Source organism: Vidua macroura, chromosome 2 (assembly GCF_024509145.1).
Source record: "Vidua macroura isolate BioBank_ID:100142 chromosome 2, ASM2450914v1, whole genome shotgun sequence".
Taxonomy (NCBI): Eukaryota; Metazoa; Chordata; class Aves; order Passeriformes; family Viduidae; genus Vidua; species Vidua macroura.
The window spans coordinates 7724142-7867983 of NC_071572.1; the positions used below are offsets into that span (position 1 = coordinate 7724142).

The 143842-nt window shown below is 42.2% G+C and overlaps 3 protein-coding genes across 3 annotated transcripts; 1 reads left to right on the forward strand and 2 right to left on the reverse strand.

Moving 5' to 3' along the window:
• The first annotated feature begins 9096 nt into the window (after positions 1-9096).
• MED14 (mediator complex subunit 14) lies at positions 9097-43813 on the forward strand. Its single transcript, XM_053970257.1, has 31 exons — positions 9097-9272; positions 10623-10649; positions 14956-15061; positions 15657-15830; positions 16255-16384; positions 18085-18213; positions 18576-18683; positions 19543-19675; positions 20197-20347; positions 22838-22949; positions 23587-23712; positions 24508-24586; positions 26149-26308; positions 26692-26886; positions 27438-27572; positions 28010-28086; positions 29606-29766; positions 30045-30191; positions 30283-30374; positions 31649-31801; positions 32006-32275; positions 33497-33652; positions 34191-34302; positions 34950-35081; positions 36115-36297; positions 36913-37148; positions 37836-38015; positions 38214-38321; positions 38751-38876; positions 39483-39672; positions 43217-43813. Exons 1-31 carry the CDS (start codon positions 9097-9099, stop codon positions 43288-43290), a joined length of 4338 nt encoding a protein of 1445 aa, XP_053826232.1. The 3' UTR covers positions 43291-43813.
• Positions 43814-45324: 1511 nt separating this feature from the next.
• LOC128820680 (uncharacterized) lies at positions 45325-49827 on the reverse strand. The gene is made up of 3 exons (XM_054001498.1): positions 49786-49827; positions 47443-47910; positions 45325-47123 (listed from the first exon to the last, which is right to left on the reverse strand). Exons 1-3 carry the CDS (start codon positions 49825-49827, stop codon positions 46935-46937), a joined length of 699 nt encoding a protein of 232 aa, XP_053857473.1. The 3' UTR covers positions 45325-46934.
• Positions 49828-57679: 7852 nt separating this feature from the next.
• On the reverse strand, positions 57680-69615 carry ATP6AP2 (ATPase H+ transporting accessory protein 2). Its single transcript, XM_053971144.1, has 9 exons — positions 69499-69615; positions 66620-66750; positions 64299-64421; positions 62854-62949; positions 62530-62667; positions 62177-62230; positions 60696-60845; positions 59549-59665; positions 57680-58750 (listed from the first exon to the last, which is right to left on the reverse strand). Exons 1-9 carry the CDS (start codon positions 69575-69577, stop codon positions 58556-58558), a joined length of 1083 nt encoding a protein of 360 aa, XP_053827119.1. The 5' UTR covers positions 69578-69615; the 3' UTR covers positions 57680-58555.
• Positions 69616-143842: the final 74227 nt, after the last annotated feature.

Below are 143842 nucleotides of genomic sequence, written 5' to 3' on the forward strand. Positions count from 1 at the left end.
AAGTTGGGAACCTCTTCAAAAGGGAAACTTTAGGGTGAAATGAAGGGACAGCTCCAGATAAGAGCTCAGACTCAGCTCTCTTTGGGGAAGTCTTCATTGTTTTCCTGTCACATTTTAGACTGATAAATACCTCTTATGCATAGAGATTTGTTGCTTTTTTCTGACTGGATTAACTGCAATTAAGATAGACCTTCTTTGCATGGAGAAGAGGCTCTGACCAGCCATTCTGGCAGCAGACATTTTGCACTACAGAACTATGTGGTCTCTTTTTACCTATTAGGAACAGATTAACCTACACTGCAGAAGGACACTGTTTGTACAGTATTAAAAGATCTATCCAGGGAAAGGTGCAGAATAATCAGCTTTTAAGTACATATTTCACTGATTTTCAGTAGCTTTTCCATGCACACAAACCCATCCCTAGAAATGTTAGGGTTTTTATCTATGTTCTAGGAAATAAAAGGAATAGGAATTGGTTTTAGTTTTCATTCCTTGTTTTATTCCAGAAAGTGTTCAGTTCTTATCTCTTGATGTACTGGTATTTTATGTACTGTACCTCTGAGTAGCACTCTACAAGATGCTGAAGAATAGAGGATTTTTTATGTATGTCTTTGTAAGAAAACATATTATACATTTAGGAAAAAAAAAATCATCAAAAAGACCGCTCTATATTTCTCCCTGCTCCAGTGCAGCCTTAACACAAACTACAGATAAGTCTAGTTCATATGCTTGTGCAGGGAACAGGTTTCCAAATACCTGTTCCACAGAGCCCTGATTAGATAACACATAACAGAGAGAAACCATGGGCTAGAGGACTTTGTTTTCATTTGCAGCTCATTAGAGGCAGCCCAGAGCTAACCTAAGCCTCCTGGCTGGGAGATACTGGATCAGGATAAAACCAGGCACAGACAAAATAGCACTGTTTACACTTGATACAGCTGTACCCTGAGTTCCCACACAATCAAAAAATAATAAGCCACCAAAGGAAGAGGCACTGTCTCCAAAAGCCTCAAAATCCATGCATGCAAATTGCTGCAGTCCAGCACTTGTGGGGGTTCCTGCACAATAAAGCTGGCCAAGAAAAGCACCCTTAGTCTATGGAGGTGACTTTAACCTCCTACAGTTTCAGACAGGAAATGAGACCAAACTCTGCTCCTGATGCAGAGGATGAGACAGCCAAGTGGTGGAGGCAGGTCTTAACCAGTTCCACCTAGACTGGTTTTAGGGCTCTCTTAAGCCAAATTAAGAAGGCCACATTAGAGGGGGGGAGAAAGAAGAGTGTCCATGTGTATCTAATATAATTTCTAAATTAATTTAGTTAAATCAGTATGTGTTTTGTGAGCAAAGTTTATTGTCAGAAAGCTAATTCTTAATTAAAATGAGAAACAGAGTGGTGTCATCAATTACAAAGGAGACATGGGCTGGAACTACTGCTGAATTGCATGATGCCTTCTAAAAATACCAGAATACAAGGATTAGGTACAAGTGAGTTAATAAGGTGTTGCATTCTGAAGGCTGCTTAAAATTAGCTGTGAATGTACTTTTGCTTGTCCTAAATGCATTGAAGAAAAACAGAATTTTTTTTTCTTCTCTCTCAGTATTCCTTTGAGCTGTCATACTCTGAGAAGTCTGGGTCTGTAGGCACTAGAGGGAGAGAATTGCTCTGTTGTTGCTCTTCTTTCCAATCTTGCTCTCAGGCCTGAAGGAATTGGTTCCAGTAAGTGACATTCTGAGGTGAAGCGCAGTCATTTCCCCACACAATTTGTTTTGTTTGCACTACAGTGCCATTGGGCAGTGCTGTGCTTTCTGGCGAAAGCATATTTTTACAAAAAGTGCCCACTTTCAGGATCAAATCATTTCCTATAAACCAACCAAACAAAAGACAGAAGGGGGATAGAAGGGACTACAGGTCTCCTGGCTGAACCTCAACTGAAAATAAAACATTGCTAGAATTTACTGAGATTCTACTGTGTCTTCTGCATTCTACAGCTGCGCAGAAAGGTAACAATTTTTAGCATTTTGCACAGCACTGCAACTAGCCACAGGCTATTAATTACTTCTGCAATCAGTAGGGCAGGGAGTCTTCCACACTTAACTGTAAGCAGCATGAATTGTGGGCTACATGCAGTTCTCAGGATGTGGTCTGTGCTCCACAAAAATCTCTAAACAACTCTCAGCCAGGTGTTGCCTGGCCCCATGCAAAGGATTTCCTGTCCCTCTGCCACAACAGGCTGTATTTGGTTAGGTGTAAGAAGTCGGTGCTTCCAGGTGAACTACAATCCTTGAAGAGAGGCAATTCCATCCTCAACCTACAATTTCTGATCTTCCAAAACTGGCACTGGCCAAGATTGCTGCCTGCATGGAAGCCCCTATAGCATCTGAGAGCAACCTGCACCTCTTGCCCTTAGCAAAATACCTTATAATCTACTAGAGGACCAGTATTCCTGCACTGCTACAGATATGGGTTTGTCTTTTTACAGCTCAATTTTAAGGGACAGTGAATAGTTGCTGGAGTTCACTAAGTCAACCAAGTTTGCAGTCACAGTTAAACATGTAATCAGCTCTTCAGCCTGGAGCCAAACCTGTTCTGGCATTCCCCGTTGTCAGAGCTGGCATCTTGGAGCTTTGTGACACAGGCAGTGCTTAGATAAGATTCTAACCGCTACAGAAAATGCTGGTTTATCCCTTCTGGGGAAAAAATATCCCAGTCTAGAAGCTGTGCAAGAGGGAAGTTTCCTGGATAGCATCTTAGGCCAGAAACTTCCTTCACATCCAAAGTCTGAGCAGAGGATGGCAGCTCAGACACAATTCTGCACGTCCTTACTTCTGAGAGAGAGGGTCAGCATTTAAACCTCATCTGACCACAGCTGAGATCCACAAAGAATTTGCAATTAAGCATGTTCTGGTACCCACCTTTGTCTTTAGAGGAGCGTGAGAGTTTGCACTGTCTGAATGTATTAGCCAGCAGCAGTTAAACACAATCGAGCTGTCTACTTCTAAGGTCAGAACAGAATACTTCACAGCTGCAGTCCTTCTCCCACTGGGTATGACTAATCACATCTACTTCCCTGACATTCTCTCCATCTCTTTTAGGTGTTTGCACAGATAAATTCTTTTTGCCCCAAAGTGCTTTCATGTTGAAATAAGGGCTCACTTTGTATTTTTTCAGCACACATGTATCTTTTTCAAATACTGAGTAACACCCAGGGATGGTTAGACAGGGAGAAATCACAGGGTTTGGAAGGTATTGTCAAATTGTTCAAGTCCATGACTGAGCAGTGCAATTCATCACTTCACCCCCTTGTGCCAGATTGCCAGATCAGGGGCTCTTTCTCCTTTGTTAGCTTTTCAAAGATGTGGGGTTCAGAAAGGATGTCACTGTTTTGCTTTCATTTCAGAATTACTTGTGAACAAAGCATTTTTTTACACACAGGAAAAAAAGCATCTTCTATGGTTAAAATAGTAAATTGAGTTGTAATTAATTTAATCACAATAATAATGAAAATACAGTCTTTTGAGGATGGCACAGCCTTTAGCTGGCTTTAGTTCCCGTCTGACAGAAATAAATCAATGTAAAATTTACACTGGATATCAACACTGTTAGTAAAGAAGCCCCAAAAGAAGCTCAGATTAATACAGCTATGTTCAGTATTTAAAAAATAATCCATTTTGCCTTATAATAAGAAAGGGGACTTTTGTAAATTCAAGTAAAATCAAAGATTCTATTTTATAACTTGGAGAATGTTGCTTTTCTTAAGTTGTTCACAACACATAATTAGAACTGGGGTGTACTTTACTACATACCACACAAGAGATTCTCTGTCTCACTAACCAGAGTGACTGATGGAGAACTCTCAATCTGTTACTATAGGTCTCCTATCATTAAAAAAAAACCAGCTGTCAAACTTAATCCCACAGACAAAGCAGATCAAAAAAGAGACGTAAAATCATAATTTTAAAGCCTATAAATTGGAGGCCTTTTCTTTTTTTAGTTGGTTCCCTTTGTGACCCTTTTAATAAACAGAAAAAAAGCGGAGCACGTGCAGGAACCAGCTACAAACTCTCTTCCTTTAACACACACACACACACACACACACAATTTTGCAAAGAATGCTTTATTTTTGGTGCAGTAAGCCCTGCACAAATCACAAAACAGTGATTTGTGGCTTGAAGTACTGGACTGTCAGTACTTAAATTAATTAATCTAAAAAGTACTTTTAATTAAAAAAGTAATAGCTAATAAAGATACAGGACATAAAATCATTTATGACTAAAAGGTCATTGATATTTTTCTACTGGATCTTCAGCATAACATTATAGAAAAAGTCTTATATTCATGCAAGTGTTATAATGAAATAGTCTAATCTTTTTTCAGTATTGGTATGTGTTTGATCTAATAGTGACACATGAAATTTCATTAGAATTTAAATATATATCTTAACTTTTATTGAATTGTAAGCTCTGTAAGTTTATAATATGTAGCACTGCAATTACTGATACTATATGTGGAAGCTTTTCCACACTATATCTGATTCTCTCATGTCTTCTGAAAAGAATGAAAGATATGAAACTCTTACTACATTTATATGGGCATTTGGATATAACATTGCTAAACGTCGTAACACTGTATGAATTAAATGATTAACGAGAAATCTTTGCACTATATTTGCATGATATTATATTTTATTATTTAAAAAAATACTTAAATGTCAATCCAGGAGGAGCCTGTGTGATTAAACATTTCTCTGATTTAAAAGCCTGACAGAGAAATGGAATGACCATGCTCTGAGCCACACAAACACAGGACAGCTCAGAGCCTGCCTTGTAGAGCATGATACGCTACGGTCTGAGCTCCCTCGCACTGAACGTTCACCCCAGGGCTCCAAGAACAGTAAATGTTTAACTTCCCTGGAAACAGAAAGTCATCTGCTGTCCTTCCCATTAGCTCTATAACCCTGTCAGCTCCACAGCTAATAGCAACAGGTTCTGATCAACCAACAAATCCCTTTCTGAAGTCAGGCTTCAGGGCTCCCCAGTAGGGCTTTTTACATACAGAGGGGTGCAGTGACTAGAATCGTGGAATCATAGAATAAGCTGAGTTGGAAGAGACCCATCAGGATCATCAAGTCCAACTCCTGGCCCAGCATAGGACACCCCAGGAGTCACACCATGTGCCTGAGAGATTGTCCAAACACTTCTCAAGCTCTGTCAGGTTTGGTGCTATGACCACTGCCCTGGGAAGGCTGTTCCAGTGCCCAACCACCCTCTGGGGGAAGAACCTTTTTCTAATACCCAGACTTAACCTCCAATTTCAGACCATTTCCTTGAGTCCTGTCACCGACCATGAGAAGAGATCTGTACCTGCATCTCCTCTTCCCCTCACGAGGAAGCTGTAACTGCAGTGAGGTCTCCCCTCAGTCTCTCCCAGGCTGAACAGACCAAGTGCTCTCAGCTGCTCCTCATACAGCATCTCCTCCAGACCCTTCTCCATCCTCATGTCTCACAGTGGGGCACACACTGCACACAGCAGGAGCTGACCAGGCTGATCCAGAGACTGGCTGCAATGCTGGGCCATCACCTCCATCCCCTGTGTCCCTACCACATCCTCCTGCCAGGCAAATCCCCTGCTTCCCCTATGGCTCTCAGGCCCTGTCCGTGCTCCATGACAAGATGAGCCAGGCAGAGCTGCCCATCAAGATGGATGCTTTACTGTGAGGGTGTGAGGCTCTGGCACAGGGTGACCCCAGAAGTTGTGGATGCCCCATCCCTGGAAGTGTTCAGAACCAGGTTGGATGGAGTTCTGAGCAACATGCTCTAGGAAAAGATGTCCCTGCCCATGGCAGGGGGATTGCAACAAGATGATCTTTAAGGTCCTTTCCAACTCAAGCCATTCTATGATCGTGTGTGTATGGGCCAGCCAAGCCTGCACAGGTCACTCAGCAGGACCCAGTGCCACTCTGAGTGTCTGTGTGAGGGATTGTCTGTCTGCAGGAAAGGCTGAGGTCAGAGCCAATGCTTGCGTGAGCCTTACCAGGCCTGTTCTCTTCCCATTGCTATGAGAAAATTTGTCACCAGGTTTAAATGGCAGAAGTTGGAACCTGCTGAATGAAGAGAATAAACACAAATGGAAATACAGTAGCTTTTGCAAGGAGCCCCCTGTACCCCAGAAGTCTTGCTACTCTTTCCAGCAACCCCACTGGCCCAGCTTTCTCCCTCATGTAGTTTTGCTTTTTTCCACCCCAACAGATTTCTGGAACCTACTTCCCGCTGAAGTTTTGAATTTAGGCACAATGCTCATCCTTCCTTTAAATACTTGTGTCAAAGAATGGCAGCACTGCCAACCTCAGAAAGGCAACAAGAAGCAGGAAACTTAAATATTTCTTTTTCACTACCATTATGTAGGCCAGTCAATTGTTTTTGAACTCCTAACACTCATCTCCATCAGTTAAAACAACTGATCTTGCCAAGTCTCCCAACAGCACAATTGCTGTGGGGGCAAACCGTAAGCCTTGACCTTCTGAAATTTCTCTGTAGCTGCTCCTCCTTTCTTTGAAAACAGTATCAAGAGCTTCTCTTCTATGCAGCCATGTGAGAGGAGAGCTGCACAATCTGTGCCACAGCACTGATTAACTTCTCTCCAAGAGGTGTGGAGCAAGGCAGACACACTGAGGACATCCACCCCTCCAACCAATGCTGAAAACTTCACCAAGACCAGAGCTTTAATGAGGAAGGATTCTAACACCAGCAAAGTTAAACTGCATCAGAATTTCCCACCTGCTTTTTCATCAACAAAGTCTGAGCTTGTGCCACTAAAATCAATGGGGACTTTATTACAGACTAAATCGGAACAGATGGAAGGAAGGGGCGAAAACAGTTAAAAATCCTGTATTTCTATGTTACAGTTCTTAAAAAGAGCCTAATCAGATTCCTGTGCAAGTCAGTATTTTCCCCATTAGTGCAGCTAGTTGGCCATAAAATGAGTACACTGCCTTTATTCATGCATCTAGAATGAAAAAAATTAAAATATTTTCATACATTTGGAAAAAAAAATTGAAATGGGCAGACAAGAACTTAAAATACATTAAGCCAATAACTTATATCACAACATGATCCAGAGAGTATTTATCATTCTATCCTTTATAGATCCTTTAGAGATTAATTTACATAATCAGAACAAATATTTCTTTCATCTGTATTGAAGAAAACCCCTCTCAACTAATCCAAAAAAACCAAACCAAACAAAAAAAAAAAGAAAACAAAAAAAAAAACCAAAAAAACAACCAAAACAACAAACAAAAAACCACCACCACCACAACAACAACAACAAAAACACAATCAAAAAAACAGCAAAGGTTAGGCATAAATATATTTTAGTGATTTCAGGAGTAAAAAATTCCCAGCCAACAAACATCATCCACCCCCAGCTCAAAGGTCCATCTTACTGTGACTGAAGCAGCCCACAAACCTCACATGGCTCTCAGCTGCAGCAATACTGCCCTTCCTACCTGGATGGGTGATTGCTATTGTTATTATTATTAAACGGATTACACACTTCTCAGGTTGAAAAATGTTTCCTTTAATATTTAACTTTCCTGGAAAGATATGTGTAAGAGGAGAGGTTTTTTAAAGTCTGCACTTCATAAAAAACAAATAGGACCTCTCCTTCTTTTTATTAAACTTGGAGGAGTTTGGGTGTTTATTGTGTTTATTTCAGGGATTTCTTTGTAATCATAAGGCAAGAATTTATGATTTAACACTTGACTGAATCATGACACAAAACACCCAGGATTTATAGCTTCCCTGCACAGTCCCCTTTGGTAACCAGTACACAACACATCAATCTTCAGCTGTTTACAGACCTCCCCTCTCCCTCCCTTCAGCAGTGCCGTTGAGCTGCAAGACAGAAATATGATAAAGTTCTCAATGCTTTGTGTTTATCCACGAATCCCACTGGATGCTCTGCTGCTCATGGCTCCCTTTCCCCTCTTTAACAATGACCTCAAAGGATGATGAGTCCTCATCTGGATGCCCCTCAAATGCCCTGCACTTCCTGAGTCACTAGGAAGGGACAGGCCAGCCTGGTGTCCAGCAGAGCCCACTGGTCCTTGACAGCCCCAAGAGCGGCATCAAAGGCACTTTTGAGGCACCAAGTCTATAATCTGCTTCTCCTTCACCCTGGACTTCAGTAACATCAGCAAATACAGGGGCAGGGAGGGGATCCTGCCCCTCTGCTGAGCCCTGTGAGGATCACCTGGAGTGCTGTGCCCAGTTCTGGGCTCCTCAGGACAGCACAGACACGGAGCTGGAGCGGGTCCAGTGGAGGGTGACAAAGATGATGGAGGGACTGGAGCATCTCAGTGAGGAAAGGCTGAGGGAGCTGGGCCTGTCCAGCCTCGAGAAGAGAGGGCAGAGAGGGGCCCTCATCCCTGTCTGCCAGTGTCTGCAGGGAGGGTCAGGGGATGGACCAGGCTCTGCTCCGTGGGGTCCAGCAATGGGACAGGAACTGATGGCCAGGAAGTTCCACCTGAACATGAGGAAGAATTGCTTTCCTGGGCAGTGGCCGAGCACTGGAACTGATTGTCCAGAGAGGGCCTGGAGTCTCCCTCACTGGAGATATCCCAGACACATCTGGACACAATCCTGGGCCATGTGCTCTGGGATGGCCCCGCTTGACCAGGGAGGTGTGACCAGATGGCGCACTGTGGTCCCTTCCAGCCTGACCCATCCCGGGATCCCGCGGTGCCGTGGCACAGGGGCAGCGCCATCCCGTGTCTCTGTGTGTCCCTGTGTGTCTCTGTGTGTCCCTGTGTGTCCCTGTGTGTCCCTGTATCCCTGCCTCTGTCCCCCTGTCCCGCTGCCCCCGCCCCGCCCGCGCTTCCCGGAAAGGTTCCCCGTTCGCTTCCGGTTCCGTGCCCCATCATGGCGGCGGCCCCTGCGCCCGGCGGGCTCTGAGCGCTGCGGAGCCGCCCCGCTCCCGCCGCCCCTTCCCCGCTCCGTCCGTGCGGGGCGAGCCGGGCGCGGTGCCGGCGCCGCCGGGAGCCGTTCCCGGGCTGCCGCGCGGCTCCTGCCCGGGGCCGAGGCGCCGCCGCCGCCGCCATGGCGCCGGTGCAGCTGGAGAGCGCCCAGCTGGTGCCGGCCGGCCCCGCGTCAGCCCCGGCCCCGCCGGCCCCCGGCGCCGTGACAGCCGCCGCCAGCCCCGGCTACCGCCTCAGCACCCTCATCGAGTTCCTCCTGCACCGCACCTACGCCGAGCTCACCGTGCTGGCCGACCTGTGAGTGCCGCGGATCTCTCCGTGCCCGGCTGGCCGTGCCGCCTCGCAGCATCCCGGGAGGATGCAGAGGCCTCGCCAGGGATCTGTCCCGGAGCTCATCCGGGGCTGGAGTGGGGGGAGGTGGTCGCGATTTCCCATTCATAAGATGGTTTGGTTTTGAAGGAACCATAAAGATCACCCGGTTCCAACCCCCTGCCACGGGCAGGGACACCTTCCCCTAGACCAGGTTGTTGGGAGCCCCATCCAGCCTGGCCTTGAACACTGCCAGGGATGCGGCATCCACAGCCTCTCTGGGCAGCCTGTGCCAGTGCCTCACCAGCCGAACAGGGAAGAATTTTTTCCTGATATCTAACCTAAACTTAACTCTTTTTCTATTTGAACCCATTCCCTGTTATCCTACTCTCATAAATGCCCTTGTCCATCCTCCCACCCGAGCAGATGCCTGTGCAGGCAGGTTGGTTTCTGCATCAGGCTGTGTCCAGGGACACAGCGAAGGCTGCTGAGAGATCTGTCCTAAACAGAGAAAATGACTCTGAGAACTGAGAGCAGCTGCAGATTGGCTGCTTAAATGCTTAACTTTGCCCCCAAGTTATTGCCAAAAAACCCAACTGGAGTGCTGGTACTGATATCAAAATATGTGAAACTGGAATGTCTGAAACTGAGATCTTTTCAGATGCTGCAACTCCTTGATTTACCTCTGTAGTTTTTAAATTACCATTTGATTATTTTTGGGAAATAAGTTATTTACATTTACTGAATGATTTGCTGTGCTGATATTGTTGCGTTTGAAGTGGCAAAACAAAGGGATGTTTTTGGGCCAAGAAAAACTTTCCTGAAAGCATTTGGACTCTGAATAAACCTGTTTCCCTCTTACTTTGTTTAACCATAGAGGTTCTTGTGGGGAAGATCTTTGTTTCAAGAAGTGACATACAGAACAAATGGGAAAAGACAGGTATAGCTCTTGTACATGTCTGGTAAGGGTGCAAACAGAAGTTTGCCTGACATGAGTTAAAGAAGGTTCAAACTCTGGAAAGGACAAGGAATTTTAGAGTTTTAGTTCACTGAGAAAAAAACTTCCAAAATATTAGTCAAGAAGTCGTTCCTGTATGTTTATGGCGTGTGTAGAGTAATTGATCTCAGCAGCCTTCATCAAACTCTTCAGGTAATTTGACCAGTTCCACTTTGCCTGGTACAGAGCAGTGACAGGTGACTTGTGGTACTATTTTTTATATACTTTGTAGTTGTGCAGAAGTTCCTGTAACTGAAGGTGTCTAACAAAATTTCTAGCTGTCTGGAATGTAGTAGAATGATATATAATACATCTTCTTTTTTCCCCCCTCTTTCATATAGATTACCAAGAAAAACTGATATGGAAAGGTGAGTTATGATACAACAATCTGTAATACATGCTAAAATATAGAACTTGTTCAGGATGTTAATAGTTGTTTAAATAAAATTTTTTTCACCTAAGTTTAGATTTTATGCAAGAAAATAAGCTTTGTCTGTCTTGCTATGCCTATATAGTTTCAAGATTTCTTTTCAGCATCAGCAACAATATTGGGTTTTGTTGGTGTTTGTGTTTGTAGTTTTTTGGGCTTTTTTTTTGTTGCTGTTATAGTAGGTGAACTCTGTTTAAGGGTATTTTTCTCTTCATGAATCTTGAAGCAATGAATTGACAGTAAAGCTGATGTGAAAGGGAACTTTAGAGTTTAAATAGATTCTAGTTAGTGTGATAAAGGAATATTTTGTTCAGAAGTAACAGTTCAACAATGACAAGGTAAAAACATCTTTTCTGCATTTTCCCATGTTACCTGGTCTTTCTTATCATGAACACTGTTTTGTGCTCCTGTTCTATGTGGTTTTGAAATGTAAAAATTATTAGAGAGCCAAATGTAAGAGACCAGAACAGCATCCTGCTGAGATGAAAAAAATCCATTTACTTTTCTGTTTCTCTTAATAAATATAATGAAACTTGTCAGAATATTGTTCCCATTATTTGTGTTGACATGTTAATTGACTTAAATTTCTTTAGAGAGATACAGGAGCGATGATATTTCTAAGAATCTTAATAAAGAATTCTGTGTACCAGAGTGATCATTAATTGTTACCTCAAAGCTTCCAAAACTCTCATAACATGTGGAATGAATCCCATTTTCATGGAATCATAACCTGGAATGATTACTTGTACCCCTTTTCATTCTGCATAGTATTTTATTAAGAGAAACAGTGTGGGTTTTGATTTGGTTTAGTTTGGGTTTTAAATTATCACAGTATTTACTGAAGAAATTACTTCTGACCTGGGTCCAGAGCTCCCTTGTACTCATGGGCAGGCTTTTCCCATCTAGATATTTAGCATTTTTAGGTAAAGTTGGATTCTACTTAGTTGGGCACATGGGTGTGGGGCAAAAAAAAAAAATCCTAATGGATTAAAGAAAATAAAACAACCTTCAATGTACAAAGAATGTCCTACAAGTGAAATTGTCTTGAAACTAAATGTTCACATCCTTGTTAGGTTTGACTTAGAACTCCTCTTGGTGAAATGGATTTCCAGTTCTTGGAGGAGCTCATCTGTAGGAATGTGGCTTAATTATCTGTATTTTCTCTAGCTTTGAGACTCTGATGGATTCTGTAGTTGGGCTTCAAGCTCTGTTTCTTGGAGCTAGAGCCTGGTCACATGAAACGTTTACTTTGGTGAAGATGTGATGGTGTTATCCTCTAATAAAGTTCACATAAAATATAACGGCTGTACTACAATGCCTATTTAAAAGATGCTGGGGTAAGAACTGAAGAGAAATTATGCATCATAGTATAATATAGTGCTTTTTTTCCAGGGTCATTTATTAGTTATCAATTGTAGGAATAAATAACTCTTACATGAAAGTGGTTGGATTAAGAGAACATTAGTACTGTGGTGGAAAATGAATAGTGCTGAGTTCCAGGGGAAATTCAGGGACTTTCTTCTTGGTGATGGAGACTGAGTCTTGCACGATATTGTTGTCTTTTTCTGGTGACCTACTTCAGTCTTTGGCTACATCACTGTGTTTGTTTGTTTTCCTCACATCTAGCTAGTTTTTCACTGGTTTAGTTTGTAGCTGTTGTACCTTGGCCTTTCGCTCTTCTGAAAAGTGTCTGGTTCCATCTTCCCTAAGTGACGATGTCAGTAGGATCTTGCTACAGCCTTTTCTTCTTAAGCAGGAGCAAATGCAGCTTCCCCAGTCCATCCTTGTATTCCACATGTTTCCTGCAAATGTAAATCCATCTTCTGATCTCCCCTTGATCACAGAGCAGTTCATGCTATAGAAGGCAATTTGTTGATCGGGGTAGTTTGCCCTTGGCCAATTTCTGATGATTGTTTCCAGACTAATTTCATGCTTGGTATTTAGTGGGACATAGCTTAGAGAAAGATGTGTCCTATGAAATTTTTTCTTAACTGAACTTAGGCCAAGTGACCTATAGGTCCCGAGATCCTCCTTTGCCTTGCTGAAGGAGGACATGGTGTTTGCCTTTTGCTGTCATCAAGACCTTTGATCACGGTGGGTTTTGAAAATGATAGAGAGCAACTTTACAGTGGCATGGATCATCTCCCTCAGATTCCTTGGATGCAACCCATCTACCCCAATGGACTTCTTTATGTCAAGCTTGTTTAAGTGGTCCTTAACTTGATTTAATTCTACTGTAGCTAATGCTTTACTCCCCAGACTCAGCCATTAGACTGAAGGATCTTAAACCTGAGATCCAAATTTAGCAGTGAAGACCAAGGGTAAAAAATGCACTGAGCAACATGGTTGTTAGAAAGATTTTTAATTTTTGTTTCTTCTTTCCTGAAGTTTCATCTGCCTTGAATATTTATTTTTTGTGTAGCCCAGCATGAGGTCATGTACATATAATGAAAGGCAATGTAGCAAATTCAAAGGCCTTTATGTTTTATTAGAGAAGTAGATTCCCAATACAGTTGTCATTCAGGGATGCTGGAGGTGGTTCTGGAAGCAGGATTCTGTCAAATCAAAGTAACAAGTTTTCTCTAACTTAATTTAAGTGGTATTAATGGAACAGTTGCCAGAATACTCTGTCAAGATTTGTCAATCATTTTCATTATTAAATCGTTGTGCTTTTTGGGAGCTGTTTTTTTTATTTGTTTTCAGTCACAGAACATCAGTTTGAGTTTTTCCTGCTATCATGCTGCTTTCACCATAGATGTTTGACCTAACTACTGGATTTTACCAAATTCTATGTGGAGCTTGTCTGAGAGATTAGATTACTGGCTTTCTAAAGTCTCACTGTACTCATCTTTCAAATCTCATAAGGTTTTCCTGAATCTTTCAAAATTCTCAACATCTTGTTTTCATAGTGTGGTTACTGTTAGAGCAGTGTGTACGTATAGCAGCTTGTCCACCACTTGCAATTTTAATATCAGGCTGAATGCCATTCCAAAACATGTGCTCTAGAACACAGAGATGTTACTGGCTTAATGCCCAAGTTCTTGGATGAGGTTCACAGTATGTAATGGAAGAAACAGGACCAGATGGTATTAGTTGTGCTCTGGCCTTACACATTCATCTGCTACAAGCAGATAATGCTTGCACAAAAGACTTAACCTCATTACAACCAGTCCTCTTAGCACAATCAGGCTCTTTTTGTGTTACGAGTTTGTGTTTTACAGATTGGGATCAGAAGGAGATGGAGCTTCTGTTTGGTAGAGGCCAATATCTTATGCACTAATTAATGTTCTTTTTGTCCAAACGCTTCTGTTATTTCAGAAAACCATATCAGGAAAACAGCTTAGGTTTGGGGTTTTTTCCAAGCTAAATGGAAAACCATGGTGAAATTAGTAAATCGAACACATAGAAAGGGAGGAAAACCTCTGTAAACTGTTGATGAAGTAGTATTTCAGAGTGTATGGTATTACAGATCTACACAGTAGATCTGTGTCTTGTCTGATGCATCTCCAATGTAGATCTGTAATAAAGCATGAAAATCTGCCTGTGCCCCTATTGCATTCTCTTTTACAAAACATAGCTCTGGAGACATGCAGACATACACTCCTTCATTTTGTCTGTTTTGTACAAAAATGATGGGAGGAATACTACGAGTCAGTAAGTTCTTACCTTAATTTCTTTGCAAGGCAGGAATGGAAAGCAAAGGATGGGGTTTTTGTGGTCTTCCCCACCACCACCCTATGTCCATATTGTAGCCTACTGTGTAAAGATATTATAAAAATGCTAGAATGATATTTTGTTTAGTATCTTTATTTATTTATTTGTTTATCTATTTGTAGTGAATATAAGTGTATTGTTACTGTCAGGTCCTGTAATCCTTGGGTATGTTGCCTACTTTAAACTTAACCTTAAGCCTCAGGGAAATCCTATAAAAGGTGTAAAGATAATTTAGTTGAGCTCACTGTGGAATTGTTTCTCTTACAGTTAGTAATTATTTCCCATGAATATGCTTTTTGTTTCCCCAGACAGTCATGATTTGTTAGAATCCATGTATGTTGTTAGGTATTCGAAACAGAGACTTTTTCCCCTATGCTCTTAATCAAACAAGCCACATATTACTGGTGCCTGCATTAACACAATTAGAAATTACCATTACAGCTCTTTTTTTTTTTAATTGGTACACAGTTAAATTACAGCTTTATTATATATCTGAGCACTAGCTTAACGTGCCATTTATTTTTTTCCAGAAAAATAGAGATAGTGCAGTTTGCAAGTCGCACTCGTCAGCTGTTTGTTCGTTTGTTAGCCTTGGTCAAGTGGGCTAATAATGCTGGGAAGGTGGAAAAGTGTGCGGTAAGTTAGACACAGTCTGGCATGAAACAGGCTCTGAGGGATGTGGATATTGCTGCACCCTGACTTCTTCTTACTACAGAAATTTTTAAAAAAATCCTTTTTAGAAATTGTATAATCTTTTTTTTAACATTTCATGTTCCTAAAAAGTCATCAGTGGCCCAAAATAAAAGGCTTTTCTGCACATAATGTCAGGAGCGATTTGGGTTAAGAAAACAGGACATGGAAGAAGGTGATCTGAGTGTGTTAGTTCTTACTATCACTTTCATCCTGATCTTTGATAAATAAGAATAAAGTCCAGAATGTTGCAGAAAAACAAGCCACTGCTGATTACAAACAAGTATGGTTGCATTCCAGTAGCAATCAGCAGATAAAGAGCTGTGAGCTGTACAGATCCCCCACAGCAGCAGGAAAGGCATGTAGATTTAAAGTGTCCTTGCATGTGAATGTAAGCAGTGGCCAGAATAGTCATTCTTTCTTTGTTTTGTAAATGCAGTTACTTGAATTGGAGGTGACAGATAAACTGAATATAAAGGGCCATTGATTAGTGCATTTTTTTGATTTGCCTTTTTTTTTTTTAACTCCTTGTCCTCTACAGATGATATCAAGTTTCCTAGATCAGCAAGCCATCCTGTTTGTGGACACTGCTGATCGTCTGGCATCGCTGGCTCGAGATGCTCTGGTTCACGCTCGGCTGCCCAGCTTTGCCATCCCATATGCAATTGATGTTCTGACAACTGGATCCTACCCTCGGCTGCCCACCTGCATTAGGGTGAGTAACTGCCATGTCTGGGGGGTTGTGGGAATCCCCTGTACGGCATCAAATGCACAGTAATCAAACTAATTGTCTGTGTGCAGATGGAGCTGTAGCTCAATACAGGCCTAGTGCCAAGTCTCTGCAGTGTCAGTTTCTCATGCAGAACACTTCCTGTTTAAACAAGTTATGCTCTCCCAGTAAAGCATTCCCTCCATTTACTTAGTTCCACCAAATTTAGTGATTTTATTCAGTGGTCAGTCTCGGGTAAAATGTAATCAGCTGGAAAGCAAATATGAGTGTAAGATATAAAACTTCACTGGGCAATGGCCTGTATCATTTATATTTTCAGACTTCTAGTCTGGCTGGTTGTCACAGTTGCTGCTATGAATCTCTTATATGTGTTTGGGATAGGTAGACTTGCTTGTGTTTATTGTAACAGGATAAAATAATCCCTCCTGACCCAATAACAAAGAGTGAGAAGCAAACCACACTTCATCAGCTAAACCAGATCCTTCGCCATCGACTTGTGACTACAGATCTCCCTCCACAGCTGGCAAATCTTACAGTAGGTAAGAACTGGAACTGTTTTTTTGAAGGATACATTATTGCAGGCTGATACAAAACTGCTGTTTTAACGCTAAAGCACAGCTAAATGATAGCATGATTGAGACCATTCAGGATGCTTCATCTATTAAGACTAGATCCTGTCTCTTTATGACATCAAAATATGTGTTTTTTTCCCCTGTTTGAAAAATGAGAGCACTGATAAAATTGCTGAAATATTATTTATTTTCAAGAAGAAATCCTGTGCAGGTAATTCCAAAATCTTTTAGACATTGTCTTGCTCTTGCAGCAAATGTTTTGTGAAACAGTCTTTGGGCTACTTCATCATGATTTAATTTTAAAATTAGTTGAACTGTTAGGTCTTTCTGCAGAAACTCTTTGAACTTGAGTTTAAGCAAGTCACTCAATGTTGCTTTTTTAAGCTATTTTGTTATTCATGTTTAGGCACAGAATTTGTTCATATTTATGCATGCCTTTTGTTTGGTGGCTCACCACAGTGCAAATCTCTTAAATTGTTTTGAGATCTGTTTTTATTTAGCCCAAACATTAAGACAACCTTTTGTACAGGAAGAATGGCTATAAACTGGACTAGGTTATTGCAGATTCACAGAGAATGGGGTGGGAACGGACCTAGTCCATGCTTTTAACCAAGACAAGGTTAGCCATTTGTTAACCATTCCCTACAGACCTACATCAAAGATGTTCCTGAAGAATCTTAGTGCTAGTTTTCTCTAGTCCCTGTGTGAGTGCTTGCAGTATCAGTATTAGAGGTATTTTTGTCTAACAGAAGTATATATGAATAATATGCCTAAGCTCTTAAGAGTTTTCAGTTAGCTAAACATTTCAATGACTATTATTTTCTGGTTTGGAATTTGGTTTGTTTTAAGAATATGTCTGGGGTGCACTTGAAAATGAAATTTCCTGAGTTAAATGGTTAATTTTTTTTGCAGGAATATTGTTAAATGTCTTTAATTGTAAAGGTGTATAACGTAGTTTGTTAAATGATTGAGAAGGTTGACCTGCATGTCAGAGTAAGGACTTGTACTTACTTGTTTGCTCTGCCTCTCATTCTTTTTATGACCTTGCTTGCATAGTTTTAAAGTCCTTGCTCCCAATTTGTGAAACAGATAGCAGTGTTCACAGGTGTGAGGATGTACATCATGTCAATTAGATAAATAATGTGCATAAACTTTGCTTGTTGTGTATATATAAATTCTTCAAAAGATTATCTTCCTCACATGAAAATGTATTTAAAATATTCTAATATTAAATAAATGCTTTGCAGTGAGATGTGTTTTCAGGGCTGGATTTCAGCCTGGGCTGAGATCCATGTTCTGAATGTCATTTGAGTATTGCTGAAAGCATTCATTGTTGGTAGTAGCAAAGAATAGGAATATTTCAGCCAGATGTCTTGTTTGTCAGGCTGGTAGTCAGCTCAGTGTTAATCTGTATTACAGAAGCACAAGTGTTAACAAGTTATCAGATTTAACAAGTTAGCTTCAGGACAGTTTGTACATCTTTCTTTGCTCCTTATTGACTTTGGGTCCGTTGCAGACTGTAAAATGCTCACAGTTGCATGGAAACATAAGCAACAGCGCAGAAATGATTGGGAAGTAATCCATTATGAGTGCCAGGAGCTACCACACTGTTATTTTTTAGGCATCTTAGGAGGCTGAGTGAAATAAAACATTCTTGTCTTCCTTAGCCAATGGCCGTGTGAAGTTTCGAGTTGAGGGTGAGTTTGAGGCCACCTTGACAGTGATGGGTGATGACCCTGACATCCCCTGGCGCCTTCTCAAGCTGGAAATTTTGGTTGAAGACAAGGAAACTGGTGGTAAAGAAAAAATCAAATCTTTACACTTTGTTTTTAACATGATACTCCTCTATGACACTGTATAAGCCTTTCTTATGCTGGGTTTTCTGCATATCACCACTTCAGAGAATGAAGTTACATGTACTTGTCCTGTTTTGACCTTGCTTTATAGGCTTTTAATATCTTAACAAAGCTATACAGTGACAGTGTAGTAAAATGACTGACATTTCCAGAGTAAACCAAGAATTTTGTTGTTTTGTTATAATATCTGGTATGGAAATTGCCCAGTACAGTTGAATCTCTTTTAATTTATCAATTTAATTAATTATTTCAAATACCTACTTTCCTGATGGCTAATGTGGCTTATTTTTCATTTGCTAAAGATGGTCGAGCCTTGGTTCACAGCATGCAGATCAACTTCATCCATCAGTTGGTCCAGTCCCGGCTGTTTGCTGATGAAAAGCCCCTTCAGGACATGTACAACTGCCTGCGTATCCTTCTGAAAGGGGCTTCTGAATCAGGTGTCTGGTGTAGCCTTGCTCTTAGTAGCTGGAAGTCAGGAAAGATGGATTCCCTGCTAAGCTTGGGGGAAATGTCTGAACACGAAGTTATGGTGGCCTTGAGGTAAATGATGGCCTTGGAAGCAGTAATTCTCAGGTGTATGTCAAATTAAATTCTACACACTAAATCAGCAAAGGTGAAGGTGAGGTATTCAAGGCAGCAGGTTTTGTGGTAAGTCAGTGCAGCAGCAGCAGCTAATTTTGGAGATGAAATACAGAGCTGACTTGGAAGTTCTGGGAGCTGGCAGTTCTTGCTACCAAGAACAGCAGTAAAGTGCAGTTGATGCGGATGTGTTAACTCTATTGTATCTGTGTGAATAATGAGAGGAGATACAGGATGTGCAGTGATTTTCCACTTGGAAAGGGCAAATTGCTTGACAATGTGAAATGGATTTCAGTGGAAGTTTTTCTGCAAAAAGAGTCATTATTTTTTAGGGTGACCATGGGAGATGGGGTTAGTGGTAACTAGAGGATGAGTGGAATTTCTTTGTTAGTAATCATCTTTTCAGGAAAAGATGATGACAACCAGAAATCTGTAAAACTGGGCTGTGACTCTCTTGTCTATCAATCTGCCCTAGGCTAGAGTTTAGAAAACCACAAAAATAAACCCCTTTGAGAAATATTTGGTGCTGTTTATATGTCTTTATCTCTGGATTAGTACATTAGTGTGTTTTCAGACAGCATCTTATGTAACTTAGATGATAAAAGGGTTGATGCAGTGTACAGAAACAGGTTTGTGTAGTACACAGACTTCCTGGACATTTTATATTTCCTTAACTCCATGCATTAGACTCCTTCTGCCTGGCTCTTCAGCTGGAAGTCTTGCATTCACAAACACTAATGCTGATCCGAGAGCGCTGGGGTGACCTTGTGCAAGTGGAGCGGTACCATGCAGGGAAATGTCTCTCACTCTCTGTTTGGAAGTAAGTTCATTTCAAAAGGACTGTTAACAAAGAATACATTAAATAACAGGAGGGACTGTATTTACCAAGCTTGAGCCATAATTTTCAGAATTCTACTTTCTTTTTGATGTGAGACTCCTAAATTCTTGTAATTAAGTACTTATATGTGTTACGTGATTTGCACATTAATGTACAGAAGAGTAGTGGATGCAGTTATAAATGAGTTTGTATTTACACAGATATGTAAAAATTGATTAGATCTCTGTCAGACTTCTACTGTATTTGTTGCTTGACTTGCACTAGATAAAATTTTAAAAAGCAATCCAAGAACACTTCTGATTGTGTTAAATTTGCAGTCATCTAGAATTCTTCATGTAGTTTACCAACAGTTCCGCTTTAAAATGTCATCTAAAACAAATGCCTTTTTCAGTTCAGTTGACATAATGTTTTTAACCAGAGCACACAGAATCAAGGTTTAGCTACTGAAAAACATATTTTCTGTACTTCCAGTTGCATGGTTTAATTATTCTATTTATTTTAAGTCAACAGGTACTTGGCAGGAAAACAGGAACTGCATCTGTCCATAAGGTCACTATAAAAATTGATGAAACTGATGTCTCAAAACCCTTACAAATATCTCATGAGCCTCCACTGCCAGCCTGTGATTCCAAACTGATGGAAAGAGCCATGAAGGTAAAGGTTTGCTTTGCAGGAGGCATCTAATTTTGTGAATCGAAAACTCAAGTGCTTTATACTGTCACTTTGACTCTATTTAAGGAGCTGTTTCTAAGATTTCTAGTAAACAGTTGCTGTAGGTTGTGTAATGTTTATGTGAGGACCTCAAGTTGTTGTTACAAATTACTGGCCTTGACTTAATCTTAAAAATTGGAGCTACTTCACAGTGCATTATACCACTTGTGAGATGGAATGGTGAGGCTGGGGGGAAACAACAGCAACATATCAGTTATTATTAGGGTTTGGTTTGAAATGCTTTATAGAGACACAGTTCTTCCCTTTCCTGTCTTGGAGCTCCTCTGAAAATCAGCTTCCCCTTATCACTGGAGCTGGCTACCTAGCAGTGCTATGCACTTTAGAAAATCTTACATTATGATTTGTAAATCTTGTGCTGAAGAGCTCATGTGGTTTGTTTGTTACAAGTGTTAGATGAAACTTAGTTTTACCTTATCCCTAACCAGATTATATCATGTGGCTTATCTGAATGTTCAAATGCCTGTATTTTAAAGGTGGGATTGTTGCAATGATCCAAAATGACTAACTGGAGTCAACTTCCCACTTGGATCATGCTTCACTGGGGATAATTCTAGATCTTGGTTAAAGATAGTTAAGAAAAACTGCATTCTGGGTATTATAATAAATCCTCTGTAAGTCCCTCAGCAAATGTGGCTGTGATATATCAGGATGTCTGTCATTATTTCTTTCAGTGTTTGGGGTTAGGAGAGTTGGTAAACTGGAGTGAATGGTGTAGTCTTCACACTTTCAGTACAGTTTTTCCACAGGGAAAGCTCCCCAACTCAGATCTTTCACCTGTCTCACAAAACTTCCTACTGATGTAGGAAGTACTGATGTACTGATGTACTTCCTCCACCTCCTGTACGTACTTTGTATTTCAGCCTCTTGGCCCATCATGTTACCGGTGCTGACAGACAAGTCTGTATGGTGAATGTTAAGAGCTAAGAAACCTAGTGAAGTATGGTATCTTTCTACTCTACTTCTAGAGTAGGAATTCTACTGTTAGTATAGTGAATATATTCTACATTTACTTGTGTAGCTACTAAATATAGAGTTGATTTAGTGAAGGTGCTGTATTTATGTGTAAATCTAAGAACATGCTCAGTATCTTCAGCATCTGCTGAAGATCCACAGCTGACACAGTCTAAGCTCACTGAATCAAGCATGCAGCCTGTAGATTAAGATATGAGGCCACTGTAAATTTGAGATGTATCACAGTTAATGCTGTCTCCCTTTATGAGGACTTGCTCTGAGCTTAAAAAAATTATCAGCTGTGATAAATACAGTGCTGCTGTAGTGTTTGAATAATGATCTCAGCTGTAATGACGTAGATGGCACACTGGGTTTCTGTTTGTTTAAGATACTGTATAAAACAGTGGCACAAACAAACATGTTTGTCTGAGCAGGTTGCTCTGCATTAACCTACAGAAAATTGGATGGAGCTATAGAACATAGTCACTTCTCAGTGAGGAAGATTTAACCCATTGCAGCTGCACAGGTGAAATGCTGTAGTGGATAAAGACATGATTTTTAAGGCCTTATCTTGGAAAGCTTGTCTTTAGGGGAAGGTCATTCTGGTATGCAAAAGCTTGCACCGAATATAGTACAATTCTGTGGTGCATGAATCTCTTCTGTATTTATCTCCTACGCTAGAATAAAATTTGAGTTTAATTCAGCTTGAGCAGCTTTCAAAGCAATGTGAGGTTACCTAGAAAAAAGGTTTTGCTGTAATCTGCAGCTTTGCTTATGCAAAATATGTAAATAATGTGACTGGAACGTGAATACAAATGCTTTAATTTAGATTATACAAGTAAGTTACAGTGAATATAAGTGGTGGCATGAGCTTCAGCACTGGTAGTTCAACAGAATGTAGATGCAAGCCCCTAGATACTTCTGTGTTCAGTAGGGTTGGCTATACTCAGTGTCTGTCGCTGCATTGTTACCCTGTTAGCAGGACTTAAACTTGTTGGATTTCATGTTACAGCTGCATGTATGTTTGTGTAGAGACAACCATATCCTAATGAAGCATTGCTTTGGGGTGTTTTGTGTTTAGAGTCTTTTTTTCTTTAGCTTAAGCTAGTTACCAATGGATGAGAAAAAAAAGCTAAGCTGAAAATGGACCAACCTTGATCCAGAACAAGTAGGTATGCACAGGGAGTGGCAACAGCATAATTTGTGAAATGTCTTTTACACCGTCTTCTAATCTTAGCTCAAAACTCCTCCCACTGCCTGCTGCACAGATAGAATCTCATGGTAGCTTGTTGTATTTTATAGTGCTCCAAATACTCAAGTTAAGAGTCAATGTGGCCACCACAATACTAAGCAGATTATTTCTGAAGTGATTGTTTCATTAAGTACCTTTGTTCCAGTGTGCTAATGCTGAAACTCTACACATCAAATATGAGCTTACTCAAGTATTTTTCTTTTTTACAGATTGACCACCTCTCAATAGAAAAACTCCTAATAGACAGTGTCCATGCAAGATCTCATCAAAAACTCCAGGAGCTGAAAGCCATTCTTAAGAGCTACAATGTTAATGACAATTGTACGTGTTTTCTAATGAAGTTTTTCTAGTTCATTTCCAGTTGTGTCTAGGGATGGTTTGCTTTTCTCTTGATGTTTCTTGTTTTCATTAATTTAAATTTAAAAAACTAAAGTGAAACACATTCAAAATTAACAAAACTTAGCTTTGAATTATTCTGCATTGATAATTGTAAAATACCCATACATCTAAATGCAGTCTAATAAATGAAGCTGGTAGAACATTGTGGTCTGGCTTGAAGGGTTAAAATTTACCTACTGTAAAAGTTGTTTGTGTTCAGAATTGAAAACAAATCTTTCACTGTTTTGAACTAGTTTTGAATGAGACTTTCCTTAAACTGCTGAAAATTTTGGGATTTAGATTGATAATTATGAAGCAGTGAGTTAAAAGATATTTGAGGATTAGTAATCTTCAAATTTGGTCTGCCTTTTTTCATTGGTTTGTCACTGTTTTCACAGAGAAATTCTTATATTCAGATTCCTCTCTATGTCAACACTATAACAATGTTCAAGTAAAGTTTGTTTCTCTAAAAACATACAGATTTTTTGATTATAAGTGGCTGAGTTTTAATAGAAGCTTGAATAATAATAAGAAGAAGCTTGAATTTTGAGTGAAATTATTTACAACATTTTTTGTTTAGCGTTCATCGAGACGGCTCTCCCAACTCTTGTAATTCCAATTTTGGAACCATGTGGTCGATCAGAGTGCCTGCATGTATTTGTTGATCTCCACTCTGGAATGTTCCAGCTGATGCTGTATGGTGTTGGTAAGTAGGCACAAAACCAGGAGGTGTTCCATATCTTTCAGGAATTCTGTGCTATGTAGTAATTCTGTGGGAACTGTTCTGTCAGATATGCAAAGTTTTGTGAGTAAATGAGCCCCACACTTGGGTCAAAATCTAGATATTGGAGTTTGAGGAATAGAAAAGAGGATCTTAGTGCTTAAGTGTCACAGTTCAGTTAACATTATTTTAAGAGGACAACAGTGTAGTTATTGTTGGGGGTCAATGCAGTTCATATTCTTTTTGACTGATTATTCCTGGTGTGTGCTGTTAATGGATGGGATCATTTCACATGGACCTGAGTGAGAATTGTATGATGTGACCTTATATCTATTGAGTTACTTCTGTTCAAGTCTTAGCTTCAGGTTTCACATTGCTTAAGAAAAGAATGGAAGTTATTTTAGTTTATTTGGTTAATGATATCCTGCTGTGGTCTTACAAGCATTATGGATTATCTGTTGGGACAGCAATTACATCTTGCACCAGAAGTTTCATCTCAATATGAGAAAGCAATTCTTTACAGAGAAATCAAACAATCCTTCTAACAACCCCCTGAGAAGTTTTGGTGGAGTCTTTTGGGAGTTGTTCAAGATGCAGTTACATCACCTCATCTCTGTTCTCTGTCCCACAAAAGGCTGGACCAGAAGGTCCCCTTTGAAGCCCGAACCTGGGCTGTTATATGATTATGAGTTAATTTAGATGAGGCACTTTCAATGTAAGTTTGAAGTTTTGTTTGAAGGACTGGTGCTAAGACCATTCTCCCATCTGATGTTCTTGCAGATCAACTGACACTTGATGACATAGAGAAGTCTGTTAATGATGATATGAAGCGAATCATTCCTTGGCTTCAGCAGCTCAAGTGAGTGACTTGTACAATTCACTTAGTTTGCATTTGTATTCTGGATGAGGACACTTGCATGGCTTTGTGTTTTACCACAGTAGGTGTTATAGGGGTTTCTCACTGTTGTAAGCAACCTTGAGTATTTGCCAGCTCTTCTAAGCAGTGAAGGAAAGTCTGGTTTTGTTTGGAATTGATTCCATAGTCCTGCTTTAATTTTCCCCCTTATATGTAGCCTTGTGCATCGCTGTATGCACACTTTGCTTGAAGTCTTTTCACTTTTAAGTAGCACACCACTTGCTTCCTGAGAATCTCTTTTTCTGTTCATGTTCATTGTCTATGTCCTTTATTCCACTGTTTCTACAGCTGAACTCTGCTTGTTTCTCAACAAGAATGATCTCACTTCTCACAATACAGAAGAAAAACCAGGAAGTGGCCTAGGATGATTTAAATAATACCTGTTTATCTTCTAGCACTTCAGCTCTTGCTGGTTTAAGTCTCTAATCTTCCTCCATAAAGCCTTGAGATTTAAGCACAAGATACATTTGGCTCCCATAAGAGGTTGTAGCAAATAATACAAACACAGTTTGCTTCTGCATGAGAACTGAGTTCCACCTGCTCTGTCATTTTGGAAATTCCCAGTGCTCTGAGTTAATTGCAGGGTGAAATCTCTATTTGAGGAATTCTGCTTCTAAAAGAAGCTTGATGATGCATGAAGCACTGGCACCCTGGAGAAACTAATCAACCTCCCTTTGTTATAAATAATGTACTTGAGATAATGGCTTGGGTAGTGCTGCAGTTTCTGAGGAAGCTCAGCAGTCCACAGAATGTCTTTTAGGACAGCTGTATCTGACATGTATCTGTGACAATAAATGTGGTGTGTTGTGATGGAGAGGTGCTGAGCACCCACACTTCCCACTGCTCGTCAGTAGAAGTTTGTCTGAATACCCAAGTCATGCATTTCTGAGCCCCTTTCAAGCCTAGCTTATCTCCCTGGCCTTGCCACTATAGGCAAAATCTGTTGGAGTGGGACAAAGTTTAATTCCAAACATGAGAATAAATTTGGTGTGTTGCATGTAGCTCTTCATCTCCAAACTTACTCAGCTGAATGAGTTTTATAACATAGCTTAGAGTGACATCCAGCTTCAGTGACTTTTTTTTTACTGTATTGCTTAGCAGCATATGGGACCAAAGATTTTTCTTTCTATACCAAAGCGTAATTGAAGATTCCAGATTGTCAAATAACTGCAATCTACATTTTTTAATGTTTTCCTTCTTTGTTTTATAATGTTTGTAATTTCATATTGTAGTATATAAAAATTTATTCAGCAAATAATTTCAGGGCTTTTCTTCTTGAACTAACAGCTGTCTGTTAAGCTGAAGACAAGGTGTAAAGATAGTGATAAAAAAATAAAAAGTAATGAAATTTTCTCTGTGATTTTTCTTTATTTAACTTGTGCTGCAGTGATAGATATTGGCTTAGAATATGACTGACTCTTAATTTGACACTAGTACTCTACACTGCAGTGTATTAGAATCATGAAACCAGTCTCATGATACTAATACCTTTATTTCCATGCAAGGTTCTGGCTTGGACAGCAGCGCTGCAAACAGTCTATAAAACATCTGCCTACAGTGAGCAGTGAGACTCTTCAACTAGCTAATTATGCCAGCCATCCAGTGGGAAACCTTTCCAAACACAAACTCTTCATCAAACTCACTCGCCTTCCCCAGTACTACATTGTAAGTAAAGGAAAAATGCTTCTGTCTTTTGATCCCTGTCATGGATATCCCAGGCTTTTTGTTGTTCTGTTAACTCTTAATATTAGCAACCAAGTGATTGATGTAATGCTTAATTCTCTCCTCCCTCCCTTCTCCTATGGGTTTGTTAAGCACTCAGGCTTGTACAGAGGAAGGCACATAGAGATTTATTACTCAGTAACCTTCCCATTCTATGTGTTTCCTGAAAATTTTGGTCTTTCTTCTCTTCTTGGAAAGCTTTCCTAGCCACAGTATTAATAAATTGAAAAAAACTGGTGTCTGTTCTTTGAAAAGGAAAGGATAGGAACTGAATTAGACTTACTCTTAGCTTGAGAATCTTCTCGATTTGTTTTGTCTAAATATAGGTTGTAGAAATGTTTGATGTTCCTGGCAACCCTACAGAACTAGAGTACAAGTACCATTTTCTGTCTGTGAGCTATGCTGAGGGAGATGACAGCCCTGCCACTGCACTTTTACTACAGCAGTTCAAACCAAACATTGAAGAGTTGGTACTGGACACAAAAAGTGGCAAACAAATGAAAAGTGGTGTCAAGCGCAAGGTACGTGTTCCAAAAGCCATTGGGGTGGTTACAGTGCATGAAAGCTCATCACAGGCTCTGAGCATCAATTCCAGCTTTAGTAGCCATGTTTCCAGTGTTTGTATGGCTGACATTTTGTACTTTGGACTGCTTCCTTAGGGAGATGCTGGGAGACTGTTTTGTAACAGTTGTCCTTCAGTTCATGCCAGGCCTTCTCCGCTGCTCTTGGAGCCAAGGCAGAGCTCTGTGCAGAGGAGTGTGTGTATATATGGTACATGCAGAGTGCTGGTATCTGTGTGATACACTTTGGGCCGTGTGTAGATTTAGAATGACTAGCAGGGGCTGATAAGAGTTATTTCTTGGGGCCAGGCTCACATGGCTTAGTGATCTACAAGTACCGTTTTGAGGACAGGATTTAGCTGAATTGTTTCAGTCCTGAAGTGGATTGTTTCAGGAGTTTGTGCTCAGGGTGTGATTGATTTAACACCTAGATGAATGAGGCTATTCTCTGACATCTCTTCAAAGTGTTTACTCCAAATATGCAAGTACACTTGTCTTTATTTTAATTCTAGTTATCTGGAGATCCATGTTCCATAGAACCCAAGAAACCAAAACGGTCGGGAGAAATGTGTGCCTTCAATAAAGTGCTAGCTCATATTGTAGCCATGTGTGATACAAATATGCCCTTTATAGGGCTTCGGATAGAGGTAGGTATTAAAAAATACATTTTTTTTCCTTCTTCCCCTCCCCTGCTCCTGATTCTGGTGTCTAGATGTGACTATCTGGCAAATTTGTGGTCACGTGCTTGCTCTGGAGTTCCCCTGCCAGCTGAGCCTGAGTGACTCAGTCTTCTGCACTGTGTTGCTCTAGTCTAACTTGTTAGAGCTGCTTCTCTTAGTGCAAAGCACTGCAAAAAGCTTGAAAAGTTGAGGGAAAAGGGAAAATGAGGATGAAAGATATACTTGTGGGAAGGGTTGAGAAACAACTTTATACCAGATTTGCACAGACTGTTTTTTAGCTTTCCAGTGCTTGAGGATGTGAAACATCTGTCAACTTCAGGGGGAAATAAAAAAATCCTTGAAAATGTTACAAGTTTTTTGCTTGACTTTTTGCTTGGAATAACATTTTTCTTGTTGACTCCTAGTTATCCAATATGGACATTCCTCACCAGGGAGTACAAGTAGAAGGAGACGGCTTCAGCCATGCAATACGTTTATTAAAGTAAGAGGATATTCTCTGTGTTTTATTACTGTACGTACACTTGAGAGAAAAAAAAGGCTTGTTTCAAGAGTAACAATAAGAATATCGGGACAGTGACAGGATTTTTGTTTTGGGTTTTTTTTTTTCCTTTTTTTTGGAGGGGTGTCACTACTGTGTGTCTTGTACTTGCATGTGAAGCAGTGCTAGAGAAAGGGGAAAATTAGAGTAGACTAAGAGCCAACTACAATTTTTTTCCTTCATTAACCTGAACTGGGGGGCTCTGAAAACAGTTTGACAGTCCTCAATCCTTAAATCCAGGCAGTGCTAAGGAAGCAGTGGTGATGATTCATGAACATGCAATTTTAGATCAGATCAGAGGCCTACATACTCCATATGTTATTTGACAATTATGTGAAACTGCAGAGGAAAATGCCAGGATTTCCAGAAAAGACAATTGCATGGTTGTAGAGGAAATATCTGAGAATCATGCAGTAATTTAATAGGTTATTTAGGCCCAAGTGCAGGACTTCGCATTTGTTTTCATGGAACTTCATAAGGTTCCTGTTAACTTGTTCCTCCAGCCATCTGTGATCTCTGTGAAGGGCAGCCCTGACCTTCTAAGTGAGCATCTTAAGTGCTCACTTCAGTTTGTCATCATCTGCAAATTTACTATTCTTCTGTATCATACAGGCTACTGAAATAGTTATATTGAAATTCTTAATAGCAGGCCAATAGTACCTGCCTCTGTGTTAACCCTGAGGAATGCCAGCCACAACCAGCCACTAACTGGACCTGCAACAAATAAAGTTTAAAGCAAAAAACTGCAAACCCCAAAGACACCTCCTGGAGTAAAACCTTCGTAACTCCTGTTCTGCTGCAGAAATGTACAGTGACATAAAGGCACTGGTGTCCAAATGCATCAGGCCCTACCTTTTTAACTTTGCACATGAGCATAGAACTTGTGAAACGAAGTTAAGGGTGGAACATGGGATTTCTGGCTAGATCCTCAAGGAATTTGAAAAAGAGTTTGGCATGTTTTTACTTAAGCTTTATTTAGTCTGTCCCCTGTGCTCAATTCACACATTGGGATACGAATAAATTAGTGAGTACTAAGGGAACTGCCAGGTTGTTCATTGCATGTAGAGCAAGCTTGTTCTAGAAGGCAAATTAATTCAGATTGCCAGAGAACTTAGTTATTTTCATCTTTTTTGGCTTATTTCTCTAGATAAGAGCTTTATATTGGTGAGCTCTTAGTTCACCAGGAGATAAGGACAATTCAGCAGATCCTTTAACAGTCTGTAATTTGCAGGTGTTGAATCCATATAAAAAGTGGTCTTAGCTCAGAGTGCTTTTGTGACACACTTATTACAGTCCTTGAAGAGGAATGGTTTATCTCACTGTGCAGTCCAGCTGCCTCTGCTGTTGATTTGTTCATCCTTTCATGTCCAGACTTGGGAGTCCTTCAGGAAATACTAGAAGGTAGTGTAGTTACTTGTGGACCTGTACTATGTCTAATGGAGATTGTTTTTGTCATGTATAGAATTCCTCCCTGTAAAGGTGTAAATGAGGAAACGCAGAAGGCTTTGGACCGATCTCTTCTTGATTGCACTTTCCGACTACAAGGTAGAAATAATCGCACGTGGGTGGCCGAGCTGGTGTTTGCAAACTGCCCGCTGAACAGCACTTCATCCAGGGAACAAGGCAAGTTTCATTGAGGAACACTGGTAAATTTTGTTTCTTTGTAGTTTACATTGTCTATTCCAGTAGTTTTAATGTCTTGGTTTAAACAGACAGCTGTCTGTTCCTAAGATTTCTAATAAACCACAGTGTACCTTAATCAAAATTCTGACTGCTGAATGGATGCATTTTTGTTATTTCAATGTGCTTCCTGGTCACTTGCCACAATTCACTCTTAGTCTGTAAACCACAGCTCAGGAACCACTGGATTGATCACTATTTCCCATCTCCTCACACTGCAGGACCAACCCGACATGTTTACCTGACGTATGAAAACCAGTTGTCTGAACCAGTTGGAGGTCGCAAGGTGGTTGAGATGTTCCTCAATGACTGGAACAGTATTGCTCGGCTGTATGAGTGTGTCCTGGAGTTTGCACGGTCCTTACCAGGTACAGAAATCACCTCCTTTTTGTCAGAGTGATGGGCTTACAGACGACTGTGATTTTCTCGCTCTGACTTTCTTCCCTCCTCTCTTCACAGACATCCCCAACCACTTAAACATTTTTTCAGAAGTTCGGATCTACAACTACCGAAAACTTATCCTTTGTTACGGAACTACCAAGGGGAGCTCAGTGAGTAACTCCTAAATGGACTTCAAATGTATGATTGAAAACAGAATGGGTAGGCTTAGACTTCTCAGAATTTTGCTGCACAATTTTTCTTTGTAGTGGAATTAATATAGATGAATGTAGAAAAGACATAGGGTGCTGCACTGTTGATTTGTTGGGTTGCTAGAAGTTCGGTATTTTTGAGAATTTCTGTTAGATGCTTTATATTGTGGAAAGGACAGTTGTGTGCTTCTGACTGATGAAAGCTGGTGTGGCAGCCTTTTTCTGAAAAACTTTGTGTAAGTATTGTTACTGCTCACTGCTGTACTGGGATATATGGATGGATATGTGTAAGCTGAATGCCTAATTCTGCCTTAAAAGAGAGGACTCTAATAAGTTTTAAATGTAGCACAGTGCTTTCAATGAGGTGTTCATTGATTATTTTGTAGCAGTGCTGTTCTCTTGTTCAGAACTCTAGCTTCCTCTGTAGTATTTGAATTTACAACTTATTAATTACTTAAATAACTGGGTACTTGCTCACATCTTTGCGTTAAGTGCAGGGTAGAGGAAGAATTAAGAGCATGTTTATTTCAGATTAAGAATATAATTTTGTGTGCAACTGATGCAAAGTAGCTTGATACACTTGAAATTTGCTTCCTGGGACCTTTGTGTGTTAATTTTCTAAGATGAAATTTTTTAGAAGTGTTTTTATGTGCATTTTCGTGGGAAATGTGTGTAAATATATATATATATATGTATACATACATACATATGTATGTTATATATATGTAAGTAGCCAGAGCAGCAGTATGGACTTTGCATTTAATTTCCTTACATATTATCCAGTACTCATTTTTGTGTAATGTAACTTAAGAAAACCGGTCCACCTCCAGCAACTCACTAATCAGTTTTCCACTTCATGAATCTCTCAAGTTTAATTTTCTCTCTCTCACTTTGGCAGAAAAGATTTTTTTGCTTTTTGGTTGAGTTGCTGATATAAATGCCCGGTTCTGTGGTTGCCAACAATCCAGGCAGCTAAATGGGTGTTAAACCTGAGAGTGCTTTTTCTTTTCTTCACAGCCTCAGCAGCTTTTGAGGAGGGTAAATTATGAATCTATTGAGGTTTGACAGAAAATGGGGGGGAAAATTAAATCTGACCAACTTTCTTGTTGTAATCTCTTACTATAACCTCTTATATTAAAGATTATTAAAACCTATAATATAAGAGTAGAATAAGTAAGTTATTACAACCTACTTGTTCTAGCTTCCAAGACCATTTTATGTTTGTGACATTGCAGATCAGCATTCAGTGGAACTCCATCCTCCAGAAATTCCACATTTCACTGGGAACAGTTGGCCCAAACTCAGGTTGCAGTAACTGTCACAACACAATTCTGCACCAGCTCCAGGAGATGTTTAATAAAACGCCAAACGTGGTGCAGTTGTTACAGGTAATGTTCTAAAAAACTTCTGTCAAGAAAATTGCAAGACACTATGGAGCTGAGTTCTGATTAAACTGAATCTCTTCAAGGGTGTTATGGTTGTTTATGAATCTCATTGCCAGAAAGCATCTCATTTTCCCTGCTATGCCCCGTTTTCCCTGACCTTTCCTTTTGGATAAGCTACCTGACCTCTCAATCTCCGCTCTCTCCCAGGTTTTGTTTGACACTCAGGCTCCACTAAACGCCATCAACAAACTCCCGACCGTGCCCATGCTGGGGCTGACCCAACGCACCAACACTGCCTACCAGTGCTTCTCCATCCTGCCCCAGTCCCCCACGCACATCAGGCTGGCCTTCAGGAACATGTACTGCATCGACATCTACTGCCGCAGCCGCGGCGTGGTGGCCATCCGCGACGGCGCCTACAGCCTCTTCGACAACAGCAAGATAGTGGAGGGCTTTTACCCCGCGCCTGGGTTAAAGGTGAGCACTCCTGTGTTTTCTGGCAGCTTGTCAATAAATGAGCTTCTCACTTGGAAGTGTGAATCTGAGGAGAAGAGCTTGGTGAAGGTTTTCTTTGTGGAGACCTGCGGTCCTTCTGAAATTCTGAGCGTAGAAGTTTTTGATTTATTGGTAGATCTGTTAATTAGTTTGAATTAAAATGTTTCCGTTAAAAAAAATAACATCAAGTGTTAGGCTTTTTTTTTTTTTCTTATCTGTGTATTCAGGCATCCTTTTGTTGAAACTTGATGAAGCTTTGTTTCTAGGCTAGATGTGTGTTCCAGGATTAGCTGCAACTCTCCTCACAGACTGTTTTGTGTGGCAGCACAGTGCTCATAAGTTGCAGGTGGGACAATACTCCATGTCAGATGATTCTAGACAGAAACTTCTCTTTTAAAACAGTTCCCATCAGCATGTGGCAAGAGCTTGTGGCTTTCCTTCCAAATGCGGTGCTGGTTCACTCTGCCTTAAAAATGAATCTCTGTACACTGACAGAATACCTTAGGGCAGCTTGTACCAGTGCTAGTTATACTAAAATACTGTAAAATGGCACCCTTTGAGAAACAGGTTAATTTGCTAATTTTTTTTTTCTGACAGTTGCAACTGAATATTGATTTTCTCGTATTGCATTTAACTGATCCTGAACATCTGCCTCTTTAACAAATGCCAAATGAAAGGATAATGGAAAGAAGAAGGAGATTGTAGATACCAGTGTAAAGTGGTAGAAGAGAATGGAAATGGGAAGGTAGAGGAGGAATTAATTCAAGAAAGTTGGCAGGTTCCTCTGAGTACAAGAGAATGCTGTGGAGCAGATGACTTAGATGTTCTTAACCAAACAGGGCAGTTGTAGGTGTGATACAGCAGCCCTGTAGATTCTGGATATTCAGGAGTTGTTCTGGAACAGGTATTTCCAAGTGTAGATTTTTTCCTTATCTTTAAGGAGAGAAGAAAAATGTTGGTATTTCAATTTATGGGAAATATTTCTTATTATAGAGCCAGGTGTCTCTGTTTATTAATTGATATATATTGCAGACTAATTATATTGTACTTAATGAATGTCCACTAGTATTTGGTTCCAGAGACTTGCCTGTCTCCTATGTGCTGTAGCTAATAAAGGTAGTTTTAAAGCTTAGCAACTACTGCTTTCATTTGTATAGTAAAATTTAAATGGGCAAACTGCTAACAAAACTGCTTTTTCCACAGACATTCCTGAACATGTTTGTTGACAGCAATCAGGATGCACGGAGACGATCTGTAAATGAAGATGATAACCCACCTTCTCCTATCGGAGGAGACATGATGGATTCTTTGATATCACAGCTCCAACCCCAGCAGCCACCACAGCAGCCACAACAACAGGTACCCTTCAGGCAAAATAAATGTTTATTGTCTTCCACAACAGTAGATTTCTAAGAACTTCATGTTCTAAAGGGATTAACAGTAACAAAATGGAAAGGGAGACTATAAACCCACTCTGCTGTAGAATTCCCCTTCGGGCAAAATGTATTAATTTATTTTGCATTTCTCATTCCAGTGTAAACAGCCCATAGCATATGAACAGCAGCTTTGGAAGGTCACATGAGACTTGCTGCCTAGAAGCAAAGGACTGAGGGAGAGAAACTGTTTAAGATAAAAGATAAAAGATGGGAGGGAGAGTCAGGAGGCTTTGCTGTTACAGGGTGGCAGATAAAGGGAGAGAGGTAAAGAGATATTATGTCTTTAGAAGAAACTGAAAAAAAAAGTGAGCACTGAACAAGATAGTATAGAAAATCAAAGAACTCAAGTGTGGATGAACTTGTAAGACTAAAGCCTTATTAGTATTCTCCTGCATATACTTAACTTTTGTTTTGGTACAAAATGATCAAAAGTTTTCATTGTCCTGTGTTGACAATTTCAGCCATTTGCAAAACAGGCAGGAGCCTCGGGAGCGTATCCTCTCACCTCACCACCCACCTCCTACCACAACACAGTGACACCCTCCCCATCCATGATGCACACACAGTCACCAGGTAGGATGGCTGGGAGCTGATCCTGTCCTAGAAAAATAGGTCTTTGTGTATGTGTGTTTTTTATATTATTTGTGCTGTGTCTAGCCCCACATTAGCCAGAGAATGCACTTTACACTGGGGTGGGGCCGGGGGGAAGCGGGGTCCTGCCATGCATGTTTTGGAAAGTACATTTTGAAGCTAAAAAAACCCATTAAGTAAAACTGTCATCTTTTAGCTGTGTAATATTTGGGGCTATTTCATCATTACTGTTGATAAGACAAAAACAGTACTGTTTTGTTAAGACAAAAACCTGCTAATTTTCAATACCTGCTTTTTCAGAAAAGCTTTTCATCATCAAAGCTCTGCTTTCTGTTCCCGGCTGTTGTAGAACAACAGCTGAAAATATTTAATTTTGGGGAAGGGCTGGGCAGGGGGAAAATGCCATTCTTCAAGCCAGATATCATGGGAAGTTTCCTGAAAAATATAACAGTATATGCATAAATATAACATGTACATGCATGTACAAAATAAAGTCATTGAGAGCAAAAAAAAATTCTCTTGAATCTTGTTTGCTGTCTCCCTAAAAAGGAGGGAGCAGTTGACAGAAAAAAAAATAGAACAGAAAGGTGGGAAATGTGTATGTCAAGTGATGTGATGTCTTTGATCAGGAAATTTGCATGCTGCAAGCTCACCTAGTGGGGCTTTAAGAGCACCATCACCAGCATCCTTTGGTCCAACTCCTTCACCTTCCTCTCTTGGAATCACAATGGGACAAACAGCTAACTTTGCCAGCCCACATGGTGAGTTCTTTACTGGCAGGTGTATATGTATTGACAGGGAGGGCAGATTTGCTTCTTAAAATTAAGTCTTTCAGAGCAGACCTAAGTTAATTGAGAAAAAATCATGGTTTGTAATTGGCTCAAGTAGCTGTTTTCATATATGTGAGTGTTAATTGTTAACAGGAGTCAAAAGTAGCTGCATGGCATGTTGAGGTGTTCCTAACATGTTAAAAATTGATTCTCAGTCACTCCTTTCTGCTTACTAATGTAGGGAAATTCAATATGGTCTTGTAGCAGAACAGTGTAGCAGAACAGTGTAGCAGAACATTAAAATGCTTTTAATGAGCATTTTCTTTTGTTAAATTAGTTAGTGAGTTTTCACTGCTTACATTTCCTGGAAAAATAAGTGGAACAGGTTAGAAATTCACATACTTGCAATTTGGAAATGTTATCAAAGTCTGGCTGATTTGACATATCTGTATGTGAGCAACATGCCTGTGGTTGTTTCCTTTATTAATTTGGTTGGTTTTTTTGGAAAGCTGCCAAAACAATCCTTTGTGTAATCACAGTACATTGGAAACTGTTCTATAGATCACATCAAATGAGCAGTGTTTTGACTATTGAGATGAACAAAGTGAGAGAGATGTACCACAGAGTAGGTTTAAGGTTCTGATCAGTCTGTATAGCAGAGATACCTTTGCAGCAATAACTGTAAGATACTGAATAAATAAGGAACTGGCTGGCTGAGGCTTCCTTTGCTAAGGACCAGTAGAAGTCCAAGTCGGTAGGCAAGAGCTCCTTTTGGTTTAGAACCTATTACTTGGTGAACATCACAATTTTCCTTAACATTCTACTTTTTAAAAAATGCAACCTGGAAACCCTTGAAATCTGTATCTTGATTTTTATTCTCTGACCCCACTCATGCATTTTGTATGGTTGTAAATAGTCTGAAAGCTTGCAGGCATTTTCATGTTGGTTAAGCCTTGTTTAGATTTCTCTATTAGAAAGCCTTTTACTTTTTAAAGAAATAATAATGGTCTTGTAACATCTGTAGGTACCATAGACCCAAGCTCACCATACACCATGATGTCACCCAGTCAGCGTGCAGGGAATTGGCCAGGATCTCCCCAGGTCTCTGGTCCATCACCAGCAGCACGGATGCCTGGAATGTCACCAGCCAACCCTTCCCTTCATTCACCTGTCCCTGATGCCTCTCATTCCCCACGAGCTGGAACAAGTAGGCTTCTTTATCAGTCTTATAACCGTGAAAAACTCATGTTTAACACTTCTAGTTGTGTTCTTTTTGGTAGTTCTTGTGTCAGTCTAACAGTCCTTACTGTCCTTGTGCAGTAAATGTCTAAGGAAATTAAGCCTTGATTCTGTCCTACTTCAAATCTTCAATAACAAATTATAAAAGTGAGCTAGAGCATACAACATAAATGTCAGCAGGATTGATGATAGCTTTTGTTGCAGTGCAGAAATCAGTCTGAAACTATTAAACTCCATGACTAACTTTTCACATCATAGATTTGTAATGCTGCTCTTGCACGACTGATTTAGCCATCTTTACATCCCATTGAGTTTGTTGTGCAAACCTGCTGTCTGCTGGCATGCTGCAGAAAGAGGAAAAGGGTGGAGGATTTCAATGTTACTGAGACTCTTTGCATGGGTTCAGGGTCAAAACTAATTCCTTGTCTGTCTGATGCCTATCACTAGGCAGGCAAATTCTTAAATAAGAAGGATTGAGCTTTGTCCCAGAAGACTTATTGATGAATAGAGACAATAGAAGTGAATATATATTTTATGTTTCAGCTTAAATCCTCCCTAACTGCAAGTCCTTGTGTCCCCACAGGTTCCCAAGTCATGCCAACAAGCATGCCTCCACCTCGGAAACTACCTCAGCGCTCTTGGGCTGCATCCATTCCTACAATCCTCACCCACAGTGCCTTGAATATTCTGCTCTTGCCCTCTCCTACCCCTGGGCTTGTGCCAGGACTAGCTGGCAGCTATCTGTGCTCCCCTCTTGAGCGATTCCTTGGGTCGGTGATTATGAGGAGGCATCTTCAGAGGATCATTCAACAGGAAACGGTACGGTTTCAGTTTGAACGGACCTGTGGGTATGTGACTGCTCCATGTCTTTCAAATCAGGCACAAACTGAAATGCTTCAAATAAAATAAATAAAATAACTGTTTGCTGTTAGATTTGTGCTATACTTCTGATTTTTGCCATCTAAAGTGTCAAAATTTAGAGAAATCATTTAGTTCCACTTCTTTTCCACACAAATTAGATTTGGTCAGGTGAAATTTGGTAACTGTTAGAATAGCAAGTCTTATGACCAAGTTTCAGATCTAAGTCTATGACCAAGTCTGTGATCTAAGTTTCAGATGCTGTGGGTTCTTTGGGTTTAGCATGTCCATTGGGAGTTTGCTGGAACAGCCACGGGGTGACTGTGGATAGCACTCCTTGGCAGGATTGCCAGAGAAGTGAGTTACTAGTTAATGTTAATTGCTCAGTCAGGAATGTTACCTTAGGGTTAGGGACAGACAAATGTGCCTCTTCACTTCTGTGGCATGGATTCAGTGACAGAAAAAGAAGCCAAATCTGGCATAAGCTTAATTCTCAAGGTAAATTTACCTGTATTAAAATATCATGTGTTTCTTTCTGGAAAGAGAGGTTGATCTCTATACTTTGTGGAGAGAGTGAGAGACTGCGTGTGCGTGAGTTCATTCCAGTTACTGAATGACTAATTGACTGTGAATCTCCTTCTTATGCAGCTACAGTTAATAAACTCCAATGAACCAGGTGTCATTATGTTTAAGACTGAGGCACTGAAATGCAGGGTTGCTCTCAATCCCAAAACCAACCAGACCTTGCAGCTGAAAGTAACACCTGAAAATACAGGACAGTGGAAATCAGAGGAGTTACAGGTTTTGGAGAAGTTCTTTGAAACAAGGGTATGTATTGAAATCAAGAACGTTGATGTTTTTGTGCATTGCTTTTAATGTCTGGTGTTGTTTTGAGTGGTCCTGCTGACTTTCACTGGCATGTGTAAGAGCTGCAAAATATAAAGCTGACAGCTGTGCATGCTGGTTGCATATTAAATGATATATTTATTATCTAAATAGGCACTACTAAATAGTGTCTTTCTTTAGGTTGCAGGACCACCTTTTAAAGCAAACACCCTGATAGCCTTCACAAAGTTACTAGGGGCTCCCACGCACATCCTCAGGGACTGCGTACACATCATGAAACTGGAGCTGGTAAGTCAGCTGTTGTATTTATTTCGTTCACCCGACTTCAATTCTTACATTTTTGAAAAGGGCTAATGCATCTTCATCTACAAACACACAAATTAAATTTATACATAAGTTATTTAGTGTTATTGGAGAATTTTTCATTTTGCTACTAGCTTTTCTGGAAACACTCAAAATTTCTCATTTAAACTGATGACTTTAAGGAACTGCAGACATGGTACAACAGGCACATGTATAGACTGACTGGAATCTTTCTGCTTGTGTTACTATGCTCAGTTCTTTCAGAGTTACTCTGGTTTCTCTAAACTTGACAATGTCTGCAGGTTTAGCTAAAGAGGCACATTCTGCTTTGTGGTGCTTCCCTGTTTCATAGTTGTGTGTGTCACTGACATGAGAACTTTGCTGTTATTTCTATGTGCTGCTCTCTTTGAACAGTTCCCTGACCAGGCAAGTCAGCTGAAATGGAATGTGCAGTTTTGTTTAACAATCCCTCCCAGCGCTCCACCAATTGCGCCTCCAGGAACACCTGCTGTTGTGCTGAAATCCAAAATGTTGTTTTTTGTAAGTAGAGCTATCTGTTTTAAAATTCTAACCCTGCATGTCTCTGAGATCATCACGAGTTCATAGCAAAACATAAGCCCACCGTATCTGACAGCTGTAATAGCTAAAAATGTGCTGTTTGGAATCCTCTATTTGCTTGGATCTCTTTTGTAATGAGTTCAGTTCATATTCCTACTCTCCTTCCTACTAAAGCCATTTCTCATGTTTCGTGTTCTTGAAGAGATGTTGACAATATATAAAGTTCAGCTCCCTCTGGGCTGCATCTTCAAGAGCTCCCCTTGTGGGTGTTTAGTTCTTCTTTGAGGCACTAGCCACCTAGATCGGGTGATATGCACATTAGTGGTGCTGGGAGAGGAGAGAGAGATGAGATGTTCAGAACAAATCTACATTAGTGTTGTGCCCGAGGCAATGCTCACTGTGAGGTGCTTTTGAGAAGACAATAGTCTCCACCTGACTGATAATTTCTCTGTTATAGAATTGATGTCTGAAAACAAGGGGGTGGAAGTACATGCTGTCTGTAGGCCTGGAGTGTTTAACTGTATCAGAAGTTGCACTGAAGTACATGGTCATTCCATTTAACACTCTTTTTGGGTTGTTTCCCTACAGCTTCAGCTAACACAGAAAACAACAGTCCCACAGGAAGCTGTTAGTATTATTGTCCCAATTATTTATGATATGGCTTCGGGTACAACGCAACAGGCTGACATTCCCAGGCAGCAGAACTCTTCTGTTGCTTCTCCAATGATGGTTAGCAATATTCTAAAGAGGTTTGCTGAACTGAATTCACCACGACCAGGTACTGTACATGTCCAGTAGATATATTCTCTTCACCCAGACATCTGTGACAAATCTCCAGTGTAAAACTAAACCTCTCTTAAGACTGAATTCTTCTTGGTTTCGATCTTACTTCTTTAGTGATTACAAACTCCTGACGTGACAGGCAATACATAACTTAATAGGAAGTACTGGCAACACAGCAGAAGGTTGCACTGATGATTCAGGCTGGGTTTTGCTGTTCTGCCCAAGTGATAGAATGCTCCCACCTCTTGTTGGCCCAACTCTTGCTGCTCAGTAAGAGTCACACTTTTTGACAAATGGGCCTAGAATGAGTCACAAGAAATATGCTATGGCCAAGTGTCAGTTTTCATGGTTAATTATGAAGTTACTCAGCTTAACAGTAGAATATAAAGGGATGTTAAAATAGTTACCAGAACTTGTCCATGTGCTGTGAATGATTTAAAAGTAATTGCAGTGGTTGTATACTCCTTTGTCAGTGTGTCCACTAGCAGAGGTGCATACAGTTCTGTCCACCAGGCATGCTGTGAAGTGTTTGAGCTAGGTTGTTCTGAGTGTTCATTGGCCTGTAGGTAGTGCACCATGAGCAGCGTTGTGCTTTGCTTTCCCTCTTGTTATACCTTTTATTTTTCTTTTATTATCTAAATCATGGAAGAACAGTAGCAGGTTCTTTGGGCAGCATGTTTCTGTAAGCAGTGGTTTGGGGTCCTAGTACACAGATGGCTCATAAGAACAGTATCTTCCAGTTCTGATGAAGAACATCATTTTTCCAGTAACCCAATGAATAGATTGAAGTTGTGAATCCAGAGGTTGACTCTTACTTCTCTTTTGTATAATTATTCATCTTGTTGTTATGCAGTAATTTTAACTATGCTTGATGGATTATTTCAATTGGTAGAACATAAGCAATGTTTACCTTAAACTGGTGTGGATATGCATACATTTCTGAAACTTGTGATGGGATTTACATTAATATGCACTTTCTGTTTAACGTGTAGTACTAGTGTTGGTAAATAGGAGGGAAAATAGCCTTGAGGGCATGTGGAGTTCCCTGTAGGAGTTCTGTATGTGGAAAAGAGCTGTTGTTTGTATATCAAAACAAGAGCTGTTATTTGTATAGTTTATTTCAAAATACACTAACTAAACTTCAGGTGTTGCTTTTGGAAGGTGCTTCCCCACAGAGTTCCCCTGGTGTGGGGAAGGGTAGGTTTTTGCTTTGCTGTTTGTTATTGTCCTGAGTTGTGCTTTAAAGTAAACCCTCCACAAAATACCACAGGCAGAGCAAGTAACTGTCAAAGCTGCTCTGGTGATGTGTGGTGAGATGTTTTCTGATAGTCACTAGATAGATCAAAATGGACAATTTTTGTTTGTTGTGCAAGTTTTGAAGCAGTTTTGGAATCCAGTACAGGGAGCAAAGTATAGACAGGGGGAAAACAAGCATAGGAAAAGCATTGGAGCCACAAGCAGAACCTTGTCCAGGCAAAGGAAAATGTAGCTGGCTAAGCAGAGGAAATTTCTAGTAGTCCTTCCTCTAACTTCCAAAAGAAAGAATGAGTCTGTATGATTTTATTTATTTCCACCATCACTCAGCAAAAGTAGGATCTTCCCTGAGGACACTTGAAATGCAATTCCTTCTGTTCTTATTGTCAAAGCATACATTATTATAACTGATGAAAGAGAGCAAGAATATCTTCTTGACCATTGAAAGGTAATAGGAGAGCCAACAGATGAAAGTAGATAGCTGGGAGACTTCTCTTAGAACAGAGTACGTGGGAGATCCCAGATGTGTGTCCTTTGTCGTCTGCTGCTCCTTTCTCTTCTGCTGCTCCTGTGCTGTACCCAGGATTTTCCCGACTTTCCTACCTGTTAGCTCTCTGCTGCACTAATTGCAATCTGCTTGGTTAAGGGAATTTTTCACTGTTTGAGTCAGGAAGGAGCAGGGCCTCCCATTGTGCACAGCTGATGTTACTGGCACTGTCGTTGTAACCTGGAATCAGTGTTGCCTTGTTCTGGCTGTATCTTTTTTACCTTTCTCTCTTTGTGAGAAAGTATTTTGTATTCAGCTTAATTTTCCTCTTAATAAAATGGTAGTGCCTGAAAAGTAAGTTCTTTTGAAAGAGTTTTCTTTTCAGATCTGTGGGCAAACACATTCTGCTGTGTTTAACAGTAAAGTGTTGACTCATTGTGAGTACATGTTGTCTAAGACCACTTTACCTATGCTTCTGTGGGAGAAAATACTTTACTTTGGGGAAATACTTGTATGAACTGAGAACAAATCAATGCCCTGGAATAATAAGTTTAAACTTGAGCTGTAAGTCCAAAACCTACAGTATGTAGTGGACATCAGTCTGGTAAGGAAATTAAAGTCCCTATGGATGCTGGAGGTGACCCTTAGAGAGGAGCTCAGGGGACTCGTGATGATTCTTAAAGCACTTCAAAACTAAACATTTTTCAGTGTCTGTTTTTCAGCGATGCAGTGGATGGTATTTAGCCCAGATTTGTAGCTTTGATATGATAATGACTTGCCCAAAATAATCTTGGGAATCCCTAGTCTGGCAGCTAAGATTAATGCATCCCAACAGGCTCTGCTCTTATCTCTGCTCACACTGTTGCTCCTTTAGCAGCAAAATTCAATGTCTTCTAATTGATATTTCTTGAAATATGCAGGAAAAATTCAGCCCACAGTGACCAGGGTACAACAATGGCTACTAATTTTATTCTCTTAGTAGGAAATAGTAGATGAAAATCACAGCTGCCTGTTGCTTCATCTTTTGTTGTTCTTATTTAATGGTTTTGCTTCTGTTGGTTTTAACTTCTTTAAGCTATTCAGAATGTGTGTTTTTGTTAACAAGTGCTATTTAAAACTTGGGGTAGCTGTGGCTGGTTTTTCCTCACAGTATTGAATCTCAGCTGTTGGAAACAGAAGTCCACCTGCTCTGTATTTTATTTTGCAGTTTAGATGTCAAGGGTAGAGCCAGAGCAATTTGGTTGAAAGAAACAGATTCCTGACTGTTGCCCAGTCTTGGAATTAGAAATGTTTCCAAGACTGAGCTTAGGACAGAAAACATCTTCCAGTTGTTTCAGACTTGTGTCTTTCAAAATGTTTTGTTTCTGCTTGCAATCAATAGAAATAAAACTTGAAAAATTTGGGTTATTTTCTTTGTAAGATGAGGTGCTCATAATTAATAACATACATAAAAAATCAGACCACAGTCCATGTGCAATCAGTTCTAGCATAGATTCAATCTGACATTCAAAAGCAATTAAAAGTTAAGAGCTACTTGCAATTCCATCACCAACAAGAGCAGTCCTGCTGGGAAAGCTGGAGTATTTCAGCTGGTAACTCCCACAAATCCCAATGTCCCTGGAGGCTGCTGGGGTTTGGGAGTCACAGCCTCTGCACCTTGGGCTCTGCCCTGGGGGTGCAGGGGGCTCAGTGAGGAAGGGCTGTGGGGTGTGGGGCTAACCTGTCTCTTTTCCCTGCTCCAGAGTGAGGAAGGGCTGTCCGGGGCGCGGTGCTAACCTGTCTCTTTTCCCTGTTCCAGGTGAATGCACAATATTTGCAGCCGTTCGTGATTTGATGGTTAATCTTACGCTGCCCCCTGGGGGGCGTCCCTAGACACTTTTAAAAGAAGGCTGAAAGTGAGACAAAACAGCAAAAAAAAAATTAAAAAAAAAAAATAAAGCCTTCAGTTAAAAGAGGACGTTTTAATTTTACCTTTTTTTCTAAGAGTTAACTATAAACTGGCAAACTTTCAGGGATGCACTTTCATCACATGAGTATCACCACGACTTTTGTATAGTGCTGTTGTATAGTGTGTTTTAATGGGAGACACTTCAGACTAGGTAATAGATTGAAGTATCAGCTTGCTGGTAATAGATTTAATATTCTGTTTTATACTATAAAGATTATGAAAATGCCAAACTTGTTTGTTTTTCTGTTTTTCTTATGTTTTGGTGTAATAGTCTTTTTTTAAGGCAGGTCTGTCATTTTTGAATACTGTAAAACTGTGACAAACTTTATATTGAAGCTGTATTTTAATATGACTGCTTTGAATCCTTAAACAATTTATTTGGGCTTGTTGTAAACATGTCCCCAAAAAGCAATATTTAATAAACTGGATTAAAAAATCTTAAACGGATGTTGTATCATCTTAAACTTTATTCCTCTCCCCTGTAGCCACTGATGAGATCTCTTATGTTCACACTTCCTGCACTATCTCTGTATGTGATCTTGGTTACACACACACACACACACACACACACACGTGCTGCTAACTTAAAAACCCAAACAAATCTTAATTTATTTATCCTCTGGGTTCCATTTGTTCCAAATCAGAGTAGAACAGAGTTTGTTCATTTTCCTGGTTGTAGAATTAACCAGTAACTACTGTAAATGGTGCTTCATTTCTTATACCAGGAACTACATCTTTTCTGTCCCAAAAGCAAAGTTTTTAGTGGAAGCGTAGTAGAAGAAAGAACCTTTTGTCATTTGTCATGGAGTCTGTAATAACAGGCTCTTGTCTTATTGTAGAGGCAGGTAAGGTAGAAGCTGGACCTCCTACCACAAAATTGGAGAGGCTGATCCAAAGAAGAAACAATCTCACACTTAACTACCTGAATTGGATGTTTGTAGATAACTTTGTCAGTAATGACTGAAGGCTCTTATAATTGAATAAAATGTCCATCCTTAGGCGTTACTCTTTCATTTAACCATTTGTCTTCCTGATCAGTATTCTCAAATTTTTATGGAGTTGGTTTCCTGACTTCCTACAACAGCGACTTTCAGCTGTGCTGCCTGCCTGCCTTTGCAGAGCTCTGGCAGCTCCCTGCTCAGCTGAAAGATGCTTTAAACTAATTTTAAATACCTTTTAGTGAATGTATTCCAGCCTGCCTTGCTGTCTTCAAGGCTGCCCATTGCCCCTACAACTGTCACAGTGCTTCTTTCTCTGAACCTCTTGCTGCTAGAAATCACCTTTTGCTTGGTGCCCACCTCAGATTTCAGCCTTGGACCTGTGGTGTGAGAGTGGGTTCTGTGTCACTGCTGCTCTCACCCATGTGTATCTAACAGGTGGTTATACAGCTTCTGCTTCTGAACAACAAAACCCATCCCCTGGAGTGAAAACCTGCAGTTTTTAAATGCTGCTGCTGCTCAGTTGGAAAGAGCCCACATTTCTGCCTTTTCACAGCTAAACTGATGTTTTAAAATTGAGAGGTGTCACAAGGATGTCTGAAAAACACTGGCTGTTGTTTTGGTCACTGGCTTGGTTTTGAGGTGGGAGCATTCCCATGCCTAAAATCAGCTTCCTGACACATGACCAGTACCTGCTGCCCATTGTGGGAAGGGGCAGGGGATGTCGAGTGTGATGGCAGCAGAGCTTCAGCACTTGGAAATAAAAGGGAGGGGAGAGGCCTCCCCACAGGGCAGAGGCCTCCCCACAGGGCAGAGAAAACAAAACATGGAACTACTGACAGATGGTTATGGACTGACACTCCCAATCCCAGATGATGGGAAGGTTGAATTTTGTTTTATATTATATACAGCACTCATAACATACACCACATTTTAAACACTTCTCCTAAAAAATTAAATTCTTAAAGTAAGCACTACTAGTAAAAGGAAGCATTTCCCACTCACCAGAGACACTTGTTCCTTTTAAAGCAATGACTGTATTTACAATTGCAGTTTTAAGTTTTGTTTTTCATTTGTATTTACAACTTCAGTTTTAAGTTTCATTTTCCATGTGTTCAGTCCCTTTTTCTGGCAGCCAGATGATGCGACCACCTGCTGCATTGGGGCTATTTGTAGATTTCTTCCTTATGGTGGATTTCTTTGTCCATTTATTTCACTGAAAGTGCTGCAGTGACTCCATTCAGAATTTCTGGAGATTTCTAAGTTTCTGATCAACCCACCTGTGGGACAAGGATGAGTTACTGAATTACTGAATTATAGAGAGGAAAAATAGTTGTTCTGAGCTGATCCACAGCTCTGGCTTAGAAATGTTAGCCAGTGTCAGATGGAAACAAGTTTTATGTGTCCAAAAAGCCATTCCCAATGGCAGCCATAGATTCTGTGGCTTTCCAGATAAGAGATACTGATCCTGTTAAAGGTTTCCTCAAGATAGAAAATAGGGAAGAGACTTTTTTGAGCCCTGCAAATACTCAGACAAGGAGCGGAATCAAGGTGAGGTTCTGGGGGGTTTTGGTTTGAAACTAAGTTTTAATTCCTTGTTATCTTTCCACGTTTGAGTGTTCCACACATCACCTTTGAGTCTGCAGATGTTTTTTTTTTTTTAACTGAGTTTACAAAGGCTGCAGGGAAACAAGCTCTTGATGATAAACTGCTGAGACAAAACAAAGCTCCATAAAACCAGGAGCTGTTTTTCTTTACGAGCTGCAGTTTGTCTTTAGGCTTGTGCTCAGTTTCATCTGTCAGTTGGAAGTTACTCTCGTTCGCAGGCATTTTAAAGCAAAATCTTCTGTCTGAAAAATAGACTACTAGGAGAATATTTGGATCATTTTAATCAGATCTTTGATGAGTCTGTCAAAGGTGTCACTTCAGAAGTTGTGCTACACTGGCCATTTCAGCTCAAGTGGTTGTAGTTGTTCCCCTGGCCCAAATTTTCCATCTACCACAGAATTTCAGAGGTTTTTAAGGTAGGAATGTATTTCAATAAATTAACGTGTAATTGAAATGTATTAACCATATGTAGCATCGAGGCTGTAATTACCGAACTGTGACTCTCTGTAACCCCATAATAGCGATGTAATTGAGACATTCACATTTAGATTAAATCATGCTGACTTCAAATATGCGACGCTTTTCCGGAGGTGCTCCAGCAGCCGCCGGGAGTTTGCTGCTCAGCGGGTGGATCATTATTTTGGGGAATGTTTTTAAGGCTGAACTTTGGCTCCGGGAGCATCGCACGCCCGGGAAGCAGGTGCAGAGCTGCCCCCTCACCGCGTGCCGCTCTCCCGCGTACTCCCAGCTCCTCACGTTCCTCCAGAGCAGTCATTAATTCTTTGGGAAATGACCCCGCGAGGAGGGTCTGGCAGGAAGCGTGCGGCCGCTGCTCCGGGAGATAAGGGATGCTGAGCGGGGAAGGGCTGGGTGGAGGCTGTGCAGAGCAGCACGGATGCGGCAGCTTCAATCCCTGCCCTAGAAAAGGAGCTCGGAGGGGCCTCCGGAGGCGCTGGAGGCAGAGCCCCTGTAGCAGGGCTGCTGGAGAGCTCCGGCTCACAGCCGGGGAAAACGCGTCCCTGCTACGCGGGATAGGGCTCCCACAGCGGGGAAAGCATCGACCTCAGCCTTGCACGGACTGGTTTCACTCCTCCTGCGATGCCCCAGCTCCACACGGGCCTTTGGAAAGACTTCACTGAGGCTCCAGCTGTCAGAGCACCGGGAGCATCACCTGCACTTGGACTCTTGGAGGGCAGCGGCTGAAGGGGGAGCTTGTCAGAAATTACAAAAAAATGGGGGTGAATGCTCCAGGGTGGGAAGGGGGTTGCTGACATCCCTACCCTGTGTTAGGGAAGGCAGCTCCCCGGGCTCGGGGGGTTCGGGCAAGAAGGGGTCCCCTCCCTCTCCTGTGCCCCACCTGGGGATGTGCCTCCCTCATGGATGTCTATCCCCTCTCAGGGTCACTGCAGCTGATCAGAAACAGACGAGGAGTCGTACCCACCCTCGGGAAACCTGCCCGTGGCCCTGAAGCACTCCAATCTCCACAGTGTCATGACCTGGTGTGTGTGGGCAGGGAGCCCCATGTCTCACCTGCAGCCCCTGGCCCCCTGCAGCCCGCAGCAGCCGGCCCAGGGCGCTCCTGGTGCTGCGGCCCTGCCTGCTGCCACAGCCGCTGCTCCCCGGCCGCACAGCGCTGCTTTCTGCATCTTCACTCTGAGGCTTCCTCCGTGACGAGTACGCTGTTGAAAGCAGCCGGCAAGCTGGCAAAGCAGCATTTAAGAGAGACAGAGAAAAGCACCCCTGCCCTTTGGAGCTGATTTTGCAGCAGAAGGAGGGAGGAGGCGGCTGGGGGCCTGCAGGCCATGCTGGGCCTTCCTGTGCTTTCGGCACAGATCTCTGCGATGTCGATCCCAAAAAGCAGGGACAGAGCCAGCCTGGCACAGGGCTGGGAGCTGTGCTGGTGCTCTGGTGCTGCTCTGCACTTGAGCTCCCACCTTGCTGCTCGAGTTTACAGAGGATAGGATAGGATAGGATAGGATAGGATAGGATAGGATAGGACTATTTCAGTTGGAGAGGACCTGCAAGGATCTTTTAGTCCAGCTGCCTGACCAATTCAGGGCTGACCAAAATTTAAATCACATTGTTAAGGGCAGAATCCAAATGCCTCTTAAACATTGGCAGGCTTGGGGCATCAACCACCTCCGCAGGAAGCCTGTCCCATCGTTTGACCATTCTCTCAGTAAAGAAATGCTTCCTGATGTCCAGCCTAAATGTCTCCTGACAGTGTGGGTTTGAACCATTCCCATGCATCCTGTCTCTGGATCCCAGGGAGAAGAGCTCAGCACCTCCCTCTCCATTTCCCCTCCTCAGGAAGCTGCAGGGAGCAATGAAGTCGCCTCTCACTCTTCTTCTCCAAAGGAGACACGCCCAGAGTCCTCAACCACTCCCCACAGGACATTCCTTCCAGCCTTTGCACCAGCTTTGTTGCCCTCCTCTGGACACAGTCAAGGATTTCAACATCCTTGTTAAACAGACGGGCCCAGCACAGAGTACGGTGAGATAATCCCTGCTGGCACCTCACTGTGCCATGTCTGCTGCACCTCGGGATGGGCTCTGCACTCCTGGCTGCTGGAGCAACACTGACTCCCCCAGTCCATTTCTGCAGGGCTGCCTCCAGCCACTCTTCTCCTCCTTGTACTTATGAGGCCTTTGCTTGTGAAGAGCTGAGATGTTGTAGGAACTTGTCATGGCTTCCACACTCAGCTGGGAAACCACTTTGTTCAACGTGCATGTGCCTCCACAGAAGCTACTCCACAACCTGACACTGGGATTATCCCACTGGTGCTGTGGAATAACACTGACTTGCTGATCTGTGTAAACATCAGCTAGCAGGACAGATACATCTTGTTTACTTACATCTGTGCTCTGTCCTCCCATCAAAAGGAGGACAAGGACAAGGCAAAGAAAAGAGGTGTTTGTGTACATGTGCCATCAATGATCTTGAAGGAAAAAAAAAAGGAGAAATGGATGTATGCTTTAACTACTTGGACAGCCTGTAAAGCTGACTGATACCTAGGGATTTAGCTATGTGCAAATAGCTATTTTGACAACAGTACTGTGTGAGAACTGAAGTGTAACTCCAAATACTACTGAGACATCCTCCCCCCACACTGAAGCAGCTGGTTAAGCCTAGCTCAGTCCTGCTTGGCTGTCACCTCAGTGCCCAGAGGAGAGCTGCCAGCTCCAAGCTGAGGCATAACCCGTGTTTGAACCCAGCTCTTCTCTTTCCACCTGCTTTGCACTCAGAGTTCAAGTTTTCCAGTTCAGCTCTCAGCTAAGGTGCCAGGATACCACACCAGAAGCTGCTGAGTGACTCTCCCAGCAGCACCAGCCCAGCAGCTGCTGCTGTGGAGAAACACCCCTTGTGTTCTCCATCATCACAGAGCTCCAGCAGCCAGGCAGGAGTCGGCTGGGAACCCAAACTCAGACCTTGGCTTTTGCCAGGTGACTCTTGGCACCCACAGTGGTCCCACCATTAAGTTTTCTGTTTGGCAGGAATCTCCAAAGGGTGGTCTCTGATTGGGTGTGTTTTCTCTGCCAGATAAAGTGGGCCAGGTAGGGGACTCGGGCTTGCTGTGCAGAAGCTGCAGGACAGCAAGATCCCTGGCTCCATGTGGGACTGCTCCAGTGAGATCTCTGCAAGCTGAAACGGCTCAGGGTGGGTGTGGAAGTGTTTACCCAAACAGGGTAGTCAGGGATCTTTGTCCCAAGGGCCCACACTGGGTCCTGTCCCTCTCACTTTGCAGTGTAGGCACAGTACCTCCCTTTCACAAAGCTCCCTGATGAATGTACAGGCTGAATATGCACATTCATGGTAGATCTGAATGCTTGAAAACAATAAATTCCTTATGATTTCTGTGGGCTGAAATTTACCTTGGGAGCAACTGTTGAGCTGGATAGTGCCTTTCCTTTCATGGTATCTCACAGACAGGGACCAGGACAATCTTTAGAAATAAATTAATTCTTTTCTATGCTCTAGGTGCCCAGATCCATCCCCAGTTGGTCATAGTCATTTTTAATTTGTTTTAGATTTGAAAACATGCTTGGTAGCTGTGGAATCAGGTCTGTAAGTTGCTTTTCTTGACACACTTTTGCATTTGTTTTTCTGCTTTGTTTTGTTGCAGATGGGTGCCTTAAAAAAAACCCAGAATTTGCCTACACACCTCCTGCCTCTTGCTTGCTGCACAGCTTGGCACAGCGTGGTACCATCCATGTGCAGCTCTTACCCAAGAGTCAGCTGCTCAAACAGGGGAAGATTTATGAAGATTTTCAGGGATAATGTTGAAGGAATCAACCTTTTATTCAAACACACTGTTGTTTGCAGCATGCAAATAGCACATCCTGGGCATCCTGGAAGAGGATTATTCCAGGTTGTTTAATTTATTTCAAATTCCAGGGGCATTCACGGTGGGGTAGTGCCTGCAGACAGAGTTTGCTGAGGCCCGAGGTGACCCATCAGCCATGTGGGTTTTGTTGTGCAGATTTCCTTGGCTTGTGGGCAGATGGAAGTTTTTGGGCCGGTTTGTCGGAGCACACCAGCTCTCCTCCATCCTTTGAACTTTTAGGACTACAGATATCAGCAGAAAGTCACAGAGGTGACCCTGACCAGAGTGTTTCCCAAGAGTCCTCTTTCCTTTCACAATGCACAGCCCCACGCTGTGCAAGGTGTTTGTGGGCAGCAGTGCCAGAGCTGAGCTCAGCACAGTCATGGCCCTGCAGGGGCACTGCTGCAGCTTTTCCCTTCTCTCTGGGGCATTGGAGACCTCAGTGAGCTGCAGTGTTCCTCAGAAATGAGAGTTTCTTCTTCCTCATGGCCAAAGGGATTTGGGAGGGAGACATGAGATACACTGCAATGCAGAAGGTGCCACTGCTCATACAGCTGTAAAAAGAAAAATAAAACAAGAGGTTCTGCTTTGCATTCCATAAGAAATGTAGGACTGGCAGTGCCCTCCTGTGTCTCCAAACCCAGATCTATTGCAGGCAAATGTGCTGCAAAATGCTGTTTAAAAACTTGGCAGGCTGTGTCTTAATTACAGGCTTTTACCTAAACTCCCAAGGCCTCCCTGAATCCCCAGGGAGGCTCGTGGAGATCCTCACTGCTCTGAGCTTTGTGGTGCACTACAGAGATGAAGTCAGCCAGAGAAAGCTGTGAGCATGAGATGATATTTGTAAGAATCTAAAAAAAAATCCTGCCCTTTTCCCATCTTTTTTTCAGTCTCTTTGGGCAGAGCTAGGACCAGAGTTAGGCAGCTGCTCTTTAGTTGTGATTTTAGAAGCATCTTGCTTCTTTCTTTGGCACAAAAAACAACGACAACAAAATCCACACAGCCACAGCTCTTTCGAAGACTGATGTTAAAGTTAAGAAGTGGAGGGAGCAGAGGGAGGAGAGCAGCAGGGACTGCCCAGAGGTGCCCAGTGTCCTGCAGAGGGCTGGAGAGAGAGAGACAGCCCCTGGCTGCTTCTTCCCTCCTTCCCCATGGCCTCTCTCCCAGCCCTGGTGCTGGCACATCCTCCCTGCAACTGAGAGGGAACCAGAATATCCTTCCTGCCTCACTGTTTTCCTTCAGTGCTTTCCATACCTTCATTTTTAACGGAAGAGATCAAAGTCTTACTCTGATTCTCTTTGCTTTTCCAAATATTCCTCCCCACCTGAATTGTACGGGCATTCAAATAAATAAATAAAAGTAACCTCCTCCATCCCATCCCAGATCTTTGCCAGGGTGTCCCATGGTGCCAATGCAGGCTCAGCCTAGTTCAGGGAGTGGCAGAGGGCAGCTTAAAGCTGATGAAATGAAGATCACCTGAGCTGTGCAGGAACCGGTCAGCCCTGGAGAATTCATTCACGTGTCCTCCTGAGTGAGGGATGTCCTGAGGAATAATCCTATGTAGGAATACTTAATTCCATCAGAATAGTCATGTCCATTTGTGCTACTCCAACGCTGGCAAGAGGTGCAGATTATAAAGGACTATTTGAAGGATTGGAGTGCAGCAACTACAATGCTTTGAAAAACAGAAACATGACCAAAACCAAATGTTAACAGAGACCAGAGAGGAAGAGCTTGAGGAGAAAAAAAAATGGAGTTAAGAATGCATATGTGTTTATTTTCCAGCTAAGGTTAAGCTGCATGTTACAGGGAAATTCATAAAGGAATTTGTCAGCATTTAAAGACTTCCGTTTTTTAGATTATTTTCTCCTCTGCCAAATAGTTAATTTAGGCTACAGTAACCAGTTACTCCTACACAGTACTGGAAATGATGGCAAGTAGGACTTATTTCACCACTTCCAACAATCTGAATATTTTAGCAGCTGTGGAATTTTTAAAGAATCAGGTCTGTGGCATGGAAGTGGCTGAACACAGGGTGGAAAGAAGAAATAAAGGTGATTCCTGTGCTGTTGAATTCCTGGGGACCTCTGGGTTAACGGAAAAAAATCAAACAAAGAAACAAAACAAAAACAAAAAGAATAAAAAATAAAACCAAACCAAAACATAACAAAAGGGAGGAAAAGGGAGCAGAGGAGGAAGCAAACTGCAGACTGGTTGTTTGTGCTGTTCCAGTCTGGACAGTCTGTCCCAGACAGGAAGCTGGTCTCATGACAAGATCATGACTCCAGCTGTGACATGTCAGAGGCTGCTTTCCAGAGCAATGTTCCCGGGATGGAGTGGTTTGTGTGGCAGCTATCCCCTCACCAGGAGCACGGGAGACTCCAGCTCTGCCCTGGGATGGCCGGGGAGGCAGACTTGAAGGGATCACTGCCCTGAAATCACTTTCTAAAATTTCAGGCTTTTCAGTGCTGTTTGGGTCCTGGGGAAGGGTGAGGAGTCAGCCCCTCTGACTCCCTGTGTCTCCCCTTTAGTGCTGACTCTTCCATTCCCTTGGATAAAACACAGTACTTCAGGGACAAAGGTGAAATTAAAGTGACCCTTGTGCTGCAGGTTGGCACTGGGGCTGTTACACTCCAACACTACTATTTGTGTCCTGCTTATTTTCCTAATTCACTCGTGCTTGATGGATTATTTTGGTTTTGATGGATGTTTTTTTTGGATTTGATGGATTATTTTGTTTTTCTCCAGAAGTAACACACATCAAAGACAGCTTCTGGTCAGCATCACCTGTGGAATGATAGTTGTATAGGCACAGTTTTCCTGCAGATTTTTTTCTTGGACATCTTTTTTTAGGTGGATGTATTCCTATTCATCTTCTGAGTTTATAAATCCTAATTTTTACAAAATATTGAGCATACTTTTAAAAAAAAATATTCTTTAAAATATGGAAAGAGCTTTAAAATATTTTCACCTTTTTTTAAAAGTACTGTTTTTAATGGGGGGAGGAAGCTTCTCCCAAGGTTTCATTTGTAAAGACCCACATAACACTGTGTGTGTGCATGCAAACATGCGGGAAGGAGATCAAAACCATTTCATATATAGAGAAAGCTTATCTTAGTTTGTGCTTTTTCCAGTTAAGCCTCCTCACCCCATCTGCTTCTCTGCATGACTGACAGCTGATTGCACTTCCTATTTCTAGCTTGTTTTCCTGTCAGGTTATCCAGAGCTGCTGCCATTTGGGTGCCACCAGGCTTCCCTGGGGAACACGACCCCATTCAACCACGGAGCAGAGCCTCCCTGCTCCCAAGGAATCCACCACAGCCTAGGACACAGCTCGCTGGAGATTTCCAGAGGGCAGAGCTGCACATTCACCAGTTGGGCAGAGGTGGTTCAGACTCATCTATCCCAAAGGAGTCAGAGGTGCTCTGGAGTTGGCAGCTTTGCTCAGGGTAGCACTGGCAGCAGAAGGTGGCTGCCTCTTGGCTCTGCAGCCTGCAGAAAAGTTGGGATGGGCTCATGTAAAATAATTGGTACAGCTATTTTCATGTATTTTTCCCCCCTTTTTTTTTTTTTTTTTTTTTTTACAGCAGAGTCTAAAAGTGACAGAAATAGTTGAGAGCAGGTTTTTTTCTTTCCAAGCTGATGCTGTACCACAGTCAAGATTTGGTTTGATCACCTGCTGTAGGGTGTGTTTGGAGCTCCCATTTAGCTCACCAGTGTTCCAAATGCTCTCACTGATCACTCAGGTATTGCAGCAGACTTTTTTTTATATCATTTGATTGGGTACTTGAACCATGCCATTGTAAAGAAGTATTTAGAACACAAGAGTTGATCAGGTGAGTAGATTGGCAGCACTGAAGTCATTGAAGACTTTGACTACAGTGCTGGCCATCAGCTACCAGCTAAAATACTGTGAATTTATTTATCTTAGCCACTGCTTCTGTGTCCCTGGCCTAATGAAAAGCATATACTCAGTAGATTAAGAACATGTAAATTTGTCATCACAAATTCTTGCATTGGAGCAGAATTAAGTGGAATGTGACTGCTTTTGTAATTTTGTGCAACCATCAATTTTGTTCCCCTTAGAAACATTTTAAACATTTTGTGATGTATATTCATGCCAAGACCTTAGCTATGTACTTTTGTTGATGTTGGATGACATGAACAACAATACTAAATTTGACTGCCAGAGTCCTTTAGTGTGAATCCATCCTTCAGCAACAGAGGAATTTCTTTAAACTCTGAAAGCACACAAGCAAGGCAAGTCCCTGTTTAAGGATGGGAGTAGGTCTAGGTGCTGTCCTTAGCCAATGTAGAGTACAGATGCAGTACATGCCTTTTTGACCCATTCTAGAAAATAATTCATGAGATCTGTTACAGAGATCCAGGAGAATCTCTGCACTTCCAGAGCACTGGAAGTCCCATGCATTCCTGGTCTTAGACAGCCCCATCTCCTGCCTGCCACACACAGATACATCTGTAGCAGCTGCTTTTCCAGCAGTTCAGTAGGAGAGGGCACTGGAGCAGACTCTTTGGATGTTTGGCTTTGTGCTATCCATCAGTTTCTGCTCTGCTTATTTGAGAGGAGTGTGGCCACTTGGGCTTTCTGTCCCTGTCCCTCAGCCCTGGGCAGGCAGGACACATTGCACAAGTCTGGGCAGAAACACCAGGGTGGTGATTTCACACCATGAGCTGTAGGAGCCCTTTAGCATTCAGTTCCTCCACAGCAATGCTCTGCACTAGAGGCACAACAGGACAGGAAATAAATGTTCCACATTTTTTTCAAGTTTCTTTTGTTCTGACAGATTTGAAACCTGATAGTTCCACTTTCTGTCTTCCTTGAACTCGCTGCATTTCTGTCCTGCAATACTTGTGTGGAAATGTCCCTGCTTCTACAGAGATGAAAATTCCTAGGAATATGGTTCAGGGCCTACACAGGGGAAAATAAAAAATGCAGGAGAGTCCCAAATCCTCACTTGAGCAAAAAAAAACAATTTTTTTTTTAGAGAACATTTCTGACTTTTAGCTCAAAGCACCCATTTCACCATAGCCAAAAATTGTGTCAGTATAGGATTCAGAATGTCATTGTTTTGGAGGATTTTTGTTTTGTTTTGAGGGATGCTTATCTCCTTACCTAGACTCTGGCAGTGTGCTTCTTAGATCCATGAAGGGTGACCTATAAATCTCAGCAATCACTTGCCAGGTTGCTCAACATTTGCATTTCAATGTCGTTTCTTCATTTCCACGTCCTTTTTTTAGACGTAACATTTACACATTTCAGATCTGCTTTAGGCTTCCCTTGCCTGTGTGTTGCTACAGCTGCAAGAACTCTGAAAGTTGCCGTTCCTGCCACAGAGAAGTCTGGAAAGTTGATGCAGGCACAAAGGCTGATTATACCTCCCTCTGCCAGGTTTAGACTTTGGGGCATTATCTAGAAAAAGCAGCATACTGACTCTTCAAAGAACCCTTTCTTTTTATGGCTTATTTTCTCTTTTTAACCTAAGTATCAAAAGCAACACTGTCTTCAATTCTGGCTCAGGATTCTCTCCTTCTTCAGAGATTTCAGCACTTCTTGAGAACAGCTTAGGTACATCCCAAGCCAAAGAGTGGACAACATAAGAGCAAGGTCTGAAGAAGACCCCATGATATACACATCACCCTTTGTGCCACAGGCCAAGCTCCTACAGAAAAACTCTCAGATCAGATCACTACTCCTGCTGCAGTTGCACCCTAAGTCCCACTGACAGCACTCTGTGGAGCCTGCCCCACCCTGGTGAAAGCTGCTTGCTGCCAGATATTGCAAAACAACCCTCCTGCCCTCTCACTTTGAGCACACAGGATCCCAATACCAGCTGTTATTTTCCTTGCATCCCCTTCCTGCCTTGGCTTCTCCGTTTTCTTCCTTCCTTCACTTGACAGTTTCACTGCTTTCATCATAGTTCTGTGCACAAAACCTATGATTTTTGCCATATCACATAAATCTTCTTACAATTTATATTCTTGGGGTGATATAAATCTAAAGAGAACAATCAAGAGCAGGTCTGGTAGTGTTGATGGCATTTCAGTCTAATTAACTTAATTCTAAGTATGAAAAGGGTATTCCTGTAATTACCTGTTTAATTAGCAGTTATGGACCAATATTGTTGTATAATAAAGTGTGTCTGGCTTGCCTAACTCAAACTGAAGTACAGGGGCTGTGGAGTGGTTCAAAATGCAGCCTGTGCTGCACAAAGCATTTGGTATTTAAGACACAGCACACATGACAGTGCTCAAAAGCACCTTTAGTACCAGCTGGAGGCCTGCAGCCATGAGAAGGAACAAATGTGGTACTAACAGGAGAAGTGGGAATTGCAATTCGCCCTTCAAAGTAGAATAAGACCAGCTTTAAAAAGTAAAATTAGAGCCTACAGCAGCAGCTGGGAGAGAGCTGACATGCAGAGACTATCTCAATGGCAGTTCCTGCATTTAAACAAATTCTACACTGCCAACTTCACACTGACTAAAATACAACTGTTAAATACTTACCATTAATTATACAGTCCCTTAAACAACCAGCTCCTGTAAAACTCTGTACCAGTATCTGAAGTGGACTGCTAATCTGATCAAACCTCTGCATCCACTGTTAGAGATGACAGAATTGTTATTTAGATACTGCACTGGGAATATTTAGATACTGTATTAGCAATAAATCTAATCATAATCATTGACATAATCACTGTGTCCTACTTCTCACACCTGGCTGAGAGCCTTCCCTCGACTACTCTGTCATGGTGTATTACAGAATGTTCAGTAATTAAATCCTGTCAGACAAACTGCCAGTGCAACTCTTCCGTTCCATCTACTGGCATCAATCATCCAGATTATCTTTAAATGCCATTAAAAGTAATTTCAAGTGATTGCAACATATACTGAACTGGATTTCTTGGACTCAGGTAAACCTGCAATTTCCTCATTTCAACCTGAAGCACTGTCCAGGATCTCCAAAACATGAACAATTTCAATGCCCCCAATTCAGACATTCCCAGTAAAGGAGACTAATTCAGTGAGAACATCTTTTCTGAAAGTGGAACAATTATCTCCTAACAGCAGGGAAAGTTCAGCACATTGGAGGGCAAGATGATAAAAAAGTAGTTTCCATTCGTGCTGCTGTAAGTCCGGAAGATCACCTTTTACCGCAAGAGCAAAAGAGTTTCTGAGGAGGTAGCTCTAAAAAAGACTCAAGCCAGAGATCAACCACTTGCTTTAACTACACTCACTATCCGGTTTAGGAAAATCCACACAAGACTATCTTTCTTTTGAAGGACAATTTAAACCAAACTGCTGCGGCCTTAGGGCCACTGTCATACATCAGATGCAGCCACACCTGCCCCAGTCAGCTGAACAAATCCTAAACAGAAGGAGCCACACCTACAAAGCCACAAGGAATAAATGCACTCGAGAACAACTGTTCTTTGTTTTATTGAATGGTTGAAGCAGGACTATAATCCAGGCATACTTAAATCAAACATTGGTCCACTCTTATCATCAAAAAGAACTAATTTTTTTTTATAATAATAACATGAACACAAATGGAAGGAACATGAAGCATCATAACAGGAACTTTCAACTGTAAGTGATACTAGACCATGACCAGACTGGTGCTACTTCAGGATTTACAGACTGCACTGTACAGACCAGCCACACCAGTGTTATTCACCTCCCAGCCACTGAGGTTCTGAGGAAAGGATCCTTCTGTGTACAGCTCACCTCTGAGCCATCAACATGAGATCAAAATGCCATTTATGCTACTAGAGTCCTAGGCTGAGAGAAATATTTCTATATTTAGTATTTTACTGAAGAATATTTACTATCCTCTCTGAAGTTACATATAACCATTATAAATATTTACATCAAACATTTACAGCTGGTTCATAATATACAACACAACATTTTAGCTATAATTTTTGATCTTCCAGTGCAAAAGTTTCAAACAACATGTTGCTATTGTAATTTCAGTTTATCTGGTTTGCAGAGGCAGTACAGGGCATTTCAAAAACTCATGTTACAAGATAAAAAAAAATGGAATGATGTCACTTTAATAACAATTACTCTGGGGAGTGTTGTTTTGGTTTTTTTTAAACAAGCAGATTTCAATTCCTAAATTCCATCTGGTGCTACTACTAACATTTAAAATAGTCTTGAAAGGGGGAAAAAATACTTAGAAATAAATACACCTTTAAAAGTTTTCCACAATTAACCATGTCAGGACATTTGTTTTCCACACAGGCTAAAGGAGACCTTGCTCTTCGTCATCTTCCTACGCTGAAATACGGTGCAGTTCAATCCATTCTTATCTTCTGATTTGTCATCCTATAAATAATGCTGTCATAGCCAGGATCCATGTTCCAGAGGTTGTAGGAGATAACTATCACAGCTAAAGCAAGACCTATCATCATCCACAGAACAATGTTGAAGATTACAGAGTAGTCGTAGTTATATGGATAGGCAAGGTTATATGGATTTTCGGTTTTACTCTGCAATAAAGAAAATATTTATTACTTTAAAGTGAGGTCTGCACACCAAACATCTTGACTCCATCCAAAGTCTGAGCAACCTAAATAAGAGAGATGCACTTTTGTCTAGACAAATCTGATGCAAGGGCACAGAATGCAAAAAAGTGATTATGTGAGTGACATCAGTGGAATCAAAAAGAAGAAGGTGGCAGGAAAATGAAAGCCAAAGTCCTGAACCTGGGGCAGAACAGAACGCAGGTGACAGCACAGGCTGGGCAGCTGCAGACAGGGACTGGAGCTCCTGGAGGACAAGGGGAATAGGAGCCAGCAGTACCTCTGGAATAACACAGGACAACTGCATCCTGGACTGTGTCTGGAGTCCAGTCAAGGAAAAGATGTTTTCCCACAGCTGGGAGGCAGGACTTGCCTGCACTGGGGAGACAGCACAGAAAGGCAAATTCTAACAAGGCATAAGGGGAAAAGTTTTCACTATGAAAGTGGTTAATGCTTTGGAGCAAGAGAGGCTGTGGGACTTCCAAGGATGGACTTTCCAAGAACTTGGCTGGACAAGAACCTGAGCAACTTGATCTAGCTCCTAAATTAGTCCTGCTTTGAGCAGTAGGTTGGACTGGATGACCTCCAGAGCCCTCCTCAAGTGAAGTTACTGAATGATAAAGTGAAGATCAAGACAAGTAAACTGCACCCACACCTAAGTCATAGTCAGCATTTTAGTCCTTAAAAAAAAGTGGCACTCAGGTGAACTGATACAGTTTGGATCACTTTTAATAAATGAGATGTAGAAAAATGTGGCTCTACTACCTGTGAAGCCTGGAGAATGGAGCGAGTCTTCCTTGAGAGGGGAGAGTTAAACTCCTTCACAGCCACCACTTCTACTACTGCATTCCCACCATACAGATTAAACATCTCATCTGCAAACTGGAAAAGAAAAGGTGGCTTAATTAAAAGTCTAGACTGCAGCCAGGAATTAAGCAGAGTTTTGTTAGCAAGATGTAGCAAAACAAAAGATGTCAGCTTCAGGAATAATTATGGAAAGCTATAGAAGTTTACACTGTTTTAGAATTTCATTAAGTGTCAACCTTCCTCTGGTTTACAGGGCCTTTTTCAAACCCCCAGTCACCGTTCAGCAGACTGTGGCTTGTGCCTGCTTTCTGGGCTGAAACTTACTCTGTTATCCTTTTTACAAAAGACCCATCCCCACATCATTCCTAATTGTGTGTCTTGTCAGTTCCAACAAAATATTTAGGTTCTCAAACTCCCACTGGGAAACTATGAACCTGAATATTTTAATCTGGTCCAAATGCTAATATGTCTAAATATATTTCTTTAAGGTCAAAGAGGCCAAAGAGCAATGCTTAGAGAAAACAAGTATTTTATTTAACAAATTAATGTTTTTGAATTTTTTCATCACACTTTGAAAACTCTCAAAAGTGACTGATCTTAATACAAATTTAACTAGTGATTATGTAAGACCTGCTGAAAAAATTACTTTCTTGAGCACACTGATGTATGAACAGCAGTTATTTTGAAGTCTTAAAAATTTACATTTACATAGCTTTGTGGGCAGGGGTAAACTAACCACTGCATGTTGGGATAAAGATATTTCCAGATTTCCAAGAGCCTCTTTTTGTGAGACATTCTGGTGCTTTCAAATGCAAAGTGTTTGTTTAAGAAAAACAAACATATCAAATCATGTTGATACAAGGTTTCAATACACCCCTACTCCTTTATTTAAAATATCTAAACACATTGTAGAATCACACCAACACTTTCCACAGAGGCAAACTGTAACATTCAATTTTATAACTAAACAACAACATTTTTAAAACCAAACAACAAAAACAAGCATTAGGCAAGCCAGCACTAATGAAGTTACTTCTTTGTAGTTAAAATAAAAACTATTTTCTTAATATTACCAAGAGTGTTGTTCATTAGGTAGACAATATACCTTTTGCAAAGAGTCTACAAGAATTTGAGAAGCATCCTTGAACTGCTGAGAGTCTTCCCCATATCGTTTCCCAACCTCTTCCAAACCAGACAGTTCCAGGGAATAAAGGTCTGGAGAGTGATCTTTGGCTAAGTGCTTGTGTCGAGACAGCTTTGGCACAACATTGAGAGCAGAAAGAAATTAATTCATACACAGGTTACTTTTAAAAACACATTGCACAAAATCAATTTACTTGGACTAATCCAGTCTCACTTTTTACAGTCATATTCCATAATTAGGAAATGGAATTCTTGCCAACTTAACTAGAAGATGTTCATAATTGTTTCTTTTTTTAATTCTACAGAAGAAAGCAGATGATCATTATGTAGCATCTGTTCCTAACATGAGGTTACATCCACGTAATAGAGAGTTGTACTAAAAAGAAATAGAATACTTATTGATATCAGAATCTTCATTCTGTAATTGCCATGAAAATAAAACTCACAAGAAAACAAAAACATAACTACAAGATTTAGATACCAGCATTTCCTTGTTTGAAGCTGGTCCTTGCAAAGCTCAGTAGGTTGCAACTTCTACCTTGCACTGTCCATGTACAAAAGTTTATTTGAGAAGTACCATCCAATACTTCCAATATGTAGAAAATCCAGCCAATACAATCCAAATTATCTCAAAAAAGAGTGACATTCTTTCATTTCTGCAGGTGAGAAGATGCAGCACTGATATTTGCCTGCACAAGACAACAGCCTCTGAAAAGGAATTTAATCCCATCTTCCCAGCTACTTAAACTGCAGCATTTCTAGCCTGCAAAACAAAACCAAGTTTTTCTACCTCTTTCTCTCAAGAGCCCTATTTCTCTCCACTAGCCCTTTACCTAATGTGAATTTTTGAATTTTTCCACAATTCTTTCTTTCACTTCAGTACTTAAGGGCTGCAGATTAAAGGACACACAGAAAAAAAACAAACCAAAATGAAACAAAAAGACCCACACACCACTGACCCACTAAAACAAACCCTAAACCACAGCAACAAGACAGCAGCTTCTTAGTAAAAAGATCCTCAGAATGAAAAGCTCACCCCTCCACTGGAAAATTTCTACCACCATTACTATTCATGGCACAAAAGTCAGTCCAGTCTTTTCAGATAAAGTGATATTTTGAAGCAAAATGGTGGACAGGGCAAAGAACATGTACTTCCCAAGTTAGACACCAAAGAAAGACCCAGCAAATTCTTCATTGAGTATTTCAGAATTGCCCCTGTTCTGACCAAACACAACACAAAAGAAAACTACAGATGATTAAGGTTCCCATTCACAATTGCACTGATGGGGCTGATACAAATAGAATGCATTATTTAAACTGATGGAACCAGCTGATGACACACTAGAATATGTATCACTGGTTGCCATGTATCCTGCCTATGGCTTCTCTACTTTAAAGATCTCTGTGACACAAGACAGGGGAGAATGTTTCAAAACACCTTACCAGGCTTGCAATATCATGTAGGACTTGAAGTTCTGACAGAAAAAGCAAGTCAACCTGAGGGAAGAGGCAGAGACAAGTATTTCCTTTGATGAAACCCAAGTTAGGGAAGTCTTGTTTTGTTGCAAAAGTTTTATACCAGTTGTCTGCTACAACATCAGAACATGGTAGAAGGAAATAACTCTTTCAGTAAAGTTACTTAGAAAAAAATGTTTAAACTTAGTTTAGAAAAAATTAGGCGTGGGCTCTTAGGCAAAGAAAGAGGGAAGAAAAAGCAGGAAAGGAGAAAAGCATAAGCTAACTAAGAATATGGAAAAAAAAACCCACAGAAGTTCCCACTGAAGAATGTGTTTTACCTCATTGTTCCTGCTGAGGGAGTTGAGAGGGAGGGAGCTGAGGATGGAGCCGTCCTGGAAGAGGCGGTTCCGCAGCTGGCGCAGCGTGACAGAGAGATCCTCAAACACAGCGTTGGCCTTGCCCACCATGTACACCCTCTGCAGGGACAGCCACTGGTTACTGGCAGCACAGGCTCCTGCTCAGTTTCTCCAGCCACACACTAATAACCAATCATGCTTTGCAATCTCCAGTCCAGAATTTCAATTGGGTTTCCTCCAGCCACACAAGTGGAAAGAGGTTTCCCTATCTGGGACATGTGGAACCAGGAGTGAAGCAATACTCACTTCCTCACTGGGGGCCAGCTGCAACACCACGGGTGTCTCCTCAGAAAACAGAGTATGGATGGCATTTGCAACACTGTCCAGACTGAAAGGAACGGCCTGGAAGACAAAGTCCAGTCAGATTTTTGGGTTAAACAGGGGCTGATCTTAACTAAGGAAGAGAAGTAAAGGGTATGCACATTTCCAAAGTGATAATAAGTCATAAGAAGCTACGTGCAAAACAAAACATCACCTGTGTATCTATGAACATGCATTTTATTTATGTGGCAAGACACAATATACTCTGAAGAACTCCAAGGGACCATGACTGTGAATTAAAAGGATTATTTAGGCTTAGAGTATGGCCTTGTTTATCAGTAAAACAAGACCAACAAATATAGGGAAACAATCTCACTGCAAATGGAAAGTTATGAACCACAAAAAACTGATGGGTGAAAATATACCAGCAGAAAGACCAACTGCTGAAACAGAAAAAGACACATATAAAAAAACCTAAAAATAGAAGAAATGATAGCACAGTATAGTGCCATTACTGGCAAGTTAACAGAACTGTTAGTTTTTTTAAACACTTACTTGTGGGTTTTATTTAAAAAAGACACAGAATGGCACATTTCCATTCACTACTTAAAGTGTCCTACTATGACAGAAGAGGCAACAACATAGATTTAAACCCAGGAAATTTTAACTTAACACAAGAACAAAGTTTTTTACTCCAAGGGTGGTAAAATACTGGCAGAGGTAGCCCAGAGGTCATGGAGTCTCCATTAGTGGAGATACTCATATCCTGACTGAACACAGGGCTGGTCAGCCTGCTCTGGCTGATCCTGCTTGATCAGGGCATTGGATGACACCATCTCCAGAGCTCCCTTCCAACCTAAAGGATTCTCTGTTGCTGTAAGAAGCCAGAGAAGCCTTAGCAAAGATAGACAGTGATAAGTAAATGTAATGTGTGTTGATTTCTTCTTGATACAATATACGGGATGGTATTTCTAAGTGTTGTATTTCACAGTCAAGTACTTGAGGAAAACTCAAAAGACCACTTATAGGGCGATAGAGTACATCAAAAAATCAACTCCATATAAAATGTTATCACACACTCAGCTGAAGCAAAAAACTTAACAATTCTGATTTTAAAATATTAAGTTACCATGGGAAGAAGTGGATTGGCACAAACTTTAAAGTTAGCTGTCTTTCAAGGAGAACGTGCTTTGGTCAAACAAAGCACGTTGAACTGAACTCGACACAGGAAGCCCTGGGTGATCTCAAGGGCCTCTTACCTTGTACAGAACCCTGACTAGGTTATTGATCTGTCAGTTTAGGGGATATGCAAACTTCAAGTGAAGCCAGGAATAAGTGAACATCAGGGACTACAGCAGAGAATCATGTACTTGTCATTAGAGCACAGGAGTCCCAGGAATCACGTGACAGTTCCAGATGTGGATACTCACATTCTCAATGGGGTAAGAAAACCCTTTCACAGGCAGCTTGTCCACTCCCTTCACTGTCACCAGCACAGTGGCTTGCGGCCGGTGAAACAGATCACCCACGCCCAGCCCAGGCCAGGGGAGGTCCTAGTACAAAATAACAAAAACAGTTGTATTTCACTGGCAAAGGAAGAGTTCTTCCCACTATTACAGCAAAGCAACTTATTATCCTGTTAATGCCTCTGTGCAGGACAGCCTGTTGGAAATTTCATGGGGAAGTAAGTTAATACTACACTGCTTTTGCTTTGAATAATGCCTCCAGTCAACTATGAAGGAACTGTTAGTTTAAAAGCTGCCAGCAACTTCATAGCAAAGTCTACACTAAGAAAACATTATAGATAATGGATACATGAGGAGTTACTTCCCATAATTAAATTATAAATACTTAAGTCTGTATTTAGTAAGTGAAGGCTGAACTTTAAAAACCCACTAATATCTTTATATTTTCAGTACAGGAAAGAAAAAGGGTGGAAAGGAAGGGGAAGAGAGGGATGTGTCAATCACAACAGGCAACTAATCTTAAATGTACAAATTTGCACAGAAATATAAAAAGATTTCTTAGTAGCTTACTACAATTACAAATCAGTAAGAGCACAGTGCAGGCTACTGATTGGTTTATTCAGGCACAAAATACAAATTCATCTGTCTGGAATAAAGGCAAACAGATTTCCCCATTTGTGTAAATGATATAACTGCCCTTTTTTTGAAAGCCAAATTAATTGCATTTTAGAATTAAACATCATTGACACTATGATTTGTATCACCTCGCAGAAACAAAGGATGCTCTTTAAAGCATCATCAGGGACAAAAATGGGGTTTGGTTTTGTTTCCCTTTAACAAGGGAAGAATACTGAATGACTCTTTCTGAAAATTCCCAATGTGATATAAGAATACTAAGAATTCCAAATTCTCCACAGTGGCCTTGCTGCACTGTCAGTTTATGTTCCTGGACTACAGCTTTGATGTGAGCTGCAAAAGAAGTGCCTGGGCCCTGCAGTACTCTCCTTACCAGAGCTGGAGGGTCACCACACAGCGACCTCTGCCTTAGGGACAGCTTTCAGGAACTCTCAGTTCCAGGGCTGAACTGAAAAAGCATTCAAACACTTCCTTCCCTGCCTGCTTCTAGGATTTGAATTAATAGTAACAGAGAACTATTTCTAAAGGATGCTACAGACCCATTGTAACAAATGAATCCCAAGCTGTGGCAAAGGCACTGAGTGAGTACTGAAACACTTTCTTCCATGACACCCATGACCTAGCTCTGGATGACCAAGATGCCAAATGGACAGAACAGGCCAAACTCCACTATTTTTCTGGGTGTCTTTATATGCAACACACACAATATCATTCAATATACTGGTTTTTCCTGATAAAATAATCAACATTTACTCCTTAGTCATACTACTCATACAAGTTTGTTACTAGTTTGATGACAAAAATAGCAGAATTAATTGACAGCAAGGTATTTTCAAATTCCAAAACACAAACTAAGCAGCCTTGCATTCAAACCAGCCTTATCAGACCTCTTCCCTAGTTTAGTATGGAAGAAATGAGAACTGGTTGCCCTCACCAGCTCTGTGAGAATGCCTCAGGCTGCAGATTTCAGTATCTGGCTGCACACAGACACTGCCAAAGATATCTGGCTATTACACTTTCATCTGCTGCTTCAACAGCCACTCATCCCTGCTGAAGCCCAGCATATAAATTCAGTAGGCAAGATGGAATCAATCCAAGCACTCCTGCTCATGTGCCCCACTTTCAACATTGCTAAAGTTGTATTTGAATACTTAATGTGGAGAAACGCTATCACAAATCACGTTTCCAAGGTTTTGGATTATTTCCTAAGTAACCAACATACTTGTTCTAACTCTGCTCAGCAGACAGGCTTGCTGACCTGACAAAAGGCCTGCCTTGCCAAGCCATTTCTCAGGCTTCAGATTACTCAGGAGCAGAGCCCTACAGAGAGCTTGTGTGCAAGAAGTGACAGTGGTCCCCCATGGATGGGGGGATACAGCACACAGCCAGGTCTCAGAGGAACAGCACTGGAAAGCCTCTGCAGGCTTCCTTCTACAGATGGTGACTCAAATTAGCCAAGCTAGCACAGCTTCTGGCTGCTCATATGACCCACACAGCTCTGTCCTGGAAACCACCCTGTCAAGTCATGCATTCCTCAAGACAAACAGGGCAATATTTTATATATTCCAGCACATGACAGGAAGATTTGTATCTTGAGTGAGCAGGTCTGTAGCTTTAGAGGCGTTTCACAATCAAGACCTGGAACATACTTCTTCAACAGAAAAGCCCATGGTCAGTGCAGCAACATCTGGGATCCGCTCGCCCGGGATCGGCCAACTTCCATCTCGGAAAACAACCGACTGAGGGGATCGTAAGATACTGAACTCACCACCACAGACACCTAAAAACAGACATAAAAAGCTGTCAGAGCTCCTGCAATCTTTTCCTTTACATAACAGGAAAAAGATCATATTTGAGCTTTCATCCCTTCTCCCTCCCTCCCATGCCTATCAGTTTATGGAAAGCCAGGAATGGGAACTGCTCATTTTAATGCTCTGGAATACAAAATAAGACTTCTATACAGCAATGACTAAGAATGAACAGATCCATATTAACAAAAGCAGCACAATTATTCAAACAACAGCAGAGCACAGTTCTGTGTAACAAGCTACAAGCAGTCTCACAGTTCAGACCCGGTAAAGTGAACTCAGTGGAGCCAGGCAGATCCCAAAATCCTGTTAAGCTCACAAAGCACCAACACAGCTCTGTCTGCTTCCACAACTGCTTGGCACAACACCTCTGCTCATGCAAGGAACAGCCAGAGCCATTGAGCCCAGAGCAAGGAATTCCAGTGGAATTTGTCAGTGCTGGCTTAAACCAGGCAGTGCCAGGACAACCTGGCTCCTGCAGAACAGCTCTGGTGTCCCTGCTCTGCCTCCTCCACCTCGTGACACCGTGAGATGTTTGTCTTCCTTGGATGCAGCACTGGACTGCAGACTGAGCTGACTGTGTGGAGCCACAACCTGCAACACTGGGTTTCCACTGCTCTAGGATCCCCCTTCACTCTCTTCCCCATTACTTTGAATTGCAAAGGTGACTAAAAGCATATTTCTAAACTGTTCTGTGATGACAGCAAATTACTGCATCATAAAGTCAGAAAGGACTCCACAGAAATGAGAGAAGGGCTTGTTCCAACCTGGCTTCCTATCTTAAAGTCACTTAGGCACAACTGCAACACTGTGTACACCAAAATTTATCTAAATAAATTTTGAAACTTTTTTGGTGTATATAAGCAGTAACATGCACCATGCACAAAATTTCAGGCATATGCTCCCCAATGAGCAATCTGAGTAGGTTGCTACCAGAAAACTGATTTGATACAAGAAAATCAAGTAATAGAGTAATAACTATTTGCAGGGCTGTATGTTCAAGTTCTAATTATACAATAAATCTGACTGCATAGCTCAAAATTACATGAGTAAGGTAACTGTCTAAAGAAAATAGAAGTATTTATTCATATGATCACTGAAAATTGGTAACCAATCCAAGCAGTGATATAAAATAGTTTTCCAGGGCATCTACAAATCTAAAGGCTATTTACAAAAACAATGCAACAATAAACTGGTGTGTTATACAGCTAAAAACTTCCCTAATATTAAATTAACTAATGTGACCTTGAAGATGCTGTTCCAAAGCCTGGCTCACGATCATGCATACAAATGTTGACAGTAAATCTGAGCTATGTTATGATAAACACACCAAAGGACAAAGTTCTGAGATGCAGGCTGGGGAGGGGGGCAAAAGGAAGGAAAGAGGCCAAACCAAGTGATATTCATGGAGTAGAGTCAAGAATTTACTTAAATTGATGTGTTCCTTGGGTGGCCTGCTACCAATTTTAATGGTGGATCAACCCACATTTAGAAAGGCAGAAATGTTTCCAGACCAATTTCTTTAAGTAAGAATTTACAAAATGGCTACAAATCCACAGGATTTCACATGCTGCTCTCCACAAGGCTGTTACACAGTCACATTATTTAGGGCAAACTGGCTTACCTAGGACAAGATTGCTCAGGTGGATAAAATCAGAGCATTAACCCTTCACAACTGAATTTCCCTCACTAGACTTGTTCAAGATTACAACGATTAAAACTAAATTTGAAGTTGGGAACATCAGCAGATTCCCTCCAATTGTCTGTGGAATAGTAAACCTAATTCCTACCCTGCCAAAGCTGTTCCTCAGGTTCTCAAAAGCCTTTGTGAACCTGGAAGGCTAAGGAACATTGAGTGGGAAATATTTACAGGTCCTGGAAGTGCCACCACGAGCCTGAGTCAGAGAGGGTAACAGAGAGGCTGCAATGACCACAGAAACAGCTCAGAAAAACATGAAAATTCGTACAAAATAACAAAATAGGTGTGTCTATCACAGAATCATCAGAGTTGGAAGAGACTTCTAAGACTATCAAGTCCAACTATCAACCCAGCAGTGCCACTGTAACCCCTAAACTACTAAACCACATCACCCAGTGCCAGGTCCAGATGCCTCTTGAACACCTCCAGGGGTGGTGACCCCATCACCTCCCTGGGCAACCTGTTCCCATGCCTCACCCTGGCAGTGAAACAGTGTTTCTAGTCTCTGATCTGAATCCCTCCGTCTCAGCTTATAGAATTGGATTTTAACATAATTTGTACACAGTAGAAATTAATTTAATAAAGTAACATACTACATATAATTGGACATATGCATTTAAAAATACACTATATACTATCTAAAGTCATGTAATAATTTTGTTACGTAATTATAAAAATAATTTTATATAACGAATTTACACAATAAAATTATAGAAACGTATAACTTAATATAAACCAGCGCTTGGACTGAAAGGGACAGGATAAAAGGGTTCGAGCACCGTCTCTGGAGGTGGATGGGGGGTGGGGGCAGGGAGCTGCAGCACAGTGACAGCCCCTCACTGCCACCCCTCGGTCCCGAACCCGGCACCCACAGACACAGAGAGTCCCCCTCACCTTCACCCTTCACTCTTCCCAGAACCGCGGCCCGGCCCCTTTCCCACAATCTCCCCCCGCAGCGGCCAGGCGGCCCTCCCCGCTCCCCGCGGCGCTTCCCCGCGCCGGCCCGTGCCCGCTCACCCACCGGCGACACAGGCCGCTGCCACCAGCGCTGCCAGCCCCAGGGCCCGGCCGGCCCCGCCGCGCCGCCCCATGTCCGCCATCAGCCGCCGCCGGGCCGCGAACAGACACCCGAGCGCCCCGCCCGCCGCCTGACGGACAGCTGCCACAGCCAATCAGAGAGCGGTATACAGGATGATGGGCGGGACTCGGCAGAGTTGACCAATCGCCGGCGCAGCGCCGTCCCTGTCACGGAGCTGAGCAGTCAGCTGTCCAGCTGGGGGCGGAGTCTTTGTTTGAGTGGCGTTGCCACTTGGCCAATCAGATCGCCAGAGGTGCTGCACCATTTTCCTCCCCGCACTGTAAGCCCAGAGGGAGCGGCGAGGAGGCGGAGCCAAGTGGCAGAAGATTCAGCCAATCGGAGCGCGAGGAGTAGGGGCTTTGCTCCGCCCACTCTCGTCAGCCTGACGACGATGGGGCGGGGCAAGGCTGTGACTGACAGTCGAATGCACCATTCAGAGAGCAAGCAGCGGCTCCACCCTCTCGGCAGCGCTGTGGCGAGGGCGTCTTTGATGAGGCCGTGGGGCCATGGGGGGCTGCTTCTGGCCCTGTGGTTGTCCTCGCCCTTCCCCTTGTCTATGCCCCCGCCGTCAGTGGTTTCTTCCTTAAATTTTGTTGAGAATATCCACAGTAACAAATTCATTGATTGCCACAGCCATGCTCATCTCACTTCAGCCGTCACTGCCAGTGATAGGAACAGGCAGGTCAAGGGGCACTTTGGTCAGTGTATGTTTAATATTCCTGTCATATGCCATGGTCATCACAATCAAGGGAGGTGGTCCTGCTCCTCAGCCCTGGTGAGGATCACCTGGGGTGCTGTGCCCAGTTCTGGGCTCCTCAGGACAGCACAGACACGGAGCTGGAGCAGGTCCAGTGGAGGGTGACAAAGATGATGGAGGGGCTGGAGCATCTCAGTGAGGAAAGGCTGAGGGAGCTGGGCCTGTCCAGCCTCGAGAAGAGAGGACAGAGAGGGGCCCTCATCCCTGTCTGCCAGTGTCTGCAGGGAGGGTCAGGGGATGGACCAGGCTCTGCTCCGTGGGGTCCAGCAATGGGACAGGAACTGATGGCCAGGAAGTTCCACCTGAACATGAGGAAGAATTGCTTTCCTGGGCAGTGGCCAAGCACTGGAACTGAGTGGGCCTGGAGCCTCCCGCACTGGAGATATTCCAGACACATCTGGACACAATCCTGGGCCATGTGCTGTGGGATGACCCTGCTTGAGCAGGGAGGTGGGAACAGGTGGCGCACTGTGGTCCCTTCCAACCTGACCCATTCTGTGATTCTGTGAAGTTGCGAGTATTTCTCAGGGTCTTTGTACATTTTTAGGCTCCAGGATCTTGATGAAGCTCTCTGCCAGTAAAGGCAGACAAAACCAGGCTTTTAGGGTGAATTACCATGTAGGATGGGAGGTTAAGGCCTCCCAGTGCATTGGAAGTAAAACTGTGTTATGAGCACTTCAAATTAATAATCACTCATTCCTTACTCTGTATCATGCATCACAAAACCAGCACCACAAACAGGTTTTGTAAAATAAATGCAAATAAATGCTTGAGATTATATGATTCAAAACAGTTGTTTTCTGGAAGGCTTTTTTGTCCTGGATACCTCGGGAAGCAATGTGTGTGAGTTCACAGTAAATGCAGCAGTGCTAGGGAATGTTTTATCTGCTTTGCTGGGAGACAGCACCTATGTTACATCCTGTGGTAAGACTGTATTTATGTGCAGAACATGCCAAGGATTGCTACCCATACAACTATTTGGGCACAGCTATTCTTGTGTGTATTTAGAAATTCCAGCCAACTATAGAAACACTTTGAAAATGTGCCTGAGCAACATTTTTGTACTGGGAAAAAAAAAAGGTTGTCTAGAAGAATGAGTGAGTGGGCACAGGAATGCAGGTAGTAAAAAGAAAGTGTGTTTACAGCAAACAGTATTTAAGAGAGTAAAGTTATATCCTTGTCACTGCCACATGATACTATGTGACAATTGGCAAATCACTTAAACTCAGCTTTTCATAGGTGGCAATAACAATCCCTCCCTTGTCTATGAGTTGTTTTGCATAAATTAGGAGGAGCTCCTGCTCATCCTGCTGCTGGATAGAAACTACACTTTGAATATGAAAATCATGCCAGATGCATAGGGTACTCTAAAACTCAGCAGTCGAGCAAGTTATGAGCACTTCAAATTAATACCCACTCATTTCTTACTCTGTATTGTGTGTCACAAAACCTGCACTACATAATAGCTTTTGTGAAATAAATGCAAAAAAAAAGGTTTGTGAGATTACCTGAATACTGTGGCAAAGATATGATCAAAATAGTTGTTTCCTGATGGGCTTTTCTGCTTTCAGAACAGGATTAGAAAAACACATGGGAGAGAAGGCCTGGATCAGTGAACAACAAAGATATTGAATGATTGCTTTTCAGTGGGCCCAGCTGGTTTGTGCAGTGAGCAAGGCATGATGATTTTGAAAATATAGTAGTCTGTATTGTAAACTGATAATGCTGCCACAACATGTAAACCCATGGATTAAGGTTATGTGGGTTACCTTATTTTTGGCATTTGCTGTCCCTTGGGCACTTGACTTTGCAAGTGTAGTGTGCCATTTACTGTGTATATTTTAGCATAATTTCACAAAGTTTTGCCTGTCCAGGAAAACATGGTTCCTGCACCTTGCAGTCTGAAGTACAGATGAACTGCAGGTATGGTTACCTTACCCTCTCTTCCCTTCAGATTGTGTCTACACCAAAATATGCACAGAAATAAGGCAAGAAGAGTGACTCAAAGCAGTGAGTTTCTGAAACTACTAGAGGGCACTGGGTGGATGTGGTTGTATTTTAGATAGGAAGGTAGTGGGAACCACAGAACAGGAAAATGATCATATGAAGGAAGAAGTTTCTTCATCTAAATTAAGGATTTCTTACAAATGTGATGTGGAAAAGAAGGTGCCAGAGTGAAAAAGACTCTTTTGAGAAAGTTATTTCTCTTATAACTGTTACTATCTGTGTGTTTCGTATCTGTGTGTTTTAGCAGTCATTTCAATTTTTAAAATTAACCTCTTGACACTGTTTTGCATAAAGCATTCACTCTGAAAGTCATACCACAACAAAAGAGTATCATGTTATTTTTTTCACATTTGCAGAAGGAATTGTATTTTTGAGACTTTAGCATTCGCATTCTCATTTTCTTTTTCTGAACTTGTGGTGCTATGAATACTATAATGTAATTCTAGAAATAGAAGAGAAATCAGAGTTCTGTATTTGAAAAGTCTTATATTCCTTCTCTCCTTCTCAAATTGCTGTTCTTCTTGAAATCACAATGCAAACATGGTTTCTGAATTCTCTATCTTATGTTTTCCTGTTCTCATCTTGGTTTCTTCTTTGGGAAAATAATAAATAGAAGCAATAAATTTTATTATGAAACAGTCAAGTCTCACAAACCCTGTACTGGTTTCTAGTGCCCACTGGGTATATCTGTATGTCAGTGAAGCCCAATATAAGAGAATAATACCATCACTTTGTAGGCTGGCAGAGTTCTAGCTATTTTCTCTAGGCTTAATTTAGATCCCAGCTGTGCTTTGAAGAGAGTGAGTTTTGTAATCCTGTAAGCAATACTTGTGACAAAATCTACATGCAGTAAAATTATTCTATTAAACTGATTTCATTTTGAGCTTCTGCTCAGGGCAAGTGAAAAAATGAGACAACATGCACATTAGGTCAGAAATAATTTTTATAAAGCCATACAGTGCTAGTAGCAGTCACAAAATCAGCGTGCCAGCTGTAGGCAAAATACCAGCATTCCCTGGCTGTTTTAGGAGTGTGCTGTGCAGAAATGTCTTCAGCAGGAATTGCTCACGTGGCACTTGGATGCTGCCTTTGCCTCCAGCCCTATCTGTACCAACAGCGTTATGGGTGAAGTGATGGTAGAAGAGGGAATATGAGGAAAAGGCTGAGTCAAAAAGCCCACCATTGTTCTAAACTGGACTGCTGTGTGATCACTGGAGTTCATTGTGTTACTACTAAATCTAGGCTGGTTGCTAGCAAAGTAATTGTCTCAACCATCATTTCCAGAATGATGCTTTAACTGGAAAATATTTTTCTGGCTGCTGTGATGACCGAGCCATTTGTATCTTGGAAAGAATGAAATCCCAGTGCCAGGTGCCACTTGGAGTTACCAGCTCCAGAGGGTGAGCAATGCCCCTTTTGGTACTAGGTTTTACAGTCTCAAAGGAAATTTATACACAGAGGTTAAGCAAAAGATTTTGAAGTAAAATTGAGCAGACAAAACTCTTTTTTCTATTATGCTTCTGACCTGGACACATTGGTTGAATGTGAATAAACAGTACAGTTAGTTGGGCAACCCCTGTCCTGGTGTGGTGGAGGAATGGGACAAGGGGACTGTTTTGGGCAGTTTGCTGACATCCTGGGAGGTGAGAGATGAGACAATTGAGCCCAACTTGGTGATTTATACTGGGTGGAATTTATACAGATCTCATGTGAGAAGTTGTTGGTCCTTGCTGCTGAATTGCTTTGTGATCTCCTCATTCCTATCCCCATTTGCACATTCCATCTATGTAAGCAGAAACAGTTGTTTTTGTAAATGTGGATACCGAGGCTAAATAAATGAAAGACAGATCAATTAATTTCTAAAGGACTCAAAAACAACCCTCAAAAACCATTAAAAACCCACACCAAACCTGTTGTTACTGAGCCAAATTTAGGCTGTGTCAGAGCTGATTTCCTGAGGACTCAAAAAATAAGCAAAATGAGAGTTCTGCCCTCTCTAAAAGGCAGATTTGTCTTCTATATTTTTTTTCCTTTTTGAAAGGAGAAGTGCCTTTCTCTTTTACTTCAGTCAGTCAATAGCTGTCTTAAAGAGGATTGACAGTTTTCTCTCTGTACAACTGAGCTACAGTTAAAGCCTCCAAATATGCACAAGAAGCCCATTTTAGGGTTCTTTTTGCTAGGTTCTATATGCACATCATATAAAGAAAACTATATGTCTCTTTTTGTGTATCAGTACAAATGTCACAAGGTCAAAATTGTGATCTTCTGATGCAGGTCCAGTAGACTTTTGGCATTTTCTAACAGTTCTCCCCATGGCCTTGTTTGTAACTTTGCCTGCACATGTGGGCTCACTGGAGGTGAGAGTGCCCCTGTACAAGTGTTTTGTCATAGGCAGTCCCAGTCCTGCAGAGTTTGCAGTGGCTGGACCAGAGTATTGATGAGGTGACTGATTCACCTGAGGTCCTACAGCAGATAGGTGGGAAGACAAGGAGACCCTTTCCTCTGTGACCTTCAGCCTATTCTGCCCTCTCAGCTATTCTCTGCCTTCAGTGATCACAGCCAATTTTTAGAAATATATTTTACATTTTGTTCTAGAACACAACACTGCAGTCTGCTGAGACCATAATGCTGGTGCAACGGTTCTGAGGAAGATGGTAATCTGTAATTCAGTTAATCTTAGTGGTTTCAAAGTCAGGTTAAACACTATTTTTATGTTAAGTCTACTTAATCAAAACATATTTTAATGTATTTTAAGGTCATTGAAGATAGGGGATGAGTATGGTTTTAAGGGTAGTTGATATAATTAAAGGTACTCGGCTTCTCTATGTTGACATTGTAGTGCTAATGAGGAACGAAATCTGTGAGAAAGAACTCCTGAAAATGCGGAGAGAAATCCGCATGTGTGTGATGCATATGAATGGTAGTTGATTCGTGCGTTTCCTTTTCCTTCACCTTTTCCCGGTGATTTTGGCAGTGAGGGCTGACCCGGCTGCCGGGGCAGGTGGGAACGCGCATCCCAAACCTGGGCGCTTTGGCACCATCGCGTGGTCTAAGCTGCAGCTGCAGCCTCGCTGCGTTTGTGTCGCGTCCGAGGACCGAAACTTTAAAGGAAGCTCCAACTTTTGGGAGCGCTTCATCTGCTCTGCCCTCCACAGATGCCCATCGTATCCCACTACCCACCCTCTCTGGGAAACAGTGGCTAAGAGCATGCACGGAGTGGGTGATAGAAATTGAGTCAGAAGTGTAGAAGCCCAGAAGATAAAGGGCTAATGGGTATGTCTCAAACACTGATAGCCAGATGGCTGTGGAGCCAACCAAGGGCTGTTGGTAATAGCAGACAAGAGCTCTGTAAGAATAGGTTGTGGCTGGAGAAGGGGCCCTGCAGAGGTAGGGCAGCGTTTTTCTGGACAAATGCCCATGTTCTGGCTCCTGGAGATAAGCCCAACCCAGTGCAAGCACAGCAATGAGATTGAGAAGCAGGTGTGGACTGTAGGGGGGATCGAGACCACTGAAGACCCCAAAGCCTCTGACTCATTTCCCAAAAGGCCTGTATGCATGGGCAGCAATAATTAATTTGCATGGAAAGCTAGAAACTTCTCTCCAGGGCAGAAAAAACTTACCATTTAAATAGGTATCCCCACAAAGCCCAGTGCACTTGCTCTGCACCTCCATCCCAGGACCCTGGACACCACAGGTAGATCAACACTGGAGCAAGGACTGGTGATCTCTTGTCCTCTCTTTTCTTTCTCCCTCTTCAATTAATCTCTTTCCCTCTTCCCTTTCACCTTATCCCTTAATCCAAAACCCACTGCTTATACTAGGAGGTCTGGGACTAACATACCAATTTCCATACCAAGTGTGTAGTTTGCTAAAAAAACTTTGTAAGCTTTTGCAGGTACCCTCTGACTTACGGCATTCCATTCGACCACAAGCATCTACAAATCCTGGATGCTCCCTTCCCATTAAGGGAGGAGCATCATAACAAGGAACCACCAATTTTTGGTGGGAACTGGGATGAAACTGGAATTTGCTGTTTCCTTCCACGTCAGCATAGAATTTAAGTTATTCTGTCCCACTTGTTTGAGCTTACATGGTTTCATAAGACGTAAGAAGGCAATTCACTACAGTTTACTAGCTTATTATGAGGGAACTTGCCTTCAGTAGTGCCAGGCTACATCTTACAGACAATCTGCAAAACCTCATAAGCTGCACTGTGAGGAGATTAGCATACTTTAGCTGACAACACTTGAGGTATCTCTGTTCCTAATTCTTGTTAAAGGCTAAAGCTGGTACCTTAGTCACCCAAAAGTTAAAAGAAGAGCAGGAGCATTATCTCCTCTCTGGATGCAAGAGCAATACCAAGAACATTATCCCTTCTCTGGCACAACTGCTTAATATTAACATCAAAACCCAGCTTGAGCCTGTAGGTGTAGGCTTGTCAGCCACTTGTCACACAGTAAGTGTGGGAGTGACTCTCCAGCAGGTCAGAAACTCAGCAATAACTGCCTGTGTCTGTACTCAAACACAGCTGTGACAGCAGGGCAGGGCTTTGGCTTCATTTCAGTGAAGGGTAGAGCTAATTTACTCTTTCTCCATAGCTATTAGGTTTAAGAGTTGGCTTCTGAAATTTGCCTTCATCACTTCTCCAACTGAGAAGGACAAAGGTGGTCTTTTACACTTTTGGTTAATGAGCCCTCTCTGCTGTGACCTTTTGTGTTTTGCAGCCCCACAAACCTAATATCCTGTTGTGACTACTCAGCCTTTCTGGAAATGCACTTCTTCTTCCAGTTTGAGAAGATTTAGGATGTGGTGAGAAAGAGAGAGAGTTAAATTTTACATTCTTCCCCCTATGGTTGAAGAGATTTAATTGAAGTTCACCCAGGGGAGAAGTCACTGCCAGCAGATAAACACCTTAGCTTGCTGTTTCTACTAAAACGGTTAACAATGGAGTAGTTAAGACTTAAAATATAATTTGTTGCCATTAAGCTTTTATGTTATCTTCATCCTGAGCTCAATAGAAGCTCCTGTTGAAGGGTCCAGGTGCCTTAGATATGTTCTATATTCTGAGGGTAATAATTGCAACCGTTAGTGTGAAGATTGCTGAGCTAAGCTGATAGCTTCTTGCTTTTGAGAGGGGTGGTGGTGTCCATATTCTCCCACAACTTTGGTTATCCCCCAGACCTCTGTATTGCATGGGCTGTGGGTCTCCTCTCAGCTTACTGAAAAAAAGCTGAAGCTGAGAGTCACTGCTCGGTGATGACAGCTCTGTGAGCCAGGTCGTGGTGTGGCTGTAGGAACTTTGATGTAGCAAGGCAGGGGCTCCTGGCTGGAGGTGGAACTGCCTCAGCACTGGCGCAGATTCATACCTGAATTAAGTGATGATGTATCCATGGCTTTAAGCCAGATTTGCTTCTCTGTGCCCTTCAAATTAGACTTTCAAATGAGACAGCCAAATACAACGTACTGACCATTCTCCTGTTAATCACACTTTCTTTAGTGGCAGTGCCAGTTCCACTCAAACACAGTTGTGCTGTCTCCTGGGTCTCATTTGTTCCTGATACTTGCTGTGGGAGGGCATCGCATGCTTGAGAGCTGAAGGGATGGCATTATAATAGTTACCATCTGTAAAGGCCAATGAGGGAACTTCAGGGAGATAGGAGGATGTTTTTGGTAATATACCATGTGAGAAAATGACCCTTTTCCCATTGCATCTTTCCTTGTGGAATCTGAAACCACACTGTAGCTGCATACACCTTCAGAAGGCTAAAGAAGGATGCAGCATTTCAGCTGCAAGCTACAGAAAGGCTTTTCCTTTGTCTCATTTAATAATTTCTCTAAGTATGTTTTTGGTGCTTGCTTTGGGTACTTTCCCTAGTGGTCTCTCAAACTGATTATAGACTTGCTCAGCTAATTTCCATCTGAGGGTTTTCTGTCTGTCATTGGGTTATTGGAGAGCTGTTGTCAGATTTAAAACAACCATTGTAAGGGTCCCCTGTGTTAAAAAAAAAAAATCTGTTCATAAAGTGAAAGAAAGAAACTGCTCAAAGGGGCTCTGAGCTGTGGGTGAGGAACCAGCCTGAGCAATGGAAAATGCAGGGCTTTGTCTGAGCAGTTGTGTAAAAGAGCTCTCCAAACCAGCATGGACTTGGGATAAGACAGATAACCTCAGTGGGATTGAATGGAGTTTACCTTTCAGTGGCTTGAAATGAAATACAAAGGTGATGCATGAAATGTATTGTTCTCATAAGCTCTATGAAATGTCAAACAAAAATGTCTTTCTTATAATGGCACGACAGAAGTTGAAAATCATGCAGGAAGGAATAGAGCATTGAAGTAAACAATTTGGTTTCTGAAACTATTGGAATGGAAAAGAAAATGTTGTAACGTGGAATACTGAGGGAAGGGATTAGAAAAGAAAACATCCAGAAAAACCATACAACCTGCTTTGTGGGTGGTTAAAAGATGCTTTAGATTGACCTCTCTGATTAAATTTTGCGTTTTCTATTTCTTAAAAAAAACCAAACAAAACCAAAAACTACAGTAAGACCTAGGAAAACAAGAACCTTGCTGATAGAAAGTTACTTTTTGGGGGACCCTACTTCTATTTTTATGTATACTTATCCCGGATCTGAGACTCAGTTGTACATTTGCAGAATTCAGTGTCTTTTTTTTTTTCTTGAATCTCTATACCATTCTTTCTTGGAGCACATTAAAAATATTCACCTCTTTATAAACCATTTGAAGTAAAAATGAAACCCAAAGAACTGCTCCATCCAGTAGAAATGGGGTAGAAATGTCATCAGCAATGCTTAGTCATAAAAGACCCTTGCAGTATTTCCCTGAAGCAGCCCAACTTCTCACTCCTGCTTGCCCCAGCCAGTCAGCCTTGACTAAGAATCAGAAAAAGCACTTTCTCTTGACATTGAACAAGGAACTTTGTTCAGTTAAAGGTTGCCTCCAAAACTACACTGTCTCTTTCTCTGGAAAGCTTCTGCCAAGAACATTCTTGAGTCAATAAACACAACATTCCAGCATAGTGATGCTGCAGTGACACTGCATGGCACTCTACTGAATCTGGCTCTTAAAAAGGGACATTGTAGTGGGAATAAATCGTAGTACTTGTCCCAAACACAAGAGCTCATAAAATTCTTGCTATGATGTCTTAGGTTAACGCTCTGGAACACTGCAGTGATTTTTAAAAGCTGTTTTAGTGTTAGTTAATCTGCAAATTACTTGTTCTGAGATGGCATTTTTGTAAAACTTATGTAATAAAAATTAAATAATGATAATGTTTTTTAATGGAGAGGTATTAAAAGTGGCCTATTCTGCAGATCAAAGCAATAATATGTTGGGCAGCATCAAAGCATTAAACAAGATGGTTTGCATCATTAACACTAAATGAAATGGCTTAACAAGTCAATAAATGATGAGAATAAACCGAAATTATCACACAATACAGTTTTAAAGTGCCAGAAACAAATTTTCTGAAGCAAATAATTTTCCAATAAAACTAGATGGAATTTAAAGGAACATGTTTTGCTGATTGTTGAGTGCATGATCAGTTAAATACTATTTTGCATATTCAGTGTACTGTGTGTATGGTCTTCATAACATCCTAGTGAAGCAGAAAGGAAGAGGGAGCAGTGCTTTATTTTGTAAATCAGGCAAATAAAGAAATTACATCAGGAAGACCGGGAAAAAATTTGCCTCTTTCTGAAATCCATAAGGTGGTTAAATCTTTAAGTGCTGTTTTTCCTTTATTTTCTGTGTCTGCAGAAAGCCTTTACATTCTGCATTTCATAAAGAAAGCTATGAACAGAACAGTGCTTATTAAAGTGGGGGGCATTTTGGAACCTATAGTGTTCCACTATGGAAATTTTAGGTTTTGCAGTTTTGTCTGGGGCAAGAATGGGAGATATTTGCTGTTGGCTGTATTTGCTGTTGGCTGGTCGTGACCTGAGACTGAATTTTGTGCTGTGGGATTCTTTTGATTTTTAGGTAAGGAAAGTGGTGATGGGGCTAGAAGGTGTCTTTGACCCTCAGCAAGGAAAAGCCTAGGCTGACAGGAGGCTGGTCAGATTAACATTCTTCTCATTTCTGCTTATCTGCATGCATAGCTACAGTCCTGGGAGCTAAATATTTTTCACATCCAAAATTTATTACTCTTGGTCTGGAAGATAATTTTCCCTGTGCTGCTAAAGAGTACAGGATGGCACAGATGAACCTGAGAGATTTTATCAGACTCATTACTGCAGAACCTGCACGCGGCGTTCTCAGATGCTGAGAATATATCTCACTATACTAATTCTGTCCTTTTGACATTCTTGTGCTTTTAAAACAAACCCTTCACATATGTGAAGCTCAACCAAATTCAGCCATGGCAGTGCCAGGCCTTTTCCAGTGACTTCAGTAGGTTATATTTAGGATTTGACTGCTATCTACCATTTTCTCTTCCAAACTCTGATCAAGGAAAACCCTTGTATAATTATGAGCATCTGTTAAAGTCCATGGTGTAACCACAATATCTTCTTCAGAAGCAGGAGGGTGGGGAATATTTCTTTTTTTTTTTTTTTTACCAATGTAATTTTCTGAGGGGAAAAAAATTATTTTGGCCCACTTCTAGAAGAGAAAAATGAGAATAGATTTGGTATGGTGATTTCTTGGATCAAGTTAGAAATAACTTCATGCAAAGAAGTACCTGAAAAGACTCTTGGGAATTTTGTGGATTATACTTGCCTGGGGTTAATTTTTATTTTGTATTTAACTTTAGATTTAGTACCCATTTAATGTTTTGCTGAACTGGTGCTCCCATCAGATATTTCTCTCACAACACATTACATTGAAAGGAATTTTGGGATAAACCCCTCATAATTCCCAAAACTCCTCCAAGCCCTGTTCTTACATGATTTGACTGATTTTGATTGTTCATCACTTCCTTTTCACAGCAAACCCCACCCTCCTTTACTGATGGCCAGACAATGCTCCAGAGTCCTTTCCCCTGACAGAAACAGGACTTGGAAAATAATGAGTGAAAATTCTGCTCTCCCTTTAGCTGCTATGGACTGGGCAATAGGCTGCTCCAGTTCTCTGCTGGGAGATGACTTTATCATAAATCCAGTACCAATGGGGAGACTTCAGAGTTATTTCTCTTGCTGCAGTGGAAATCCCTGTGGTGGAGGTGACTTTCTTTTCAGAGAAGTCCCAGTAGAAATTGCCTGTTTCTTATTAATGGGTTCAGACCATAAATGTTTTTTCTTCCTAGTATCTCTCTCTGAACTGTCATCATGATGCCAAGCACTTTTCCCCTCTTCACTTATGAGGTGAAGCTGCAGTCTTTCTCTGAGGGGCCTAAGAACCACAGAGATGGATTTGGGCAAGGCTGGAGGCTTGTCTGTGGTAGATGCTCCTTGCAGCAGAGTGTAATGATGATTCTCTAAGGTTAAGAGTTTCACACATGAAATTTGGCCATTTATTGTGTTTTAGTATTTTAATTGATGTTTTCTCAAAGACACATCAGACTCCTACAGCTATGGCATTTTTTTTTTCTGATTACAGGGAGAGCTTTGAGTCAGGCCCTAAAGGTTTGAACCTGCTCTTGCCTGCCCTTAAAAAAACTGATGAATCAGTTGTCAAGATGAAGAGCAAAACAACTGGGACTTCTGGAGATCTCTTTCTATCCTGAGTTAATCTTCCAGAGGTGCTCAGCTCCTGCTGGTGCCTGCCCATTGTGGTCAATGCTTTCATTGCAGCGTCTGCACCCTCTTCATATTTTGGTGATTTGTTGAGTGCAGTTGAGCTTGATTTTGAAAATGCTTTTAGGAACTTGGAGCATTGCTGGAAAGCCTTCAACAGCATGTATGTGACAGTATGAGCATCTGGAGGGTTTGTGTGCAGATAAAGCATCTGCGATGTTGGGAAATCACTGCAGTGTTTTTGCCAAGCTGAAGTTGAAATGTCCATATCTAATTGAATGGCAGCTTTTGAATCACAAACTGAAACTTTCTGTGCTACAAACACACACATGGATCTTATGGCAGAAAAAAAATAGTTTCCAAATCAACACAGGGAAATTATGCAGCTAACTCCCTAACACAATTAGAGAATACTAAAGGCAAGTGAAAACAAAAGTCATTTTTAAAGCTAACAAAATAATCACAGGTTGAGGTTTTCCATAGCTTTATGAAATGAAGCCAAGGATCATTTCAGTGCCAGGTAAAAGTTTCAGTCCATGAAGAGCAGCTGTGTTGTGCTACTTTGCACAAAACAAATAAGCCAGTAAAGTTTTACAGGACATGGCTATACTAGACTCAACATGCCTAAAAGAGAAGCTCTACTAAAGAAAAATTCTTTTTTTTTTCTTTCCTAAAAGAACTTGTGTGTTTCCATGCTTTAGGTAAGATGATTTAAGGGTGGATGTCTTCTTGCTTCTTGTGAGTTCAATGATCTGAGAGACAATCTGTCAGCTGATGGATGAAGCTGATGTAATTAAATTCAGGTCATCATAATGTAGAAAGAGTTTCATTGAGATAAATAGTATCTGCATACCTCAGCCTTGTGGACTGTTGATTATACATCCCCTAAAGTTCTAATTCAAGCCCTTGTGCTAGCTGAAGCTCTGTGGAGTGACTGAAAAGGCAATCATACTTTAAAATTAAACACCCTTTGTGAATTAGCGATGGTTTGCCCATAAATCATCCATACAAGCTTTCTGCAAAGTTCCTGGCCCTTTCCAGCTTCTGTCCACAAAATATTGAAGTTTGAGCCTGTTTGGTAGAAATGGGGAAGAGTTGCTGGAACTGTGCTTAAAATCTGAGTTTGCTCTAACTTCAGCATTTGCAGTACCCTGCATTTAGGATGGAAAAATGGGGAAACTCCAAGGTCTGTCTGGATGTTGTGAGTGCTGAATCAGGGCTCGTTCTCAAGCTCCTCATCGCTTTTGGGCTGGTCAGTCTGGCAGTGGGGATTTCTCAACACGCCAAGGGAAATTAAGTTGGAGATGGAGAAACTCCTCTCTCTTGGCACTTAACTGGCTCCAGCCCTGCAGAGACCCTGTCCAGTTCTCACAAGGTCAAGCACTCTGTGATGAGAGAGGCTAGGCAAGGGCCAGCATCATCTGAGAATCAGCACAGGCTTACTAGCATCCCATCCCATCCCTTCTCCTGGGTCTAACATATCTTGGAACAGGGAGAAGTCTGGCCCCCTCCTCAGAAAGCTCATGTCACTTCTTCCATGTCCTGGGTTGGCTGAGTCCCTCCCGAGTGAGCAGGCGGGTCAGCTTTGCACACTGTGAGCCATTTTCTCTGGGTTTCTCAGAGAGAGACTGTGTTTCAGCTGAATTCAAAGCAGCTGGACAGTCAGGAAAAAACATTTCTTCTTGTCCCTTGTGTCTGTCTAGATCTGGCAGTCGGTGTTTTAGCACATTATTATCTTTTAATTCTCATAGTTATTGGGCATTGTCCAATTCATAAAATGTAGACTTATTTGGATTCGGTGGTAAATATGGTGAAAATGTGAAGAAAGACAGCTGAGGGGAAAGGTTCTTATTTTTTCTGAATTGTAGGTGGTTATTTCAGGTTTGGAATAAGGGTTTCAGTTGATTCTTTTGTTATCTAAGTGTTGTGGGGGGAAAAAGGAGTTTTGTTGTGTTGGGCAATTTCACAGAATTTATTTTATTGCAATTAATGTAAACTTTTAAGTCTTTATTCCAGTATTGAGAAATAAACAAGATTTAAACTGGGGGAAAATACCTCTTCCCTCAGTAAAAGCTCTCCTTCCCTGCCCCATCACCAGTCCCCTCACTGCACACCTCACTTCAGCTCCTCAATGGGACAATCACAGAAGAAGATGGTCACTGTGTAGTTTTTCCTTTTCTTTCACTGCTCCTTGTTCCCTACTCAAATAGGGAAGAACCTTCTGTTGAGGTTCCTCAATGGGCCACAGTCTCCACAGAGCTGTGCCTGCTCCTGAAACTCCTCACCCCTGCTCCAGCCTTTCCTTTTCCTCTGCCTCTGCTTTGCTGTGGATCAGTCTCCTCTTGTTTCTCCTTTTTCTCAGGTCTGGCATCTCTCTTGCCCCTGCTTGTTCCATGCCAGCTCTGGCATCTCTCTTTCTCTGGCATCTCTTCTTGTTTAGTGGCTGCCACCTTTCTTAAATATGTTTTTGCAGAGGCACCATATGCTCCTCTCACTGGTTTGCTCTTGGGGCATCAGTGGGTCCTTGTTGGCTGTTGCAAAGCCAGCTGGAAATGTCCGTGACCAGCACAGGGCAACCCCTCATCCCCCACACAGGTCACCCTGCAGCCCCTTCTCCTGCCAAAACCTTACAGTTATGCCAAATATAGTGAATCATTCCAATTATATCTGTATTTAATGTGTATTACACAGGTCTCTGTGAGCACATTAATTCTTTTGACTTCAAGTGCATCTGGCTATGGTTCTCAGCACCTTTCAGAGTTGAGCTGTGAGTGAAAATTATGATTGTAGCAATTCTAATAATTTATTTTGCATGTACACATACTTAACATACTTTATTTTCTGGCAAAGAAACCTGGGAAGTATCCATAGATAAGAGCAAATAAATTAGAATATGTAAAGCAGTTTAACACAAATGTGAGTATTTTTGAGATTTGGGGAAGCATGGCTAATTTTCAACATTAATTTTTCACAATCCTCTAACTTCTGCATCCCTTCAGGAATTTCAAAGGCAAAGAGCATCACTGACATTTCTAATTTAAACAATAGTAAGAAATGTATCGTATGAGTAGATGTGTTATTACACACATATGAAAGACCAGTTTATAAGGTGGAACTCTGGATTATTTGATCAAATCAGACTTGAATCTCTGTGTTGAACACAAGCCAAATTGCTAGGTCCATATATAAACAAATACCTAAATTATTTCTGGGTGATGAGATACCTGGATGCCAGACATGCATTTAGCAAACCTTGTGACCTGCTCTCATCTCCAGTTGCTGAAAGTCTGTTTATAGGTTCCAGTGGTCCCCTCTGGTGTCTTCTTTTCTCCCAGCCACTTGGATTATGTTGCAGTCTGGGGCATGGCTGTACATGACAAGGAAAAACAAGTTTGTGAGACCTTAATGAAGGCAAAAAGTCATAAGTTATGTGTGTGCCCCACATGTTCTTTATTTTATAGCTGTATATTTCAAAGCTTTTATCTTTTATTGTTCCAAGGTGGGTATAAAAAGTTAGACCTGCAGAAAGGGTATAAGCCACCACAAGGCACTTTAGGTGATTAAGTCTGATATTTAGAGCCTCAGCCAGAAACTTACTGAAATGAGACAGTGTTACCACCATTGCTGCTCTTCACTGCAGCACTCCTGCACGTGGCACTGGTGTTCACCTCACTGTCCCTGTCTGTGTGGGCAGCCAGGGAACAGCAGGCACCCCAGGCAGTCACCAAACCACTGTTCCCTTCCCTGGACATCACCCTTAGAAGAACCAACTTGATAATGCCATAACTCTTGAGTTACCTGACACTAGCTCACAGCATTATCCATGCCACTGAAAAGTGGAGTTCAGTACCTGCCAGAATTCCTGAATATTATCACCTGAGCAGTCTAAATCCTCAAATCATTTACCTTAGAAAGATAATATATTATAATATAATATACATATATGAATACCTGGGGGGTTTAAACTCCTATAGATTTAAACTCCTACGTCCCTGCTCATCGAGGAGGGGTTGGATTACCTTTAAAGGTGCTTTCCAACCCAAACCATTCTATGAGTCTGTGATTTCATATCTGCTGTGGTGGAGGCAGTTGCATGCAAAGCTAGCACAGCTCTATTGTCCCAAAATAGCCCTATCCATGCTGTTACTTATTTTAGGAACACATATGGCCTCTCTTTCTTTAGCATCTCATCATCTCACAGTCCCTGTGGGACTTCTTTGCTATTGTCTCCCATTTTGCACATGGGGGACTGAGACACAAAGATGGGGTGACTTAAAACAGTGCGAGGCACTTAGCATTCCCAAGGAGGAGTTCTGCAGATAATACAAGTACTGCCCTCTTGCCTGTGGTAGGATAGGGAATGGATCCTGGCCTTCCTGAGTCTGACCTTGCTGCTTAATTGCTTGACCACACTTTTTTGTGATAAGCCATTCTTTCATTTTAAACATACATTATGGCTAGCTAGCAGACACCTTCTAAGTGATTTTCATCTGTAGGAACAAAATCAGCTTTAACAGATGTATTGCAGGAAAAGCATCCTAGTTGCCCTGGTTAATTAATTCCAGTGTAGAGAGTAACAGACCCTTCCTGACTAAGAAGTAATAGGGAAATCGTTCCTCCCCATTTGCAGATGAATCCATAGAAACATTTTAACTCCAGATGAAAATCCTTGATCCCATCTTGGGCCTCCCGTCTTCAGCCTTGCAGTGGAGTGTCAGCTCCAAAAATGGTGTTCTGCCTTAGGCAATCTGACTTGGGGAACTATAGACCTAATGAAGCACAGGACCAGCCAGAATCTCTGACCTCTGCTTCCCCTTCCTTCGAGATCCGAGGGGCCCCTGAGCTCTTGCAGAGCTCCCTGCCCCCGTGTCCCATTCCTTTCCCAGCAGGACAGCTGCAGAGCGCTCCGTGGAGCAGGACCCCTGTGCAGGCGTGTGCCTGCACTTTCCTGTTGGCTTTCTATGAGAAAAGTGCAGCTCTGGTTGGCAAGTGCTGGCCAGGGGCCTGGTGCCTCAATTCCCTCCCTCTGTGCACCAGGGATCTGGCCTGCAGCCACATTCTCACATGCCCCAGGCAAGGGAGGGCTACTGGCCTGGGAGAAAACACTGGCCACAGACCTGGCTTTCAGTGTCTTTTCTATGAGAGAAGATCACTTGCAGCCAGGTCAGTCTTATTCTGAATTAAAAATAAGACCTAGAAAGCACAGATTTATTTATTTACAAATTGTCTCAAATACAATCCTCTGGATATGTGTAGCACTCCCATCTCTGTATCAGAAAGCACTTTGTAAAGCATTGAATTAATTAAGCCTAAGAAACACTCCAGGGATACAGAAGTATTATTACCCATATTTTAAAGATGAGGAAATGGAGACAGTAAGCGGATAAGGGACTGGTGTGTGAATGCAGGCTGAGTCACTTGTGAACTCAGAATTTAAACTTAAATTCAAGTTTTCATATCCTTTCCCTCTTGCAGCTAGAATTGGCTAGAAAATGGCAGTTTTCAGCAAGGAAAACATATACCACTTTCTATTATAAATAAATTAAATTAGAACATTTTACAGACTGGAATATACCTAAAATTTCATCATTCAGTTCTTTGATATCCATAAATCTGAAGTGCATGTTCTTGTCTAGGCAGTGAGAAGAGAGTTAAGCTACAACTTCCCCTGGTTCTAAATAATAGCACCATGTTTCTCATAATAAAAACAAACTAGATAAAAGTTTATGTAGGTCCAGAAAATTCAATTAACACCTGTCAGGGGTGAGTATAAGAACAATGGATGCTTATTTCCTCTTATACCTTCAATTTCTATCTCGCTTCCCAAGAGGTACCTTCTCCTAATGACTTTCCTTGCTCATGTTTCAAGAATTACACTAAGCTCTTTTTGGCTTGCTTATCATTGCTCATAGTAAAAATCCCCAGGGGCATATTAATTAAAGATAGAAAATAGAAGTAAGTTTCCAGTTATCCCAGTTGGGAGGTTCCGGAAAAGTGTCCCAGGAAGAGTGGTGGTGGCAAACAATTTTGTTTAATATTAGACTGTGCTTAGTAATTTTATGGAAGAGATTTTGTGATGTAGTTTCTATGATAAAGAACCTCAAATTCAATGAACCATGAGATCTTTTCTACTCCAATGATGTTAACAGAAAATGTTGTTGATAAAGCAGGACTTGGGATAGGAGTTAACTCCCTTTCTCAGATCAGAGATTTTTCAGGTGTTTTGAGGTGTGGTGGTGAGCAGCTGCTGTCGTCTGATAAGAAGACAGATACATCTAAACCATGGGAACCAAGGACAAGTCCTGAATTCTGGCTCTGAGTTTCCTGGCACTGCCCTGACTAAGTGTGGAGGGCAGATATGGAAGCTCCCCTCCATCCCTGAGCCCTGGCTTCCATGAGCAGTGGGGCAGGGACTCATTCATGGCGGTCTCCAAGAGGTCCCTTGGGAGCAGCTGTGGAATCTCAGTGTGATGGTTTGGTGCATGAGGAACAAGAAAATACCATTTTTGCACAGTCTCTGTTCTGTACTGCTTCTACACTTGAACAGTTCTCAGTTTTTTGAAACCCATAGATAACACCAGTCAGGTTAGCACTCAGGGCATGAGCAATGTATGCATTGGTGAAGCTATGTTCAGTATCCAACAGCAAAACTTAAAAAGAACAGTGTAAGGACCAATGATAATTATTGCCTTAGAGACATCCCTTTTAACTTTGCTAATTAATTTATGTCCTTCTGCTAATGTATATATAGAAATAAACCACATATGAAAATAAAGATTAGGAGATTATTACCTGTTTTAACATAAGTGCTGAAACTACTAATTTCAGCTCAAAACTCTGCTACTCTTCTCACCTTCATTAGCTTTGTTCGTTTGACTTAGCCTAATGTTAGAATGAAGTTGGCCCATGCAAGTGACATCATTCTATAATGAGATTTTTACTCCTTTAAAATTAATTTCAGTTGAATGTTGGAAAAAAGCTTTTTAGTGTCATCTTTAACTGTGGAAGTATTTCATTTGTGTTGAACTAGATATCTCAATTAGAAGAGAAAGCGTTGCCAAATGAGTTGGATTGTGGGCTAGACCCAACCTGTAAAATATGGATTTGAATCCAGATTTTAAATGCTAGAAAGTGTCCCATTCCTGTCTTCATAAAAAATCTATTAATTTGTGGCTCTTAGAGGAAAAAAAAAAATGCTGTTTCTTGTGAAAGGTATCAGAGTCTGACCCAAGTGGTCAGGCTTCAGAATTTGATCCAACATGTTAGAAAAATAGGTTCTGTGCAAAATGCAATGCCAGGTTTAAATGTACCAAAGGTTTGAAAGTTTTTGTGTAATGTTTGGGGTTTGAATCTAACCCTATGGGTCCATTAGTAAATGGCTTCACTTTACAGTTTCAGGACCATCTGTGTTGTGGTGAAGGGTAGCTAAAGGCAAAAAATGACCTGTATTAATCTAAAGTTCAAAGCCTGAAATCCGCAAGTAGGGGAGAGGAAAGATGTCCTTTTCTCCATGGTAACATGGATGTGTACGCACCTTTTCATCTGTGAAACAGAGAATGGCTTTAAATGCTTTGGAGAATCCTCCCTACTTTGGGAATGTCAGGGCTTTCTTTTTGGAACAGTGGGCACAGATGTGTTGATTGAACCATCTTCCACCATTTCTCATTGTTAACCCTTCATAGCTTCGATTCATGATGGGGGTGTAGAAGCATTTCCCTCTGAGTCACTGGACACTTTTTTCCCAGCTGGCAGATTATGTAGCTGAATGCTCCAAAAGTAAATATGATTTCTCTGGCTAGCTGACCTTTCCCTGAGTGAGATCACAGGAGGGACCATGCTGTTACTCTGCATGCTGAAGCTCAGTCCTTTTATCAAATGACGAAGACAGGATCATCAACACTTCATTTTATTTTGCAAATAATTCTATCTCTTCTGTGCGACTTTCTCTGAAACTAAACCAATTGTTGATGTTCAGCTTGGCAATTTGTAATAAAGGCTTATTCATAAACTCGGATGCAAAGTTTATGTTGTATATATACTGTGTAGTGAAACAAACACCACAGTTCTTTATGTACTCTGTTTTCTTTTGTTCTGTAAGGTCTTGAGCCCCAGTAATGTGTGCTAAACAAACCCAGTAGTTTGTGAGCACAATGTGTTTATTTACACCAGGTAAGTGTGTTTGTGCTTTTACAGTTACTTGTATTTATTTTGTGTTTCTGTAAACCAATGCATCTGTAAATATAGCAGCTCACCTACATCAGGCAGACTGGCAAGAGCAAGATCTTCCATTCAGGGTATCTGATGGGTTTTTTTGCTCAAATAACCCTGCAGTCTACTGGAATGCAAGCTTGGCTGGCATTCGTGCTCATTCCCAGCAGAGGAGATGCTATCACAAGTGTTGTTTCCAGCAGCATTAGTTGGCAATGCTGCCTTGTAATCTCCTCCCTGCAGCTCAGGCTCCCTTTCATTCAGCCCAACCAGGTTCCTTCTTGAAAATCCCTCTTGTGTGCTGCTCTTGATTCCGTATTTCCAATGAGCTGAAGTGAAGCTGCTGGCCAAGGGGAAGCCCGTGCTGCTGGAGTCAGGGGTCCAGAGACCAAACATCCCAGCAGTGCCATCGAGTAATGACATGAGGCTTGGCATGGATGCTGCCTTGGATTATTCCTCATTTATGCCAAATCTGTTCCAAGAGATGGCTGGCTCCCCCACCACACTCTGAGAGCCAGCCACTCGGAGAGTGGTTTCAATAAAACCACATCATCCCTTTTGAAGGGAATATTCCAGTTCATTGGCTTTTTGGTTTGAGAATTCAGCTGTTACTTCTGGATCCTCTGCCTTCAAAGAGCCATGGGAGATAGGATGGTACATCACATATAGAGGCAAAAAAAGGGGGCATTCATATTATTCAGCTGTAAGTCTTTTAATAAACCACCATCACGTGATTTCATATATTACTTTGATGGTTTTGTCCTATTTTCTGCTTCTTATGCATGTAGCTATGTGCCAAAGACCCAGAAAAAATACTTCATTTATATAAAATCTGATCCTCCCATGTGCTGAGTTCTTATTAGCTCACAGTCATTTTTCCAATATCACCAAAAGAGATTAATGTAGGAATATTAATCTGAGCAACTCTCAATGTAATATCCAAGGTCCTAATAATGAAGACATTACAGGTGAAGCAGGTAGTAATTTTTTCACTTAAACTCACCTGACACTCCCCATTATAACTTTTTTTTAGACCTTTTACCAAACTTTAATTGTCAGAGGTTGGCTGATTTTGAGAAAAAAAAAACTCTGTTTTTTTCTATGTCAAATAAGAACTTCAGCAGGAACATGGTATTAAATTGAGAAGGTGCTTCCTGTGGCAAGTTGGACTTTTTTTATTTTGCTGTAACAAAGAGTCACATTTGGCCAACATAATAGCATGCAAATATTTTGTATTTTGGATCTGAGGTGTGTTGGATTGTAAAAGGATGTGCAAAGTTGAATTTTTAATATAAAATATTCAGTGAGATTGCTTTGCTTTTTCTATGGCTGGGGTAAATAAAATGCTTTTTCTGCTTCCTGGAAACTTGGGCCTCCCATGTCCAGAAGATAAAATAGGTAAGAATAACAGAAGAATTTAAATATGGAGATGTCAAAATTTTAACTTATATAAAGATCAATACTTCAAATCAAACCTCACCAAATTACTGGTAGATCTGAAAAAATAATCCCAAAGATGGTATTGTGATGGATTGCAGTTTATACAAATCTCTGGGAAGGAAATGTCCAGGAGATCCAGCACTGATTGATCACTAGAAAGATGACTGCAGCTGAGTGTTTTAAGGGCTAACTGGAGAGAAAGGAAAAGGGAAGAGCAGAGGTCATTAAAAGTCTTTACACTTTAGTTGCTTCCTTTTCAGATACGAATAAAACCCCAGGTTGCATCAGGCTTGTCTTTGTCCCATCTGTGCCCACACATCTGTGGCACTCCTCTTGGACACTGTAGCCAAAAAGAGATTTATTTCTGAATATATGCTGTTTCACTGCTTCTACTGCTTTCTATCTGCTGGCAATCACATTTCCAAAATAAATCTCAGTGTCCTTAGCTGCCACAGGTGGGACTGGTTCTTCATCATGAGAGAAGCTCCTGCCAGAGGCCAGGAGCTGCTCCTTCAGCTGCTGCCCAACATCTTCCATGTGCCACACGCCAGAGTTCGTGCATGGCCATCCAGCTGAAATCTGCCTAATGACTCAATCTGTGCCTGGATGTTTCTGGCAGAGCTGAAAAACTGTCTTTGCAAATGTGCTGTGTGAGTTTGTTTACTTGCCACTACACAGGGCCACGGAGAGGCACCCACAGTGGTTTCCAATGGGGCTGGTTGGACCAGGTGGAGTTCTGCGGTGGTGCAGCTCTGCTGCCCCTTCTCCCACAGGACATTGGTGCCTGGATTAGTAGGAAAAGGAGCTTTAAAAGACTCACGAGCTCCTGCAGAGCTGGGGAGTGCAAGGGGTACCTCTTCCTGTCAAAAAGTGTGGTTCTCTCCTGGCAGTCTTGGTCCATGGGGGAAGAAGGAAAGTGCTGCCCACCGAAGTCCTGTGCAGAGAGAGGCACTTTTTGCTCCTGCTGAGCATTCCAGGAGAGCCCATTGGATAGAAGTCATTGAGGCAGGGAGAGCTGGGGGTCCATGGGGAGCTGTGCAGGCTGTCAGTGCATCTACTGGCCACCTTCAGCACGCCCTCCTCCTCCTTGGCTGGCAGGTGGGTGTTTGCCAATCCCTCACTGGAATCTGGGAGTCTGCTGGGCTGGGTTTCACATGGATGGAGAGCAGCCTAAGTGGGATTTCAGAACAAGGCCACTCATTAGCACATCAGACATTGCAGTGGGGTGGGCTGGAAGATAACCTGCCTATTAATCTCCTGCACGCTCTCACTGTGCTGTCTGAGGTCTGAGGCAACTTGTAGACAAGATCCCCATTTCACATGGAGTTTATTCTCTTTTATTGTGGGAAAGAGTTGGTTTTCTGGCAATCAAATGCAGTCTGACATTTTCACTTTCTCTTTTACTGATTTATTTGCAAGAAGAGATCATTCTGGCTTCCAGAGCTGAAGGATACAGCATCAGAGGAAGTTTGAGTTGCACTTTCCCTGTTTTTGCAGCCTAAAAGTTAAAAGCGAGCTATAGGCTTTTTAAATAAAACAGATGCTGCTGTAAGATTGAAAATAGAAGCTTATTTAGAGGGTTGCTTCCTCAGATAATGAACTGCTCCTGTGTAGATGTCTGTCACTGATACCTGAAGCTGGGACTCTCAGAAACAACACGCACTGGAAACTTGGAGAGGTAAAAGTAATGCCTCTCCTGGATTCCATAATCACAAATGGTGTTTTCAGCGCATTGTGGATTTTTGTTTTCAGTGTTTTAAAAACTGATTTGTTCATAATATTTTGCATCTCTTAAGCTATTACCCCTCCTTTAATTGCCCACGCATTGCTCTCCAGAAAACAGGAGAATGTAAAAGTCAGCGCTGTGCTATGTAGAGAAGTGTTAACTGAGTGTTAATGAGCTGCCACATCGGCTCCAAGCCATTTCTGGAAGCCAGCACAGTAAAACAGAATTTAAAGGCTATCAAGTCCATTTCATGGCTGCGAGTTCTGAGCATGTTTTGCAGGGAAGTGGATGTCCTTGTTATCTAGATGCCAGTGAAATTCTAATGCCAGCTTAATGCGTGCACGAGAGAAGCCTCTTTTCTGTGTCTGGAGCGATTCTGTTAGTGAACACACCTCAGCTAGGCACTGCTCCTCATCTGCACCACATCTGCAAACTGAAGAATAGTAAAAGCTTTTGGTTCAAGAGGAGGCAGCGGGAAGTGCAGAGACCACTGGGTGCTTGATGTGAAGCAGCTACAGAACACAAGGAGAGAATGGATGGCATGTGGTGGTGGCTAACAGCCTTCAAACACATCTAAAAAGTACTTTTGTCTCAGTGTGGAAGAAACGTCTCTTCAACTAAAAGCGAGCCATGGAAATTTTGGAAACGATGATAGTGGAATCACAAAGAAGCCCCATTTACAAGCAGTTTCCCCTGCACATTATGCTGCTGACGGCCGTTCACAACACGGCCATTCTGCACTGTGGAAGGCAACCATGTCTATTCTTGTGAATATCTTTTCACTTTTTTATTAGAGTGGGAGAGGTGATAGTAGTAACTTCACCAGACAGTAGAAAAACAATGTAGTGAAAGGCAGTAACAGAAAGGACGGACAAACAACTTGTTTTCCTGGCAGCAGGAATTAGGTAGTCATTGAGCAGGATGGCAATAATTGCCCTTGAATCTCTTTTCAATACCTACGCTTCCTCTTTCTTTACAGTGCTCACCGAAGATGTTCATAAACATGCTTGAAGGACCTACACAGGGTGAAATTCTCCCTCTTACTCCACATGAGTTTAAAAAATATGAAGTTCTTCCTCTCTCTGGGGAAGAACTCATCGTCCTTGAGGAAGACTAACCAAAATACAGACACTTGGTGAAACTGATGGAGAGAGCTCTCAAATCTCAGTTTTGTTGTGGGCAACACTCATAACAACATCATGGCATTCAGTGAGCTGTGGGTCACATATTCAATCTGCTACCACCCATAATATCCATTCAGGTAAGGGAAGGTCATGTGAAGGTGTCTGAGTAAGCTGAGTAGGCATCTCTGCCAGCTTGCGTCCAGAAATGCTCCTGCCTGGCTGAGAGCTGAAGAGTGTTTGCATGGACTCAGCTGCATGGAAATACAACCATGTTGGTTCTCTCTGTTACAATACGTGTTACCTACACTTCATAACACCTCAGGTCTTTAGCATCCTGGAGTTTGATGTCCAGTGCTCTGTTGAACAGGACACTTCAAGTTTCTGGGGAAGCTGAAAGAATTTGTGTTTGGAAGTTGGAAGGATCAAGAGCTGAGCTGTATCATGTGTGAGTTGACTTCTCCAATCCACTCTGAGTAAGCAGACGTGGGATGTCTGCCTAAGCTCCGTGACTCTCTGAATAGCCTTCCTGGCTCAGTGCCTAATTTAGTTGGCAAATTTTATTTAAGAGGCAACTTGCCTCTTAGTATGCTTTTGCTGCTACACTGCTAGCAGGAATACTATCACAAAATTTTACCTCTCTTCTGTGAAGTAGTTAAGCACAAATATATCTGACATTGAATATTTAAACTTAACTTTAGTGCCTATTCAGACCTTGTTATTAAGATTTTTGCATTGTTTTGTTTTTTTTTTTCCACTTTCTTGCTCTACATCCTCTATATCCAGCAAGAAAATAATTTCGATTAAAACACTTCCAAGTAAAGGGAGCTTTGTAAAAAGGGTTGCAAAATCTGAGATATAAAATCCTAGATAAATACGATTACTGAAATTCATCTTTTCCATTGGGAATAGATATGGTGCTTTACCAGTCTGGGTTGAGAAAACAACACCCTTTATGAAATCTTTCCAGAAAATGAAGGATTAATCTTCCTTTCCCCTTTTAAGGAAAAAAAAATAATTCCAGCCTGAAGAACCAGTCATTAATTCTGTGTCAATCAGACATTTCCTACAAAAAACAATGATTGAAGATTGCTTGTACACACACTGAAGAAATTGGTGTCATCTGGAGGACAGTAAATGAAAAATATTTATCTGCCTTTTGGCCCTTTGGGCTATGATTTTTCCTTACCATCAAACTATAATTCTCAAATGTTTTAAGAATATAAAGCTGTTAAGAATATGATTCAGGAATATATTTAAGTAACTGTTTGCACTTTACTGAAAACAGCTGGATATGGTTTCAGGGAATGGTTTTATACCTGTCCATGGACACAGTACTGAATTAGGGCCTGAGGCTCATTTACATAGGACATTCAACTTAATTAGTCCAAATTCACTTAAATGAGAGATTGAAAAATGGATTAAGCTCTATACAAAGCTGAATTAAGACTACTTTAATTTTGAAAAGTCTTTACAGGTTTAAATGCACTTTACCTAATCTGCTTTAAATTAAGCTCTTAGTTAATTTGGATTAATTTTCCTGAATATCTTTCTGAATACCAGCTCAGAGTTAGGATCCAGTCCTGCAAATACTCACAGAAATACCTCATATTATAGGAATTATTGCAATAGTAGAAGTTAAGAATGTGCATAATGTTAGGTATGCAGCAAGGTCAACACAAGCCTAGAGGGCTTGTCTGGAATCAGCAAAGAATATATAGTCAGATTACTTGTTTCTTAAGTGCTTGAACACATGTACAAATGCTTGGGCTCACAGCCTGCTTGGTATCATCTCTAATCTCACTGTAAATGGACCTGGAATGCTATACTGGAGTATTTGCTGCATGTTGATTTTGTATTGCTTTCTGATGCTGTGATGTTTGTGATAACAGAACATTTCATTTCCACATCCTTACTAGTGATGAGTTTAAGTAATTTTAGAAAGAAACAGCCAACCTTTTGACCATGTTCTTGATGTCATTGATGTATTCTTGCACTGTTTGCTGTGATGGATGGAAAGGATGATGTCTGTTTCCATTCAAGTCAAATACAAAGCATTTCTATTGAAAATGTCGCAACAGAAGGATTCCCATGAATAATATTTGGTCTAGAGTTCATCAGTAAGGAGCTGATGACAAAGAATTTGTTGCTAGTTAGTTTTACTTTGAACATTAACATCACATTTTCATGTTTAGGCTTAAAAGGGTTTTAAGTTCTACAGTTAGGTGTGCTAGGCAAAAACTTCTTTCCTCTTTCCAACAGGTGACAGAGGAGTTCAGTAAATTGATGTTTTTCTAGAGCAGTGGGAAGCTTCTCTTCCTTTTTCCTCCTGAAGGAACAGTAGAGAGCATGAGGATTCATCCTCTGCACCCGTCTGAAGACCCCCTTGCCTTGAAAGGGAAGAATGTGTACCTGTTCTTGGAAGTCCATCTCCTGACTTTCAGATTTGGGCTTGCCAATGTTGTCCCTATGTTCCTCACATATGCTCGGAAAGTGGGAAGCTCACAGTAATCTTTAGGAATTAATTGTTCCCGCTCTTCAGTTGGCAGAGCTGCTGCACTAACCTCAAGGCAAGAGAGTTTGCCATGCTGTGCTTTTGGCTGCTCCTGACCTTTGTGGCAAAGCACATTCAAGGACATGATATTCTGAATAGCAATAATTCTGTACCTGTGCTTGGGCACAGAACTGAGTAAGGGCCTCAAGCTCACTGACTTAGGACATTTAACTTAATTATTCTAAATTCACTTAAATTAGAAATTGAAAAATCAATTAGGCTTTGTACAAAGCTGGGAAAGATGGGAAAGCATGTCATGCCCCTGGCTGAGCTTGAGGGCACCTTTGAGGGTGACTCCTCCAGGGAGGAGGAGGAACATGCCAGGCCTTGCAGACTGGTGGTTTCCTGCAGGTCCTGGCAGTGATGCTTTTTCTATGGCTTTTTCTTTGTCACAGTTTGCAGGCAGTGCTACAGGTTTTGGGTTGTCCTTGCAGTGAAAAGGATAGAAGCACAATTAAAAGCTAAATGGAGATGCCAGAACGCAGTTGCATAGGAACGATTTTCACAGCTATGGGACTGCAGCATGTATATATATATATAATACTCATTCTAGTGAAATTGTAGCTGGCTTTGTATCAGGAACTGTATGGGTTAAGCTGTCTGGAGTATTTAAAGTCCTGTTCTGGCTGACAAATGCAGTGCAGCGCTGGCTCCCCAGCCCCTGATGCACTGGATGCACATCTCCTGCACAGGAGGGGCTCTCTCTGGATCCTGCCATCCCTTTTGGTTGTTTGGGCAGCTCTTTGCTTTTCTGCCTGCAGGTTTAGTGAGTTCAGCACGGTATGGACAATACAGAGGTCATGTGCAGAGGAACTCACCCAGGGCAGCCAGAAGCAAAGGGAAAAGGAGAGAAGGAAAAGTCACCACCATCTGTTTGAGGTAAAAGAGAGGAGGATCTGTGGTACCTCGCTGCCTAGCAAGAGATGAGATTTGGCTCTGGTTGGTGGTTGTGTGACTGCCAATGCCTCACCACCTGTAACAGGAAGGATCTTCCTCCGCTCTTGCAATGAAGAAACCTGCTCCTGACTCCATGAAGTTCAGTAATTTCTTTCTGGGATGAGAAGGGAATGAGGAGAACAGAAAGCAGTTGCAGTGTCTTGTATGGCCTAACTCTTGAGTATCAGCATCACCTTCTGTAACTGCTCACAGCTGCAGAAGCAAGTAATCCTGATGATTACTTCTAATACCTGACAGATCACAGACCTACCCAAGTATGCACAGGGTCCATAATAATTTTATAGGAAGATATTGGCAGGAGAAGTACTATGGGATATTTCAATTTATGCGATCATGACAGAAAATGTGTATTTGTATATGTAGCTCTGCTGCAGACTGATAAACAGCACGTGTTGTTTCCAAGTGAAGGTTTTCAGGGTAGGCAACAAAATCTGAAGCTCTTCTTTGAGAGTCTATATTGATAAGACACTTAATGCTGAAAAAATATGGAGTAATACCCCACTTACAAGTGATAGTAAGGAGATTATAATGTTTCTGAATTTCTAGAGCCTACCAAATTCCCACCCCACAACCTTGTAGGCCATATGTATTTAACTTGGCTTACTTAAATGGATTTACAGAAGCCTACAATTTGCTACATTACTTCCTTTACAAAACCTGAAATGCTCACACACTTTTTTTTCTTTGCTCTCTAAGTGAGACACAGTTTTACTCTTGTGGATTTTGAAGGCTTTTTTATGAAATTGATGATATAGGAGAAAAGATTATTTTTATAAAGCCAGGGTCCCTTGTGTTGCTCTGGTTTTGATTAGTGTGTGAGCTTTGAGACAGATTTCATGGTGAGTGACTTGTTTAAATGCTACTTAGTTTTTAATATTTCATTTGTTGCCTTTAGAGAAAGTGAGATGTCCATAGGAACTATGATTAACATTCTTTACTGTGTTCCCAAAGGTTTACTTCTGTAAGAGATTATTGATTATGACTCTTTGAAGGAGAATTGGCCAAAAATAATCCTTCTTGACAGGATTTCTTCTTGGGATAGGACATGAGAGGGGGGCAGTTTAACAAAAATAACAAACACAGTCACAAATGAAACAGAATTTGTTTCAATCTCATGAAGGAATTCTGTGGACTTTGCTAGTTCTAATAATACATCACCTTGCTGTGCAAAGTCTGCCTCTCACCACAGGGTGGTAGGGGAAAAGCTGCTTTTTTCATACCAGGAACCTTTTACATCAGCAAATACACAATATTATGTTCCTTAAGCATTAGTGTTTTGTTAGGTTGACAGAGGAAAGAGGGGGATTAAAGTTCCCTGTCTAAGGACAAGGTCTACTTTGATGAATCACAAATTGTGGCAGATTGGCAGAATTGGCCTATGAAGCAAAGGCACAATGTTCAGAGCATTCAATTCATTTTCATATGTCATTATGTGCACTGGAGATTGTCTTGAGGGATCTGTTCAAGGTAGACAGAGTTCTTCCTTCAAAAATACACAATAAAATAGTGGCAAGTAGGAGAGCGTTGTTGTTTTTTCTTCAAAAGACTCAGAGGACAGGCAGAATGGTGAGCAAAGTCAAATCCCTTGAGACAAAAGGAGACACAGCTTCCTAATTTCTTAACATGATGTACATTTCTGAAACAGCCAAATCAGGAGAGACTGTGGAATTAAAACTCCCACCTCTGGGTCCAAGAGGTCCAGCTCATCCTGAGATAGGATAGCACCATTATAATGATTTCTTTAGACTTACAAATACTGCCTCAGTTACTAATCTTTCTCCCCCTACCTTTTTAAATTATCTGCAATAAATAGCACAGGAAAAGTGCTGCAAATCTAAGGCTATTTTAAGCTTCTTGTGACACCCACGGGGAGGAAGAGAGGAGGAAATCCAGGCAAATGTGGAGGTGTAGTATCCTAAAGTTGAGTTTCTGTAGCTTCTGTGAGAATCAAACACTGCTGTGAATAGGACAACCCAAAATATCAGTTCTGTGCCCTGGACAGGGCTCGGGCTCTGCATTGGACTCCACAATCCTACATAGAGGTTAGCTTGGGCACCACGGGAGCTGACCTGCAGGAACCACTGCAGAGCAGATGACAAAAGATGCCAATAACAGTGGCAAACCACTGATTACAGGCTCTGAGCTTCACAATTTTCAAAGATTGCCCTCCTAGTGCAAAAGCCTCTGAGTGAAAAAGCTGTGCTGTGTGGGTTCCTCACGTTGTCCTTCCCATGCAAGGATGGGTTTCTAGGAATTTGCTGAACATTATGAAGAAATCCGTATTCAGAAATCCATAATCCAATGTGGAGCATCTTCTTCATAAGCCCTTATTTATTAGGGGGACTGTACACTATTAGTCTTTTGCAGTCCTACCTATTGCAGGCTCTGCTAAAGCAAGTTTTGTGATTAAAAACAATTTTTCTGAGCACATATGTTTTAGGTAAGAAATTGTCCAGTGAACATCATTGGGTGGTTATGGTAGAAATGAGTCACTCCCACATATTCTGTAAGTGCAGTGGTTTCCAAACCCAGGCTTACAGGGTATTTTTAAAGTAGGTATTTGCCTCTTGTTTGCATTGAGTTTGGTTAATGTTTACTCTCCTTGGGCATACGAGCACAACGGAGGGAAGCAGATACTGTGCATGTATCTGAGGCCTTTTCATCCCAGGAACACCAAAGAGAAAGAAATCATTACTGTTCAAAAGGACAGATCACTTCCAGCAAAGGCTTCAGCATGCCATCATGTCTCTGCTCTTCCCAGAAGTACTTGCTTCACCTGCCCTCACATAACCCATTTCTAAGTTGTTCCATGAAATCCTGGATCTTATTTCTTTCTGATTCTTCACTATTACCCTCACTCATTCCTCCAGTAACTCCCAGTGCTTTTCATCCAGTCCCTGTTGTTTATTTTGGATAAATAACATCCAGCTATTCTGCTCACAGAGCTCTGTTCCATTTAACCTTTTCTTTCTTCATTATAACTTCTCTCTTTTATGCTTTAAATTGCTCCTGAAACCTGTGGAAAAGTCTATTGTGGAAAAGGAATACTTTGTTCACCAAATCTGGGCTGTGGTGGGCAGGATGTAAGGGTTTAAAACTAGAAGCAGAAACTTCCTCCCAGCCTCATGCTAAGAGGTCAGGACACAAAGAATTAGAGTAGATTACTTAGGGAGGTAGGTCTTAAAAAATAGCATAACAATTAAGGAAAATAAAAAAAGACAGAAATTTTGAGTCCTGGTCCAAGTATAGATCTCTTATGGTCTTCTCTTCAGCCCTATTTTCTGTAAATCCATAATTCATCCAGAAATCCTTTTCAGCTTCTTCTCACCTGCTGTGAATTCTTTTTTTGCACTTTCCCCCAGTACCTTGTGGCCTGTTCAGTGTATCTTTTGTGGCATTGACTGTATCTATACAGTCATATGGATTTATTATTATAAATCCTTGCATGAGACTAACGCTTGCAATACAAAGCTTTTATATCTGAGTAGCAGATCTTTGATTGATCAAGAAAATAGCAAGATATGTTACAGGAAGAAGAAAATCTGTCATTTGGTGGAGATATTTCTAGGGTTTTTTATAAAATATTTGAGTCTTTCCATCACTGGCAATAAAATTCTAATCTACTTGTCTGTTAGAAAAAGCATTTTAAAAAGACCAAATTAGCAAGATCCTTTTTTAACTTCTACTGACAGAGCCCTTTACATACATTTTCCTTGAAATTTATTGCTTCAACATTTCTTGTATTCTGAAGTCTTCACCTAAAGCTACTTAAGAATATTTATGATTAAAATAATACTAGAATGATATTGAAGTATTGAAGAAGCAAGCAGTGACTACATGCATATATGTAATTTTGAAATTGTGTGTACAGACTAACACGGTACTATATGACAATATAGCATAATGATGCATTGTATAGCAGTTATTAAATGTACTATATTTTGCTGTGATATTTTATTACATTTACAGAACATTTTTGTAACAGTGATAATACCTGTTTGATCCTTGAATCTTGTTCCCATCGTCACTTATGCTTGGTATAAATATAATCCTTACTCCATTGAAAATAAGAATTTTTGGTCAGTTTTATTCAGATGTTTAATATCCATTTCCACTTGGACTCAGGATGAAAACTGAACTGAAATTAATTTTTCAGTAGGACAGAATGCCCTAAAAAATTCCTACTTGAAGTCTCTAATTTCAAAAAGTCCCCTTAAAAAGTTTGGATATTCCTGGTCTGAAATACTTGGTTTGCCCTCGTTGAAGGAAGATAACCTGTTGCCACTTAGCTCTCTGTGACATTAATCTCAGTCTGCCTGGCAAGCTGTGGGACCCCATGGGACATGTGTTGAGAAGCTGAAGTTCTCTGTTCACCCCTTGGCTCTGGGCAGGGCAGCCTGGACCTCCTTGCAGTGCCTTGGATTCTGATGCAGTGAAAAACCAGCAGCACATCTCGCATGACCATGGGGAAGGTGTAGCCTGGCCAGCCTGTGGCTGTGTGACGTGTGGTGGCCTGGCTGGGTCAGGGAAGCATTCTTGGTTAAAAATGACTATTTTTGTCTTGCTTTGTTTCGTTGCATTGGTTATTTTTAACCCAAACCAGCTCTTCAGTCTGCTTCACATAACCCCATGAGCAGCTGTTCTGGCACAGTCAAGGCACAGCCTGGTGTGGGAGAGGGAGCAGCAAGGTGAGGGAGCTGCCTGCACTGGCACCAGGATGGAGGACATAGTCCTCAGACTCTGGCAATTGTTTCCTTTTCTTCCAGCAAATTGTCTGTAGAATAGGTAGGGGGATGAAGGGAGATTAACTTGAATTTTAACAAAGGCTGGAATGCTGAAAGTTGACAATAAAGAAATAAATGACAACTTCTGTCTCATGCCTAATCCCATCCCACATCTTGAATGGACTTTAGAGCTAAGAGAGGATGTGGTGGTGGTCTTTGATCACATTTTTTACATTCTTGACACCTTGCAGGACACATTCCCTGTCACCAAGTAAGAGGGTGGCACACACACAGTATCAGTGGGCTTCTCAGTCCCAGGTAGGTGTGATGAGATCAGTGTTTCCTTGAAGTGAGTGTAGTGAACAAAGTGCATGAGAACAGCACAAACCATCTGCAGAGTGGTGTTTCTCTCATCCTGCTTTCCTTTGGCTTCTCAGTGCTGGCCAACAGCTGTGGAGACCAGATGACCTTTGGAGCAAAGGGATCTGGAGAAAGAGGCTGTGCTCCCAGTCCTTGCCTGTGTTCTTCCCAAAGGGTGGGAAGCACAGAAAGAGAAAAGCCTCCCAGAGAAGCAGCCACAAGGAATTGCCTTAGAAAAGCCAACTCTGAAGTCTGGAAGTTTAGTAAATATTTGCTTTTGTACCTTGAGGCCAGTGATGTTTAAAATGTGAAAATGTTTTTCTTACCCTGAGGCCAAAGGAGCTAGTGCTTTGATTTAAACATTCATTCTGGTTTGTATTTAAGCCACGACAAAGTAAACTGTCACACAAGCAGGGCTCTCGAAAACACTTATTGTGCATCCACCCTCTGGCTTCTATTTTATCACAAGGGATGAAGGATTGGAATTTAATAAGGGATAAACTGTGGAGCTGGCCCAGAGGGTGAGCACAGCCAGCTGGGCTCCGAGTGTCTGTAAAGGACTTTCACCCAGCAGGTGTCTCTGAGGTTTGGAAATTCAACATCACTGTGCAGCAGTGAAGAAGCAGCACAGATAAGCTCCCTAGGGAGCCTCCCCCAGACCCTCACAGCCAAGACAGATTGCTATTGAGAGAAACCTTTGGGAAAAAGAAATCTTTTCCAGCCAAATGGATCCCATCAAATAGGAACGTGTTTGGCCATTCCACCGTGTCCTCCTGCAAACCTGAGAAGATCCATTCCTCGTGCACAGTCCATCTGCCTTTCTGAGGAGCTCCAGAGCAATAAATATGGGTTGCAGCCTTTGAGTTGCTCTGGGGTTTATTGACCTTAAAGAAATCCCTTTGACTTCGGTTGTGATGTCAGATGAGTGCTGTAATTTCAAAACCCTCTGTGAATGTAGCTCTGCATTCCTGAGGCAGTAGCCTTGTCTAATAGTTACAGTAGTACCTGTGTGTCAAAACTGAAGTGTTTTATAGGTCACCTATCACCAGCAAGTGTGGGATTGAGTCTCTTCCTCTATTACAGCATGCCCATTTGTAAAATGCATAATGTTTAGTTACCTCAGGAATGGTTTTGCAGGACTGATAAAATGTCTGCAAAATCTTTAAAAATAAATATTGCTCTTTTTTTTTTTATTTTATTAAGCTGTTTATCTATTATTCCAGTTCTTTATACACTGAAAAAAAAAAAGTAAAAGGAAAAAAACTCTTATCACTTCTCTACCATAGTTCTTAAAGCTTCAGTGTAATAACAGATCTCTTACATTAACAGGAGGATGGAAAGCAAGGAGAAAAATTGTACAGTGGTGAAGACTTTCACCATCACCAGACTGAAATTAAGCACTACACTGGGTAGTACTGGTGTTGTATCCCTTTCAAATCCAAGCCACTGAGAAATTACAGCTGGTCTCATACCAGTTCAGAGTAGGTGCGGATGAACCCTTAAATTTTTATTTTTAAATTTGTAGTAATACATTTTTCAATCTAAAGGATCGCTGGCTTCTTGAATTGCATTTGAAAGTGACTGTACTGGATAGAAAAGCCAATCTTTAGCTTTCTCAGACCACTGGTGAAGATTTGTTTGGGGAGCACCATAAGACATGGTGCTTTTAAAATCCAGGCAGATACAGGTGTGGGAAGTAGCCCCAACCACAGAGAGCATTCAGCCTGAGCACTCAAAGCACCTGGGCAAATGGGAAGTTATTTCTGAGCATTACACCAGCTGTAGGCATGTTGCTGTCTGTCTGCTGGATTTGGAGGCTGCCAACAAAGCCAGGAGAGAACAAAATACTGTTCTTTGGTGTCAGCTCACTCGGAGCAGAAGAAAATGGAAAGGCACAGATTACACTACCTTACTTCACCAGTGACAGTTTTCAGTCTTTACAGAAATGCTTTATGCACTGTCATTTTACAGATTTCTCTGGCTGCCTGTGCCCAAGGCCATACTTTTCTTTTATGGTGTATTGTTCTCGTCTCTTCTTTTTTTTTTCTTGCTGTCCTGCAGCAATTCTAATGTGTGCTGTCCCATGATTTGGAGGTTACATCTGCTGCCCGTGCAATTTTGGGATCACAGGATCTGTACCATACTAAAAGATGAATTTGGAAGGTAGCTGACCAACAGATTGATTGTTAAACAGTGTTCAAAAGCTATACACACAATTTTAGGCCAATGTTAAAATAGTCAAGTACCAATTGCTGTGGCTTTCCTTAGGCTCAGTCACTTATTTTAGTGCAGTTCAGAGGTACACCCAGTCTTTTACTGCTGATAACCCAGAGGTTCTGAATGTAAAGACGTCACTGCAGTCTCAAATACCAGCACATATTTATAGCATCTGTCTCAGCAGAGTTTCCTTTCTTCCCTACAATTATTTGAAGGCTGTAAGCCAACTCCAACACCCACAGAGAACTAATTTAAATCAAGATTTAAATCACCAAGTAGGAAATCTTGGTTTAAATAATACATTTGATCTCTTTTTGCAGTAGTAAGTTATGCTAGATTTTTTTTTTAATAAAAGTTAGCTTTCATGGGTTGGTAACCATCAGAACACCTAAAGAGGGCCTACAAGAAAGCTGGAGAGTGGCTTTTTACAAGGGCATGTAGGGATAGAACAAGGGGAAATGGCTTTAAACTGAAAAAGGGTAGATGTAGATCAGATAACAGGAAGAATGAGAAGTTATTTCACTGTAAAGGTGGAGAGGCACTGGACAGGGTGAAGCTGAGGATGCCCCGTCCCTGGAAGTGTTCAAGGCCAGGATGGATCAAAGCAGTGACCTGGTCTAGTGGAAGGAGTCCCTGTCCATGGTGGGGGTGTTGGAACTGCATGATCTGTCCCTTACAACCCAAACCATTCTGAGATTCTATGATTAGTGAGAAAAGACAGTACACAGCGAGGTCTTTTTTCTTGTTAACCAAAAGTATTTCTCTATGAATATTTATTATGTTGATAAATTAATGATCACTTTACCATATTCTTAATTTTGTCATAGTTTTAATTGGAAAATGAAGCATGGTTCTTTTTTTTTCTAGATTTTTGCTTTGTTTTTATGAATCTATAATTGAATGAAAACTAGAATTCAATAAAAAATCCCCAAATAGCTTAATATTCCCTTTGTTACCTAAATAAAATATATTAAGTGATATAAAAAAATAAAAACGTACATTCTTTTTTAGCTTAAAAGCAACTAACTGGTTTGTTACTATGAATAATTAAGTTATCAGTCACTGAAATAAGTCAGAGCAAAGAAATTGCAGAGCTTATTGTACTAATTTTTATTCATAGATTAGAGAGGGGGAAAACTATTTTTTAAAAAATTCTCTATGGATTCACAACAAGAAATGAACTTGTTAAATAGAACAATGGAATAAAATTAAATTAGTACATATTTTGTATGTGCAAGGAGGCTACTGCTTCCAAATCTGCTTCCAAATTTTCCACTTCAGCAAATTTTTGTCCTAGGGAACCCACCTAATTCATGTGACTAAAAGCCACCTAGTACACCTGACTAGAACTTCAGCAGTAACAATATGTTATTTTAAGAAATTATATCATTTTAGATCTTGCTATGAATTGTTTTAATTTCACATTTAATTTAAGTAAAATTTATTTTAAGTGTTTATTTCATGTAAAGCTGTTTAGTTTTTAAGTGACTGTGGTTTATTTTGTCCACTTTGTCAACTACCAGGGCGTGTAGAAAAGGCAGTGGCTTGTGTTCTGCACAGCCCCACTAATTCAGCTTGTGCAGGTTGTGAATTGGCACAAACTGTGTGCTCTGAAAACCAGAAAACTGCATGAAAATGACCTGGAAACCTCATTCTCTTGATGGAGGAGGGTATTTTGAGCTCCTGGCTTGGCCAGGAATTCCCCAGGCTGAGAAATATCCATGGCTGGCAGGAGCAGCATCTGGCATCCTCCCTGCTCAAGATCTGGTTTTTCCTCTGTGTAAGGTAGAAGGAATGGGGTAGAGGTCTCAGCAGGAAATAACACTTGAGGCACAGGGCATTTCCCAGGGAATTAATGGCAGGCTTGGCTTAATGGTCTCCCAGTTTGCTTTGGGCAATTCAACTCTTCCCAGCTCCTGGGTAATCCCCAGAAATGCCCTGTGACTCAGTTCTCATTGTGGGTAGTGTGAATCAACAATATTCTGCATCTGCTCTATGTAGTGAAGACAAGAATGGAAGGTAGAAAATTTCACTTAATTATGCAAATCTGCTATATTTTCATTCAGAAACATTTTGTTCTCCCTCTTAGCACTGTGTGGAAAAGAATTCCTCATCCATAAAGTGATGCCAGAGGATACAGACAAAATTCCTCATCCCTTCACTCCAAGGTCTCTTCACTTTGATTTTTCCACCCCCAGCAGCCCATTTGCAGGTTGTTTTACGCCTGGGTGGATTTTAGAATATGGCCAGTGCTTCACCTTAACTGAAAGGAAGTCATTTAGCAGGTAGCTGAGGGTTATGTTCTAGACAGGGGTGGCTGAGCAAGAGTCCCACTCACAACATCTCCTTTGCTGCTGGACAGGCACAAAAAAGTGAGAGCAGAAAACTCCTCTGGCACAAAAGGAAGATGAGGAGTGATGAGCCCCTCTGAACAAGTGTCTTTGCTGCAGGAATATAATCTGAATATATAATCAAGACTCTGACTTGCTTGTAGAGCAACTCATACACAGGTAAAAGGACGTAATATCTCTTGGTTTGGGGTGACACTGGGGTATTTTGGCTCTTCACCTGCCAACAATTTGAGCTGTACATTGCAGGTGCTAGACACAACACACCCTGAGCTCCACTGTAAAATGCAGTCCCCCTTGCCTGAGGTAAGTTGAATTCAAAACTTTATATGTGAGTATTCTAATTTTAGCATGCACAGATTCCACATATAGCTTATCATGGTATAAAATTCCATAATGTTGCTATGGAAGAACTCTGATTTGTTCTAGTCATGCACATTGCAAAAATCTATTTTTCCCCCCATGTTTTATATTTATAAGGAGACAGGTTCTAGATGGAACTATCCAGCCTTGTATGGATGAGTCCCAGTAAGTTCTGTGAGTTTGCTCGGGGACTGAGTATTTTGTCTTGGGCATGGTGTGTGTAGGCATCCCCCTCACCCCTGAGCCAAACACCTCCAAAGAACAGCACAGCAGATTTGACTCACTCCCAGACCAGAGGCTGACTGGTTTGGTCTGAATACATGTCAAAGAGTTTTGGGGGAGGCTGGAAATGCACAGATGGGTGCTGGAAAAAGTGCTCTGAACCACCTCCAAAGTCTCATGCTGGGGTAGAAGACTGAGTGATACAAAGACCTGCTAAGTAAGAGCAAAAGGCAGACACCATGTCTGCCTCCTTTCGAAAAGAATTTGAAATATTTATTCTTTCTTGTTTCCAGCACACTGGGAATGCTTGCCTGGTGTTGTTCTCTCTCGGCCAGTTGCTCTCCTGTCTGAACAGACAAGCCTCAGATCAATTTTCTTTTTTTTTTTTTTTTTTATTTTACTTGATTTCTGGGCTGATCTAGGAGAACAGCATGGCTCTCTGTCTTTTTTGGCAGAGGTTCCAAGCCAGGCTCTGACAACCTGGGTCTGGCTCACTGTTGGGTGCTGTGTGTTGCAGACAGATCCTAAACCAAAGTGTTTATTATTACCAGCACCATGATTCAATCTCCCTCCTCTAGCAGCCCTAAGCACTCTTGTGGGTTTCAAAAGCCTCATATGACTTCTCTGATACTTCCACAGCCTACAGCAGATCAGGGAGCTGGGGAAGGAGAAAAGTGAAGCCAGAGAAGCTACACATGTGGGAGGGAAGTTGAATTCTCATGAAAGAGACATTGGACATACATCTTCAGAGACTTTTTCTCAGATACCAGCAGCTTTGATAGAAGTCCGTGGTCCCCTGAAGTGAGGTAGACACACTGTTGTATACGAGGCCATGCATGACACATCTCTGCTACCATGTTTTTACACAGAGTGTTCATACAAAGCAGAGTCTGAGAAAACTGGAAATTTAGTACTGGTCTGTGGTCAAAATTTTCTGCAAGCACAAAGATATGTCATTCATCACCCTGTTGAGAGTCCAGTAGTACTTTTTTTTTCATTTTTTGATATCACACTTTCTCAATTGGCCCACACACAGAAGAAATTATGTTGTTGTGAAGGAAAACTTTTCACTTTAAAACCAAAGCCAGCACCAATATCCTCAGCAGTTTCCACATGCTCAACATTAGCTTCACCTTGTGTTTTGTAGCTGGCAACATGAATAATGATCTTCTGAAGAACTTTATCTTTGCCTTTGGATGTCATGTAGATTAAACAGCAAAACCCACATCAAGAGAGAAATTATTTCTTCTTCTGTATTTCACTATGCTTTTTTGTGACTGTCTAAGAAATAACAACTTCTCTTTACCTTTTTCTTCCGAGGTTTGAACCTCTCACTCTGTTGCTGTCACCTCTCACATGTAAATGCACCAGGGTCTTACAAACCTCTGTTGTTTTGGAAAGGAAGAACGTTCTGTGTGTGCTACCCTAATAAAGCCACGTGAACTGCTTGCTCTGCATTTGCCACAGGAGAATCCTTGGGGGCAAGTGTGGATCTGTGATACTGGCCAGTTCTTGACCTGTAAATAGGGAAGGAGCTGGAACACTCAATGGCCAACAAACAAAGTTTTTTTGTCCCTGTCTCTTTCTTGCAAGGCAGCACAGATGCCTGTGATTTGGGGGATCCAGGATGTAAGGGAAGAAGCTGGGATCTGCAGCTGGCTCCCAATGGGCATTTGGCAAGGCTCCCTCCCTGGACAGGCCATTGGAACTATGGGTGCATTCTCCCTTTCTTTCAAGGCCACCATTTCTTGTTGAGGTCAGGTGAAAGTAGAGCCAGGGCTGCTGCTCTGGGTAGGAGCATCTTCCTGCTCCAGACCCTCTGTCCATGAGGGTCTGGTGCTGGCATTTGCTCTATGGGATAACTGAAATCCACAGCATTTCTGCAGGCTCTTCCAGTCCACCTTTTCTGCAATTTTTCTGCAGTAATATGGCTTCAGTAGTTAAAAATGGGTCATGTATGTGTTTTGAGGAGGCAATTCCAGGAGAAATCACAGAAGAAAGGCCCTGACTGTTAGCAGTTCTCGGAGTTCACCACTTTTCACCTCTGCTCCCTTGTATAAAAACAAAGCTTTAGATTTTCTTTCATATCAGAACATAAGAGTACTTTCATTTTTAAAAAATAAATTATTTAAAATTTCTCTGCAGTCAGCATTTTGAATACCTTAATAAAATATAATTTTTCCTCTTCAAGTCTCAAATCAAAAGCTGTTCCTTCCCGCTGTATTCCTGAGCTCTACATTTAAAATAAAAAATGAACATATTGAATTTGAAGAATTGTGGAGCAGAATTTTACTACAAGGCTTAGACTAACATGATTTTAATATCTGGAAATGTGTGGTTTTCTTTTATCAGTTATGTAATGGTCTGCTATTAGCTATTGTATTTCTGTGCCAGACTGGGATACATTTATGAAATTCCTTAAGGTGAACTGAAAAAAAAGAAAATTCAATGGACTAAAATGTTATGGTTATGTGCCATAAACAGCAAATTAGTACACAGAATTTGAGAGTTTTAAAACCCCCATGCTATTTAGGGACACATTGAGGGGATATTGCCGTTGGGTTAAAAATGTGTGCTCATTGCCCCAACTTTGCTGTCAGGCTCACAACACCCTCCAAACACGTGCTCTCAGATCCTCAGATTTTCAGCAGAAAGTCTTTCATGTGAAAGGGGGGGGAAAAAAAAGTCAAGGAGACAGATTTTGGTTTCTGTTTATTTTTTAAAAGCTACTAAAAGATGGTTCTATAGAAACCATATGAATTTTATTCCTACACAGTCCCCTCCCGAGCATCGTCTGGGCTATAGACAAAGGGCTGTGTTGCTTAGCAACCCCCCTAAAGCTCATCAACACAGCCTTGGTATTAATATTTATCCCCCCTTCCTTTAAAAAAAAAAAAAAAAAGCCTTACTCTGGAATTTGAAATGGGATCTGTCCTCCCTCTCTTTTGTGCAATTAAAGCAATAGTGCTCACTTTTTCCAATTAATGTTACTAGCTAAACCAAACAATTTCTGCCAGGAGGGCCAAATACAGCTCTTGGGTGACTGACTGGAATAAAAGTTACATCAGGGATGAATTTCTACTGTCAGTGTTTTGTAGTTTCTCTTTCCTTTAGATCTCTGAAATCCCTAATTTCCATCTTCCCACCTATTTTTTTCTGAGTCCTCTCTTTCCATGCCTGTACTGAGGGGCTCCCTCTTGGCTGCATCCTCCTCACTGCCTCCAGCAACTCTGGTGTCCTCAGTGGCAGGGCTGGAGGGGTTTTCCTGCAGCCTCTGGGGGCACCCAGACACCAGGACAGGTGCTGAACAAACCAGGGTGAAAAAAAATCCAGTAATCACAGTTGAAAGCTCAACTGCCCACACTGGGACTAACCAGGACCCGGCTGTTCCTTGGCAAAATGATTCTCTGCACCAGCAAGAGCCCTGTGCACAACATGAGTCCCTTTACAGCCCATTTTTGAGAATTTCAGTGGAATGTAATTAGCACACAGACTGGAGAAAATGTCTCTGGAGGGAGCAAAGCAAATTATTCAATATTGTCCCCAAATAGGGAAGTATTTGGAATAGGCTCTGGCTTTCTGTTTGTGTTAAATGGCCATGAGATCTGGGGATATTCACTTTTCTGCCCTTCAGCCTTTCCAGAGAAACACCACCAGGAATACAGACCTGAGTCTACCAGTACAGGCAGTGTACAGTCATGATATAAACTTGTCATTGTATCAGAACACCGTGGTTACATTGGGATTGGGTGTGAAAACAGAAGCAGGATGGAAAGAAGTCAGCTGGAGCTACGACTTACTATGCTGAGAGTGCTGAGAAAAGGGCACTTAAGTGCCTAAATAAGGGCTTGGTGCTTAAAGTTTTGGTCACATTTGCTGTCTCCAAAATCCTGGCCACAAAATGTGATGTTCTGCAAGGCACAGATTCTTTCTGGAGTAAGCTGGGATGTATGAGGCTGCTGGGAAAGACACTGAAGGATGAGGAAAGAACAGTGATTCTGGAAGCAATTTCTTTTCAAAATCATTTTCCTTTGGGGGTGAAGAGGAAATGCTTTTAAGGTCAGGAGCAGATGTGTATGGAAAACTAATTACAAATGTGATCAAGAAGGAGAAGTGCAGGGTCCTTCAAACAGAAGCAGCAACTCTGTAAACAGCAATATTGACTTCAGGCTCCAGCAGTGTCTTAATACTAGATATATTCTTTTTTTTTTTTTTTTTCATATCTTCTACCTCTTCTGTCATGCTAAGCAGTAATAAGAGCTGTTTACTAATATCAGTGAGACAGGAGACCACAAAGACTGTGGTTGTTAGGCTGCTCTGGAATGGAGAGATCATCTTACAGATGCTTCACAGCCAGTTCCAGTCTGCCCTTCCAAGCTGTGAATATGGACCATACCTCAGGCCCACACTTGCCCTGGGTGGTTACTCCAAGACCTGTCATGTGGACTTTTCTGGACCTGTAAACTCAATGCAGGGCTCTTTAAAACAATGTTAATTCCACTTGGGCAGATCCTCAGCTGGAGCCAGCCAATACACCCATTGCTTTCATCATCACTCTCTGTGATAGGCAGGAATGATCAGTTCTTTATAGCTAAAAAAAAGTCTTTCTTAGAAGTCCTGAAATCTGAAAACTTCTTACTTTTGATTGGATTAACCTTTATTCAAAAGAAAATCAGCTTTCAGCCTCTATAAACTGGACCTCCTTTTGATTCCACTCATTTTTCACTGGTTTTGCCCTTGTGAATCTCCTTTAGCAATACTCCTGACTTACACTGATATAAGAACAAGAAGATATAGAGCCACTAAGTGGTCCTGGCATTTAGAGCCAAAATGTGTGTGCCAGTCTAGGTGCAGGTACATCTCAGCACAGGGGGTACAAATACAGGGGAGGAGAGAAGGGGAGTGGGGCAGACATGAGCAAACTGAGTGGGAGCTGTGCAAGGGGCTCAGCCATTTAGAGAACAGCAGAAGCATCTCCTCTTTTTCCAGCTGTTGGTGATTCAGCCTCACCTTTGCTTGCACATCACTCAGCTACAAGCAGACACCATCTTTTGGATCCAGTAGTGGCAGTGAGCAGGTACTCTTTAGCACCTTGCTGATAGACTTTAAACCCCTTCTTGACAGGTTGGGCAGGAAAACAGCTTTTGTAAACTTTCCCTGTTTTACTTTGGGCAAAGAAACTCAGCCTAGTTGTGCCTGACCTTTCCAGCTGTGGGTTAGAAAGTGCACACAAGAGCTACTCCTTCAGCACAGCTGGAAACACCTGGCTGCAGTGGGGAGGTGGGTGATGCCTCCCAGACTTTACTGCACACAGAAGAGACTGGCTGGTTGTTGCTGCACATGCCCTATTAATGCTGCCTTTATGCCAAATCAGCTACAGCATCTTGAGAAGATCCAGAGCAGCACTTCCAAAGGGTAGCTGGTGTAATTGGCTTTGTCCTGCCAAGTTTAGCTCTTTAAATGACACTTTAGGAGAGTAGCTGCTTCTCATTTACTTCCTCCTCTCCTTTTTTTCTGTTTGTTTTTTTTTGGGTTTTTTTTTCCTGACAGGAGTTTGTGCTGCTGCTCATCATCCTGATTCTCATCTCCTCTGTGACAGGAGCTCCTTTTGTGCACTGGGCATTTACTTCTGAATTTTTTTAATTTAAAAAAATGCTGGTGAAAAGCAGGGGTAATAGCTGTATGAACCTGGCTTTAGTGCAAAAGATTGGATCTAGCCTGATCAAGGAAAAAGCAAATTTCCTTACCTTTTGTTGGTGTCTTTCAAAACCACCTTAGGCAGCACAGAACTTGTTCATTCTTCTGTAAGTCCAACTGGGACACTGTATTTTCCACTGGGACCAGTAAGGTCTATGTTATACGTGTTGCCAGATTGACTGGAGTCAGTGGCCACCAGTCAGGACAGCTTGGCTTGAGCCAGAAACTAAGGAAGAGATCCTATCTGACCACCACATGCTGCTCATTTTCACCTCACCTGGCTGCCAAAGGGCTGAAAGGTTTTGTGTTTGCAAACCTTTCCCTCTTATGGTGAGCTCCCTTCCTCAGCATTCACACATCCAGCAGGTTTTGAGTTAGGCAATATCCTCAGCTTTGGTTTCTTTTGGTTTTGAGCTTCTAAAATCACTTCTGCAAAGTAGAAGAAAGTTTTTTGGTTTTTTTTTTTTTTGGTATGGTTTTTTTTTTTGTTTTGTTTTGTTTTTTTTGTTTTTGTTTGGTTAGTTGGTTTTGGGTTTTGGGGGTTTTTTTCTGTTGTTTTTTGTTTGTTTGTTTTGTTTTGTTTTGTTTTTTTGTTTTTCTGTTTTTTTGTTTTTTTGGGTTTTTTTTGTCCCAAAGAAACAATACTTACCATGTGTAAAATGCCTTTCACCTTTCTAACACTCAGTTAACTAATTAATCCTTGCAATATCCCTGGAAGGAATGTAAACATTATCTCACTTTTACACACAGGGAAACTAAGGCAGAAAGGTGAAGTGAATTGCTCAAGGCTGGTGAAAGATTTAGTGCTGCAGTCAGTTTTATAAACACAGGGGTTTTCTGGCTCCTGGTCCTGCATGAGGGCAATTAGACCAAGTCTCCAATGGATAAAATGGGCTACAAGGCATGACCTTCCCCTTGAAGCAATGGTGTTGCTCAGGGCTCTGCAGAGGCTGAGGCTCACAAATAGGGAGAGGTGAGGGAAGGGCAAGCACTGTCCTGGTTTGAGCCCATCCCTTTCTAACTGTGCCCCACCACTGTCCCAAAGATAAAACCAGCTGCATAACATGTACAGCAAACGGAGCTGCAGAATGCTGCAAGAGCTCAAAGGAGTTTTGGGTTAGCTGTGGCAAACCAGTGTAATCTGGGTGCAGTGTGGAAGACATCTCCTGCATCTCCTGCAAATGAGCCTCCATGTGATGGAGATATGATTTGCTATGCCTGTCATCAGGGGGAATAAACAAGAATATTCATCTGCCTGTCTTTTATGGGTATTCCATCTCAGGAGTGGCTGCGAGCAACTTTCCTGATAAGTATTTCATGCTCATTCTGTTTAAAACAGTTCCACTTGTTCCAGAATTACACTGGATGAGGGAGCAGCCTTATCACAGCACTAGACAAGTTCTGGAATCAGTGACAATGTTCTGAACAGAGAAGTGGATCCAGCTTCAGAACTGCTCAAGCTTTCTGCTGCTGTATCTGAGCACGGGGTCAGCCAAAAATATCTGTCTCTGGACCAGCTGAGAGAGGAAAATTAGAACATCTGTGCAGCGAGGAAACTTTGCTGTGTTGTTAGCCAGCACTGTCAAAGGCACTGCCCTAGGAAAGGTTGTACCAGTGTTTCAGTATTGCTACTAATATTGAGGATTCCTGCTCTTTCTGAAACAGAGAATTGGTGACTGAGGAATCAACACTACCCCTCCAAACTCACCAAAATGTTTTCATAGCTAGTGGGTCTATGCTTTAAAACAAAACAAAAACAGCTCCAAAAACATGGCAAGTGAGTGCCAATAATTTTTATTTCTGCACTGAAGCAAATTCTTCCAAGCATTTTTGTGAGAGAAGGACAAGAGAGGACAATCCATCAGTGCAGAGTACATCAACATATTAAAAAAATGCAAGTAGTGGGGAAAGCTTTTAATTTGAATGATATCAGTGCCCACAAGCATGACAATAATTAAAGGTCTGCCAGCATGGCTATTATGCATTCTGGTTTAGTGCATTTAATATCTCAGCTGCTTCAAATCACATCAGCCTGATGGCTGGCAAGCATGTTTCCACTCTGGATGCAAATCAAACTCTCACACACCATTCTGAAACCTCACTTTAAAGGTAGGACTTTTTTGCATCAGGACAGGACAGACTGTCCTTGGTCCTTGCAGTTCTGTAATGCTGCTACACTTCCACTGCCTGAGAAAATGGAGAATAAATTATTCTCCTTACAGTTAGACTGAAGTGTTGTCGTACCCTACTTCAGGGCAATTTTTCCAGTTCTCAGAACTTTCTTTCTCCCCTGGCAGGTGTGTGTGCTGTGATCTGTCAGGGATGCTCCCTCCCTTTCGGGTTGTAACGAGGATAACTCCTCTGCAGCCCTGGGCTGGTGCCTGACAGGGCACACTGTGCTCCACTGCACTCAGCTTGCCGTGGGCGGGCTGACTGCCAGGCTGCAGCCAGCTCAGATGGGGCAAGAGGGCAGCCAAGGGGTTTCCTTGATCTCCTGGTACTTCCATGCTGTGGAATTCCTGTGTGATTCCTGCAGAGCACGGGATGCTCAGGAAGCACAGCCCGGAGCAGCACTGGCACAGCACCAGGGCGGACGAGAGCCGGTGATCGCTTTGGCAAACAGTCATTTCCAACACTCCCAAAAACAAGCCAACAACTCATTTTATTTTCATTTGGAGGGGGGATAAAAATTAAACAACAACAAAGAGAGAGCCTAACAAGCGATGTGACTTGCATCACCATGAATTCTCTGCTTCCATGTCCCCCACTCACTTTCCCTCTGCCTGCTTTCCCTTTCAGCCATAACCTCAGGAGGGCAGGAGCTGTCTCTCACTGGGTGTTTATGCAGATCTGAGCACAATGGGGCCTTGATCCTCCCTGGGTCCTTCTGATGCTACTGCAGCACAGCTGAGGAGGAGGTTTTAGACAGAGATGGCTGCAAGCTTCAACTTGTAAGAGATTGAAAGTGCCCTGGAGGTCAGGGGGGAGGTGACACATCCTGAGACCTTGGGAACATTAAGGAGTGGAACAATTAGCTGGCTGGAGGTTGGCAGGGAAAGTGCTGGATCTGAAGCCACCAAGCAAAAGTGTGACCTTGTTAGGAATAAAAAATGGAGAGCTCAAGGGGATACAGAAGGGAGAGTGGGAGGTCAAATGAAGGATATAGACAGGCAGATACAAAGGTTAAAAAATCCAATGGCAGTTTTCTTTGCCAGTTTCACATCTGCTGTTGTACTGACTTGGTCTCTTGGAAATCCCACTGGAGCAGGTTTTTTTCCCTTAAGAGATGTGGTAAATGGTGGTGCAGGTACTTCTAGACCATTGTAAATGCAAGGTAAAGTATAAAAGCATTTCAAGGAAATGTGATTTGCAGTGGACCAGGAGAGAATGCACTGCAGGTTGATATCACAGCAGTTGAGGTGCAAAACCCCTCTCATTTAGGGGTCAAATATTTCTTAAGCTGTGCTGATTTGACCTCTCAGGGCAGTTTTGCTTTGAGGATGTTGTCCTGTGTGGATTCACTCTGCTTGGAGGAGGTGTGAATTCATACTGCAGCCTCTCCTTCAGTGGGGACAGCCCTTTTGCATTCACGTTTTGGAGGCTGATTAGTCTTATAGCCTTCTATATCCTACCAAATTGTTCAAAAGCTATTAGGAATAGGTGTCCACCTTAGCAATTTAGTGTTCTGGAGGGGTTTTTGGTATAAACCCTCGTTCTGTCCTTACTTTGAATCTTGCAGTTGCACTCAAGCATCCATCTGATCACAGCTGTGACCAGCTCAGGGCAATTCCCCACCTGCTGGAACCAAGACTGGAGTCATGAGGTGCCACCCAGGGTGCTGCACTCACAGAGCAGATGGAGCTGCCAGCTGCTGGTGCTCTGAATTTGTGTGAGGGGCTGCACCAGAGGCTGCCCAGGCTTCATGGCTGGGAGAGGTGTGATGTGAACCTGTGGGTTTGGAACTGTAATGGGAGCAAAGTGAAGCAGCCTTAATTCCAGTTGGTTATGCCAGTATGTTCACAGAGCATTTGAAATCAGGTAGGCTTTGTCTCCAGAAGACACAAACCCACACCAGCCCTGATCAAGTGCTGCTGGCTGGATTTAGTCATCAGCTATAATGAGTAGCTTGAAACAGCATCAGTTTTAGTGACTATGTTGTTAATTTTAATAAGAGTTCTGTTTTATGCTGATCCACATAATGATTACTTTAAATATTGCTGCCTGCCATTAATTGGTGACTGTGCTGCCTGCCTGGCCACCTCCTGCCAGTGCAGAGTGTGACACAGCCCTGGCTCCCTGCAGGACACCCGGCCAAGCACAGCCCGGGAGGAGGCAGATTTTACAAAGATCTGTACTCTGAAAGGAAACCAGATCAAACACTTTCATTTGTGTTGTGCCCCTCACCCACAGGATCCTGCTACCCCAGCTTGGGCAGTATCTGCAGTTACCACTGTTCTCCAGGGTCCTGGCCCAGACTCAGGATTATTCCTACTCCTTTCCATCCCTTACATCCATTGTGCTGGGAGCTGCCAGCACTGGAGGTGCCCTGAGCCTGCTTTCCACGTGGCCCACTCCTTTTCCACATTGTCCAGCTCTGATGGAAGCTCCTTTCCCCTTGCACTGCCCATGGGCTGTGGGATCACACCAGATTGCCAGTTAATATCTGCAGAGAGACAAGTGTGAAACTTTATTTGGGAAAATGCCTCCAGAACCAGCATCTGGATCAGAGCACCTGGGAGAAGCTGTCTAGTAAAAACCCTCAAGCATAGGGGATGCTGGACACCAAGCTGGCCTGGCACCAGCAAGATGATGCTGACACACTCCATCAGGGTCTCTCACACCCTCAGCCACATCACTTGGGTACTCTGGGCCACCAGAGGAGTCACTGACCTCCAAAATCGCCCTCCACACAGAGTTTATCACAGCAGACTTGGGAAGGGTGCTGAGGAGTCTGGCTCAGGCTGTGTGTGGGAAGCAGAGGGTAAGGGAGGGGCTGGGGAGGAGCTGGAGTGTAAAGAGAGATGGCCTGGGAAGGGATTCATCCCAAAAGGAGAGCTGTATCAGAGCAGCCTGGGAGGGGGTCACAGCAGCAAGAGCAATAATGCAGGTTTTTTGCCACAGAATAAAAAGAAGGTGTTAGATTGATGTGCAGATATCACTGCTGGCAGATATGGTTCCCAGGGAGTTCCCAGAAGCACTATTAATAAATGACAATTTTTATTATATACTTTGCACTTCTGAACCATTCTGATTCTCACTGCTTGCTTCATTTTTGAAGAAACACCACCACTAGAGTGCCACTTGGGCACACATCTTTCTAATACACAAATTCACTCTTTTTTCCTTGTATGTGCAGGTTACCAGCTCATTTTGGGGATCATTTCCATATCTTTCAACATTTGGACCTTGCATTTGCTTACACCCAGAGACAGGCTGCTAGAGGTTATACTAGGGTTTGGGACAGCTGAAATTGGCAGAATCTGCTGGTTCCTGTGTGGTATGGGGATTTTTATACTCCCTTTAGGCATAAAACAGGAAAAAAAAAAAAAACAAAAACACAACAACAACAAAAAACAGGCCAGGCTAAACCAACCCCACCCTTGTCTGGTCTGTGTCTCCCCACTGAACATCAAAGCTCCCCAATAGCTGCCCATTCTGCAGGATAAAAGCAGTGACAGATTCACATTGACATCTTTGAAACAGAACATCTTTCCTTCACAGTTCAGTTTTACTCTTGGGGTTGCTGATACCCAAATTTGATGTTTAGGAGCAGCAGGATGTGAAAGGATCAGTGTAGCCAGAGGTTCTTCTCCTGGGAGATGTCTGAGGAGCTGCAAAAATAAAGTAAATCTAAACCCCAGTAACTCTCACCTGAATGCTGGCATTAAAGTCACATTAGGACACCACATTTGTGAACTGTATGCTTGTGATCACAGAGTAACTTCCATTATTTTAGATGTAATGGTGAAGCCAAAGGGCAGCACAGCAGATGAACAGGAAATTGATCAACTCTTCTGGACATACCCCACTGTATCCCAGAATCTATGTGCATGGTCCAGATACTGCAGTGATAAATGCTTTGGAGACGTTTATAAGTTAGATGAGACTTGTGCTGTTTAGGGTAGAATGGTTGAATTCTCGAGCGCTGTGCCTTTAGAATTTATGATTTGCACTGAGTTTGCTGACCAGCACAGCCTTGCCTTTCCTTTCCTTTCCTTTCCTTTCCTTTCCTTTCCTTTCCTTTCCTTTCCTTTCCTTTCCTTTCCTTTCCTTTCCTTTCCTTTCCTTTCCTTTCCTTTCCTTTCCTTTCCTTTCCTTTCCTTTCCTTTCCCTTTCCCTTTCCCTTTCCCTTTCCCTTTCCCTTTCCCTTTCCCTTTCCCTTTCCCTTTCCCTTTCCCTTTCCCTTTCCCTTTCCCTTTCCCTTTCCCTTTCCCTTCCCCTTCCCCTTCCCCTTCCCCTTCCCCTTCCCCTTCCCCTTCCCCTTCCCCTTCCCCTTCCCCTCCCCTCGCAGAATTTTGCTCCAACAAATTGCTCTAAAAGCAAGTAGTCTTCAGAGTTTACCAGATCAAAATTTATTTCATTTCTTAAATCCCTTTATTTATTTCTGTAGGTCACTAAGTAAAAATTCAGATCATCTGGAGTCCCTTCTGTTTCAGACAGGCATATTCAAATATTTACTGCCCAAGTTAAAGTACTCCAGCACTGTCTTTACATCGGGCTCCTCAAGCCTAGTCCTACATAATCTACATCTCCATTTCATAGCAATGCTTGAAAAAAATCACCCCAGCATTTGTTCCCTTCCCTGTTTATCTTATGGCTTAGATTAATGTCACCCTGTCAGTTATTTTGCCAAATTGAACCATCAGTTCAGAACTCCAAAACAGGCATATGAAAAATGCCCAGCAGAGTATTTTCTATCTAAGATTAGGTTCTAGCCTATCATCCAGTGTTCATTTAGGACCATTAATTATGTGTGAGTTGGCCATAAGTTTTCAGGCATGTATTATTTTATTACCTGATCACATAATTAAAATGTCACTTATCAAGGGACAAATTCTAATGAAGTTAAAAGCACCCTGATGACATATTATTATTTGACCTGTTATATAAGAGGATTATTTCTTGCCTGTTACTGATTGAGTTTCTTTGACAGCATGAAAATCACTGGTTTTCAATTAGCTTTTTCCTCAGAGAGGGGCCTATACTACATCCTTCTTATTCCTTCCAAGACCCCCTTTCACTGAGGTACACTGTTTTTAACTCTGAGTTCATCAGCTTGTCCAGCTGCTAAAGAAGGGTAAAAGTTGATCTGTGATAAAATGTGTGCAAAGAGGGTCAGGAGAAGGAGGCTATAATTACAGTGGTATCTGCTGAAGGTAACTCAAACTGAGCTCAGTTCAGCTGGAAGTGGAGGAACTGACTTAGAATACAAGACAAAAATGTAAATTTGAACAAAGCAACAGCTAGAAGGATGACAAAATAACCTATAACATTCTAAAATATGTAAATACCATGGAAAGAGGTGAATCTTGAGTGGGGCAAGATGGTAGTGAAGGTTAACAAAGAGGAACTAGAAAAGCACTGGTTTACTGGAAGTTGCTTCCTGCTGGTGCCACTGAGGGGGCAAATGAGTGGGCCTGGGTAGGAAGAGTTTTGTTGCTGCTCAGGTGGTCACAGGCTGGATGGATTATTGCCATTCCAGGTTCTGAAGCCTGACAGGCAGTTTTATCCAGGTACGTGCTCAAAGTGTTCATTGGGAGTTACTTAAACAAGAACCCAATAAAATTTGCCAGGGTTTCACCAGTATTGGTAACACTGAAGGAGGGTAGGCTTAGAGGAGGCGTTAGGAAGAAATTTTTGACTGCGAGGCTGGGGGTTGGAACTGGATGGTGTTTAAGCTCCCTTCCAACCCAAACCATTCTGTGATTCTGTGACTAAAGAAGGAAGGACAGTGGACAGACAGTGGAGTAGATTAGCTCATTCTTCATGCCAGGTTATGATCTGGGGAGCAGGCAGGCTGTGCTGTGTAGTCTCCAAATCACAAAGGTGTGCATTAAACCAGTGTGGCCCACTTTGGAACAATACAGGAGCCTTAAGAGAGATAACACACAAAATGTTGCTGCTGCTTCCTTCAGTCTGAGAGAAGTGGTGGGTTGTTTCTCAGGCCACCATCCTACCTCAGACTGGATGTACAACCCCTCTGAGAGGTGCAGGGATAACCCTGGCATTTGCCCCAACACCAGTGGTTCCAGAATTTTGTTTCTTTAGTAGATGAGCCTGGCAGTGACAAAAGTCATTTGCAGTGCAGTAAGTGCCTCTGTGTCCATCTGGCTTACTGACAACAGCATAAATTCAGAAATTTTCTGTGTTTTCTCTGGATCAGAGTTCAGCCTGGGGTGAGCACTGCCTTGGTCTGAACTGTGCTGCATCTTTCAGGAAAAGCCCTGACCACAAGATACCCAGCCCATGATTCAACACTCCCAGTTCCCTGAGAAAGAAGTGTCAGGCTGTTTGATTCCCATTCTTCCCATCCCCTGCTCTGAGTCCTTCAAGCCTCAGTGGAGTGGCACCAACAAGGCAAGTCCTGCTGTGGTTTCTCACTGCCAGGTTAAATGTACCCTGGGTGATATGGAGGAGCAGTGAGGAGCAGGATGCACTGCTACAGGATGCTCTGAGCTCTGGTAGCTCCAGGGCTCCAGGCTGCATTCAGCTTGAATCAGAACACTGTTCCATACCTGGAGTGCCAGGACACTCAGGGTAGCCCCTTGCCTGCTGCTGCCAGCAGAATCCCTGCAGCCTCCAAGATCTGCTGGCTCTCAGCCGCAGATATGAAATCCCTCTGTGTGTCTGCCTGCACACAAAGGTTTGGTGGGCTGCATCTGGCCACAAGCCAGGCTTCCCCTCTGCTTACCAGCCCCACTTTGACCTCACCTAGACTAAGCTCCAGCTATTTTGCTTCTACATCTCCTCTGCTCACATAATACGGCAAAATTTGGATGCTGTTATCCACAGTAATGCAAAGTTTGATAAAGACCTCACCCTGTGTTCCACTGCCTTTCATAGCCCTGAGACCTATATTGCACAAAAAGGAGCAAGGGCAGGGAACCACCTACAGCCACTTAATACAGGTTATCGATTTCTTTCCATTGTGAAAAACACTCCCTTTTTCAAAAAGCCACCTTCCACCCCCTCCCCCATAGCTATTGATTCCATAGACCAAAACAATAATGTGCACCTTGCTGCAGTGAACTTATGAATGTCTAATTTTGAACATGAAAATGTCACAGTCCTGCACACCTGGGCAGGGCTTTGAACTGAAATGTGTATCCTGTCTCTTCATCTGTGGTTTCCTGCAGGGGAACATTTACTCCCTCCAAAATTCACTATTAATTTAAGCATTGTTAATGATACCCAGCCTCTGGCTGGCAGAGAGAGGAGGATGCAATTGTCCATTTTGGTTCCCAGGAGGTCCTTGAATGGCTGTGACAAGCACCAATAATAGGACTTAGATAAAAAGAGAAGTTGCTAACTTTGTCCCAATGTATCATAGTTATAATTTCCTTGAAAGATGAAAGGATTGTTAAACTGACTGGGAATACAAAGCAACTCTCCTCAGACTGAACTGAATCATCTTTGCCCATTTCAACTGTATTGTTCCTTTTCTTATCTGTGTATTGTGGAGTCCTAATGTTTCTTGCAAGTAGCTTACTCTGAAACCCATCCCCTAAGTGACACAGATGCAGGTTTGTAGGAGATGTAGGTGCACTGAGAACCTGATCCCTGGAAATATTTAGATACAGAAGGATGTAGAGATGCCCAGAGACAGTTTTCTCAAATGCTTAAGGTTACAAATCCTCCTGGACTATCCTTTCCCATATAAGAATATCAAACTGCCAGTAAGATTCTGAGCACAGTTCCACTCATAGCAGGCCGTACCATTTTATAAGGAACTTCTATAATATTATATTCTCACTGCACATTATTGGACAAGTCTGGACTTTGACCTATTTAAAATCTTAAGATTCCTATAAAAAACCAACTCATCCAAACTACAGGACTTTACAATGTGACGACTATATTTCTTTTAGATTACCATAAAGATTGATTCTGCTGAATATAAAAACATGTGTTTATGGGTAGGGAGAAATATCCCCATAACAACTTCAACAGTTCTTATTTATAATGACTAGGAGCTTTTATTAGACAAATAAGAGACATTTTGGATTCACTGCTACTTTCTATTTTAAGCTTCAGACAAAGGCTTGGCAGCTTTCAACCACTCAGGATGTAGCACTAGAGGATGCTGACAAGGGAAATTGCCAGTGTAGGAAATAATTTGTCCCCAGGGAGGGGAAGCCAAGGGAAAAAAGTTTACATTTTGAGGCTTTGCAATTGTAGAGCAAGGGAAGACTTGCACTAGGGTAAAGAAATTAAATAAGTCCGTAAAAGAAACTGGCTAAAGGCTCTTCTTTGGGTGCTGAAAAAATATGTAGCCTGTGCACACCAAAATTAAGAACCTAAGATACTGTCAGGAGAAAATAGGATAAGAAAATGACAATGCAGGAGTATAGTTTGGTTTAACTGTTGAGGAAGTAAAATGTGGGAGGTATTTCTGGGATAAGAAGCAATTGAAGTCAGAGAAATTCATTATGATGTGAGTTTGAAGCCTGTAATAGTTTTTGTGTTCCCATGAAAGACACCTGATCAGACCAAACTGCTGTAGCCTGTCTTACTCCATGGATAATTTCTTTGTATTTAATTGCTTGTTTCACTCCTTGCAGACACTTTCTTTCCCTGGTATTTGTATGGGATTGTCACTGTGTTAAAAAGTTGTACATGTTTCCAAAAGGAGGCTGTGTGTGCACACACACGCTGTGTTTATGGGTAGGCACACTTATCTAAATTAATTGTGTTATTATGCAGACTTAATTCAAAATACATTAGAGGAAGACATTATTCAACAACTAATAGATGTTATACCATCACCATATTCTAATGGGCTGATTAGCAATTTTATTGTATTCAATTTGCGGCATGGCAATTCCGTGTCAGGTGGAAGAGCTATCAAAATGAAAAACTGCATTAAAATTAAAAACCAATAGTCCAAGTTTCAGTCTGAATGAGTTTCCTGGTGGAATGAGGAAGTGTGGTTATCCAGGAGTCTGCCCTGGATACTCCAGTAAAAATAAGCCATGGAAATCCTTGGATAAAGATGGAGAAATTAGATGTTTCTACTATTTCATACACAAAATTAGTAAATATGTCACTGGGGTTTTAGAGTTTCTTCTTTTGATCCTCTCTGTTCCCTCATGAGAATAACACCAAAGAGTCATGACCCTGCACACTTCTTTTAGGAGGAGCTTTTGTCCTGCATTTCAAAACTTTTTGATTTGTCTACTGCCTTCTGAAACACAGGGATGGAAGTAAGAGTTTATTGTCCTTTGCCTCTCGTTTTTCACCTATAAAGCACACACCTCTTAACTCACTGTCAAAAAAATGTATGCTGGAGAAAGTATGAGGATTTTTCACGTGTCCTGCTCAGACTTTCACAGAGCCTAGGCACAGGAAAGGCTCCTGCCTGGAAGCCAGCTGTAATTCTGAAAGGAAGGGGTAATGCTACTTTTTCACACCCAGATGAGAGAGGGAATCCTCTTCCCTCCTGAACCACTTCAGGGCCCCTGTGTTGTTGCTGGCGGCCCTGGTGGTGCTGTGGCTCCCCTGAGTCCCAAGGGACTCCCCTGTCCCCAGGTCCTCACAGTTTGCTTCCACACTGTTTGCACTGAGGCAACTGTTTGTGAAGCTGCATTTTGACAGCTCGTGCCACTGAGTTGATCCCATTTAAAATAGCCCCCCACCTAAGAACAAAGCAAGAAGATGGATTTGCAGCAGGTGCAGATACTGCTGCCATCCCCAGCCCTTCCCTCTCTCTGGTGGACTGTTGGTTCTTGGTTTCTTTTCTGCTTTTGTTAAGGTTGGGATTGAAGTGCTCAAGATAATATTTTGTGTTCAGACTCAGGTGTTTATTATTTCTTATCTCTATCACAGTCTTATAACGTGTGAGTTCTGCAGTATTTCACTAGCAAGGTATAAAACAGTTAACTATTTTTCTCTACAAGGTTTTTTAAGACTAAATGACCTAATTAAGAAATGATACTTAAATTATTTTTACTTTTAACTTAATAACTAACCACTTGTGTCCCGCAATGTGGACTTTTCTGTTTAATTATAAAATACTACTTAAACTCATTAAGAGGAAGGTGAAGACGAAGGACTAGCTTCTGCCTTAAAACTTCTATCTTGCTTTAAATATACTACTATATTCTAAAACTTTAAACCCTATGTTTTCTATTACATTATATTGCACACTTTTAATTAAACGACACACTTATAATCTCAGTTCTATTATTTAATTTTGGAAGCCTTCTCTATGGCCTCAGGTTAAATGTAGTGTTCTCTTGGGAGTCAGAGATTGTCAGCACAGAAAAAATTCTAAAATTCTCAGCATCTAGGACTCCAGCAGTGGAGCATCTTGCTCCCTTAGCACAGGCACTGGCAACTTGCTGTGGCACTGGCAGCCCCAGGGTGCTAAGGCAGCCCAAAAATTAACAGCAGTTTAAATAAGTGCTCAAGGTGTAAGCTCAGGTGTGACTTTGCTGTCAGTTCAGCTCGACCAAAGACTGATGGACTAAGGAGAGTGCCCCTTCTCCCAGCCATGAGCTCCTGCCACCCACAGGGTGGGACAGGGTGCCTTGCTGACCTGGTGAAAGAAGATCTTTTTCTCCTTTTGTTTCCAGCTCCATCAGTCCCAGCTCCCATTCCCTGTGGGTTGCAGGGACTGCAGCAAAGGTGGGGAGAAACTGGGAAATCACAGCTGGACTGGAGGGAGACAGGGCCATTTCTTTGGGAGGGAATGTGGGTTTAGGTCAGTCTAATCCAGCTGGCAGGGCTGTGTCTTGAGAAAGCTTTGGAGAGGACACCCAGCCCACTCATCGAGTTCTGAGTGATGGTGACTGCCAGCCAAAGGCCGTGGCAGACAGATGGGACAAGAACTGCCTCAGTCACGGCCATTAAACCCACCAGGGGGGATATGACAGCTCCCCAGGAATACACATGAGCCCCCACGAGGTTGGAGGGGTTGTTTGTGTCACTGAAATTTTTGTTTACTGTTTGTTTTTGCAAGTGCGTACACTTTGGGGATTTTATCTTGTAAAGGCAGTGGAGAAACATCCCACCTGACATGGCTGTGACTTCCAGGGATGAAAAGCTTCTGGAACCATGCCTGTCTGAGCCCTGCTGAGCTGGGCTCCCTGAAGCAGGCTGAAGGCAGTGTGAAATGCTGCCCAGTGCAAGGGACACTGTTTTACAGCCCCTCAGCAAACTGCAGTGGAGGGTGCAGTGCTGTGAAGCGTCGGGTGTTCTGTGCCTGGGAAAGCCTCAGTTAAAGAGGGAGGTGACATGTCTGAACACACACACACTCTTTTGTTACAGTCCTATTTCTGCAAAAATGATGAACAGAGTAAAGCTGAAGCTTCAGTAAACTGCAGGACAAATTCTGTGAGCCAAAATATGCTGAAGATCATGTGATATCCTTTTAAATCTTGTTTGGAACTAAAATATTCTGTCGTTGTTTTTTTTTTTTTCTCCTAACAGAAAACATGGTCTATTGTTACTTAAATAGCATATATTTCTGTAATAGCCTTTTAATGCAGAGCTGTTTTTCTTTAGGGCCTTGAATATATGCAAATGGAAATGAAGAAAAGAGCTGAAGTAGAAAGGAAGCACAGTAGTCTGGAAAAAACGGAGGGGAGAGTGACTGTAAAGATCAATGGGCAGAGCAAGCATATTAGGCTTTTGGGGGAGGAAGGGGGGTTATTAAATACCTCATGTCTCATCCTATGTGAATGTAGCTGCCTTATTGCAGAGGCTCTGCAGAAGTCAGAATGTGTGAAGGAAGCAGCCTCCACTGAGATAAGTGATACAAATCAGAACGTTTCCATTCCCTCAGCTGTGATGCCATTCGACTCCAAAAGCACTGTTTAAATATGAATGGCATCCTGTTTATGTGCGTATTAGCAATATGTATGTCCATAAAGACCTGCAGAAATGCAAATATTGCTCTGCACACAAGTGTCTCCCACTGAGGCTGCCTGGAAAAGTAGCATCGGGACACAAATTGGTAACAATAAGTGCAGCTGAAGCCAATAATGAGGTAAAATACATATGCATGTGTGAGGAGTGTAAAACCTTGGCTCTGAATCATGTGCCTCTTAGAGTCTGGTGATGCCAATTCCCCAGCGCCTCTGCCCCTCTGTCCTCGGTTGCAGGTGTGACCAGCAGATCCCTCCTTCTCCTTCCAACACCCTGGATGTGTGTCCATTTTACATGGCAGAGGCTGCCAGAGCAGAGCAGATGGGCTAGAAACAGCTCTTGTTGCACAGGTTTAAGCAAATATAGCAATTATGCTGAAATTTGCTTGAAATGAAGATGCTGCTGAAACCCAGGAAAGGGTGCGCAAACAGAAAGGCTGCAGTGCAGTATTGAGTGGATAGGTCCTGTCTGATCAATGAATGCATTAGTGCAGCCCAGTTCTCAGCAATATCCTATGCCCAGGCTTTCAAGGAAGAGGTCAAGGAAAGACAATTCCCAGTATGGAAGTTTACAGGTTTATGTGTTTGGTTATTTCTGCCATGTTATCACTGGGAGGCTCACGGAAGGTCCCTGCACGTAGGGTGGGTTTTTTTCCAGCTCATCAGCTGTTTTAGTCTAATGTCCTTAGCTGTGCTGGAAATTCTGACTAGATAGATTTTGTTCCAGCCAAGAGCTCGCCAAAGCATTATTTGTGAACACTCATTCAGAGAAAACCTTAAGATTTGCCTATAGCTGTTTTTTGTCAGCATTTGCACCAGTGATACCACTGTGTCTGCCAGAGCGTTGGTGGAGAGCACAAGCCTTGCCAGGGTTCATGTGAAAGCGCCTGCATGCAAATTCACAGAGGAGGATTTTCCCGTCCCCCAATCTCTTTTTACTGGTTTTGCCATAGAAAGGGTAGAAATTGATCCTCAGAGAACATGCACGGTAGGGGATTTCTTCGTATCACATATCTCTGAATTCTCACCACCCCCTCCCAAACTGCAGCAGATGACTCTTCCTGTGCCTTCATGCCAAGCTTCCACCAAAGTTCACACAGCCTTCAGAAAGCAGGTTGGAAACAGGTCATTAGACCACTTTCATAACAGTGAGAAGTGTCGTGCTTTTTGGCTTAGCTGAGAATAGTTAACCGAGAAAATCTTCTGAGTGACATTTCTCTGGAGAACTCCCTGAAATCAATTATCTTCTAAGCATGGGTAATCTCAGCCAGAAAGCTGAACCTCTGAGGAGCCAGGAGCTTTTGGTACAAAGAGAAAAATTAAATTATTTGCAGTAAAAATTCCAACACTTACAAGCCAAGCTAGTTACAGAGGATACGGGTGCATCACTTTTTAATTAGTCTCTGTCTGTGTCAGTTTGTATTTGGTCTCTGTACAGCAGACCATCGTCTCACCTGCAGTGAGGAATCTTTGGGGTTTTGCAGTGACAGGAATCTTTTTGCTGCAACTTTTGTTGTTTACCTCAGAAATTTTAATGAAATGGAAGTTTAGGGGAGAGGGGGAGGCTTGGGGGTTTTTCCCTTAAGCATTATCTTATGACCTTGATTCAGAAAACTTCCAAATTGTGTGTATCTCCTGAAGACAGAATTAATAATCATATGATCTGTCATGGGGAATTGACTGTCACTTTGACAAATGAGATATTAAGCTCTGCCAGGCTGGAGAGCTGAGATGGTTTGGTGTTTTAGCAGGTGCTGAGTGCTGCTTTTGCTTTCTTCCCCAATGTTTCTCAACCCAGCCTCCAAACTGTCCAACCCATGCAGCTCAAGGGAGTTTTGCTCAAGAACAGCAGGATCTGAAATGCTGCAGGCCAACACCACCTAAAATTCAGAGGCATGACCAGCTCTAAAAGAGGCCAGCTATTACAGCTAAGATGCTGCACTGTAAAGAGAGACAGATAGGGCTACCTTTACCCCGGAGACCATATTTTCTTTATTCCCATACATGTATGCTTAATAACCCTGCTGTATCCTATATCTTATACATTATGCAGTAGTTTGTCTATAAGTTTCTCCTTGTGTGGAAGGAGTCAGCCCCTAGCAATTTACAGTAAACATGAATGCCCAGGGAGGAACTCCCTGAGAGGGGCTTGAAGGATGCAATAATGCTGGGAGCATTTACTCTCTCTGTTACCTCAGACTGTGCTTAGGTGCTTTCTCCTTGCCTAGTAAGTATATTGATATATTTGTTGCAAAGCAGTAACAGGACATGTGCAGGATGGTGGGGTGCCTGATACCAGAGAGGTACGTGGGATGGGGTGAGAGGGCAGGGTCCAACACATTTCACCAAGCACTGGTTAGCCCCAGGCAGGGCAGAATGTGACACTGTTCTGAGTCAGATCCTTTCCCAGGCTGACTCCTCTCATCCTTCCACTTGTCTTTGGCCCATGGAGCCAGTTTCAGTGCTAGCCAAACTCTGTATCCCTAAGGATGCTCCCTGCTCTGAACACCTGCATCACCAGCTCTCTCTGCTCTCTCACATGCTGAGGCATCATGTTTGGTGGCAGCAACAACAGCATTTTCTGTCCCCAAGCTTTGAACACCTACCAAGGAACAGAGCTGCAGCACCCTGCCAGTGTGTGAAGCTGGGAAGCTGGAGATGTCCAAGGTTCACAGGCTGGAAAAGCAGCTGTGCTCACACCCAAAGCTGAGCCCACTGGTTAGGCAAAAGCTGAACTACTGGTTCATTGCTGTGGGGCCAGGAGCCTGCACTTGTCTGTTCTGACATTCAGCCTCGAGCAGGTCACTGCTCTTTGGGATGTGCAGAGCCTGCCTGACCAGGAGACAGCCACCTCTCAAACTGCTGCTAAAACCTCTCAAACCCACTGCTGTCCTGCCCAAAACCTCATTGCCCAGCAGCCTGGCTGCATTTTTGGCCTGGAGCACAGCAGGTAACAGCTGCAATGAGTCTTCTCCAAACATGTACAGGACTTAAGCAAAGCATCCACTAATACCAAAGCCCTGCTCTGAATTTACCTTCACTTTTTTTTTTTTTTTTTTTTTTTTTAATTTCTCTCACTACCTCACTGGTTTTCTACCATTTTGGGATGTCTTTTTCCAATTAAAAGGAACTTATATTCTTTGGGGCACTGAGCAAGAAAGATTTCATCGTCCCCTGGGAAAATTGTGCTTTTACACACTTTTTTTCTCAAGTTTTGGTCACAGATGGGATTTGGCTTCTTCTTTATTAACCAGCAGGTGTGTCTGGTGGGACACCACAACCCTCTAGGTGCTGCTGCTGTGGGTGTAAGGTGTGGCTGGATTGTTGCTGGCAGTGCCTTGTGTTCTGCTTGCCCTGGAATTCTCTGAAAGAAAATAAACTCTCTTGCTCATCTCTTTCACTGCAAATTTTTATCCCAACTTGAGATAAGGCTCAAAGTCTGAAAGCTGAAATGATTTAATTACAGCTGTATAGGCAGCAAATGAGTGTGCTCTCACTCACAATCCCTGCAGTTGAGATAATAGGAGAAATTCCATTACACCCTCCTTTTCTGTCTCAGGAAAGTCTGAATAAAATCTTTCACTCTATTTGAATGGCTGTAATTAAATCAGTGCAGTGCTCAGGATTTTAGCTGCACCCCAAGCTGAGGGGCAGCCTCTGCAGAGACCATTCGTGCCTCTGAAAGCTGCTGTCATCAGACTAAGAAATCCTTCTGAAAACCAAATTTATCAGTATACAATATACACTGGTATATTGCTCTTCATGAAGCACCTGTATGAAATACTAAATCCTACTGGCCCCTGGAAAATGGCTATTATACACAGGCTGTAATCAAAGCACAACTTCAGACAAAATGAGATGACTTTAAATGGTCAATCCAGCTGTCAAACATCTGGTAAATATGCAATGATTAAGGAAAAAAAGTGTTTGTTTACATTCAACAAATTGCCTGTGTGTGTTTTGAAGACATTCCAACTCAACTGTTAACTTAACCCCTCAAATTCTAGGCTTACAGCTGTTTTCTGGTGGCTACAAGCTTCTCTTGCACGGTCTTTATTCAGCTTTCAGCTTTCCAGTGGGGTAGGAGTTAAGGAGGTGGGATCAGTCATGTTGGATGGGGCTCTGAGGACCTGACAGAGGGAATGGCATCCCTGCCTCCAGGGGGAACTGGATGGTCTTTAAGGCCATTCTGTGACTGATTCTGTGATTCTGTGATACCGCAATTCTGTGATTCTGTGGCTCTGTGACTCTGTGATTCTATGATTCTGTGACCAGCCACCTGCGGATGTGCTGCTCTCTCAGGTACCAGCCTGCACACCTGCCTTGGTGATCCAGCACCCTCAGGTCACATGGGGAGCTCCTCAGGACTGGGCTCTGCCTTGTTTGCATGTTTGTTTCACACTAAATGTGAGAAAATGGGAAGAGTCGTGGGTTGGTGAGGGCTGTTGCAGTTGCTGGTTCTGCCCTGCCATGGACACTCTGCCTGCTCCCAACATGATTCGTTTATTATCCCAACACAGAGTATTGGTACTGGGACTGGAACATGGCCATGAAAACTGTATTTTTTCATTAAACAAATTAGTCTCAAAAGATACATTGTGAGCCAAAAGGGGCATTACCATTTTTTTGCCAATTTTCTTATTGCTACTGTAAAAGTATGAGGAGATGCATTATAGGGATATAGTTTAAAACTATGACAGCAGAATAATTGAGATGTTGTCCAAAATTAACAAATCCAAGTGTTATTTCTCCCAGAGGTTAGATGGTGTAATTTTTAATTTTTTCCACCATATTTAGGTAGCGTCTTCCATAAACTCTGCAGCCAAGGAAACTTCTGAATAATTTTAGCCATTATTAAATTCAATTTTAAAGACAATTATCCAAGCATGGCTAGCACATATAGCAGGGTGAGGGTTTATGCACTTTTATTGGACAGGTAGGAGGTGGTCAATATTTTTCCTGGATTACAAGGAGTCTGGGTTTCAAGACATGTCCACAAACACCATTGTTCCCAGGGACAGTCAGCTGTGCATGTCCATGGATTTAGCATCCTCAGAGGCTGCTGCAGCCTGCAGAGAAAGGCACTGGAAGCTCCATCAAGATTAGAGACCAAGCCATGTGGCACCAAAACTATCTAAAGAAAGGAGCAAAGGAAAATGAGAATAAACACCTTGGTAAAGCTGTTCTCACATGTGAGGAAACAGATGATGATACATGATGCCACCTGTGCTGTTCACAGCTCTGTTTTCATTTAAAGTTTTCAGCTAGGTAGTTTCTCCACTCCTCCAATAAAAAAAAAAAAAAAAAAAAAAAAAAAAAAAAAAAAAAAAGGTTAATCTCAAACTTTATTGCATCTCCAGCCTCAAAATGCTGCTTTGTGTCAGCATGTGAATGACCAGAGCATTACTTCTTGTCACAGTGCCAGAAGAGCAGGAGGATGGTAAATTGAAATTTGGTTTGTGACTGCCACAATGTTTTCCCCTCTGCTTACCCTGTGTTGACAATGGGTGTTTATGTCAGATGAAAAAGTCTGCAGATGCATCAGCATCTCACTTTTCTCTGTCCATCCAAATGTGTTGGCAAGTCAATTTTTGAAAGCTAAATTATAAGCAATAACAAGAGAAGGGAAAGTCTTTATTGGATAAAACAGGCAGTGCAGGGTCCGGCTCTGCCTGAGAACTTATCTGATGCCAGGCTGACAGTACTGCTGCCCGCCGGAAATTACTAGTCTTTGAAAGGGGTATGGAGTGAAGCAGGTGAAAAAGGCAGCACAAAAGACATCCTGCCTGCTCCAGAGTTATCACAGGTAGCTACACCACACTGTGTGACAACTGTGGAGGAAACCCACCCGGAGCTGGAGGTGTGCCAGCCCCAAGGACAGATCACAGAGCGTGTCTCCGATGGGGGAATGCGACTAACCACAAAAACAGGCATGCAGGGTGACACAGCACAATTAGTTTTCAAAACTCTCAGCTGTCACAGAGTGTACGTACACAATTTTATCCAATTAACTAAAATTAGTTTTGTACATTGCGTGCCAGGGTGTTTCTAAGGCTCTAGGGGTGAAGACTGGGATGATCGCTCTGGTTCAGCAGACTGTTAGGGTTTGAAGCCCTGCTTTAACAAGGCACTTCAACACATGCATAAACTTAAACATTTGAGAAGTCCTGCTGTTGACAGTAGAATTACTCAGGTGTTTCAAGCTGAAATAATGGAATAACTGCTTAAAAGTTTTTCTGAATGTGACAATGTTGAGTAAAGTGGCACAGATCTGGAGCTTTTAAACATCATGTCAGGCAGAGCAAACACCACTAATGAACATCAAGTCCCTGTCAAAAATTTCAAAAATTTGCTCCTCCAGGGCAAGGGAAATTTTGAAGTGGTGCTGCTGTGTGGGAGCAAAGTCAGATCTGACTGTAATTCACTGCACACTTTCTTTTGCTTGCTGCAGAGACTCCTTTCCATCTCCTCTTTGGTAGCAGCTTTTTAGTAGAAACAAAACCCAAAAAAGTCACTCATAATCTAAGATAAAATTCTTGCAATTCTTATGCAGTTTCATTCAAATTAGGGGTCACTGTGTGTTTGATCCCACTTAAGAGTTGGACTCGTGATCCTGTCCCTTCCACCTCAAAATATTCTGTGATTCTTAGACTTCTGTGATTCTTAGAACAGATCCAAGATGTACTGATCCTCTGAGGAACCTCAGAGGCAGTAAAATCCAATGACAATTCATTTTTTGTTTCAGCAGATTGAGTAAGAAGCCAGGGAGGGGCAGGGGTGGAACATTTCCATGGCTGATATTGCATCCATGAATCCAGCCCTTTGTTCAGCTGGGGGCTGCATGCTGACAAATGTGCTGTTTCCTGAAAGCCATAACATCTCTGTCCTGTGTCCAGGTGCGGGAAGTAGGATACAGACTGGGGCAGCCTGTTTCTAAAAAGGTTTGAGGGTTTTTTTGGTTTTTTTTTTTTTTTTAATCATTTTGAGATTAAGAAAGCAACCCAAAATCTCAAGACATGCATAAGATCAAAAGAACTCCAGCTCAAGAAAATGTTAGAGCCTCTTTTCATCCCCCAGCTAGCCATCTTTCTCCCCCACTGAAGCCTGGTTCAATCGGCTATTATCTATCCTTTTTCACAGACACTGCCTTGTTTGTTCTTTCTGAAATCTTTATGAGCATTAGGTCTTCTGCAAGCTACAGATTAGGTAGTTGTGTGTGTATTGAGATACGGTGTCAGCCTTCTCCTTGGCTGGACACGAGGCCAGTTCTGTGACAGTCAGTTCGTCAGGAATGGTAATACCCTGAATGCTGAGTTCTCACATATTGTCACTTCAGATCACTTTACCCTTGGATTGCCTCAAGACACAAGGTAACACCCAGTCAGCCTCTCAGTTTCATGCAGCAGTTCCCAGTTTCAAAATCAATAGGAGGTAAGAAGAGGGTAGCTGTGCCCCATGGAATTTGACAGCTTGGTATTGAAGCAAAGCACACACCTCTTAGCAAGAAAATGTGGTACTTGGCTTGAAATACACATCATTTTTTTGGTGCAATGTTAGAGCTCAAAAATTGAAGAAAAAAGACCTAGTAGGTTTTTTTTTAGAGAACAAAAGATTCTTTGAGGGCATTTTAAACAAGAATGGAGGAGCTTAGAAACAAATTACTGGATCACAAGTCTTAGACATGAGCTTAGACGCTGCTCACAAAACTATTGAGGAAAAGCTGTTCTTGTCTCTCCACCTTGGTGTGACCATCCTCACTGCAGAAAACCACTTGTCTGACTTCCCTCCTGATTCAAACCTCATGAGCACTGCCCACAGTAGTCTAGCAGGGTACCCAAATGATGTTTGAGATCTCCTGCACTTGCACCAACGAGTGTCTTCATTACTGACTTATGAAGTCCTTTTTTAAATTTTTTTTCTCATTTTATAATGGATGTTCAGGTGTTTCTTTCTGCTGAGTGCCATAGCTCTGCCAGGACATGAGAGCACAACACTCTGGACCACTTGGTGCCAGAAGCTGCATCTGGCAGGGACTGACCAGATCCTGGTTATAATTTTTATTCCTAATTAAGCAGACAGAGCTTGTAATATACCAAGTATGCCATGCTCTGGAATTGTACTTTATCTGTTGAGCCATCATGGACCAGAGACTACTACCAAAGATCATTTGGATATGTCAAAATTTCAACATTCCCTCTTCTATTTTTTTCTTTAAATTACATCATAACTATTTCTCAAACTCAACTTGAAATGGAAAAAGATTTCCTTTGATCTGAAATTTCATTCCTCTTAAAATACACTTTTTTCTTTTTTTTTTAAGAGAAAAACAACAGGCCTACAGAGAAGTAGCTAATATGTTTTTACAGCTGTAGCTATTAAAGGACACATTCACAGCCCAAGTAGGATCCAGCCCACAGTGAAGGCAACACAAAGCCCCTGAATTAGATGGGCCTTAGACAAGCCATGGAGCTCTCTGGAGACATCAGATAACTGGATATCAGAAATAATATTTAACCAAGGGGAATCATTGCAAAAGATAAAATCACACTACTGCCTTGCCACCTAGCTGCTGGCCAGCCTTAGAGGATCAGACTCTGTGTTGGCAGAAAGCACTGGGCTGTAACTCCACTGCTCATCCAGGTGTACTGGACACTGGTTATTTACCTGGGAAAGGGAAGGGACAGATGGGAATAGTTTCTTATCTCGCTGAGCAAGGTTCTTCACAACTCACCTTCAGTGTCAGTGGTGAGTCTCAGCAGCCTTTGGGAACACATGGGTATCACTGTTCTGGTCTTAGGCAGATGAATGTTGCAGCAAGGGGGCCATTGTCTCAATCAGACCCACTCTGTGCAGAGCCCTGTTCCAACTCCTGTCCCAGCTCTGCTAGCAAGGGGCCATCTCCAGAGAAGAGCTGAACTTGCAGCATCCCTGGAAATCACAGAGCCACAGAATGGGTTGGTTGGAAGGGATCATCATGGGTCATCTGGTCCCACCTCCCTCCTCAAGCAGGGCCATCCCAGAGCACACAGCACAGGATTGTGTCCAGACAATTTCTGGAATATCTCCAGTGAGGGAGGCTCCACACCTTCTCTGGGCAATCTGTTCAGTGCTTGGTCACTGCACAGGAAAGAAATTCTTCCTCGTGTTCAGGTGGAACTTCCTGGCCATCAGTTCCTGTCCATTCCTCCTGTCCCATTGCTGGGCACCACGGAGCAGAGCCTTCTGAGCCCTCCCTGCAGACACTGGCAGACAGGGATGAGGGCCCCTCTCAGATATCTCAAGGTTGAACAGCCCCAGTTCCCTCAGCCTTCCCTCAGTGAGATGCTTCAGTCCCTTCATAACTTTTGTCACTCTCCACTGGATCTGCTCCAGGAGCTCCATGTCTCTCCTGTCCTGAGGAGCCCAGAACTGGGCACAGCACTCCAGGTGATCCTCGCCAGGGCTGAGCAGAGTGGTAGCACCACCTCCCTGACCTGCTGGCAGTGCTCTTCCTAATGCACCCCAGGATCCCATTGACCCTCTTGGCCACAGGGACACGGTGCTGGCTCAGGGCCAGCTCATTGTCCACCAGGACCCCCAGGTCCTTCTCCCCAGAGCTGCTTCCCAGCAGGCCAGTCCCAGCCCGTCCTGGTGCCTGGGGTTGTTCTTCCCCAGTGCAGGAGCCTGCGTTTGCCCTTGCTGGATTTCAGGAGGTTCTCTGCCCATCTCTCCATCCTGTCGAGGTCCTTCCCAAGGGCTGCAGGGCTCTCTGGGGTATTGGCCCCTCCTCCCAGCCCTGTGTCACCAGAGAACTCGCTGAGGAGGCATCTGCCCTCAGCCAGGTCCAGGTGGATGACACCAGCTTCTCTTCCCTCAGCCACCAACACCGTTACCCCATCACAGAAAGCCACCGAATTAATCAGACATTATCATGCTCCTAGTGAAGCCATGCTGGCTGTCACCAATCCCCTCCTTACCTTCCATGTGACTTAGCATTGTTTCCAGGAGGATCTGCTCCATGATCTTTTCAAACACAGGAGTGACTCTGACTGCTCTGCATCACTTATTTTTCCTTCAGGGAGGCTGCCAAGGCATCTTGCGCCCACACAGCCGTTGTCATTTCACTGGTCTTGTGCACATACGTTTCTGAGGTACACTAAGAGTTAAATGCTGGAATTTCAGGACAGGACAGCTGCAGTGGGGGAGGATGATCTGCTATGCAGGCACTTGCCATTAGATGTCTCCAGCCCCCTGGCCTTGGAAACAGAGGGAGCCAAGCGTGGCAATCAGCGTGAGCAGAAGGTGGAATTGGAAAGCTGGTCATTTATCCTCCTAGTTAGCAAGCAAGGGCTGCTATGAAGTGTCCATTTGCTTGGGAAGGAGCTCTTGGACTGCAAACTAAACTTCTAAATCGAGGTTCTCTTTGACCTCTGGTGGACCTGGATTTTCTGAATGAAGCAGTCCAGTGTCCCAGTGGAAACAGAGAGTGGAGGAACACATTCTGAGGTCAGAATGCTCTGCAAGTTATGAACAGCAGCCTACAGAATTTGCTTCTCAACGGTTGAGAAGGCTGCAGTTATTTTTCTCCATTTAGTTTACTTATTTAAATAACACAATAGATTTTCTTCATGTAATTAACAGGGATTTTTCAAAATAATAAAGCTTCCACTTTCAAAAACACTTACCAAGCCAAGCAAAGCTAAGCAAAGCCAAGCTTTATCTTAGTTGAGGCTGGAATAGGATTTCAATATGGATCAGTTTGCTATTTCTATTTTCTATATGAGTAAAACAGCCCAGAGCAAAGTTAAATAACTTGCAATGGACACTGTGCAAGTCAATGGCAGAGTTGGAATCTGACTAAATGCTCAGTCTGGTCAGCCTCTTTCTAATATTTCCAGGCAGCTAATCACAGAAGAGAATGACAAATCTCTTCTTTGTGGTGGGCTCACTGAAAGTAATTAAGAATGGCAGCAGGTGTTAAGATTAATTAAGATCTCAAAGGTAGTAACACAGATAGGAAAAACTGCAAAGCAGTGATTATATTAATTGTGATCAGTTAGAGAAAACTCTGAGCAGAAAGGTTTTGGGGAACTTGCCTCAGGCGCTCAGCAAAACCCTGAGGGCCCAAAACTAACTGGAAGAGTCAAAACAGCAAAAGTAGACCAGCAGCAGGCATTGGAAGGGCTCCACCACCTCAAACCACAAGTCTGTTTCGCCAAGAATGCCTGAAATTAGAGGTCTGGGAGTGGGAATAAGCCCATGGCAAAGGTCTGCTCCTTCCAGAAGGCTCTCCTCCTGCTCTGCTGTGCCCAGGCAAAGGGAATTCTCACAGCTGGGATTCATACTGTGATGTGTCTGTACCGTTTGCCTGGGCACCCCAGCCCAGCACAGAAGAGCCACAGGCACCAGCAACCCTCCTAAGGGCAGGTCCCTCGTGGGCAGGCTCAGGCCAGTCCTGCTGTGTTTGGCTGCATCAGACTTTAAATCACTAGCCACAAACAGCTGAAAGGCCACATAAATAAAGAAGTTGTTCAAAATTTTCTGATAGTTGCTGAACTTCTTGTAAAATACATCAACAAAGACGAATGAAGCAAATGCTAAATGTTTGAGATTTATGGTCTACATGATGACCTTCCTTTGAAAGAGTATCAGTGTCACTCCCCTTGCTGGCTGAGTGCACATACACTGTTTCTGCAGCAATGCCCAACCATTTCTTTCTGATTTCACTTTTTCTCCACCCTGCTTTATAAGGATGTGTCCCATCCTCATGTCTCAGGGAACACACTGGACTTTTCAGTAAACATACACAATGCAGTTCCTTTTTTCCCCAAGAGCCAAAAGGAAAAGGCTCCTCCAGACAAGATAAACAACCCACCCACCTATTCCCTCAAGCAAACACATCAGGGAAAAGATGACCAGCTTTGTGTTGTGTCCTGGAGGTTTCCAGCCTGATGTCTCCTGCAGTGGAGAGCTGTATGGGTGAGGGCTGTCTCTTGAGAGTGCTCTGCCATGGGTCATCCCAGGCTGGGTCTGGGACTCTCAGACCCAGCAGTAGGAGATGCCTGGCTCCTCCCTTACCCCCTCACCAGAGAGACAGGTGTTTTCCACCAGGGCAGTATAATGCCCAAGGAGCCAGGCATTACAGACTGCTCTCCATGGCCTTAAGGAGCTGATCCAGCTCCTGTTGCACTGGTATCAAGTGATTTCTCTGGCTGATGGCTGAAATGTCTTTTAGACTAATAGTGTGGCATGGTTTTGATTTAAAAAAAAAAAATCTCCATTGACCTAGGGACCTTGAAACTTGTCAAATTTGTCTTACAACCTGACCCCAAGACCATTAAAGTCAGTTTAAAGTCCCCCTTTGATTCCATCGAACTTTAGATTGGCCCTTGGCAAATGTTTCAATTAACCTTTGCCAGATTCCATGTTTGTAATGAAATCTAAATTCATGTTAGTTTTGTGCAGTTCCCATTTCTATAACAAATGTTCTTCACCGCCTTGTTTCCAATAAAGAGATGTCCTCAGGCCCTACAGACCAAATACAGCCTTAGAGAAATCAGTGGCCACCTGGGACCTGTGTTTAGAAGGATGTCAGAGCAATGTCAGAAACAAGGTGGCTATTTATCAGAAGATCCCAAAACCCCTTTTTACTTCAGTCTGGTTATCCCTTTACCTCTGTAGAGGAACAGTCCTGTTATTGGAGAGCAGCACTGGCCTCACTGACCTGAGGAGGGAGGAAAGAATTGCATGGAAGGAAGAAATGCCTCTAAGGCCAAAAACCAAGCAATGAGACACTCACCCAGGCTCAGACAGAGAAACAAGAGAACACAGGAGAACCAGGTGCCACCAGTCAAGGGGTAGAAGGCAACTGTCTACACGGCAGCTCTTGAGCTGCAGAAAATGTGAGGTCATTCACACCAGCATAGACCTCTCTCATCTTCCACGAGGATGCAGAGATCTCAAATTATCCCACATTTGCCACCTTGCAAATCATCAGGGACAGTTGCCATGGATCAGCAGACACCTGATAACTTGTTACCCAGCAGTGAGTTCTTCATGTGTTCAAACTCGTGATCTCCCTTGAGACTGAAAGGTGCTCTGCAATGTTTTGGAGTGTGACAGGCTTTCTGTTTACCTCTCTTTGATGCCCCTTTATTGCTATTTATTTCTAAGAATGCCTTCAAAATTGCAGTTCCTGCTATTTTTTATTAACTGGAATTTCTTGTTATTCACCTGCTGAGTGGAGTGATTATTTCAGAATACCCTTAGTGCTTGCCCCTCTCCTCACTGCAGCTTAAGGACTATCTTTTTGGAGGCTACTTTTTTTCTGGGATGGCTGTGTTTGGTGGTACCTCTGAGTGGGAATAAATTACTTCCAGATGGGCTGTGAAAATTGGTCCTTCAAAACACCAATATTAATCAGGCTCCTGCACTTATGTTTTCTATTGCGGCTGCTTGTCTCCCTCATCCTACCAGAACCACGAGAGCTTAAATTAGCTTTCAAGGACACAAGTCCTACATCATTTTCACTTCCATTCAATTTTGTTTACTTTCTGAACACTGTTGGCTCAATAGTACCCTGGAATTCCCATCCACTGCTTACTCAAGATCAGTCTGCAGAGCACATCTTCTGATGATAACTTGGATTTTCGATTTGTCGTCCACAAAGGGCCATGGTATGAAAGTGGTAACAAGCTTTGATGCCTTCTAGAATAAAACCTTGCACAGGCAGAAGCCACAGTCTGTGCCAGAGCAGAAAGGCAGGCTGGATAGCACATAGCATATGGGAGACCTGGAGAAATGGATTTGGAGCAAATCTAGCTTCCACGGCAACCAGAAGCAGTGTCAGGTCCTTGGGGCATGTTCTGCCAAGGAACCCTCTGATGATGATGAAGCTCAGATCTTACTATCACAGACGAGTTTCCTGAGGGCTGAAACTTTGTGGCACTTCAGTTGCCATCGTCACCTTCTGCTTTTGAGTGCCATTTCAGTCCCGTGTGCCATTTCAGTCCTGTGTGCCACGCTCAGTGCGCGTTTCCACAGAAGTAATTGTACATGCTAATAATAGCTCATGCTAATAGTCAATGCTTCATGTTCTGCAGAAGGGCGACTGAACACACTGAAATCCCTTGCTGAGGTGGAGTTTGGGTGCCTTTCTTTACCTGGCAGTCAACTAGTAAACTAGCACAGATATCAGCTGAACAAAAATTCCTTTCACTCAGGATTTAAGGCCCCACTTCTTGAGGAGTGTGATAAATGTGGGCTAAAAAGCCATTTTAGATACTAACACACTGCAAAAGATGGATTTAAGAAAAATATGGTATTCTTTACCAACCCCAAGATAATTGTGTTGTGTTAGAGAAATCCTTTCAAGAAAAAAATTGGCTTCATATGAGGCAAATCCTTATGTCTGACTCAGGATGGTTAAAATAACAACAACAAAACCCCTATAAAGCAAGAAGTGAACTAGAAGGACAAACAGGAGCAAAGGGCAAAAGCAAATGCAAAACATACAGAGCCTTGGAAAGTACAAGAAAGCAGAAAAAGCCTATAAATACTTATGTCAATAAAACAAGCCACTGGTCCTCATTTAATTAGCAATTTTTATTAACAGTGGTTTGTTGACTTGTGCAGTGTTTACCTAGGGCCAACATAAAAAGCATTACAATCAGGAGACAGTGGCATTTTAATCCCCCTATTCCCAGTGTGGACAGGAAAGTGCTAAACTTGTCATTTGTGTCCATCAATAGATCAGGGGCAGAGAGATCACCAATCTTTGTATTTTCCTCAGGAGTCAGGACACAGAGGGGTATGGCCACAGGCCCAGCTGAGCTGCAGCTTGCAGAGAGACAAGAGGTAAAATAACTTTGGCAGATGTCATTTCATCTGTTGCACATGGATTCATAAGACCACAGCCAGCAAAACAACTGCTGGCTCCCAGATCCATCCCTTCCTGCAAGTGGTGTAGCACGATACAAGCCCGAGGTCACATATTTTATTTCCGGTCTTTGAACTCAAAACCCATTAATTATAAAGTCATGTCTATATTTAAAATGTAGAATTCCACTCCAGCAAAGCAAATCTGCTGGAGGTTTTGGGCTGGAGGTAAGGGGCCAGGGCCCAACTCACCTGGTTTATTTACCACTGTGCTGAGTGGTAGAGTGATCTCACTCTTTCTCTGTTGGCAAAATAGGAAACATGATGGTCCATGATCATTTATTTCAGCAGGTCCTTTCTAGAATTCAGAAAACATTGCTCTCTGTCCTATTTCTGCTTCCCTTACTCTGAGGTCAGGCAGGGGCTGAGCCACGTCCAGAACTGTCTTTAGAGGTCAAAAAGTGTTGGATGAGGCTGCTAAGGGTGCCCTCAAGGGATCAGTGCACTGCTGAGACTTGCTGGTCCCTCTCCACTCTTGCTAAGTGTGCTGTGCCTGCCCAGAAAGGTCTGTGCTGCCAGGGGCAGTGGCCTGGTGACAGGGAGCTTGTGACACTGCCCATGGGTACAGGGAGGGCTTCCCCTCCATCCGCTCTGTCCCAGGTGAGCTGTGTGGGAGGTCAGCCAAAGCCACCTGTCCGGATGGTGTGGGAAGGCACCAGGATGTTGTTTGCAGTGCTGGCCTGCACCCAGCAGTGGATCACCCCCTTGCTGCTGGATCCTCAGCCAGCTGTGGGGACTGGAGGAATTCGTGCACGGAAGGCTGGGGTGGCAGGAATGCAGGCTGGGGTGGCAGGAATGCAGGCTGGGGTGGCAGGAATGCAGCCTGTCTGGGCTACAGCACCTGCAAGCCCTAATTAGTCAGATACTTCCGAGTCAGACGCTGGTGACTAA

What these genes read in the sequence shown, in the direction of transcription:
- MED14 (XM_053970257.1), top strand. Translation starts at nt 9,097, where the DNA reads ATGGCGCCGGTGCAGCTGGAGAGCGCCCAGCTGGTGCCGGCCGGCCCC. An exon ending in AGAAAAACTGATATGGAAAG is followed by an intron (nt 10,650 to 14,955) that starts GTGAGTTATGAT and finishes ATTTTTTTCCAG; the next exon opens with AAAAATAGAGATAGTGCAGT. An exon ending in TGATGGAAAGAGCCATGAAG is followed by an intron (nt 20,348 to 22,837) that starts GTAAAGGTTTGC and finishes TCTTTTTTACAG; the next exon opens with ATTGACCACCTCTCAATAGA.
- LOC128820680 (XM_054001498.1), bottom strand. Translation starts at nt 49,827, where the DNA reads ATGAAAGGAAAGGCACTATCCAGCTCAACAGTTGCTCCCAAG. An exon ending in GCTCAACAGTTGCTCCCAAG is followed by an intron (nt 47,911 to 49,785) that starts GTAAATTTCAGC and finishes CAACTGAAATAG; the next exon opens with TCCTATCCTATCCTATCCTA. An exon ending in CAGGGGGCCAGGGGCTGCAG is followed by an intron (nt 47,124 to 47,442) that starts GTGAGACATGGG and finishes ATTTCTGACAAG; the next exon opens with CTCCCCCTTCAGCCGCTGCC.
- ATP6AP2 (XM_053971144.1), bottom strand. Translation starts at nt 69,577, where the DNA reads ATGGCGGACATGGGGCGGCGCGGCGGGGCCGGCCGGGCCCTGGGGCTG. An exon ending in CCCTCAGCAGGAACAATGAG is followed by an intron (nt 62,231 to 62,529) that starts GTAAAACACATT and finishes CTCTTCCCTCAG; the next exon opens with GTTGACTTGCTTTTTCTGTC. An exon ending in TACATGATATTGCAAGCCTG is followed by an intron (nt 60,846 to 62,176) that starts GTAAGGTGTTTT and finishes GTTGTGCCAAAG; the next exon opens with CTGTCTCGACACAAGCACTT.